At 29.3% G+C, this 144,179-nt stretch overlaps 4 protein-coding genes, 1 non-coding gene and 2 pseudogenes across 11 annotated transcripts; 5 read left to right on the forward strand and 2 right to left on the reverse strand.

Annotated features, from left to right (window-relative positions):
* Window positions 1-10,361: 10,361 nt before the first annotated feature.
* Window positions 10,362-12,973, forward strand: LOC111294842 (psbP-like protein 1, chloroplastic). Its single transcript, XM_089742902.1, has 5 exons — window positions 10,362-10,820; window positions 11,807-11,887; window positions 12,051-12,133; window positions 12,262-12,384; window positions 12,495-12,973. The coding sequence occupies exons 2-5, from the start codon at window positions 11,827-11,829 to the stop codon at window positions 12,597-12,599; spliced, it is 372 nt and encodes a 123-aa protein (XP_089599028.1). The 5' UTR covers window positions 10,362-10,820; window positions 11,807-11,826; the 3' UTR covers window positions 12,600-12,973.
* A 37,483-nt stretch (window positions 12,974-50,456) lies between these two features.
* LOC111295566 (ankyrin repeat-containing protein BDA1-like) lies at window positions 50,457-52,324 on the forward strand (annotated as a pseudogene). The gene is made up of 2 exons (XR_016327636.1): window positions 50,457-51,165; window positions 51,300-52,324. The product of XR_016327636.1 is annotated as an ankyrin repeat-containing protein BDA1-like (transcript).
* A 13,564-nt stretch (window positions 52,325-65,888) lies between these two features.
* Window positions 65,889-68,112, forward strand: LOC111295186 (large ribosomal subunit protein uL23). Its single transcript, XM_022888576.2, has 4 exons — window positions 65,889-66,000; window positions 66,107-66,146; window positions 67,023-67,383; window positions 67,820-68,112. The coding sequence occupies exons 2-4, from the start codon at window positions 66,131-66,133 to the stop codon at window positions 67,902-67,904; spliced, it is 462 nt and encodes a 153-aa protein (XP_022744311.2). The 5' UTR covers window positions 65,889-66,000; window positions 66,107-66,130; the 3' UTR covers window positions 67,905-68,112.
* Window positions 68,113-69,362: 1,250 nt separating this feature from the next.
* On the reverse strand, window positions 69,363-70,974 carry LOC111295184 (protein-tyrosine-phosphatase MKP1 pseudogene; annotated as a pseudogene).
* Window positions 70,975-80,557: 9,583 nt separating this feature from the next.
* On the reverse strand, window positions 80,558-93,975 carry LOC111293799 (beta-hexosaminidase 1-like). Of its 3 annotated transcripts, none has more exons than XM_022886753.2 (15): window positions 93,334-93,975; window positions 93,167-93,250; window positions 90,764-90,799; window positions 90,335-90,446; window positions 90,159-90,229; window positions 89,858-89,988; window positions 89,186-89,202; window positions 88,951-88,999; window positions 88,646-88,746; window positions 87,619-87,678; window positions 86,957-86,990; window positions 86,660-86,758; window positions 86,163-86,222; window positions 85,815-86,065; window positions 80,558-80,942 (listed from the first exon to the last, which is right to left on the reverse strand). In XM_022886753.2, exons 1-15 carry the CDS (start codon window positions 93,691-93,693, stop codon window positions 80,767-80,769), a joined length of 1,641 nt encoding a protein of 546 aa, XP_022742488.2. In that variant the 5' UTR covers window positions 93,694-93,975; the 3' UTR covers window positions 80,558-80,766. The 3 variants fall into 3 exon arrangements, with proteins under 3 accessions (XP_022742488.2, XP_089599757.1, XP_089599756.1); XM_089743631.1 differs by lacking the exon at window positions 80,558-80,942 and adding an exon at window positions 81,426-81,686; XM_089743630.1 differs by lacking the exon at window positions 80,558-80,942 and adding an exon at window positions 81,555-81,686 and having other exon boundaries at window positions 86,939-86,990.
* A 518-nt stretch (window positions 93,976-94,493) lies between these two features.
* TRNAH-GUG (transfer RNA histidin (anticodon GUG)) lies at window positions 94,494-94,565 on the forward strand. Its single transcript has one exon. It is a non-coding gene; the product is annotated as a tRNA-His (tRNA).
* Window positions 94,566-131,990: 37,425 nt separating this feature from the next.
* LOC111294197 (metal tolerance protein 11-like) lies at window positions 131,991-136,288 on the forward strand. 4 transcript variants are annotated; one of them, XM_089743633.1, is made up of 7 exons: window positions 131,991-132,479; window positions 133,185-133,294; window positions 133,389-133,634; window positions 134,660-134,740; window positions 134,861-135,094; window positions 135,570-135,934; window positions 136,160-136,288. In XM_089743633.1, exons 1-6 carry the CDS (start codon window positions 132,314-132,316, stop codon window positions 135,918-135,920), a joined length of 1,188 nt encoding a protein of 395 aa, XP_089599759.1. In that variant the 5' UTR covers window positions 131,991-132,313; the 3' UTR covers window positions 135,921-135,934; window positions 136,160-136,288. The 4 variants fall into 4 exon arrangements, with proteins under 4 accessions (XP_089599759.1, XP_089599758.1, XP_089599760.1 ...); XM_089743632.1 differs by lacking the exon at window positions 136,160-136,288 and having other exon boundaries at window positions 131,993-132,479; window positions 135,570-136,074; XM_089743635.1 differs by lacking the exon at window positions 136,160-136,288 and having other exon boundaries at window positions 132,340-132,479; window positions 132,980-133,294; window positions 135,570-136,074.
* The last annotated feature ends 7,891 nt before the right edge of the window (window positions 136,289-144,179 follow it).

Genomic DNA, 144,179 nt, shown 5'->3' on the forward strand with positions numbered 1-144,179 from the left:
AATTTATATTTTCCTGTTTTATTTAAAAATGCAAGTAAAAAAAATTATGTCTTTTCAATGTCACCATCAAATTTAAATTTTATAAACAAAGTATTCAAATATTATCCATTTAATCATTTTTCATTGACTTTGTTCATAATTCTTTTAAAATCTTAAATTTGCATATTTCATTAAGCAAACATATCAAATTCGAACAATCAATAGTTAAAAGTTTACAAATTTTAACAGTTAAAATATTTTCTTTGCCAACGTGGAATCCACGATGAAATGGTGATACATGCTTTAAGGGACTGTCAGAGAGCAAAAGACACATGGCTTTCGATTGACGTGGACAGAATGTGAACATGCAGAAGATAAGGGGTGGCTCACCGGTTTAGCAAACTCCATGATAGTGAAAGCTTCGAAAAGGGGCTTGTTATCTGCTCGGCTACATTGCATAGCAGAAACCTGATAGTGAAGAAAGATGAATACAGATCTACTGAAGGAACTACTAGTTTTGCTCTTAACTATCTGCATGAATTCAAGGGATGCCAGAATCAAACAGAAAGACAACCGGAGGTTATTACTGGTTTGTAACTGCCACCAGCCAATATTGTTGAAGTCAATTTTGACAAGGCTTTAAACCTCGCAGATGCATCGGGAGACATTGGGATAGTGGCGCGTAACGATAAAGGGGAGGTTTTGGGGTGAGCTTCTAAGCGAATAGAAGGTGTCAGGAATGCTGTAGTGATCGAAGCATATGCTGCTGTGGCTGGAGTAATTACTAATTAATGAAGGTTCTTTCATTCTCAATAAAAAAAAAAAAATCATCGTCTTTAAAAATCTTACGAGAGTTTGCAGCATTTAATATCATGGGAATGTATCTTTTACATTGATATTTATATATTTGTCATTTAATAGAAAATTAATATACAACTTCAATATTCTTTAATTCAAAACATATGTTTATTTTAAAAAATTCCAAAGATATAAAATAAATATGAAAAATTATAAAATACAATAATAAAAATTTTTAACTCAACAATTGAGATTAATAAAATAACATATATTTTTAGAATATATTTAAAATAAAAAACTAATTAAAAAATAGCACATATGTCATTATTGTGTTAACTTCACTTGGAATTAGATTTATTCAATGGTCAAGTTATTTAATTAAACTCAAAAGTTTATTCAAGTTTTGAAAGAATTTGGATAAAAAAATAAAACTCTTTAAACGGGTTTGAATTCAACTTTTAGATTTATTTAAATTTTGGATCAAATCTTGAACAAAAGATTTAAAGTTTGATTTCAACTAAACCCAACCCCACATATATAAGTTTTTATTTTTATATATATGTGAATTATATAAATTAATATATATAAATTAAAAATAAAAAATATATATTTATATAATTTTTAATTTTAACTTTTATATATGTGAATTAAATATAATTTTATTAAATTTAATTTAATTATTTTTTTAATTTTTATTATATAAATTAAATTTAATTGATGAGTTTAAATTTTATTTTTTAATTTAAATCGAACCTAAAAAAATTTTAAGACTCAAAATTCTAATTCAAATTAATTTATAAAAATATAAAAATTATTAATATAAAAACCCCTTCCCATAATCACTTCGATTTGGGGTTAAAAAAATTGCTGATTAATCAAATTATTTCTTATATATAATGGTGTTAATTTACCAATTTCTTCAATACGTGGGGGTAATTTTGGAAATTGGGTATGGGAAGATCTGTGTTGGTGTGTGTGAACAGCTGGATCTTTGCTTGACATTGATTATGTCATTGGTGACACGTGTGTGTCTGTGTAGTGTACGGGTGATTGTAAAAAAATTTTAAATATTAAAAATATTGTATTATTGAGACCATGGGAAGACAGGAGAGACGCAGACATCATGGTGAGGGGGTGAGTGAGCTTTTTTCCTCTGCCAGAGCATTTGCTCTGTTCCCTTCGCTTTTCTTTCTTCTCTTTTATTTGCCTCTTTTGTTTCTCGCTTTTGCCATTTTGGTCTATTTCTTCTAATTTCTCTCACATTATTTACCTTTAAAGCAATTTGTTTTAGTAATCGGTTATATGCCAAGCTGGATTTTTGTGATCGATTCTTTTAATTAATTTTCTCTTCTATTATATAAAGGTCTTGTTTTTTATATAAAAATATTAAGATACATGAGAATTAATCGGTTGGTAGGAAAAAAAAGTTTTTATCACTTAAAATATAATCTTTGTGCAAAACATTTTCCTGGATAAAAGATTAAATTCAAACAAACTATGAAAAGCATCTTTGCACTAAATAAAAATGATATTTAGCAATAAAAATTTTATATTATGTTGCAAATAATTGTATATAAAAATATTTACAATAACTTTTATGTATATTTTTATTGCAAAAAATAGTTTATTATACTCATTGCTAACATAAGATTTCTATGTTGCAAAAAAGTATTGTGCAAATTATTGCAGGGTGTTGCAAATAGTATTATTATACAAAACATTGGCAACAATTTTGTATATATTTTTGTAATAAAATGTAACGAGTACTACCTTTTTCCAACATAACACTATTTATGTTGCAAAAAATTATTTGTTTTCTAACATAACACTATTGATGTTTAAAATGAATTTTTTTTTGCAGTGACTACGTTATAAAAAATATTAATGTTATGAATAGTTAAATTATAATAAAATATTCAATGTGTATTAGAATTTTAAAAATTTTTATTGTGATATTTGAATTAAAAATTTATTAAATAATAAAGTATTTAAAAGGTTATTTATTTGTCTTATGCCATCATATGAAGTTAGTTATGTCAAAAGTAAGTATATAGACTTATAGTTCAAGGATCATATTAAAAATTTTTAAAATTCATATATCAAATTAAGTATTTTACTATAATTTAATGATTATTCATAATATTTAATTTAAAAAAACAAAACTCCAAAGGTTGTTTGGAACAACAATTTGTGCAACTTTCAATGCACCGATCATCAATTAGTTGTAGTGATAGCCCTTCCAAATAAGCTATCTTATATGTTTTGAAGTTCAAATTTGAATTGTAAATCTTTTAAATAAAATTTTAAATTTTAATCGTTAGTTTCTGCTTAAAAACTCAAATTAACAATTTCGACTAGGATTGATCAAAATTATTTAAACATAAAGTTTTATCAATAAAGCATATCTTTCTAAAATTGATAGATGTGTTAATAAAATCTATGATTTGGAGAAAACATTGAGAGTTAGATAATAGGTCCCATGGTTGCGAAATGCATGACAGAGAAATACAGATTAAGGTTTTTTTTTTTATGTCTCTATTAATTATGAAGATTTTGGCTTTTAGATTTTCGTAGACTTTATTGTTAAAAAGAATGGGGTTCAGCTTCATGTAATTAGTTTTGACCAATTAAAAAAGCCTAAAGCCTTTTTTGTCTTTGACCTAAGAGAGCCCTACTTAATAAAAAAGAAGAGGGGGCCGTGTTTAAAAGTGAGAAATAGAGGTGGTGCCAAAACCTAGGGAAAAAGAAAGCTAGAAAAATAAAGAGAGAAGGGAGAATTAGTAGAATGGAAGTCGATCTATGATTCAATTGAGCTAAACTTTTTTCAGTAAGTTTATGATTCAGAGTTTTACATTTTGAAGAGTTGAGATTGGATTTGAAGCTCTTTAAAAACAAATTTAAGATATATTTGTTGAGTCACTTATTTGGTAAAATTTCTTCAATTGTCCACTAATTATTTATTAGCTCTAGTTTTAGTTAGAAGTGAACTTTGTATATCTATTATTTGATAGTAAAATTTTTTTAGTGGTTCGTAGTTTTTTCTCTATACACTAGAGGGTTTTTCACGTAAATATGAGTGTGTTTTATTTTGCTTGCATTTTTTATTGTTGATTATTGTCTATTGTTGTAGGTTTATTATATATATTACTTTTGTGTTGTTGTATTTATTGCTTTAGGCCTAATAAGTGATATCAGAGTAAGAGTTATTTTTAGACAATGACACATAAGCAACCTAAGACAAAAATAAATTTTGTTTAAGATCATAAAAAGTGATATAAGTTCGATGATAAAATTGATAACATCAAATTATTCAATTTGAAAACCTGTGATGAAAGATCATTTATACTATAAAATTTTGTATGAGTTGGTGTTAGGTAATTCGGTTAAATCAGTAGATATAAAAGATGAAAGTTAAAAAAAATTAGATAAAAAATACTGGCTACAATTAAAAAATGAGTTGATATCAGCATGTTTCATCATGTAGTGCAAGAGACAGATGTCCACACTATTTGAAAAAAATTAAAGGCATTATATGAGAAGAAAATAATCATGTAGTGCAAGAGACAGATGCTCACACTGTTTGAAAAAAATTAAAGGCATTATATGAGAGAAAAACATATATGAATAAAGTTATGCTTGTTAAAAAGCTTGTAGCTTTACAGTATAGGGATGGATGATGAATTACAGAGCATTTGAGTAATTTTTAAGATATATTTAATCAAATGACTACTATAGAGCTTAATATGAATGATGAAATAAAGATATTTTTCTTTTGGGTTCATTGTCAGACAGCTGAAATGCTTTAGTTGTGATTGTTCTTAATTTAGCTCCTGATTACAAGGTGACATTGAAGATGGTAAAGAATAATATGTTTAATGAAAAAACAAGGTAAAAAGATTTATACATTGGGAATCAGGCTCTGGTCATAGAGAACATGGGTAAAAATATCAACAAAAGTCAAAATTCAAAAGGCCGTAATAAGTTTAAACATAGATCTAAGTCCATATATAAAATGAAATGTTTCTATTATGGTAAAGCAAGTCATATAAAAGTGATATTGCAAAATCTTAAAGTAAGAGTGAAAAAATGAAAAAAGTAAGAGTTAAGATGATGGTAATATTACAGCAATGAATTTAGATAACGATTCAGTTACTTTGATTTGTACACATGGTAATTGTAATCATGTTGGTGATCTCAACATTGAAGGGATAGTTGACACAGGAACGGTATATCATTGTGTTCCTAAGACGAAGTTGTTTATAACTTACAAAGTATGAGACTTTAGTTACACCAAAATGAGAAACAAGAATGTGTTGCAGATTATTGAGATTGATGATATTGTTGTATAAACTAATACAAGTTGCATATTGACTTTGAAAGATGTCAGACACATTTTGGATATGAGAATAAACTTACTTGCTATTAATATCCTTGATAAAGAAGGATATGAAAGTTGACAAAAAAAGGATAGTGAAAGTTTCTTAAAATGATCTATGATAGTTGCAAGAGAAAAATTATATTGCACAATATACAAGACAATGATGCAATTAAATGACAATAAGATAAATGCCATTGAAGATAATGCTTCAGCAAATATGTAGCATAAAAAGCTAGCACACATGAGCGAGAAGGGGTTATAGATTTTGGTAAAACAATTTTTCATTACCTTGACTAGAGATATATCTCTTGATTCATGTGATCATTGTTTAGTTGACAAGCATCAGAGAGTTTTTTTTCATAAGAGTTATCAGAAAAAAGAAAATAGACTGAAATTGATTCATTCCGATGTCTTTAGTCTTATTAAAGTTGAGTCATTGCATGGTAACAAGTATTTTATTACTTTTATTGATAATGCTTCACGTAAAACTTGGGTATATATGTTGAAAAATAAAAGCTAGGTATTGTAACATTTTCAAAAATTTTATGCCATGGTGGAAAGGATGACAAAGCTACCCTTGAAGTATATTCAGACTGATAATTGTGAGAAATTTACATCCAAAGACTTTGAAAAGTACTGTTCAAAGCACGAGATTAGGTATGAGATGACAAAACTTGAAACACTGTAATATAATAGTACAGCTGAAAGGATGAACTACACAATTGTAGATAAAGTCAGATGTATGTTGAGGATGATAAAATTATCAAAGTCATTCTAAGGTGAAGCAATTGACACAACTTATTATTTGCTTAACAAATCACCATCAATTGTTTCGGGTTTTGACATTCTAAAAAGGATGTGAACATGAAAAGATGTTTCATACTCTCACTTAAAAATTTTTGGGTGTAAAACATTCAAGTATGTGCCAAAATAGTAGATGTCAAAGCTTGACAGTAAAGCCACAATGTGTGTTTGTAATATATAGTGATGAAAAATTTAGCTATGAAGTATGAGATCTAATGGAGAGAAAAGCGGTCAAAGTAGAGATGTGATCTTCTATAAAAAAAATTATAATAGACATTGAAAAAAATGAAAAAACTATATGGGTTATTATTGAGTGTGATGTTTCAACACTTACAGGGGTTCAATAGAAAATAGCCATAGATGGTGAAAATGACCAAGAAATATAACTTGAGGATATGAATAAGCTAGCCACAATTTAGTGATAAGTTAGATTTAATTGGTTTTGAATAGGAAGAGCAATTCTTTCTACCTGAGAGTGTTAAGCAAGGTGAGTAATCCTCTACACTAGAGAGTGATGAGCAAAGAAAGCTATCTTCGACATTAGATAGTATAGAGTCTCAGCCTAGGAGATCTACTGAGAACACAGGTCATCTATTAGGTATCCAAGTTTAAAATTTATTTTAGTTACCAGTAAGGGAGAGCTAGAGAGCTTTTAAGATGTGTAAACTATTTTGTATAAAAAACACTGGTTAAAAGTAATGAAAAAAAATATGAAGTCATTTCAAAAAAATAATATATATGCTCTTATTAAACTTTCAAAAAGAAGGAGGCCATTGAAAAATAAATGGGTGTTTAAGCTAAAAAATGAAAGTGATAAACTAGTGAGATACAAAGCTCGATTAGTGGTAAAGGATTTTTTCATAAGCCTGACATCGATTTTGATGAAATCTTCTCTCTAGATATGAAGATGAGTTTCATTCAAATGGTACTGAGATTAGCAATTAGTTTAAATTTTGAGCTTAAGTAACTTGATGTTAAGACCGTATTCTTGTATGGTGACTTATAGGAAGACATTTGTATGGATCAACTTAAGGGTTTTAAAGTAAAAGAGAAAGAGCACTTAGTTTGTAAATTGAAAAAAATCTTGTATAGCTTGAAATAAGCTTTGCGATAGTGGTACAAAAAATTAGATTCTTTTATGGTGAGTCATAGCTATAAAAGAATGGAAACAGATTCTTGTGTATATGTAAACAAATTTTCTGATGGTAATTTAATTATTCTCTTATTGTATGTTGATTGTGAGACAAGATGTTGGTATGATTTGCGGGTTAAAAGAATAATTGCCTAAATCCTTTGACATGAAGAATTTAAGTTCAACAAAGTAGATTTTCGATATGAATATTATTCGGGATAAAAGACTTAAAAAGTTATAGTTATCACAGAAAAAATATGTTAAATGGGTGTTTAGTAGATTCAACATGCAACATGCTAAATTAGTTAGCAATTCACTTACCAACCATTTTCATCTGAGTAAGAAATCTTATCCGACGATTAAAAAAAAGCAACTAGCTATGTCTAATCTTTTTTATTTTTCTGCAGTCAGTTCTTTAATGTATATTATGATTTGTATATGGCCTGACATTGCTCATGTAGTTGATGTAATGAACAGATTTCTTTCTAATCCGAAAAAAATTCACTTGGAAGCAGTGAAATAAGTTTTCAAATATTTGAGGGACACTTCAAAAATGTGCTTGAGTTATAAAGTTTCATAACCAATTCTAGAAATGTTTATTGATGTTGACATGACAGGTGATCTTGATAGTAAAAAATCTACTTCAGAATATTTATTCACTTTTACATAAAAAGTTGTATCTTGATGGTCTAAGTTATAAAACTGTATTACCTTGTCAACTACAGAAACTGAGTATCTTGTAACAACTGAAGCTAACAAAAAAAATGTTTAGGATAAAACATTTTTTTTCTTGGATTGGGGTTGAATAAAAAAGAGTATGTAGTATCTTGTGATAGTCAAAGTATTTTAGATTTGAGTAAGAATACCATGAATTATGCTAGAATGAAGCACATTGATGTTATATATAATTGGTTACATTCAGTGATTAAAAAATAGCAGATGCTGTTAAAAAAAGTTCATACTAATAAGAATATAACAGATATATTGACTAAGACACTTTTTAGGAAAAAGCTTGAGCTCTATAATAGCTTGATCGAAATGGGTTTTTTGACCAAAATAAGTTTCAAATGAAACTACTATGGTAATGAATCTCTTTCTAATGGGGTTGGAGGGAGAGATTGTTAGGAAGAGTGAGATCCAACCCTATGTAATTAGTTTTGGCCAATTAAAAAAGCCTAAAGCCTTTTTTGTCTTTAACCTAAGAGAGCCCTACTTAATAAAAAAGAAGAAGGGAGTTGTGTTTAAGGTGAAAAATAGAGGGTGGTGTTAAAACAAGGGAAAAAAAAGCCAAAAAAGTAGAAAAAAAAAAAGAGAATGGAGAGTTGGTTGAACAAAAATCAATTTATGATCCAATTGAGTTAAAATTTTATCTGCAAGTTTATAATTTAGAGTTTTACATTTTGAACGGTGGAGATTGGTTTTGAAGTTCTTTAGAAACAAATCCATAGTGTATTTGTTGAATCACCTATTTGGTGAGATTTATCCAATTGTCTCTCTAATTATTGATTAACTCTAGTTTTAGCTAGATGTAAACTTTGTATATTCATTATTTGATAGTAGAATTTTTTTAGTGATTCATGATTTTTTCCTTCTACATTAGAAGTTTTTTCATGTAAATTTTGGTATGTTTTATTTTTTTTATATATTTTTTATTATTGATTATTATCTATTTTATGGGTTTATTACAATATATTACTTTTATGTTATTGTGTTTATTGCTTCAGGCCCAACATTTATTATTACTCGAAATGGTGAAGTGGTTTAGCATACATGATAGGGCTTGAAGTCGAAGTTCATTCAAAAGAAGAGACAAATAAATATATGAGTTGAAGTTTGGTGGCTTTTGGCATTAATTGTAGGCTCACAAATGAAAATTTGAATCCTATAATTTGCAATAGGAAATTTACCAATGAGCATATGTTATTTCATGAACCCTATCATTTCAAATGGAACACAACATAATTTTTTATTTGCCCTTAGAGTTTGACTTAATTGTTTCATTACTTTTGTTATGTTTAAATCTTAATTCAAACCACAGTTTCACTATAAAAAATTGATTAAATTAACTCATTAAAAATCCACATTTCTAATTATATTTTCAGGATTTTTATGTGTTTTTCATTTTCTATGATTAAGAATCTATTATATTAATTTTAGGCAAATCTTAAGACTAGTATCGGATTTAAAAATAAGACATTGAATGAACTTAATATTTAAGGCATATATAAAACCCAACACCATTTGTATAATGCATTTGATATTTTGATTATAACTAGTATAAATTGGGCAAAATTTAAGATCATTTATAATTGTTATCTTTAGATTTAAGTTGATCAAAATATTGATTATACTATAATTTTAATTTTTTTTTAATGCGAAAGGCATATATTTAGAGAGAGGAGAATAAAAGATTGTTTGATTTCTTCAACCATAGACAGCACAAAGCTGATTTTTTAAAACTTAGAAAAAAAGGCAGGTTGAAGGATATGTGAGAAAACAAAGAAAAATTAGAATGCAATAACTTTCATTGAATTATTATTATTATTGGTTTGCTAAAATGGATGAACTAATCTTAGAAATTTTCTTGGTTGACTTCAAACCCATTTCCAAAGTTAAACAAACTCCAATGAACTCATTACTCATCATCTCGATGAAACAAAAATATTATTTAAATAGAAAAATAAAAAAGCTAAATTGTGATTCCAAAACCTGTATTGATACCCGATTTGATCATTTTTAATTTAAGATGTCTAGTATTTGACAGCATTAGTAGATAGATTGGAGCACATGGCCTATAGCCATAAAAATAATTAAAAAGAAGGATAAAAACTTTGGATGCAATTAAAATCTAGCATATTTATTGTTTTTTTACACCTAAATCATTCATTGTTTTTTAATTTTTTTTAAAGCACTCGATTCATTATTTGTAACTTGTATTTTGGATAAATAATTAAGTACTTTTCTTGATAAATAATATGACAGAGACTAGCATCATGGAATTCAAGTCAAGATAAATTGAGCATTGGAATCCAAACCCCAAAATGAACAAAAACAAAAAAAGTAAACCAAATTAATTTTTCTTTCTTTTCCTCACCCCCCTCAACAACCCCCCCCCCCCCCCCCCCCGCCCAAAAAAAAAAGGAAAAACAGCATAAAAAAAAAGGTGGGTCCAAATCCAACAAACAAACCTAGCACACAAAAGCCTTTATATGTGTGACATTGTCCAAATGCTAGCAAAGCCACTTACACAGTGTCTGGATGGATAACAAAGCAAGACCCGGACCAAAGACAAACTGAATTTCATAAATAAGCTCTGAAACACAAAAGCACCAAACAATAATTTCTACTCTCCTTTTGCTTCTTTCTTTTTTGAGCTTTTTTTTTTTTCTCCTTTTTTGCCTTTTCATTAGTTCATGAACTGAAACATAAAATTATACAATGACAGCTTTGCAGAATTCCGTGCCTTCTCTTTATCATACAGTGTCGTTAATTCCTTTCCTCAGGCTTCTTTTCATTAACGTGTTAATATGTTTGTTTTCTGCACTGGGTCATTTTTTCTCTACTTTTGATTGGATATGAAAATGGTTGTGGCTATTTTTTTTTTATAGAAAGGATTGCAGAAGCATCATCACGCTGCATTTCTTTGCTGTAAAAGAACTGTTTCTGTTCATGTAAGGGCTGAGCAGTCATCATCAGCTGCTGCTTCTTGCAGCTCTTCTCACTTTCAAGGTAAATTTTGTTTGTTTTGAATTTTATTTTCTCATTTCAGTATCTAAATTGTGGTTTAATGATTGATTGTTAATGCGACAAGACTAAAACTGTTTAGGGGTCTTTCCAAACGTTTTTTTAAGCAACATTTTTGGTCACATGAAACTAAAAGTGATGAACAACTGAAATATAGCTTGGTAGTTGCAAAGAATTCAAAGATTGTAGAAGGATTGAACTTTTCTAGGAAAATTTTGGTGACTAGAAATGGAAGAATTTATTAATATCAGCTGGGAAGTGGCATTGTTAGAATGGTCAATGAGCTAAGGACTGATGGCATTCTGTTCAATTCTTGAAAGTATTTCATTCAATAGTTGTGGAAGATTCTGTTCTTGCGAAATCTATTATTATGCTGAAGGTCAGAGTGATGAGTGATAACTAAGTCATTCTGTATTATGTTGTGCATTGGTTCCAATAGTGCAACCATTTCAATGCCTTAAATGTTGGAAGGCAGCCTAATTTTCTTATCATTTATGACTGCACTAGTTTAGTTCAGTTTTCTGTTCATAAGAGGTTGACAAGACTCTATCTTCCTGATAACTTGCAACTTGATATAAAAAAATCTATGAAATTTACAAGGTGTTTGTATACAGTGAAAAAGCATACTGGAGATAATAAGAAGCTTGGAACTGGCCTATACTGTAAAGTCAACTTAGATTGTTCCAATTACAAGTACCATAGCTCTTCCTTGCTATAAAGTAGAAACTCAGGGCAATAGCTCCTGTTTTGGACAACATGGCAATAGCACAGACTAAAAGCAACAAGCTCCACTGCCTGCCTATTCCTGAACAATAATAATGTTTTTAAGAAAATTTACATGGAAGAACAAAAAGAGAAGTGTTATTTAATTGCCTCGATTTTTCTTCTGTCGAACCAGGCAAACAAAATTTTGTGAGCAGGCTATATCCGTTTTCTTTTCCTTTGAAGTTCTCTTATTCTTTAATTTGCAGATAGTTGTGGGAGACGCCAAATGATTGCTGCTGGCATCACTGCTCCTTTGGTTTCAGTTGTTGACAGAACTCCTACTGCATGTAAGTATATTCATTTTTTATATGTATAGCTCATTGTCTATATGTTGTTGTTTCCTTCTTCTCTGGAAGCATTGAAATCAATTCCACGAGCTGTCATGCTATGTGTTACTTCTTTGAATAATATTTCCCGATATCCTAAGAGGAAACCTTTGATATGGTTCAGTTGTTGCAGAAACTAAAAACGGATTTCTCTCAGTCACAGACAAGAAAGATGGATACTCATTTCTCTATCCATTTGGGTGGCAGGTATCGTTTTGTGCTGCTTGAGCGTTTTATTCTCTACTCCTTGTCTAAATCTTGTGAATGTAAATTTCTCATATTTGATTTGTCAGAACCAGAATTGACAATGATTAGTCTCCCTTGCAAGTTGGCAGGAAGTAGTTATTGAAGGTCAAGACAAGGTATTCAAAGATGTTATTGAGCCATTAGAAAGTGTCAGTGTGAATATGATACCAACCAGCAAACAGGACATTCGAGACTTTGGGCCCCCACAAGAGGTTTGCCATGAATTCTATATTACCATCATATTTATAAGATAAGAAAAGTGGTGTTAATTTTCTTTCTAGGTTTACTCTTACAGATAAATTCTCATTCTAAATTCACACAGGTAGCTGAAACTCTAATCAGCAAAGTTTTGGCTCCTCCAAATCAGAAAACAAAGCTAATTGGGGCAGCGGAGATTTGTTTCCTACATTGTCTTTGTTTGCTGTAAAGCTGGATTTGTTCTTGCAAATATTTGGTAATCATGCTTTTTATATATAATTCCTTTCCTATGCAACCTGGTGTGAGTTCATTGCCTTTACTTTTTTTGGTTGCATTTCCTCTATTACTGTCATATATTGGGACAGAGTTAGTTCAATTTGGAAGGACTAAGTTAAAATTGTAAAGTGCTTAACATACAATCTGTTTCCCTAGTATTTTACTAGGAGAGGGTATGATTCTATTGGTTGAGTAGAGTGAATGACTGATTACAGGGATGTATACAGTAAAGATTAATATTTTCATGGGGGTAACGATTTTTTTTTAATAGTCTTCTGTATTCATTAATGTGCCTGGCTGAGTCAACATTTTTTTGGCTTTCCATTGAAGCTGTCACTCAGAATTGTACAAAATCTATATGACAATCTAACGGATCTACTCTTCCTTTGGACTTCCTTGCATGATATTCTCATGGACAGAAAGTATTGTAACGTCCATCCTAACCCAAATAGTTTCAGGATTCCATACAAATAAATAAGATCCATGCAAATATATAAATAAAAATTTTAAAAATTCATGTCAAAGTTTTTTCTTTACTTTTTCTCATTATTTTCAATTCAATCACAATTAATAAAATAAATTAAATTAAATAAAAAAAAAAAAAAAAAGAAGAACCTATATCAGGTTAGATCGGACAGTAGATTGACACATGAGTTGTCATGTGTCAAACTGCAGATCTAAGGTCCTTAAAACAATGACGTATGTTGCTTGTATAAAAGCAAAAAAAATAAAATTTTCTTAGTTTTCCCCTCATCCTCCCTTTAATCTCATTTTTCCTCTACATTGTCTTTAAAAGCCATTGAGAAATTCAACCAAATTTCCAGAATTCGACCGAAATCCCACGATTTGACAACTTAAAATTCAAAGGATGTCAAAAAAATTTTGGGATAGTTTCCCTAGAATTTTCTCTGAAACCAAAAAATCGGCTGCCGTGAAATCTTCCAACCACCATAAAACCTACTGAAAAATTCAAAAGCTCTTTGAAAAATTCAAGGAAAACCTAGAAATTAAAACATACCTAAAAAAAAAACTCAGAATCTTCCAAACAACCCATGAATCAAGGCAAAAACTTAAAAAAAAAAAAACTTCAAACAGATTCTAAAATTCCTAAAGATTAATTTCAGAAACCCCAAAAACTTGAATCAAACTTCTAGAACCCCAAAACCAAAAACCCAAAAAATATTTATTTGCTTGAACTATTGCTTATTGTGTGGTTGCTTCTTTGATTGCTTGTTGGTTGCTTGTGCTTTCTGATAGTAGGGTTAGGGTCTTTATATAGGGATTGAAATTCCAAACTTATTAGGAGAATCCCTAGAATTAAATCTGTTAAAAATTTTTTCAAGTTTTTTTCACTAAGATCTTTCCTTTATCGCTACCTTGATATTCAAGTATTTCCAAAATTAATTGGTCTTTAAATTTTCAATATCAACAAGATCTAAGAAATCATAACCCAAGCTTTCTTTTTGCAAAATTTAATCTTGGTTTTTTCTTTTATATGTTTTTTGATTGAATAATAAAACAAGTAATAATAAAAACTAACAATAGAAACTAAAAAATAAAAAAATATTTTTAAGCTTTTAATCTTGGGCCTAAAATTCAACTTCACAATTAAAACTCAATTACAATATTACATCCTATTATCAAAATAAAAACTCAAAACCCCTTTAAGTGCCAAAAAAAAATTTTCAGACAAAATGTGGTGTCTATAGTTACCACTCTTCGCTCATTTTCTGTGAAATAAAAATTATACAAAGACAAAAGATATTCATTTTGTTCAAGTCAAAAAAACATTTGTCATAATATAGAGATCCACAGACCTATAGCTAGACTTGACTTTAAGGAGTCCTCACTAATTTTTTTTGCAAATGTGCAATTGGTTACCTAATTAAATCTATCATATTTTAAAGAAAAGTATTGAGCTTGACTTAGGTAACTTTAAATAGTAGATTAATATCTATGAAATCAAGATTAGGTCCGTAGTATGGTTACGTGTAGAAAAGATTATAGTACCCTTACAACGCCCATCCAAAGGATGGTACCGATTTGATTTCGTATTATCCAAAAAGCCTTAAAACTTTACCAAATAATTAATTATTGGAAATTACTCTTAAAATTACTCAAATATGTTGAAAGCAATTTAAGAATATTTTCTCACCTCATGAGTATTCAAGAAGATTATTTATCATGCTTTGAAGAGGTTCTATCATCGGATTTATTTAATTTTTAAATAAAACTTTTATTCATCATTGAAAAGAATTTAAAATCTTGATATCGAAAATTCCTATCTAAATTCTCTAATATGTTGGCAAAATTTAGAAAGGATTTTTTCACCTAAGAATTTACATAAAAATTACTATTTGCAATGCCCTAAGTAATTCTATTATCAGATACTCAAAAATCCAATTTTATAAAAAAACACTTTATTTTCAGAATATCATTTAATATGTTGGTAAGATTTTATGTTAAAATTTATCCTCTAATATATTGGTAGAATTTTATGAAAATTATTTCTTTTTTTAAAAAAAAAACTTAACATTTTTTATAAAAAATTATAAGGTTTTCCAATATATTGGTAAAACCTTATTCTTTCGAAAAAAAAAAAAAAAAAAAACCACAAGCTCTTAACATGTTGGTATAGCTTTAATTTTTTTAAAAAATTTATAAGGTTTTTCAATATGTTGGTAAAATCTTATTTTGAAATGAGATTGCAAGCCTTCTAATATGTTGGTAAGGCTTTCTTTTTTTTTTTTTTACACATTTTTATCTAACACAATAAATAAATAAAATAATAAATAAAATACAAAGTAAAAAAAACCAAAAAAATACCATATAGAGTTTGGCTCAGCTTTAGAATGTGGCTCGACTCAATTCCAAATATGATTCCATAGATGGCTCGACTCAAAATAGCTTGGAGTCGGCTTGAAATTGGCTTAACTTAGTTCACTGTTCATAAGGCCAAATGACATTGTTTTGCTTAAGTATAAATAGCCCAAAAAAATAAAAAATTTTCATTTCTTCTTTATTTCTTTCTCTCTTTTCAGATTTTTTCCAAACTTACTCTCTCTTCCATAATTCTCAACCACCACTACCGGTCATGGTTTCAACGTTGGCCACCATACTCCACCATCATTTGGTGTTTGATGGAACTTAAATTTTCACTGTCACATTCTTTTAGTCTCCTTGTCTCATATTTAAACTTAAATTTTTGAAAATTATCCACCGATGGCCTAGATTTGAAGCCAAAATTGCAGTATTCCATCATGATTTCCACTTCTTGTCACCATTCAATCAAGTTGATTTTTAGGTATGTCAATCACCTTTCATAGCTCCACACTTCCACTGTTTTAGATCTCCCAAAACTCAATTGTCACCGTGAACCGATTATACTGTCATTGTTAGAGGAGTGCCTTTTTTTCCTATTTTCTTTCTTTTTGTTTGATTCCTTGTTTTTTATTTTGCTTCATTTCTTTCTTGGATTGGCACTGGTAGTGTATAGGTTTTTAGTGGAGAAAGGATTTGGGTGTGGTTGGGTATTGGCAATGGTGTAAATGGTGGTTCAAAAATGATGGGATTGTTGTTTGTTTGTGGTTTTGATAATTATTGGTTATGAGAGATTTTTGGTTGTTGATTGTTATTAGTGTTTGACTACCTCTGATGATTTTCGATCTCCAAAAGCTCACCATCCATCGTGGGTTGTCACCGACACTGACACGGCCTAAATAAAATTTTTATAAACTTTTGTAACTTTGCATTTATTGATATTTGATTGCTACATTTTTTAGGTTTGATGATATTTTGCTTGCTGTCTTGTGATGTATTTGCTGATATGAGTTGTATTGCTTGGCTTTGGGATTTTCTTAGTTTGAATTTTGTTGATGAATTTGCCTTAGTATTTGTTGCTTTCTGTTCAATGTTTTTCATGTACTTGTTGATAGCCCCTCACTTTTAAATTTTATCTATGACTGAAATCTTTAAAAACCTAAACTACATGTTCTTCTTTTCATTCTTGATGAATCATCTCCAAAACTAAAAAAAAAAAAAAAATTGCTAAAAATTAACCCAAGCTGAAAACTAATCACTTGAGTTTTTTTTCCTTTTTATTATTCCCTCTTGAGTTTTTCTTATTGATTTCTGTCTGTTTTTTTATGTTTTTAGGTATTTTTCACTCTGATTTCCTTTGTTGTATGTTGCTTGTAAGCTATAATTCCATTTAAAAGGAAAATTTAGTAGTCCCATTTTGGTTAAGATTGAATTTGTTTCAACCAAAGCTAAAGATTATTCCGAAACTAATCTATATCTCTTATGTGAAGTTTATCACCGATATCACCAAAGGATAGCCTTACTCAGATTTCAAACTTCAAATTATTTGGTTTTTTTTTTTTTTTTTTAAAATAATCAGATAATATGAAAATATAACTAAAGATAAAAAAAATAGAAAGGAAAAGGATAAACAAGATGAGAAAATTAAAAATGAATATAATAAAATAAAAGATGATGAACAAGATAAAAATATTTTCAGATAAATACAATACCAATTAAAGTAAAAAACAAAAGTAACTGGTTTGGGCCTCGGACTAAATTAGGTGTCTATAGCTGCCTCTTTTTGTGTATTTTTTATGAAATAGGAATTGTGCAAAGATATACATCCATTACATCCAGATATGGCTTAACAAAACCTCGAAACTTCAAAAATTCACAATTTGAAGTATTCAAAAGCTTTGCAATCTGACAATTTGCAATGCAAGTTAAAACTCAAAGATTCATAATTTGAGTTCAAAGAATCAAAATTTTGAAATTTAAAGGTTTGCAATTCAAAAATCTGTAAAGTTCAATGATTTGTAAGGCTTTTAGATTCACAAAAATTTTCAATGTCACAAAAATTTTTAAATTTGCAAGAATTTTTAGATTCATAATAATTTGATTCTCAAGGATTTTAGGTTTGCAAGAATTTCAAATTCACAAGATTTTCAGATTCGCAAGAATTTTCATATTCACAAGAATGTTCAGATTTGTAAGAATCTGATTCATAAGAACTAAATATTGTAAGAATTAGATTTGCAATACTCAAAGATTTGTTAGATTTTGATTTCGCAAGAGTTTGATTCGCAAGAACTTTTAGATTCACAAGAACTTAGATTTGCAAGAAAGTTTCAAATTTGTAAGACTCAAAGATTCGTAAAATTTTGAAATTCATATGGTTTTAGGTGTGCAACGTTTTTAGATTTATATTTAAAACTCAAAGATTCTCATTTGAAAATTCTTAGAAATTATATCCAAATCATTCTCAACATTGAAAATACTCCTTAAAAAGGCTTTACAACTTTAAAATTCTAAACATTTTCCTTATAAAATAGCATCTTCATAAGCTTTTTTCAAAAAGTTCAAAATTTTTTCTCAAGAAAATTTTCAAATTTTCATCAAAGAAAAAAATTTGTATATAATAAATGTCATGATAATGATGCAAATGCTTTCTAAATGATGCATATACAACAATCCAGATTTTCACAATAATGCAGATGCCATATTCTAAACCATGATTCAAATGTCCACCACATGATGCAAATGCATGACTAAACAAAGATTTAAATATTCACCAAATTATGTACATGTATTGTTCAAACAATAATACAAACATAATGCATGTAACGCAGATGTCATTAAAATCAATGTCATAAAATTCCAATTAATTATGGTAATAAAGTTCTCAAGACTCCACTGTTTCACATTTTTTTTTTTAGCTTCTCAGTAGTAACAATCTCAAAACAAATTCCATTCATTGATCCACATTATTTCTATTATTTGATCATAACTCATAGATTATGTTGACCAATCCATCACCATATTCATCACTTGGTCACCCTATTTTTCTTTTCAAATCATTTTTTCAAGTTTCTTCCATCTTTTTCATTTCTTTTTTCTCTTGCCCGTATTATCCTGGATTTCTTTTCAAAGGAATGTAGAGATCTTTTATGGATATTGTCATTCATTCATTATCATTTCAATTTATGACAAATATAATGTAATCATATATTTTTTCGATTTATTCTAGGGTTGCAAAAATGAGAGAGGATAAGGTGAATCTATACAAGAGCAAGTCAGGTATAAAAACATATAAGCAAAGGAACAAATTCAAAGCATTTCACTAGAATAAGTACTTGAATGGTATAACAATGTCCAAACAATGTCTAAACAATGAATATTCAGACAATTTTTAATATTAATCCAAAATTTTTTCAAAAACTTATTCCATTGACTTTTGAAATCATTTTAAGCTCATTAAACTTTGCCCCAATTTTGAAAGATATTCAAATGATATTAATCTTCTATATATTTAACTGCCTATCTAATTTTCAACTCATATGTTTTTTTACCCAAATCGTCTTTTCAAGTTTTCAATTTGAGTTTTCCTTTTCTCTTTTTTTTTTTCCTTTTTTCACATTTTTCTCATTTTTCTTATCTTTTCATTTTTCATTTTTTGACTTTTTTCATTTTTTTCATTTTTTATTTTTCACTTTTTCACTTCATCCATTATTGATATCTTCCACACATCAATCTTAAAAATATAAGAACATATCATAATTCCATCGTTCCATTACAGGCATACCCAGCTTAATATATGATAATTTAATTTGAACATTCACATTTGATCAAAATAGACTTTTAAGGTTTGTAATATAGGCTATTGTAAAAAGGTTATAAAAAATGAATAAAATTGACTTAAAACATATGTTTAAAAGGTTCAAATGAAGGGATCATTTTTCATTATGTGATGCAACTTGGCACTTTGCCTCATTCCACATCATTTTACTATTTTTTTTTATTTCATTCATCTTATTTCTCACAAAAGAATTCTTATTATTTTGTATCAAGTCATTTGTAGCATTTATTTTTTATTTTTTGTAAAAAAGGTTCTTCTTTTTTTTTTTTTTTTTTTTTTTTACTTTCTAACTTTGAGATCTTTTGTAATCTTTTACTTTTTTTTTCATGTAAGTTTTTTTTTCAAAATTTTTCTCCTAATGTGAAAGGTGATCCTTGGTTGGGGTTCTTTAGAAAAAAAAATCATAATAAGCCTAAAAGAGGTAGTAATGGATAATTTTATTTTTATGACTGATAAAAGAAAGATGACCACTCTTTATCTCAAATGTGAATACTTTCTTTGACAACCATTTATTGAACAAAGATAAACTCATGGATCATTTTAAGACATGTCCATTTCATTTTTTCATGAATGATATTTGTTCACAAATTGCTACTTTTGCTTAAATAGTCTCCACAGATCAATATAAATGAGTTTTCAAAGTTAAATCCTAGAATTATTATTTATCATTGTCCAAACATTCATTATTTGAAATTTAAAAATTGGAATAAAAGGATATGAAAAATAAAAAAAACATAGAATACTAGCTTGGATGAAAAAGAAAATGTAATGAAATGCATCAACTTGCCTTTTATTAAAATAATAAAAAATAAAATCTTATTAAATAAAAAAAATTCTAACATTACTCTAAAAGAAATCCTAAAATGACAAGCAACTTTCAACCGGCCTTAACATCTTTATCCTTCCTAAAATTATACCCATGTGTGATCAAGTGAAGTGTTTTTATTGACATTTGACCCCTCTGATTTATCAAAGCTTATCAAGCTTTTTCAGATCAAACTTTGCACCTTGTGCTTGAAGGTAGGACAAGTTTTTATAAAATGACCTACGTTCCCATTATGATAATTACATGTGGCATTAGCATTATAACATTTGGGATATGATGGCTTTAATGGTCTAAAATAACTAGAGATACCAAGTCATTTTTTACCAGTATTGGGAATAACTCAATGTAAGTCATCGGTATAGGATCAATGTGGTCTCTTTCTTGGTTATTTCTAGATTTTTTTAAAATCATTTGCTTGGTTGTTAGGCCTTGAAACTGATGTAGTGATAGGACTAGGCCCTATATGTAGGTGTTTGACAAGTTGGCGGTAAGTTAGTTATGGAACAGAAGGGTAAGAGATTGGTGCAACATGATTAATGGCTAGATAACAAGTAGGATATCCTAACTGAGGGTATGGGGCATAACTTCTGAACTATTGTCCTTCAAAACTTACAGCTAGAGCTTCACTTTTTTTTTCTTTTAGACATCCTACCCTTATTTGTACTGTAGTTTCTCCTTATTCAATCTTGCCACTTTTGATGGCATTTTTAATAATCTCTCCTAAAATCACAATGTCAATGAAATTCTTTGTTACATTTCCTACCATCTGTTTATAGTAATGTGCCTTTAGGGTACTAACAAATAATACCATAGTTTTTTTCTCAATCAGAGGTGATTGAACCTGGTAGCTATGTTTTTTCATCTTCAGACATATTTCTTGAATGACTCAGTTGCCTTCTTCTCTAAACTTTGCAAAGAGAGGCAGTCTAAAGCCATGTCCATGATGTGTCGATATTGGGTAATGAATGCCTTTGCCAATTCTTACCATGAGCGGATAAGGTTCTATCTAATTAAACATATCATGTCACAGTTGAGCCACTAAAGCTGTCTTGGAACACAAGCATCAATAGCTTTTCATTGTTTGTATAAGCATCCATTTTTTGGTAGTACATAGTGATGTAAGTTATCAAACACTTTATACCATCATACTTTTCAAACTTCGAGACCTTGAATTTTGATGAGATTACAACATTTAGGACCAAGCAAAGGTTGATTGCATGCATGGAGCCATAAAAGTCTATCCTTTAACTGCTCATAATTTCTCCTCCTACAAGTTCATCTTTTGTTCAGCTTTTGAGCCCTTTAAAGCCATAACTACCTTTAGCTTCAATTTTTTTTTCTTTTTTAGATCATCCAGGTTAAGAACTTGTATTAATTTTACTCCATTTTTTGTAAAGGCATAATTAACATAACTTTGAGTTGATGCAAAAGGCATTCTAGGGTAGGTATATCTTGTCGGGAATGAAAATTAATGTGGAGAAATTTCTTGAGTGGACTGGACTTGAAAAGGACCATACCCAAAGGGTATAAAGGCTTAACAATAACCTGTGACGGAGGGTCTTTAGGGTTGGCTTCTTCTTTCACAACTTTCCTTTTATTCAACTTGTTTAGGGCTTTTAAAATCTTGCTTGACTCCCTTTTGAGTTTTTTCTTAATCTTTCTCTATTTTTTCAAGATGATTTGCATTTTTTTGCTTTATTCGTTTGGCTTAGGCTAGAGTGTTATATTGATATTGAATAGGTTGAATTGGATTCTTGGATGGTGGAGCTATCTTTGAACCTTGAATATCACAATTAACATATTCATATTATAAATTTTTTTTTCAAAACCTAACTTTTTTAAGGATCCTATATGCATGAATGAATGAATGCATTGAATGCTTGACACAACAAATATGATGCATAAACACATGAATGTATGTACAACAATGTATGAATAGATAAGTGAATGCATGTGCTAATGTTTATCATATTATAATGCATGGATGAAAGCATTGTTAATGATGGTATAGTAAAATATGACATGCAACAACTTAACAATAAATAAAAGATCAAATAAAATTTCGCATAAAATTGATACAAATGAAGTTTAAAAAGTTCACTCATATGTCTTAGATAAGGTTACATTCTAATAATGGGTAGACATGGCTCTAACCTAAGGTTGGTTTCTTATGTTTTACTACATGTGGTTTGGGTTAACTCTAAAGGTTCCCAAATTATTTCTCACATAATTGTCCATTATAGACTAGTAAGGTGCTCTAATCCTTGCCCATTATAGGTAGACCTAAAAATTTCAGACACGACATGGTGATACGACATGAAAATGACAAGAAAAAAACTATGTATGTGTTTTAAAAAAATATGTATCATGTTTATTCATGTTGACATGATACAATTCATGTCATATATGTGTTAACTCGTCCAAACACATGACACAACACGAATAACATATTTAATTTAATCTTGTCATACAAATACACGTTTAATATGTTTAACACATTTAACACATTTTTTATATTTATTTTAATTTAATATAAACATATAAGATTATTTTAATTTTTAATCTTTTAATTATGAGACTTAATTAGCTATTTAATATCATATGAAAATTATTTTAAATATTTAATTATGATACTCATTTAATAATTATTATAAAATTATTTTTATGTTAATAATATAAATACAATATGAATATTAATTTAGTCCTATATATTATTATTTTATTCTTTAATCTTTAATAGTTTATCATTTTTAATTTGATATTAAAAATTAATATAGTTATGTAATATAAATTAAAATTAAAATATATATATTAAATACATATTAATCGAGTATTAAATTTTTTGTTTTTTAATATGTAAGTATTTTTTTATATTATTAATATGCCAAATTTATTAAGTTCTAAATGATAGATAGTTTATAATTATTTATTATTTTAGTCATGTCTATTCGTATATATTTTTGTTTGTCATATCTATTCGTGTATATCCATACTATTTTTATTTATTCGTGTCGTGTTTAAATTATTCGTATTAATTGTGTCATGTCACATGTAACACGTATATTAAACGTGTCATGTTTGTGTTTAGGATTTATACATGTTTTATAATTCATGTCATGTTGATATTTTAATAATTCGTGTCATTACACATATCAAACATGACACAAGACATGACATAAAAACACGAATTGCCAGGTTTAATTATAGGTTACAAGAGAAAATGGTTCAATTTGAGTGAGAGTGTTTGTTAGCACGGGCAGAGATAAGAAATCTCAGGAGAGCATAGGTATTTTACTCTTTCCTAAGGGACGAAACTTAAGTATAGAGCTCATGTCATACAGATGTAAGTAAATGACAGAATATGGTATAATTAGAAACAGATAAACAGTCAAAGAAAAATTTTTAATTTTAACTTAGGCTTTGGATAACATGAGTTTACTGGCCTAACTCTTGGTATCCCCAGTGGAGTCACCAAATTGTCATAACATATAGATTCATAAACCTATAGATAGACCTAACTTTAAGGAGTCACTACTAATTTTTTTTTGTATAGGTGTGATTGGTCACCTAACTTAATTTGTCTCATTTTAAAGAAAAGTTTCAAACTTAACTAAGATATCTTTAAATGGTAGATTCATGGCTACGAAACCAAGACTAGGTTTAGGAGTGTGGTTACGTATAGGGAATCTTATAGCACCCATACAATGTCCATCCAAAAGATGGTACCAATTTGATTTTGTGTTATCTAAAAAGCTATAAAATCTTACCAAGTAATTAATTTTGAAATTATTCTTAAAATTAATCTAGTATGTTGAAGAGTATCTTCTCATTTCAGGAGTATTCAAGGAGATTATTTATCATACTTTAAAAAGGCTCCATTTCAGATTTATTTAATTTTTGAAAAAAACTTTTATTCATCATCAAAAGGAATTTAGAATTTGGTTATTGACATTTCCTATCTAAATTCTCCAATATGTTGGTAAAATTTAGAAAAGATGTAGTCACCTGGGAATTTACATAGAAATTACTATTTACAACGCTCTGAGTAATTCCATTATCAGATATTCAAATAAACAATTTTATAAAAAAAAAACTTTATTTTCAGAAATATCTTCCAATGTGTTGGTAGAATTTTATGAAAATTATTTCTTTTTTTTAAATTTAATTCTTTTTATAAAAAATTATAAGGTTCTTCATTATGTTGATAAAACCTTATTCTTCTAAAAAAATAAAACCACAAGCCATTTGATATGTTGGTATGGCTTTAATTTTTTGTTTCTTTTGAAATTTAATTATTGTTAAAAATTTATAGGGTTTTTCAATATGTTGATAAAACTTTATTTTGAAAATGAGATTGTAAGCTCTCCAATATGTTGGTAAAGCTTTACTTTTTTTCTTTTAATTTTCACACATTTTTATCTAACACAATAAATAAATAAAATAATAAATAAAATACAAAGTAAAAAAAACCCCAAAAAATTTAGCGTCGTTTTAGAATGTAGCTAAGCTTAGCTCCAAAGATGATTTCACAAGTGGCTCAACTCAGAAATGGCTTCGAGTCAACTTGAAATCGACTTAACGTAGTTCATTGTTCATAAGGCAAAATGACATCGTTTTGCTTAAGTATAAATAGCCCTAAAAAATCAAAATTATTCATTTCTTCTTCTTTTTCTCTTTCTTCAAATTTTCTCCAAACTCTTTCTCTCTCCCATGATTCCTATCTACTATTGTCAATCATGATTTTGTCATTAGCCACCATACTCCATTTCGTCTGGTGTCTGATAAAGCCTAAATTTTCACAATTGCTTCCTTTTAGTCTCCTTGCATCATATCTGAACTCGAATTTTTGAAAATTATCCATCGATGGCCTAGATCCGAAGCCAAAGTTGTAGTATTCCACTCACTTCTTTTCACTGTTTGATCAAGTTAATTTTTAGGCGTGTCAATCACCTTCCTTAACTCTACACTTCCATCATTCCAAATTTCCCAAAACTTAATTGCTTTCGTGAATTGCTTACACTACCACTACTGGAGGTGCTCCATTTTTTCCTTTTTTCCTTTTCTTTCTTTGATTCCATGTTTCTGATTTTGCTTTGTTCTTCCTTTGGATTTGCGTTAGTAGTGTATAGGTTTTTTATGGAGAAAGGATTTGGGTGTGGCTGTGTCTTGGCAATGGTTTAGAGATGATGAGATTGTTGTTTGTTTATGGTTTTGATAACTATCGGTTAGGAGAGATTTTGGCTATTTATTGTTGTTGGTGTCTGATTGCCTCTAATGATTTTTGATCTCTAAAAGCATATTGTCCGTTGTGGGTTGTCATCGACGCTAATACTGCCTAGATAAAATTTCTATAGACTTTTGTAACTTTGCATTTTTTGATATTTGACTACTGTTTCATTTGGGTTTGATGATATTTTTCTTGTTGTCTTGTGGTGTATTTTCCAGATATGGGTTGTATTGCTTGGCTTTGGGATTTTCTCAGTTGCAATTTTATTGATGAATTTGCCTTAGTATTTGTTGCATTTTTGTTCAATATTTTTCATGCGCTTGCAAATTGCCCATCGCTTTTAATTTTTATCTCTGATTGAAATCTTCAAAACCCCATACTGCATGTTTCTTTTTTCATTCCTAATGAATCAACTCCAAAACCAAAAAAAAAAAAATCTAAAAACTAACTCAAACTAAAAACCAATCACTCAAAATTTCGTCTATTTTTTATTGTTCCCATATTACTTGTTCCTGTTTTCATTCCTAATGAATCAACTCCAAAACCAAAAAAAAAAAAAATCCAAACACTAACTCAAACTGAAAACCAATCACTCAAAATTTTCTCTCTTTTTTATTGTTCCCTCTTGAGTTCTTTTTATTGATTTCTGTTCGCTCTTTTGTGTTTTTGGGTTTTTTTCACTTTGATTTCCTTCATTGTCCGTTGCTTGTAAACTATAAGTCTATTTAAAAGGAAAATTTAGCAGTCACATTTTGGTTAGGATTGAATTTTGTTTCAATCAAATCTAAAAATTATCCCAAAATTAATATATATCACTTTTGTGAGATTTATCACCGATATCATCAAAGGATAGCCTTACTCAGATTTCAAACTTCAAGTTATTTTTTTTTAAATAATCAGATAATATGAAAATATAACTGAAGATAAAAAATAGAAAGGAAAAGGATAAACAAGATGAGAAAATTAAAAATGAATATAATAAAATAAAATAGGGTAAACAAGATAAAAATATTTATAGATAAATACAATACCAATAAAAGTAAAATCCAAAATTTGTCATTTGGGCTCAAATTGAGTTCGAGCCCAACTTGTTTGGGCTCTAGAATAAATCAGGTGTCTACAATATTCTCAAAGAAAAATTGAAAAAGCTCATATTCTATAGAGGTTTTGAAACTTTAGAAATTTAAAATACTCCCTTTCAATAAAAGTTTTAAAACTTTGGAAAATTTAAAAGGCTCCCATTTAATAGAAGCATTGAAACTTTAAAAATTCATAACTAATAAGCTCCTTCTCAACAGAGGTGTTGAAACTTTAAAAATTTACAACCAAAAAACTTATTCTCAACGGAGGCGTTGAAACCTTAAAAACTTGCAACCAAAAAGCTCTTCCTTAACAGAGGCATTTAAACTTTAAAAATGGACAACCAAAAAACTTCTCTTGAGCAAGGCATTAAAACTTTAAAAATCAAATCTAACAAAGAGGTACTCAGAGGTTTTTAGGATCATGGCTTAAGGTTTTATAGATCATTCTCATTTTCTAAAATGCTCCTCCTTAATAGAAGCATTGAAACTTTTAAAAATTAAAATCAAATATTCTTAATTAAAATGATTTCTTTCATCTAAACAAATTGTAACCTTATCATTAAAAATCACCTTCAAATTTCTCTTTCTTTGTACTTCTCAAAATTATTTCAATCTCAAAATCTAATTTCTCATTCTTACTTTCCAAGTATATACATTGAATAAATGCAATGCAATGAAAAGATTTTAAAAAAATCTTAACTTCGAATTCAATCTCAAAATTCAAAGTTTAATTATTTTCCCCTTTTTTCAAGCATGCACAATAAATGCAATGTGCTCAATATGATGCATATAAAATGTATGAATGCAATGTATGCAATGCAATTCATTTATCTCTTTAATTGTGGCAAATCAAAAAGTTTTCAAAGCTCTTTCCTTATCTTTTCACCTTCTTTAACTTTTCAACATGGGCTACCAAACACTATCAAATAGTCTTGCGAATTTTGTCATTCAAATCCAAAAATTTCTTTTTACAACTAAATCCCAAGGATTTCATTTTGAATTGCTTGGAATTGACCTTTTATAGACCTTTTCATCATTTTTTATGACCTTTACTATTCTCAATCTTCTTTTTTAAGCAATGTGGAGATCTTTTATGAATTTTTTTCATTTATTCATCATTATTACAATATCACAATAAACATAATGCAATCATGCATTTATTCTATAAAAATGGAAAGAAATAGGCAAAGGGAAATATCAAAAGGTATTTATTGAAAGAAATAAATTTGGTAAACAAAAGGACAATGATCAATCTCAATGTTTGAATGGGTGTCAATTATCTAAGTAATGAATATTCCAACAATCTTGAACAATCTAATCTAAATTTTTTTTTTCAAAACCTATTCTAACGATGATCTTGACCATGTTGAGTTTTATTAGACTAACATTGCCCCCATATAATGAGATCTTTAAATACTATTGTTCCATCTTTACATCCAAGCTACCTTTTTAAAATTTTAATTTAGATGCCTTTTTTGACTCAAACAATCCTTTCAGATTTTCGCCTTAAGTCCTCTTTTTTTTATTTTTTTTCATTTTATTATTTTTCAAGCAAAATATTTCTTCATACCATTTGAGTTGATTCTGTTTGGTAATTCACCACCACCCATTTTTGCTAAAATCAGTGCACCACCAGAAAAAAGCTTTTTTTGACCACATATGGACCTTTTCAATTTGACATCCATTTCTCTCGATTGGTATATTGGTTTGGAAGAATCTTTTTCAAAACTAATTTTTTTCTTGAGATCATCAAGGGTGAACTTTCTTATCATGTGCTTATCTCATTCCCTTATGGTATAACTGACCATGGCATAATGTTATCATTCTTTTTTCTTCGATAAGGTTCAGTTGTTCATAATGATTTTTAACCCATTCTACTTCTTCTAAATTAGCTTCCATTAGAACTCTCAATGAATAAATTTTTACTTCAATTAGCAACACAGCTTTCATACCATAAACTAGTGAGAATGGAGTGGCTCTAAGGGATGTCCGTACTAACATCATGTAAGCATGTAAGGTAAGAGGTAACTATCATGCTAATCCTTGTAAGTATTAGTCATTTTTTCCAAAATCTTTTTTATGTTCTTGTTATCAACCTCTACTGCTCTATTTATCTTTAATTGATAGGATGCAAAATTATGATGCCTAACATTAAACTATGCACAAACTTTATTTATCATATTGCTATTCAAGTTCTTAACATTATTAAAGATGATCATTTTTAAGAGTCTATATCAACATATTATCTTTTTCTTCAAGAATTTACACACCATTGCCCTTATGACACTAATATATGAGGTTACTTCCACCTATTCATAAAATAATCTATCATCACAAAGATAAATTAATGCCTATTTAAAGCCTTTAGGGTAATAGGTCCAATCACATCCATGTCTCATGTTGAGAATGGCTATACAGGGGCCAAAACATGCAAATTAGTTATAGAGGCATTAATCTTACCTGCATAAATATGATATTTGTGGCATTTCCTCATATAGTTGGTAAAATCATTTTCCATTGATAGTTAGTAATATCATGCCCTCATTATTTGTTTAGCAGTCATATTACCATTTGCATAGGCTCTACAAATTCCATTAAGCACTTTTTCAAGTATCCTTTTTTATTTCAATAGCTTTTATACATCTTAGAAGCATTTTATCTCGATTTTTCTTGTATAGTATTTCTCCATCAAGAAAAAATCTTATAGCCATCTTTCAAATGATTCTTTTGACATATTTTATTGCATGTTCAAAATACTACTGACACTTGAGGTACTGCACAATATCATGGTACCAAGGTTGCCCATTAATTTTTTCTTCAATGTTTGAATAGTGTGCTAGTATATATTTTGCTTTCAACTTGATAGGTTGGATTTTACAATTCTCATTCACTTTTATCATGGCAACCATAGTGGCCAATGCATTAGCAATCTAATTTTCTTTTCTAGATAAATGTTAATTTAAATTGCTTAATCAATTCAAAAAAGTATTCTAGTATCAAATTAGCTTGGCATCTCTTCTCTCCCATTCCCTACGCAAATGATAAATTCTCAAAGCTGAATATCATACACGTCTAATGTCTCAATTTTTATTTCAATTTCATCTTACAAACCCATAACACATATTTCATGTTCAGTTACATTATTAGTGTAACTAAAATTCAATCTAGCTATGATTGGGTAATAATTGTCATCTGCAGATACCAAGATTACCCTAATTCCACATTTAAAAGCATTTAAATTCCTATCAAAAAATATTTCCATGATTTCTTATAGACAACCTCTTTTTCAATAGTCATTAAGTCTTCATCAAGAAATTCAAACTTCATTGGCTCATAATCATCAGCGGCTTGATTTATCAAAAATTTTACTATTGCACTTTCTTTAATCACTTTTTGAGTCACATAGACAATATCATACTCTAAAAGCATGACTTGCCATATAACGATATTCCTAAATAATGAAGGTTTCTGAAAAATATAATTGAGAGGATCCAATTTTACAACAAGCCAAGTTATAAGGTACAACATTTACTGCCTAAGTCTTTTAAGTTATCTAAGTTAGTACTCAACACATTTTCGCTATAGATGTATATCTTGCCTCATAGTTAGTAAATTTCTTACTCAAATGGTAGATGGCTTATTATTTTTTTTCTTGCTTCATCATGCTGCCCCAGTATAGTTCCCAAGAAATTTTCATTCATCGTTAGATACAATATCATGTGTTTCCCATAGACTGGTAGTACCAGCATTGGTGGACTTGATAAATAGATTGGCAATACCAACACCAGTGTATTTGCTAAGTATTCTTTTATTCTTTTAAAAGCCATTTAACATTCATTATTCCATTCACTTGGGTTATTTTTGCAAAGTAATTTGAAAATAAGATCATATTTCAAGGTAAGTAGAGAAATGAAATGAGTAATGTAATTTAATCTTCTTAAAAATCTCACTTCTTTTTATGTTAGTAAAGAAGATAGATTCTGATTAATACGCACCTTATTTGGATCCACCTCTATTCTTTTTTCACTTACTATGAACCCAAACAATTTTTTAGACGTTGCACCAAAAGTGCATTTATCTGGATAGAGCTTATGCTGAAATTTTCTTAGTTTTTTGAACAATTTTATAAGCTTAGTGACATGATCCTTTCCTTTACGAGATTTAGCTATTATATCATCAACATATACCTTAATTTCTTTATGCATCATTTATAGGAGAAAGTTACCATCACCCTTTGATATGTAGCTCCAACATTCTTTAGTCCAAAGGGCATGACTTTGTAGCAGGAAGTTTCTTACATTATTACAAATGTCATTTTTTCCATGTCTTAATAATCTATGTTATTTTGGTTGTAGCTTGAAAACCATCCATGAATGAAAACATAGAATGCTTGGTAGTGTTATCCATAATTATGTCAATATGAGACAATGAAAAGTTATCTTTGGGGCTGGCTTTATTCAAATCTTGATAATTTACACATATTCTGACCTTGCCATCCTTTTTAGGGATTGGACTATGTTAGCCACCCATTCAGGATACTTGGTTACTTCTAGAAAACCAATATATAGGTTTTTGACCTCTTCTTTGATTTTTAACAAGATTTTGAGCTTCATGCATCTTAGCTTTTATTGCAATGGCTTGCATTCAGGCTTTAACAATAGCTTATGCTCTATAATATCAATATTAAAGCCTTAGCATATTTTTATAGGATCATGCAAATATATCCATATACTCATGAAGCAGTTCTATTAACCCTTTATTATCATTTGGTGACATTGTTATGCCAATTTTAACATGTTTTTATTTTCTCCTTCCCGTAAATTAACCATTTTTAAAGCTTCTTAGTGTGGTTCAATTGGTTTCTTCTATAGTTCAATTAATCTCATTAACTCAAGAGGCAAAGTATAGTTATTTGAAGCTTTTTCATTATCAAATTCATTAATATGAATAGAATTTTCAAAATTGCATCTTGGATTATTATCATGATTACCTCACATTCATTATTTAAAAACCTAAAAATGGATGCAATAGAAAGGGTGTAAACAAATGTATATGTAAAAGAATAAAAAAACAAAGATTGAAAGAGGAAATATAATGATAAAGCATTATGCAAATCGTTTTATTAGAATACTAATGGATAAATTAGCCCATACATAAAAGATACGCCTAATGCTTGGGCTAAAGTAGTTAGGGTTTGACTCACTATATTACTTTTTAATAGGTTCAAGGATAGCAGGTAACTTTATCATTTTTCAAAATTTTAACTCAATGTCTAGCAAAGTCAAATACACAAATGGCTTCTCTTTTTATCTTTTAGTTGCTTTATCATTCACCATCATAATATGGAGCGTAAGAAATCTTTCTTAGATTTCATGTCATATCCCCATTAGTAGCTTAAGATACGATAGGGAATAACCAAAATTTCATTTTTAGGTTCATATCCCTTATGATTAACCATTTTTCTTTTTTTTTTCTTGGTATTCAATATCTTCACCTTATTTACCCTTGTCAGCTTATACCCCAAGCCACTTCTATTCTTATTATCTAATATCCTTGAAGGTCTTTTTGTTTCTTGCAAACTCCCTTTAGTCCTATCCCAAGGTGCCAACCTTTTTTAATAACTTGCTTAATGTCATGCCAATATTTGCAAACAAATGAGGAGCATAAATTTAGATATTTCCCTCACATTTATTTCATTGATCAATTCAAAAGATTTGTAAGAGCATTTCAATACTTCATTTATTACTTCAAAATTTGGAGTGGATAATGGATATTTCACCAATAAATCTTCTTCTTTAAAAAACAAATAAGATAGCAATCAACAATAAATTTAACTTTTTGATGCAAAGAAAAAAGGACAATACTTGTCATGTGAATCCACGATTTTTCTAATATATAGCTATATGTCAGAGAGATATCCATAACTTGAAATTCAACATTGAAGGTGCATGGACCAATGGACAATGGTATTTCAATATCTCTCAACACTTTCTTTCGAGAACCATTGAAAGCCATTACTATCATATGGCTACTTCTCATATAGGTTGAATCAATAGGTAGCTTAACGAAAGTACCATTTGGTATAACATTGATTGAAGAACCATTACTAATAAAGATATTGGCAATGTTATGACTTTTGCACCTAATAGTAATGTGAATGGCTTTTATGCTTTCTCATCTTTTAAGAGGTATCTCATCATTGTTGAAGGCTATGTAATTTATGCCAGTAAATTTTTAGCAATATTACTAACCTTTTTGATAAATATGTTGTGAGACACATATGCTTAATTCAAAACTTTTAACAAAGCATTCATGTGCAACTTTGAAGAAAGAAATAGTGAAAGCAATGAAATCCTTATAAGCCTCTTGTTCAACTGTATTCACTATCTTTGATTAACTTTAAGAATTCACATGCTTTTTTTTAGTGATTGATTTTTGGTACCCTACATCAAGATATTCCATAAGATTATTTTTATCATCTTTTTCTCCTTCTTTACCTTTTCTTTTCATGCCTTTACCATTATCTTAGGTAAGTAGCATCGCCCATTCCTAATCATGCCCTTTATTGTAGTTACATTTATAGTGTCTATATTGGTAGGGGTTTGACCATTCTTCAATCATTGAGTTACCATATCACAATTGAATTTTCATGGTATTGCCTTATTATTTTGATATGGAAAAGGACTTGAGATTTTAATTGTCACAACTCGCTTTAAAGTGAGCATTTCTTGGCTTTGAGTTGGCTTATAGAAAATTGTGAAAAGTTTGACTAAGACTTCATGAGATTTATCCATCAATACAGTTACCACAGTTTTTTTGAGCCCCCTCATAAAATTTGATTTTGAAAGCATCCATCATCTTTTGTAATTTCTGGCAAAAAGCATCATAGTTCTATATAGAGTGTTCTATGGCCTCCATGTAATATTGCAAGATTATCATCAATCAAGCTTTTCACAACAAACTTTGTGACTTAAAGGTATTAGACGAATCATGTTAGCCTTCATTAAAGTGTCAAAAACTTCATACAATGGAGTCATGACATCATTAACACTTATTTTAATGTAACAGTCTTTATCATCATGTATAGCATTAGTTATTCCCTTAGTAAGATTTGGCATTGGATTTCCATTGATCTTTAGATATCCCGAAGTATTAAAATTCAATAAACCAACCTTTCTCAGATTTCACACTTGTATTTCAAAGCAAGGTAGTTTTCAATTAAGTGGCCTATATTCCCATAATGGTAGTCACATTTAACATTAGCATCATACCATTTTGGGTGAGATGGCTTCAAAGGTTTTAAATGGACATGTGCTATGAGGTGAACCTTTACCAATTGAGGGAACAACTTAATGTAGTTATTAAGTATTTACTGACCCTTTAAAATATTTAGTTTACTAATTTGGTTAGGTTATGAGAATGGTTGCAGGACCATGCATAAGGGTCATCATTTTACGTTTAAATTAGGTTGATAAGCAAGTGGTGTGGGTTGATAAGACATTGCGTGTGGAATGGTAATGGTCGTGGTACATTAGGTATTGAAGATATCTTTTGAATTTTTACCTTTCATAAAATATAGCCTGAGCATCAACTTTTTTATTTTTGGATATAGTTCATTTTTTTGCATAAAATGTATTGCTACCATCAAGTTTCACATTCTTAATTGCATTCTTAATGATTTTCCTAGAAATTACCATATCAATAAAGTTTTTGGTAGCATTACCTATCATTCCCTCATAGTAGAGAGCCTTGAGAGTATTGACAAATAGGACTGTGGTCTATTTTTCAATGTGTGAGGGTTAAGCCTGAGTAGTTACATCTTTCCATCTTTAGACATACTCTTTGAAGCTTTATTAGCCTTTTTTCCCATGTTTTGTGAAAAATATCTAGTGCCAAATCTATGATATACTTGTATTGCACAATAAAGGCCCTGGCTAATTCCATCCAACCACAAATGTGAAACCTATCCAGTTGTACATACCATCTAGTAGTAAAACCAATGAGATTATCTTGAAAGACATGAATGAATAACTTGTCATCATGTATACATGTAGCCATTTTATGGCAATACATTATGACATGTGTTATAGGGCACTTAGTTTCATCATATTTATTTAACTTAAACACCTTAAATTTTGGTTGAATTGCCAAATCAAGAACTAAGCATAGTCTCGCAACATCCATTGATCATAGAAATTTATCCTTTCAATAACTTTGAACCTTTCTTTTATAAAGTCTATCTTTTTTAGAGTCTAAAGTCTTTTTTGGTATCTGTTGTGTCTATTTTCAACTCTCCCATTCTTTTGGATCATCCAATTGGAAACTTGAGTTGGATTAGATGTTTTAACATTAGGAGTAAGAGTAATATGTCCTTAAAACTACTTAGTATGACAGTGGTGGCATGTCAGTATGCATATAGGGGTAGCCTTTAGTAAATGGCATTTAATGTTGGGCCTTTTGATGCCTATGCTGGGTATGGGCAAAAACTAGAGGGATACAATAAATCACTTTCATTTTAGACAACCAACTCTTTAACCATTTTCTTCCTCTTGTTTAGATTTTTTATCAATTTGACTATATTTTCTAGTTGTTCCTTCAACTCTTCTCGTGCTTTTTTTAATTTTTAGAAGTGGAGAGCATTCTTTTCTTACATGATCCTAGCTTAAAATCGAGTGTTGTAATGCCTTAGATTGTTCGAAGATTGAGCTACCTTGAATCTTAATTTACCATAATTTTAAAATTAAAATGACATATTATCATGCATATTTAAAAGATATTTACGAAATCATCCTATTTTTAGATTGGTTATGTATAAGAATGAATCAATGAATGCAATAAAAAGTATTTACCACATAACAACTGTTAACAAAAAAAATCTTTATTGAATTAAAAGTTATTTTTAGCCAATTACATCCATGAAATGTCTAAAGTTTATTATGGAAAGAAATCCCTAATTTATCGATATTGGATATACTTCATTAAGAAAATCTAGTAGTCTTTGACCATATGCTCTAACTGGTGGCCCCCTTGTCTTTCACGTTTCTAATTTTTCTACTATATCCTTAACTTTGTAAGTAGCCACAGTGATTTAGTCAAGTAGGCACTTTTTGCTTGCTCACATTCCTTATTCAAAGTCCTCATTTGTGTTTTAATTTCAACAACAATCCCATTAACATTTGGATGTGCTTTTATGCCTCAAAAAGTTCTTTTTCAATTTCTTGCTCTTTTGCTTGTACGTATCCATTTTCTTTTAGGAGTTGTGCCAGCTCATAAGTGGTGGATGATTGTGTTATGTTAAGGTCAGCAAACAAACTCTTCCATTCATCTCTTTCTTATTTAAGTGCTTGAACTTTTTTTATCCATCATACCCTTTAATTCCCTTTTAAGCTTTTTGTTTTCAAGATCCAATTCATCAATTTTAGCTTAGAGCTATCTTTTAGCAGTTTTAACTACCACTAGTGGGTTATCAAGTGCTAATTTGATTAGGCCATTTAAGATTGTTTCTTTATGAAATACAATGTCTTTGCCTTGCCTAATAAGCCATACAAGGTTTTCAAGGATAACCTTATTGACTGTCTCATTTTGCCTTCTTTTTTAGGCACCTTTCATGCTTACATGGCCTTAACTCTTCATGAAGGCATCAATTTTAGCATATGAGAACTCCATCTTATTAAGTCCAAAAGTGGCTAGGATAAACTATTGATACCCATACCTTTTTTATACCATGATAGAAGAATAACTTGTTGTTCCCCAAAGGCCAAAAAGATGAATTTAAAGCTTATCTTCACAACCATATAGCACTAGTCCATAGGGCACCCAAAGTACTCTCCATAACACATCTTGGCTAGTGAGCTTGTGCAAAAATGAGATCCATGCTTCCTTGGATTTTTGTGCAAACCATTCATTCTTATAAAATTCATTGATGAAAGTGCTTGAAGTAAAAATATGGCTCATGAAATTTACTTTCATTACTCTTAATATGACTTTTCATCCAAAAGGTCCCTTCTCTATTTCATCGTAAATGATTCAAATATCTGATAGTTTCAACCAAGATTGTAGGGATATGATTGATTTGATAACTAAGCTTCTTAAAGAAATCCACCATTATGACGTCAATATACCCTAGGGCCTTTAGAAATATCATCATCCCATAAAGAACCAATGCCATCAAATCCATTCCTATTTCAGTGCCTAAATGCTTATATATGAGGTCATGAACAATGGACCAAGAAATGCCAGTACTTTCACCCTTTCCTTTTACTTAGGTATCAGTAGCTTGAAGATCTATGGCCATCAACTAAGTAAGCTTTTTTTGATAACTTGTCTTCTTGTTCTTTAAATATACTTTGTTAGGATTAAAAATGTCTAAACAAAACAAGGTTGACTATTCTTTGGCACCATATCAACTTCAGTGAACATAAAGTGTGGATATGAAAAATCTTAAAACTGAACCATAACTCGAATAAGGCTATCATTAACAGTGACTAAGAAAAGTAGTGCAAGATCTTCAAACTTCTTTTGGAAGGCTTCCTTAATAATGACATCCTATTAGTTTCATATGTTAACTAAATCACTAAGATCATTTCTTTTAAGATAAAGATAAATTCTAGCTAGAAGAGCAGACATGTAATCGGTTGGCAAACAATCACTTCCCTTAAGTTAAGCTTCTTTAGACTTCATTTTCATGCCAATAGAGGACTTTGTTAGGTTTTCTATTAATGTAATCAAGATTCTTTTTGTTAAAATTATTTTATGGAAGCACTCCTTATTATAAATCTAATGATGTAAATGCATGCATATACAATAAAAGAAAACATTAGTAAATACAATATATACAAGGAGCAAAATATAATTTTACAAGTAAAATAGTAAAAAAAAAAAGTCATTTCACGGATCCTATTTTAAGATTTTTTATACAAAGCGGAGGGCAACGCTTTAATTTAAGTTTGGATCCTTAGGGTTTGTTTACATGCTAGATTTAAAAGTTTGACAATCTAAACAAAAAGGTCCTTTCATGGATCTTATTTTAAGATTTTTTATACAAAGCGGAAGGCAGGGCTTTAATTTAGGTTTGGATTCTTAAGGTTTATTTACATGCTAGATTTAAAGGTTTGACAATCTAAAAGCTCTCAAATTGTTCCTTACATCATCATCCATTATAGACTAGTAAGGCACCCCAATCCTCACCCCCCATTACAAGCTCAAATGAAAAGGGTTTAATTTGAGTAAGAGTTTTCACTAGCTGACATAAAGGTTATTACCTCATGAGAATTTAGGTAGTTGCTCCTTTCTAAGAAATGATAAAACTTGGGTTTAAAACTTATACATGAATGCTTGTATAATGTGTGTGAAGGAACATACCAACCCACATAATCAAATAAATTGATACACATGAAAAATCAAAATCTACAAAATATACAAATAAATTAGTATGCATAAAAAATCATAAGCTACAAAACAAACAAATAGGTTATTGCACATGAAAAATCATAAATAATTACATAGTAAAACCATCAAAGCAAGGCTTAAGGTAACACACAACTAACCAATGGCTTGACTCTCTACATTCCCAAGTGGAGTTGCTAAACTATCATAACATTTAGGTTCAAGAACCTGCCCATCAGACACAAAAATATAGTCACCATCAATCTTTTTTACCTAGGTATTGGTCACCTAAATGAATCTATCCTTTTTAAAGTTATCCTAAGCTCAAACTAAGAGTTTGTAAAAAGAATAGGTTCTGGTCTACATCAATAGAACTAAATTCAGGAGTCGATTATGTATAGGAAAAGTTTCGAAACCCTTACAAAGTCTAGAATTGGTACTAAATTAATCACACATTATCTTGTTCAAGCCTTAATCAAATATGGTTTTAATTAGTTTCGATATTTAAATATTGAAAAAGGTCTTTAAGCTTTCACTAAAAAGAATTTTACCTCACCTTAAGAGTATTTAAAATAAACTCGTTATTCACTTGAAGAGACTTTGTCTTCGGATTCATTAAGTATCTTATGAAAAATCAAATCTCAATTTCTTTTACTTATTTACGAAATAATGTCATACAAAATACTAAAATATCATGGAAAAATAATAAATATCATACAATAATATCATAATTAAAACAAGCAAAAATAAAATAAAATGATGCAAATAATTCATGCAAAAACATCACAATAAAATCATGCCAAAAATCATCCAAAGATATCATGCAAAAACATCATAATCATGCAAGAATAAATAAAATTCATATCATACAAATATATCATAATAAATCATACAATTAAATAAGATCCATGCAAAAAATTTCATGCAAATATATAAATAACAATTACAAAAATTCATGTTAGTTTTTTCTTTTTCTTTTGTCTCATTATTTTCAATTCAATCACAATTAATAAAATAAAAATAGAAAATAAAATAAAAAGATAAAACACAAAAAATTAAAAATCAAATCAAATCAATCAAATTAAAATAAAAAAATGAAAAAAAAAAACATGTAATCAAGTCGACTCAAGTTAAAGATAAATTTATTATTTTTTAAAATTTATTAAAATATTTATATGGATCACTTTTAAAATATTCTAAACTCATTGATACTATCAATCGTCATAGAAATTTAAAGAAATTTGTCATATTAGAACCATTTGTATGTCTATATTTGTCTAGTAGCAAAAAAAAATGATTTCATTGACTTTTTCAAAAAAATTTAATGACATGAAATTTCATATGTTACAGTCTCATATTTTTATTAAAATTTTAACAATGATTAATGAAATGGATAGATTTGAAATATTTTAAAAAGATAATAAATTTAAATTTTGAATTAGATCATGGGTGAAAATAATATATTACAAAGAAATCATGAATGATTGGGAATGATTGGGACATTTAACACAAAATTAATGAGTTAAAAATACTGCCTATTAAAAACCTATATTTAGTGATCTTTCTTTTATTAAAAAATGGTCAAATTATGTCATTAACATATGTACTCATAAAATTTGAGATTTAATCTCTTTAATATAATTTATAAAAATTCAGTTCTTGTGTAATATTAATTTGATAATGTTAATCTAGCAATTAATTCTATTAATTTTTTTTGTTAAGTATGTTGATGTGATCGTTGATTAACTGACATGATTGTTGACTTTTACTTGCATGACATTTTTGTTGTTTTTAAAAATGATGTGGATTTAACAACATGCTATATGGTATAGAATAAATCATGTAAATATATCATAATAAACTTACAAATAAATAAGATTCATGCAAAAATATCGCAAATATATAAATAACAATAATAAAAATTCATGTCAAAGTTTTTCTTTTTCTTTTTTTTTTTTTTTCATTATTTTCAATTCAATCACAATTAATAAAATAAAAGTAGAAAATAAAATAAAAAGATAAAAAAATTAAAAATTAAATCAAATCAAATTAAAATTAAAAAAAAAAACTTGTGATCGGGTCAACTCAAGTTAAAGGTAAATTTATTATTTTTAAAATTTGTAAAAATATTTATGTTGATCACTTTTAAAATTATGATAGTGTAAATGTATCTTAAGAATCCATTTTTCAATTATTGCTTAGTGCATGCTGAAAAAGATAATCTTAAGAATCCACTTTTCAATTATTGCTTGGTACATACTGAAAAAGATAATGTAAGACAATGTAATATATTTATTCATATTTTATTTTCAATTATAATCTTTAAAAATAATTTTTACGTCCACAACTTTTTAAAAATATTCTAAACTCATTGATATTGTTGATCTTCATGGAAATTTAAAGAAAATTGTCATATTAGAACCATTTGTATGTCTATATTTGACTTGTAGCAAAAAGAATAATTTCATTGACTTTTTGAGTTAAATTTAATGACATGAAATTTCATGTGATATAAACGTCTCATATTTTTATGAAAATTTTAACAATGATTAATAAAATGGATAGATTTGAAATATTTTTATAAGATAATAAATTTAAATTTTGAATTAGATCATGGGTGAAAATAATATATTACAAAGAAATCACGAATGATTGAGATGCTCAACGTAAAATTAACGAGTTAAAAATATTGCCTATTAAAAACCTATGTTTAGTGGTCTTTTTTTATAAACAAAAAAAAAATTAAATTATGTCATTAATATACGTACTCATAAAAATTGAGATTTAATCTCTTTAATATAATTTATAAAAATTTGGTTCTCATATAATATTAATTTGATAATGTTAATCTAGTAATTAACCCTATTAATTTTTTTTGTTAAGTATGTTGATATGATTGTTGATTAACTGACATGATTGTTGACTTTTACTTACATGACATTTTTGTTGTTTCTAAAAATGATATGGATTTAACAACATGCCATGTGGTATACAAATAAATCATGTAAATATATCATAATAAACATACAAATAAATTAGATTCATGGAAAAATATCACAAATATATAAATAAGAATAATAAAAATTCATGTCAAAGTTTTTTCTTTTTCCTTTTTTTTTCATTATTTTCAATTCAATCACAATTAATAAAATAAAATATAGAAAATAAAATAAAAAGATAAAAAAATTAAAATTAAATCAAATCAAATCAAATCAAATTAAAATAAAATAAACATGTGATCGGGTCGACTCAAGTTAAAAGTAAATTTATTATTTTTTAAAATTTGTAAAAATATTTATGTTGATCACTTTTAAAATTATGATAGTGTAAATGTATCTTAAGAATCCATTTTTCAATTATTGCTTGGTGCATGCTAAAAACAGATAATCTTGAGAATCCACTTTTCAATTATTGCTTGGTGCATGTTGAAAAAAAAAATTAAAATCAAATCAAATCAAATTAAAATAAAAAAAATTGTGATCGAGTCGACTCAAGTTAAAGATAAAATTATTCTTTTTTAAAATTTGTGAAAACATTTATGTTGATCACTTTTTAAATTATGATAATGTAAATGTATCTTAAGAATTTGTTTTTCAATTATTGCTTGGTGCATACTGAAAAAGATAATCATAAGAATCCACTTTTCAATTATTGCTTGGTGCATGCTGAAAAAGATAATGAAAGACAATGTAATCTATCTATTCATATTTTTATTTTTAATTATAATCTTTAAAATTAAATTTTTACATCCACAACTTTTTAAAAATATTCTAAACTCATTGATATTGTCATCATAAAAAAAAGGTAAGGAATTTTATGATCCTCCCTTAAGAGAGAGATAACAAAAGGCTAGAAGCCTTAATAGAGAAAGAAGCTATACTGCACTGAATATCTCTCGTAAGAGGATTTTGATGCAAATCAAAAGAAATCCTAACTTTAGATGGCCTAAGGCACTAAGATAGAACACAAGGCGAGACCCGATAAAAAAAATATGCCTTTCACAGGGACATCGACCGTAATACCGAAGATTGTATCAACCTAAAAAATGAAATTGAAGCTTTGATAAGGTGAGGTTAGTTGAAGAGATTCATGGGATAAAGAAGACAAGACTAGCTTAAAAGGGACTATAGATATGAGCACAGAGCACCCATTCAGGACAAAGAAGAAAGAACAAATCAGAGAAGAATGGATGCCCGAGAAGAATAGTTGAATTAAGAAAAAGGCTGAGCTGACAATAACAGGCCAATTGTTAGGGTGATTAACTTGATCATAGGGGGTAGCTCTACCTTGACAAAGAGAAAGTTTAAATCGGGCATGGTAATGGTAGTAAGTACCTCAGTTAAGAAAGAAAAACACTAAAGAGATGAGCCGATCTTATTTAGCCCAAAAATATCTGAAGAGAACCAATACCCATACGATGATGCCATAGTGATCATAGCCTTGGTGTACAACTACGTGGTCAAAATAATCATATTTAATAATGAGAGTTCGACCGACATTATATACTACGACTGTTTTAAGAAAATAGGGATTAATAATGATCAGTTGAAATTGATCACTACCATATTAGTAGGGTTTGGAAATGAACAGGTACTTGTAAAAAAAACTATTAAACTCTCGATCTCTTTAGGGACCAAACCAAAGACAATCACCTCGATCGTGGAGTTCATGGTAATGGAGATCTCATTTGCCTATAACATAATATTAGGCCAACCTAGCCAATCTATTATACGGCTTGTAGGCTTAGCTCTACATTTGAAGGTGAAATTCCTAACATTTCAGAGGTTGGAGAAGTTTGGAGAAACCAATCCATGACATGGCAATGTTATGTCACAATAATGAAGGATAAGACTGGAAAGTAAGTAGGCAGCTCGGTCAATACCAAGATGGAAAGTAAAAAAGAATCAATACAGAGAACTAACAAAAAATAGGAATTTTTTGACAAGAGTACAAAATGTAAGACTGATATGAAATAAATGCACTCTTAAGTCGTTTTGAGCTACTGAGCCCTACAAAAGTTTAATTTTGTTCTATTTCTTGAATTTTTTGAGGCAATACTAGAAGTGATTAAGCTCTTAAGCCGATGTAAAAAATTGATGTTACTTGGATCGTGCTAACACACACCGGCCAAAACACAACATTAAATGAAGAATATACTTCACCTCTATTAATGCATTCAACAAGTTGTTTAATATATTAATCATCACGTCGAGATCGATTTTCACAGGAAATGATCTTTACCTAATATAACAAAAAGAGATAATCGATCAAATACTAGACTCAAACGCAAATCAACTCGAGCCAATCAAGGACCTAATGATACCTATTTTAGCTACAATCAGATCGAAATATTGAAAGAGGACAAGGATAAAATAGCCTTTATTACTGAGAAAGGCCTTTACTACTACAAGGTCATGCCTTTCGGATTAAAGAATGCAAGGGTGACCTACCAAAGATTGGTAAACAAGGTTTTTAAAGATCATATCAATCATAATATGAAGGTATATATAGATGACATGATAATTAAGAGCAAGAGTTTGATTGAACATCTAGAAGATTTTAGAGAAACTTTCAACACTTTGAAAAAGTATAATATGAGACTTAATCCAAGCAAATATATTTTTGGGGTTACATTGGGCAAGTTCCTCAATTATATGATCAACCAAAAGGGGATAAAAGTGAACTCCGAAAAGGTTTAGAGGATCCTAGAAATGAAGGCACCAACCTTAATAAAGGAGGTGCAGAGGTTAATAGGTAGAATAGCCGCACTCAATTGATTCATTTTAGATCAACAGAATGATATCTACCATTTTTCAAAATTTTCAAGAATGTCTTTAACTTTAGGTGGACTCACCAATGCTAAAAAGCTTTTGATGAACTCAAAGAGTTTTTATCCTCCTCACCTATACTGTCTAAATTGAGGACAGAAAAAATATTGTAGTTATACTTGGCCAACATAGATCAAGCTGTTAGCTCGATCTTAGTCTAAGAAAAAGAAAAAAAATAATGATCAATCTATTTTGTAAGCAAAGTATTGACAGGGCCTAAAGTTAACTATAGTAATATAGAAAAACTAGCTTATGCCATTGTTACCTCGACCAGAAAACTCAAGTCATACTTTCAAACCCACATAATCTATGTCCTGACCAATCAGCCATTGAGGTAGGTCTTACAAAAGCCTAAAATGTCAAAAAAGTTAATCAAATGGGCAATAGGGCTCAATGAATCTGATTTGCACTTTTTACCTAGATTGGTATTAAAATCACAAGTGCTGGTAAACTTCATAGTAAAACACACCTCAGTACAATTGAAAGGATAATAAAAAAAAAAACCTCAAATAAAGATTATTGAAAGCTCTATATTAATGGATCTGCTACAAGCTAAGATGAAAGAGTCGACCTTATTCTGATCAATCCAAAAGGGCTACGGTACCCATACATCTTGATATTCAAGTTTAATGCATTTAATAATGAAACGAAATATGAAACATTGATAGTCGACCTAAGGTTGATGACTGAGCTGAATATTCAACACATAACTGTTTATAGCGACTCCCAACTGGTAGTTAGTCAAATAAATAGAGAGTTTGGAGCTCAGAAAAATGGAATTCAAAAGTATCTCAATAAAGCATTAGCTTTGGTAGTTGGCTTCAAGAAAGTCAATGTGAAAAAGATACTGAGGTCAAAAAATTCAATAGTGGACTCCTTATCTAAGTTAGTTTCAAGAGCAGTAATAAAAAGCCTAGACCAAGTCTTAGTAGAGGAACTAGTGCATAAAAGCATTGAAGATAAACTCATGGGATAGGTCACAGAGAAAAAAACCTAGATGATGCTAATTAAAGCATACTTGACCATAGAAGTGTTACCTGATGAAAGAGTCTGGGCTCAAACACTGATGAGAAAGGTTTTTCGGTATACAATGATAAAAAAAAAATTATACAGGAGATTTTTTAGCCTACGCTACTTAAAATATGTTAATGAAAAAAAAGCAAAGTATTTACTAAAAAAAATCCACGAATGAATATGTGAAAGTCACTTTAGACCTCGATCTTTGGCTTATAAAGTGTTGAGGCAAGGTTATTACTGGCCCATTATCATGAAAGATATAATCAAACTAAAGAAGAAATGCAACAAATGTTAAAGATTTACCCATGTGCAACATCTCCCCTCAACCAAGCTCACTCTTATCATCAGACCATGACCATTCATGATATGGGGAATGGATGTCTTTGGAACATTCACCCCAACCACAGGTCAGAGAAGATTCATCTTAGTAATAATATATTACTTCACAAAATGATTGGAAGCCAAAGCCTTAGCCACCACCAAAAAAATGCAAATTGAGAAGTTTGTATGAAAAAACATAATTTGCAGGCTTGGATTATCTCGATCTATAATAACGGACAATGGCAAACAATTCGATAATCTAAGGTTTAAGGAATGGTGCTCAAATCTTCACATCGACCTCAAGTTCATGTCAGTTGTCTACCCTCAGTCTAACAGGCAAGTTGAAGCTACAGATAAAATAATATTAAAAGCTCTGAAAAAGAGGCTCAACACAGTAAAAAGGAAGTGGGTCGATGAACTACTGAGAGTTCTGTGGGCCTTGAGAACAATCGTAAAGGTACTTACTGGTGAAACCCCTTTTCACTTAGCATTTGAATAGAAGCTCTAATGCCAGTTGAAATCAGCCTGCCAAGCTTAAAAGTTGAATTGACATTGGAAGAAAAAAAGAAGAGATGCTTAGGACCAACCTAGACCTCACCAAAAAACAAAAAGACATAACCCTAACCCGAATTATAGCCTACCAGTAAAAGGTAGCTAATTATTATAATAAAAAAGTCTAACAGAAACACATCAGGAAGGGTGACCTAGTACTTAGAAAAGATAAAGCTTCAGGGTTAGATGACCGAGGTGACAAATTAGCTCTGACATGGAAAAGACCATATATTGTTAAAGAGGTTGTTCATGATGTAACCTATAAATTATAGGATTTGAATGGCAATGTCATCCCAAGGACGTAGAACATAAACAACCTAAAGGTTTATTATCAGTAGCTTGGTATAAACCATTCTCACACTTGTACTATTTTATGAATGGCACTACCACCCTAAGTATGTGAAATACAAATCAAACCCATTACCAGTAGATCAGTACAAACTGAGCTTACACTTGTATTATTTTGTATGCGTACACATGAATTAAACTATCTTCGATAAACTTGAGTTTAAGTGATTCAAAGAAATCTAACCTAAAAATTGTAATTATGTTCGTTTGATCTAGACAGTCCAAATTATTTGCCCTTAGATCGGTTACCCAATCTCAAACTTGTGCAAATAAGAAAAAAATGATGGTAAAGCCGAGTTAAAACTTAAGAAAATTTTTTTTCCATTTCATTATAACAAAATACATTGACTGAAGTATATGAGGGCTTTACAAAAAACTAACCTTAAAGTTAAAAATTTACAAAGTCAAAAACAAAAAAAATTATAAAAATCATTCATCAGTAGCAGTAGTGGTGGAAGGAGTACTCTTATTAACAAGAATAGAAGGATGATCTTAGCTTCAATGACTTTCATATCTTCTTCCTCTATCCCAATGGCAACCTCTAACTCTCTTTCTAAGACCTCATCTTCATTCTCTTATTTTTCTTCCTCATCCTCGTTGGGTTGATTCTGACAAGGCTTCAATTTGATATTATTGATGTCAATATCAGAGAGATCAAGATAAAGAAAAAAAAATTTTGAACTATACGTCATTCTTGGCCAACTGAAATGTTCTAAGCATGTTTTCTTTAAAGAATTTTACCTTTACCTAGAGACACTCATCAAAGGCTTTATACTTCTTTATAGCCTTAATTTGCAACTCCTCCTCTTTTTTATCTCGAGCCTCTAGTTCGAACCTTAACCTTGTAATTTTGACCTGAGCATCATTAATTTTTAGCTCAACCTATTGTTTCATTGATTCAGCTGAGGCCCTATCTACCGATATAGCTTCCAATTTTACTGTCAGCTCATCTACCTTTCTCTTCAGCTCAACCTCCTTCTTATAGGACACGTTGAGGCTTGATTTGACATTGCCCAATGCCTTTGAGCTCTTCTTATGTTGCTTGACAAAGACAGCCATATCTCTTTCAGCCCTCAGCATATGTCTTATGACAAGATAGGCATGATGGAGGGCTAATTATTGTTCTCCACAAGTTGAGGTGGAAACTTCTTTTGGACTGCACAAAAAGACCTTAGACTTAAAAAAATAAAAATAAAATAGTAATAAAAAACTAAACTAAGGTTAGGAGATACTTACTAAAAAGAAGAACTACGACCTTTCAGAACCTCCTGGCAACGTCAAGGTTGAAGATAGGGTCATCCTTTGAAGCAAGCTCTAACCCCACAAATATATTTTTTGAGCTAAGCCTAAACACCCTAGCTTCAGGGTTCTCAGGAACAGGGGACAAGATCTCTACCTGTGGCCTTTTGGTTGGAAGGGATGGTGTTAGTGCTGCGTGGAGGATAGGTCTTAACTTGGCCTAACTTTTGATTTTTGACCTAAAAGAATATGGAGTATAGCTATGCTGATCACTTTGTCTCCCTCATGGGATAAGACCCCGAGCTAGATCTTTTTTTTTCACCTTTGGGCTTTAGGGAATACTAGTGTAGTGTAACATCAAAGTCTTCCTCAACTTCAGCCATATCTACAAAATTAAGCTAATAGTTAGATGAAAAATTAATTTAAAATAAAACTCTACGAGGTTACCTTAAACCTACCATAATACTTTGTCCTATTTATTATTTCTGGGGAGGTCACCCCCTGAGCATCAATAACTAGCTCCCCATACATGTAAAATCTAAAATTTTTATCTCAATCGAACAGATTAGAGATAGAAAGGGCTACTAGTGTCTCTAAAAAAGAGTCAGGTGTACTCCTTATTTCTTAAGCCTCAACCTTGGGTTCACCATCTTTATTAGCCTTTTGCTAACCAAGGCATAGAAAAAGTAGCTTATAATTCTTTATTGAACTCTGGCAATCGATGAGAATCTTTTTATTTGACTGAGCTGTGATATAAAATCACCTACTATCACTAGAATATTTTTTAAAAAGAGAAGAACTCCCTCGATAGAGGAAAAAAATGACTAATATTTAGCTGTTGACAAAAAATAATAAAAATAACTATGTACCGAATAGAATTTAGGGTGAGCTAAGTGATATTCAAATTATAATAATTAAAAATTGAAATGAATAAAAGATGAAGAGGAAACCTCAGACCAACCATGAACAAATCTCAATATACGTAGAGTCGATGTGGCTCTAGTCTATCAGTGACCTGGTTTGAGGAATTTAGTGTTATTATACTATACCATACTATGGAAAAAAAGAAAGTGGTACCCAAAGCTTAAACGTGATGAGCTGAGCACATGTTAGGACTATTTTTTGGATTTGTTTTGCCTTTTAACTTATTCATCACGTTCTTATGGATCACATCAAGGTCACACAGAGTATATAAAAGGACCTCGACGAGTTCGTCCTACTTTATAAGACTCTTCCCCTCGTGTCACTTTCTTAGGCTAAGGTGTTATCTTCCTCTTATTTCTCATCAAAACTCCTCTAATTAGAAGAATCTAACTCTTGCGTGAGAGATAGACCCCAAGGAAGAATAGTATATGAAAACAACTCGATCTTGAAGAAAGAAAGACGAGATGAAAACCCATCAGGAGAGGGCGAGATGTCAAAAAAAACTAATTGAAAAGAGAGAGTAAAAGTGGCGGGAAGTGGAGGAGATTGAACCCCAAAAGGAAGAATGACTAAAAAAGAAGGAAGGAAGGTCAACTATAGAAGATGGACTGACCTGAGAAACAAGGAAAGCAGGTGGATTTTGAAGTTCAAAGTTTATCTAAGCACACAACTCTTCAATGCTCAAAACTTGCTCGCCTCTTACCTGAGCATTCTCTTCATTACGTCGCTACCCTTTTTCAGACATTGAATTGAACTAATATGCCATATTTGTATGTTGCAACCTTTAATAACAAAGGGGATTAGGTTATCATCCTATTGCTCTTGCTAACCTCCCCTTACTCTACCCTATAACTCTCAGCCCTTCTAGAAATTATACTAAAAGACATGGTAGAAATACATACCAAAGTGAGTGTAGAAAAAACTTTAAAGATTAGAAAGTTACTGAGATTGAAAATTTTAGGTTGGATTGAGAGCAAAGAAAGCAAAAGATGAAAAATTGAAGCCTTACCAACCTTTTATATAAACGCCTATAGACTAGATGGATGACACGATCCGTGCCACATGTAGGAGAACGGATAGGTAGATATCTTTTTATCTTCTTACCTCCCACTCAAACAACATTTCTCTTCATTTAATATTGTTAAACTAGCCTAACTGGATGAACCCCAGATAGGACTGACTGAACCGAAATACCGTCAGGGATAAACATAGAGCTCGGTTCACTTTCAAGGTCCAAAATAGAGGCTCAAATCTAAATTTTTGAAAAAAAAATATAAGTCTCACTACAACCAGACAAACTCCAGCAATAACCTTGAATCACCTAGACAATTATCACTTCAATAACTTTTAAATCTAGTATGCACTTAACCCAAAACACACATGCGAAATTGGATAATTGCCAAGTTGGATTATGGGTCAAAACTAGTCATCGTCTAAAACCAACCTTCCCTTACAACGTCAGCTTTTGACGAACCATGCAGCCAACCTACCCCACACTAAGGACGTCGATAATAAATTTGGTGATCTAATACTCAAATCGTTTGATAGGGAGACAAAGTGTTAGAGGCATATAATGGTCAAAGGGCATAATGATCCTTTTCACTCTCAAAGCCTTCAGCAGACAATTAAAGATATCTTGGTCATTTGTATCGACCTAATATGTTAGGTCGATCTGACATGGTCAGTGCCACCTCAACTTGGCCTTATCCTAATTGTCTCCTTTGGTCTCCCTCAGCTTACCTATAAATATAAAAACTCAGGCACCATGAAGCTAGGTTCATCCAATTCATCTTCCCTCTCTTTCTTACTTTCTCACTCCCTTTTCGATCTAATCCTTACTAACTTACATGTCGGAATACAAATGTAGGAAACATCCCATGCCTTCGTCTCTAATTGTCTTTCTTTTCTACATTTATAAGAATACTCTTAAGTCAGAGCTCGACACCAATAGCTTGCTTCGTCTAAAATTAATGTGGGTAGGCTATCGTTTCCTAATGGGATAAAATGAAATTTATCATTCTTACTTAAATATTTTAAATTGATGCAAATTTATTATTATTTTAATTTACATAAAAATTTAATAAAATATTAATTTTATTTACTTATTAAATTTTTTTACTACTAATTTTTAATTAGATTTGTCTATGTACGGGGTTGGGTTAAGTTCTTCTCAATTGATATTTCTAAAACTAAGTTTGAGTCGGGCTACTCGATTTAAGTTGGTTTTATTATTAAATTGTTAAAAATATTTTATATTTTAGAGTTGAAATATAATGAAAAAATTGCACTCCTTTTAAAAATGAATAGTAAATTGATCTACGGTCCTAAGCAGAGTAGTGTTTGACCCGTATCCCTTTGCTAATTAATAAAGTTATATTTGCCTTTCGGGTAAAAGAAATCTCTATATATAGGTTCTTTCCTCCCTCTCTACATTATCATCCGTTTATTCTTTACTCAGCTCTAATCTTTTCTTGCAAATTTCATCCGTTTTCAGTTGCCAGAAAATTTGCTGCATAATTCATTATCCTTATCATTACGGATTCGAGGATGATAGAGGCTGCTCACGTCTTGTATGAATTAATTCAAGAAGATCCCTATCTTTTTAAGCGTATTGATCAGGTGCCTTTTCTTGATACCCCATTGCATGTAGCAGCCAGCGCTGGGAATGTTGATTTTATGATGGAGATAATGAACTTATAGCCATCATTTGCAAAAAACCTAAACCAAGCTGGGTTTAGCCCCATGCACTTAGCTTTGCAAAATGACAGAATCCAAGCAGTGCTTCGTGTTCCTCAAGGTTGATAAAGGCCTTGTTCGTCTTAAAGGAAGGGAGGGCCTGACTCCTCTGCATCATTTAGTTCGAATTGGAAACCTTGATCTTTTGATCAACTTTCTTGAGGTTTGCCCTGATGCTATTGAAGATGAGTGTTCGAGATGAGATTTCCATCTTGCAGTAAACAACGACATGTTTGAAGCTTTTGAAGTCTTGGTGGGGTGGCTTAAAAGGAGCCGCCATGAAGCTGCCCAACGTTGGGAAAAGGAACTACTGAGTTGGGAGGACAATGAAGGTAATACTGTTCTGCACACTGCATCTATCAGAAATAGACCTCAGGTATGCTAATTGCTAGCTATTTCATTGAATCCAATTGGCTTATATATATATAGATATAGATATATGATAAAATAGATCTAGTTTTATGAATATTGTTGATGGGTAATTGGATTTGGTGCGTTTCCAATTACCAGGTGGTAAAAGTTTTGCTGGAAATTTTGTGGTAAAAATTTGGAAGGATTGACTGCTCTGGATATCCAATCACAACGCCAAAGCGATGAAAGACAACTCGTAGATAATAGAGGTTATGGATATGCTAAGCAAAGCTGGCGGTTTGCGTGGTTCCTTGCTTCCCAATAATCCCAACTCTTCAATCAATTACATCAAATTATTCAGATCAAAGATGTCTTATTTTCAAAAATTTGCCACAATCGCAGCTCGTGGAAAGAAGGCTATTTCAAATGAGATGCGTAACACATTTCTAGTAGTAACTGTGCTAATTATAACAGCCACTTACGACGGCTCTTTGAACCCTCCGAAGAAGGCTGAGGACAATAATCAGGGGGGAAATTTTACTGATTTAATAGATGTATCTTCCATGTTTTGGTTATACAACATATCTCCTTCCAAGTCGTACAATCTGTTTGTTTCTTCTCATAACACTTTCCCTATTTGGTAATTGCCACATGCTATTGGTAGCCGTTGTCTCATGGCAACTGCAATATCTATATCCTCCAAATTTACAATTATCCTATCGTGGTCTCTCCATTGTGAATTACTGCTTGTCAACGTTAATAGCTGCCCTGGTGGCATCCCGGATTGCCCGTTACTTTTTCCGCAGGTTTGTACCAAGAAGAAAGATTTTCTGCCTCATACAAATTGTTTCCTTTTTGTTTATTGCTTCTTGTATTCCTAGTCCAGCTCTGCTAAATGCCCAAACCACATTAAGGTTTTACAGTTCCCTTTAATGATCGTCATGGAATTGGTTCCCTTAATCTCCTCCTCGTATATTTAGCTTACCGATTTCTAGTTTTGGTAGCCCAATTTGAGAATGCTGTTGTTTTAAGTGAAAATTTTGTGTGAGTGGAAATTTGCTTCTTATGTGGCAAACTAGTGGTTCATTGAAGTCCCAAGTCCTAAACAAAGAGGCAGATTTCTACTAGTTGTAGTGGTTTTCTATTTTATTTTGCTTTGTGAATATAAATATGTATTCTTGTAAGATACTTGATCAAAAGCTAGAAAGCTCTTTACTTGTAATTTTACAATATTTTCCTGTTAACAACTTTGTTAAGGTTTATCTCAACCAATATGTGGGATATTAAACACCATATATGCTAGCTGACATAAATCTAATAGAATCTGTAGGAAGAGAACAGAGAAGGAAGAGCAGAAATGCTAAAGAAAAAGAGAGCAAAAAAGAGCGGAAGATTGATTAGAGAATTTTTCTTGTTCATTTCATTACATGAGCGTGCTAAATAGCATGTTGCCAGCTAGTACAAAAAACGGTTTCTAAGCAACCATCTGGCTATTGGTTTTAGTTATCCAAGGTCATCCTATTCGTAACTTCTCAAGCATTTTGACTTTCATCCTATTACAAAAATCTTTGTTCTAAGCAGGGCTCTTCTGCTATGTTTGGAGCCTTGGCCTTTAGACTGTTAAGCCCCATGCCCCTGACCCAGGTTCGTATCATTGCTTCCCTCTTTTAGGGCAACCTTGTCCTCAAGATTCAAAAGATATATCCTCCAATTCCATGTAGTCTCGTGCAAGCCGCATTCTTAAATTGCGCGTCATGGGCTTTTTGTAGATGATCATAAACTCCATCTTCATTCCCACCATCCTCATAATGCATGTCACTAGCTTTTTCATTACCATCATCCATCATCCCATTAAACTCAATGCTAGCTTCCTGCCATTGTTTTCAACTTGAGAATCAGATTCTTGCCGATCAATATATTCAACTAGATTCCTTTCTAAATTTTCTATGACATTCATTAATCCATAGGTCCCACTTCTCTTATCATCTAAGGGAGGATGGTCATAAAATGCTGCACCAGCTTCTTGTAGATTACCATGTTCTGCAGCTTCATTCTTAAGATATGTAACATTCTCTCTCAAATTAGACCACACGTGGTCAGCAGCCTAAACTTTCATTTTAAGACCACAATTAAGTTGATTACGGATACTTTCATTAGCCAAAAGCTCATGGCAAATGTCCCTTCTAACCCATGTACCAATATTTCTTTTTCTCAAAGTCAGATTTGAACAAAATAAATGATATAGAACTTGCAGCCACTTTACAAAGAAAATTTTCTTCATCGAATCCACCATGACATGAATAAAAATCATAGACGCCAAAGACATAACCTAATAAAACAGATCAAGCTTCGGATCTAAAGGTTTTATTTGGAACTTTGAAACTATTTATTGACACATAAGTTTATCCACTGAATCAAACACAATTTTCTAGGGTGATAGTACAGCATAAGCAGATGGATCACTTGTGTGATCAAGCATCAAGAACATTAGGCAACTTCATACGTATGGTTTGATATAAACCTTCAAGCTTCTATCCCAACATCGTCAGCCTTGGATGCACCCAAACATGGATTGGAACAATTTGCTTACGTGGGTTCCATAAGTCAACTGTTTTTGATAATTTTGGCATTGTTACGATATCAAATATGGTGTGAAGAATAGAAGATGGCAACAACCTTTTCCATGATTCCAAAAATCCAAGCATTGGTTCAGGGTTCCTAGGCTCGCATATGTTTGTACCCGATATTCTCACAATTGGCAAAAAAACTTCTGAAATCAACTGAGAATATGATGTTGTTACATCCTCCCAAATGTCGTAACTATCCTCTCTTTGCAATACATCCTTCCATGCTGATATCATCTCCATCCCGCATGATGGATTTTCAAGAGGATCCCTACCCTAAAACTTTCTTATACATAGAGGCAAAGTAAATGAACATGCAATGCAGGAGAAGTTACATAGTTTGTAATTATCAGCATTTTTCCTTTGCAGATCCTTAAATTTCTTTGTAAGAAACTCCAACATCAGTATTGTAGTTACTGCAGGCTATCCTTGTCTATTGGTCTTACAAAACATCAATTTCTAAGCCAAAATTATCTTCTCAATTGGGATCTCCATTCCTAAATTACCTCTTGCAACCATACATACATCTAGATTTGCTAGAATTTCATCAAATTTAGTAGCCTTTCCTTGATCTTCAACCTTAGATAGAAAAAGAATGTTAATTCCATGCTCTCCTAGCAGTTTTTTGACCTCTACAGGGTCTGAATCTTTACGAACAAAAAACAAAGTAATCATATTTATCTTATGTGGAAAATCCCATTGCAGGATATCCTCTTTTTCCTTCGTTGGTAAGGTTGAAAAATCAACCACAAAGGCACCAATATAGTCAATAACCACAAAGGTACCATCAGTAATATGAAGAGCAACTATGCCCTTGATTGAAAAGTCAACACGTTCAAGGAAATTAATAAGACTGATGAGGCACTCCACTTGTTGCTTTTCAATTCCTTGTCCTATAATAGCAGGTATAAACATTTCCAAAGAAGGCAGGTAAGGCCGTGGGCTAATTCCACTCAGCAACAGCAATTGTAGACTTGCAATAGCTCCAAGAAATGCTAAGAAATGATTTTGCCCACCCACAGCATATGAGGTCAACATGTTAACTGGCTAAATAATTAGATGACACTGATCAAACTTAAGATCAACAGAAAAGACAACTTTTGATCGGGCAACAATGAAAATCCTAGGATGCCAAGTGAAATCAATATTCAGTCGTGTACAAGTCTCGAAACCACTCGAATAATCCCATAAAACTCTTAACTCACTTCCTTTAATATAGCCTTTGGGTTTTTGACGATTAACATCAAACTTCAAATCAAACAAGAATAATGCACCATTCTCTAAGGAAACCATATTTTCTTTAAGTAAATGTGGCTTCCAACAAACCAAAACATTCTAAAAAAATACCCAACAATAGAATCACCTGAAATTTCTCTGAACTCATCCAAAAACTTAGAATCGTTGTTCGATTTGACAGTGGTGGCTTGTCGATAAAGCTCCTGAACCTCCTGTAGTTGCTCCAATGCATCGATTTTCTCTGACATCTGGTGTGTTTTCGATGACCCAAGCTCTACCTACTGTCTGTTGGTGAGTCATGCTCTACTGGATTGATGCTCTTCAAACTCTCCCATGACAGTCTAAATGGCGCTTGGATGACAATGTTCTTTCTAATCGAGCAACTTGAAGTTGTAGATCATGAATAGAAGATCTTTGATTGTTGATGATAAAGGTCAAATCAGAAAATTTATTGTCAAAGTTGGATTCAAGTGCATATCGTTGGCCAAGTATTTGGACAGTGAAAGAAGAAATAAGGTAGCGAAGGGCTTATTCGAAAACAGAGTTTGGTTTTGGAGACATGGAGGATGCAGAAGGTCAATAAAAACACTAATGATACCTGGATATTTGCCTTCAAGCTAATCATATTTTGACTAAAAAATTATTATATTTATAATATTTTGATATTTAATATTTTATAAAAATTTTATTTCTTTATCATTGAATTTATGTGCATATATTTCAATGTTGATATTTATATGATAAAGTTTTCGAAACATAAATAAATCTTTACAAATGAACTATAATGAAATTATAATTATGAGATCATCATTGTATAAAAATAATATATTCCAAAATTGTTTTTAGTCGATACTTTATTAAGAAGAGGACACTAATAAAAGTTATTGAGATTAGCACATGGTTATGCTCTTACTTATTAAGCAAGCAACCGATTTCATAGGTTAAAATTTAAATAAACTTGAGCTAATATATGGATACTTGTTAGAAAAATAAATTCACTTAACATGATCAATATGAGAATGCTATATAGTAATTCATATAGTATCTGTAGCTATATTCTCATGTGATGATTGTATAAATGATCTTTTGACTTAAAATTATTTATAATCTTATATGATAAATGTTATACTTTAATTTTACTTTACTTATGATTTTAACCAAAAATGCTCCAGTCAAAATATTGTTGGGTATAACATGAGGCATATAAAGATGTATGAAGTAATCAAGATAGGATTCATCACCTTGTGTGATCAAGAGAGTATCTCAACTAATCTTGATTGAATTAACTTAAGAAATACTTGGCCAAAGTGAAATACGATTTTAGAATTGTTCTAAAACTTATTTGTAAGTTAATGTCAATTACAAGACTTAACATGGTTAAACAATATTGAGTAAACACTAAACCATACTCAATATTCAAACTGAGATACTATATGATAAAATAATATTAATTATACACTAAGATCATTAACGGTTAAGTTATCAAGCCATATTGACTTTTCTTTACCAATTAAGGGTCATGACAATAAAACTAGCATTGATTATGATCTATAAATATAAAATTGGAGAATTGGTGATGAAGACAAAAAATGTGTTTCATCTATAACCGAATGCTAAGGCTTACAATACTTGTATTTATTACTGACATGCTAAATAATCTAACAAGTCACACAAAATAGGACAATTGTAAAACATTAAAATTGGGATAAATTAAGTTGGACTTAATTTAATTTGATATGATCAAAAATAGAGGAAATAAAAATAAGAAAAAGATTTTTACTTATTTGGTACATTCAACTAGCATAAGATTAATTGTCAAAATTTGTATTAAAAATTGTATTCTAAACATTAAACCTAATGTGGCCAAATGCTTCTCCTGTAAAAAGAACATCAAGCCGCCCTATCTTGAATCAAGTAACATGAAAAATAAGTTTCACTCAAGAAAATAGTAAAGGTCATGAAAACACTTACTAACTATAGTGTGGCTTTGAGTTCACAAACTTTAAAGAAAGCTATTTCATAAGAGTTCGTGTAGTTCACCATTAGAGGTTGAATTTTAGATAGCTTCTTGGCTTGGGAAACTACTTGAAAAGTTACTAAATTCAACAAAAGGAATTTTGGCATCTAAGGTAAGTACCTACGCTGAAATCTATGCATGCTTGTAAAATTGTATGTTTACATAATTTTATTAATTGATATTGGCTTTAAAGAATTAAAATTTTAAAAATTTCATTGCTTTAACTCTAATAATAATACATAATTCCCTACATAATAGAATTTGCAAGAAAATGAAAAAAAAAAAAGAGCAAAAATGGTAAAAAAAAAAGAGCAAAAAAGAGAGAAAGATCGATTAAAGAATTTTTCTTATTCATTTTTATTGCATAGGTGTGCTAAATAGCATACTGCCAGCTAGTACAAATAACTTTTTGTTAGCCTTGAAATAATTCTTATTTTGAAATAATAAAACATTAAACTAAATAAGTTTAATCAAGATTTTAAAAAAGATTTATTTAATACTTATTCTTAAGTTTTATATTTTGGTACTAAATAAATAATATGTTTTTTAAAGTGTAAACAAATATTTCTTCGTTTTCATATTTCTAAAACCAAATCTATCTTTAAAGATTATTTATTTGAGCTTAAATGAAAGTCCAATTGTTGTTTTTAAACTGAATTTATTCATTTTGGGCTTAATACAATTTTGATAATATTGGTTTTGAGAAATAGATTAACTTAAGAAAGTTGTTTTACAATAACAAAGTTTTCCAACATTGAAATTATTTTATTTTTTTGTATTAATTCACAAAGTTTTAATATTTGAATTTTATATGATTGGAAAGCTCTTTGAGTCTACTTTCTAATGGATTAAACAAAATCAAAATTCAAATTTTTTAAGAAAAGATTTTAAATTTTTACTAGATACTCTGTAGTTATCTAAAAATTACACGAAAGGTAAGTTTAAAAATTCACTATAATTTGTACACACTGAATTAGGTGATGAATTTTATATGGTTAGAAAGCTCCTTAAGTCTAGTTTCTAAATCTTTAAACAGTTTTGTAATTTGGATTTGTATAACTCAAGATATGATCAAATTAGTAAGTAGAGTATAAAATAGGAGACTACCACCCAGCATGGACAGAATCAATCCCCTCTAGAAGGGATCGATTGATTTTTTATACAGAAAGCTCTTTGGGTCAAAAACATGAAGAAAGGATCGATCACCCTATGTAAAGGATCGATCACTCCCTTAACCAATCGATCCCCTACATAAAAGGATCGATCGGGTAGGTTATTTCAAGTGTGAATTGGTTCAAACCAAGAACCAATCAATCTTTTCATAGAAGGGATCGATCGGATCATGCCCAGAATGTGTCCAACGACTATTTTCTTAAGCATTCAATAGCTATTTTCTCTTCCAATCATCTCCAATGGCTAGCTCTTCAATTTCTTGTATATTGACCACTCCAACACACCAATAAGGTTAATGAATCAAAAGAACAAGATTAAACAAATCATATTTTCATTTTCTTTTAGAATCAAGAGCTTTTAAAGCTTAAATTCAATATCTTTTGTATTTCTTATATCCAAAATATTGTTGTGTTTTCATTTATCATTTTTTTTGTACTTCATTAGGTAAACACTCAACCTTGAGAGGTATTTTAGTTTACAAAAATTATTTGGGTTATCTTGTAAACAAGAGGTAAGGTATCCTCTTGATATTGTGAGGGTAGAGATTAATATCTAAGCTTTAAGAAAAAAATAAAAATTTAATACAAGATAGGTTTGTATCTTGTAAAAAAAAATTTCAATTAGTGGATTGAAGCCTTAGTGTGAACAACCAAGAGAGAGGACGTAGGTGTCTTGTGGAGAATAATCGAACCTCTATAAATCATTGTGTTTGATTTCTCTATCCCTATCTCTTTACAATTTTTTGTTGTTTATATTTGATTTTAGGTTCATTAATTGTTATTGTTTGCATTATATTTTCATCGAAAATGCTTATTGTTTTAATTTTCATTCAATTATATTGAAATCATTTGTTTAGAAAAAATTTAGAAAAATCTAATTCACCCCCATCTTGGATCACTATCTTACCTAAAAAGCTAAAAATTGGTATAAGAGCTTTGGTCTTTTTTTTATAGGTTTAACCACCTTGAGTAAAGATCCTATAGCTCAATTTTGGTTCTAAGATGGTAAGAAAGTCCTTAAAGCACTTGTGGTTGATAAATTTGAATTTTATGAATGGAGAAAAAGAATGAAAATGTTCATAATGGCCTAAGATTTTAAAGCTTAAAATGTGGTTAAAAAAAGGCTTGAAATATTTTCAAATGATGCAAACTACATGTGGTAAGTGATGGATAATACCAAGGCCAAGTGCTTACTATATGGAGCTCTTGACTCTCATAAATTTAACTTGGTATTAAAGTATCCAACCTCAAATAAGATATGAGAGAAATTGGATGAAATACATAAAAGACAATAATCCAACTTAAATGCATCATGTCTCATGGCTCTTAAAGATTTGAAAGTAACCTCTAATTCTATTTATTCAAATTTAATGCTTTTGATGAATTACAAGATGCTTATAATGAGCTATATCTTGAATATGAATCCATGAAGAGGAAATATAAGAAAATGATTTCAAAGTTGAATGTAGAGAATAAGTTTTTAATATATATAAAAAATGTTTTAGAAAAAGAAATTGAAAAATTAAAAATAGATTTAAAAACCTCTTAAAATAGGTATGAAATTTTAGAAAAAAAATTTTGATTTGAAAAAGAAATTTGATGTTTTGATGAATGAAAAACAAAAGTTTTTAGATAAGAGTTTAAGTGCTAAAATGATTAAATGTAATTTTTGTAATTTTCATGGTCATATTATACATGTCCTATTAAAAGAAAAGCTTTATTTAGAATTAGGCAAGTATGGGTTCCTAAAGGAATAAAAGACTTGCTCACTAACTCTCAAGGACCCAAAGCAATTTGCGTATCAAAAATTAAATGAGATTATCTCTTATAGGTGTGCTAGAGCAAGGAACCACAATGGGAGATTAAAGATTAAATACACTAAACACATAATAGAGATGTGTAACCTCTAAACTTTTATTTGAAGAGAATTTGAATTTGGTTACCTATTCTTAATAAAATTTGAATACTTGATTGATTATGCAAAATTTGATTGACATTGATTACAAGACATATGTTGCATAATCTTGAGAAAATGTGAGCTTGAGTTAAGTATGTATTTATTTATTTATTTTTTAATATATGATTCTAATATATTCCTTATGCTTGTTAATATTGTATTTAATGCTTGAGATATATTTTGTATATGCCTATATGACCATGTTGATTAAAATTACTTAATTTGTTCTTAATGCTTGGTAGTGTGAAATATTTTTTTAAAACTTGATTGTTATATTCTAAATTATTTTAACTCTTGATTTGTAATTTTAAAATTTGATGATCATCTTATGCTTAAATCATAAAATTAATGTTTGACTATTCATCTTTTAATTTCTTATGAAATAGTCTTGAAATATGCTTTAATTCTTTATCCTTATTAATTCAATATTTTTTTTTTTTTTTATGATTGATGAACTTTATCTGTTTAAATGCAATATATTGATTCTTAGTTCATCTTTATATTTTTTGTTAAGATATATGCTCATATGATCATTAATTCAATTTGACCTTAATGCCTGTGGTTTAAAATGCTTTAATTATTTATCTCTTGATTGTGAAAGATATTTTGTGAAATATGCTTATTTTTATGCTTAAATGTTTTATTAATTTTATGAAATATTTTGGATCTTTGTGCTTAATTGATATATCACTTAATTTGTGATTTTGAATATGATGAACTACTTGTTTATAAATGAAATATATTGTTCATTTATTGTTTTTGTCAAGTGTATACTTATGTGATAAATGTTATTTATTTTTACTTGACATGCTTGCAACATGGCTTAAGTGAAAAAAATTTTTATGATGATTATGTTTGTCTTAAGTCATTGTTGATTATGGCTTATAATTTGTGTAGACATATTTATGTTTTTGTGCTAAAATTCTCCTGAATATGTTTTTTATGATAAATATATCTTTCTTGAGTATTTTTGAATTCTATAGGGCCTCAAATTGGTTTTGACATATTCTTTGGTGATTTCTTAAATATACATGAAGATTGAATATGTTTATTTTATGTTCATGAATGATCTAAAAGATTTGATTTTTGCACATTGCATAAGAATTTTTGCCTTAGTGTCATTCTTGTGCTATTTGATGCTTAAATTGATATATGACCTCTAGTTTAAGTATATATCTTCCTTGCAATTGGTAACTTATGCTTAGTGAATTAATTTTTTTTTGTCTATAATGACTTAGAATATGGAATTATTTTCTAACAATTTGTATAATTTTGATCAATTAATTTTCTTAATGTTTCTAATGAAAATCCTTTGTCAAGAAATTTTTTTAAGTCTATGTTATGAGAACTTTGAATGAGCATGGATGAGCCTTTATTTTAAGAATTTCAAGTATAGCAAGTAAAGCATGTCATCTTCATCAATCAAGCCCAAATACATCAAAGACTTAGCTTGAATGATGTAGAATAGAGGATTCAAAGCCTCGCTTAACTACAATGAGTACAATAACATAACTTGATAAGGATTGAGGTAATTGTATTGAATCTATACTATGTGTCTATGATTTATAATGTTTAATGCATAATTTCATAAATGCTTGCTTTGATATGTGCAAAAATGAGATATTATGTTTGAATTTGTGAACAATTTGCATAAATTAATCACCAAGCTACTTGATAAGATTTGTCTTAACTTTGTTAAATGCTTGGATTGATTAATATTCATGCTTAGTTCTTTGATTAATAATTTTTATTGCATGAATATTTGTTTGAATCTTTGGACATAAATATGAGTTGAATATATTGATTTTTTTTATCTTTTAATTGCCTTGACTCATGGATTATGAATTTATAATTTTAAAATTTTATATACATGTTCATTGATTGAGATCATTGAGATAGCATGTATCACATTATATCTAAATGTTTGTATCTTTATTGGTATATTGCTATATATGATTTGAAATGTTTTTGTATATGCTTGTATAGTTCTAATGAAAGATATGTTTGAATTGTATTTATGTACTTGCATATGTTTGGATTAAGAATATTACTTTGCATTGAAATAATTTGGATTATAACTGAATAATTATGCTTTCATTATTTCTTTGCTATAGCATATGTGCTCATCATGTTTGGACAATCATGCTTATATAATCTTTGTTATGACATTATGATAATTGAACCTCATTGCTCATTAGTACTCATGATTTATTATATACATATGAGCTTTTGGTTCTTGTTTGGATAGGATAGCTTAAGAAAGATTACTACTATCATTTATGCATGTATTGAATGAATCTTTCATATGCTTGGAGTATGTGTGCTCTATGAAAGTTGTTGATTAAAATTGCTAACAATTGGTAATAATTGGTATCAAAATTGCTAAAGAATTTTTTTTTAACTTTCATAAACACTTGTTTATGTGTCTATCCTTGATATAGCTTCTACATTTCATGCAAAATTGTGTGTGCCTTAAATTGATTAATCCTTGTTTTGAAAATGAAGAGAAATCTTAGAATACAATTTTGCTTGATTTATTTTGTGATAACAATTGGTTTGCTTTGTGATAACATATCTTTAACAATTGTTATTCTTAACAATTGGTATGAACTTGTATACATGTACTTGAATTTATGCTTAATTGCTATTAATTTTTAAGTTCTAAGCACATCTTATCCTAATATGATTTATGAGTAGATTGCATATCATTCATTATCCTTTGCTAATAAATTTTAAATAGTAAATTTGATGACTCATGCTAAAATACTAAAATTTGATACACTTATGCTTTTGTGCTTGAATACATGTACGTGAATTTCACTGTGCATATTATACTTGATTACATGTATTCAAAATACTCTTGATATTATTCTTATCAAGCATTATGTCTTATGCCTTGAATTAATCTCTCTTTCTTTTGAAATGACAAAAAAGGAGAAAAAGTTTAGAGAAATTTTTTTTGTATACTTATAGCAATTGATATAGGAGCTTAAACATTTGGTATAAAGAGCATAAATAAAATGGAGGAGAAATGTTTTATGAATATATTTGTTAATGATGCCTCTTTGTGTTTATTTACTCATTAATATGTTTATGCTTTTTTGCTATGATAAAAAGGGAGAGAAATATCATATGGACAAATTTACTTATGCTTGACATGCATATGTTTGATTGTGCTTATTTGATATATATGCTCTAAAATATGTTTGGTGAGTTGTGTTGGATTATGATGCATAAATTACAGGAGAGTTTTACCATGCATTGTTTAAGGGGGAGTTTTTCAAAATGTTTTTTCAAAATGTTTTTTCAAAATCTTAAATGTTTCAAAGAAAGTTTTTCATCAAGCAAATTTATCTTTAGTTTTTGTCATATTAAAAAGGGAGAGATTGTTAGTCTTGAAATTATTCTTATTTTGAAATAACAAAACATTAAGCTAATATGTTTGATCAAGATTTTGAAAAAGATTTATTTAGTACATGTTCTTAAGTTTTATATTTTTGTACTAAATAAATAATATATTTTTCAAAATGTAAACAAACCTTTCTTTGTTTTCATATTTCTCAAATCAAATCTATCTTTAAAGATTATTTATTTAAGCTTAAATGAAAGTCTAATTATTGTTTTTAAAGTGAACTTATTCATTTTGGACTTAATACAATTTTGACAATATTGGTTTTGAGAAATATATTAACTTAAGAAAGTTATTTTACAATAACAAAGTTTTCTAACATTGAATTTATTTTTTTTTGTATTAATTCACACAGTTTTAATATTTGAATTTTATATGGTTAGAAAGCTTTTTTAGTATACTTTCTAATGGATCAAACAAAATTCAAATTCAATTTTTTTAAAAAAAAATTTAAAATTTTTACTAGATACTCTGCAGTTATCTAAAAACTACACAAAGGGTAAATTTAAAAATTCATTATAATTTGTACACAATGAATTAGGTTATGAATTTTATATGGATAGAAAACCCCTTAAGTCTAAGACATATGTGTTTTGTGGAGAAGAACCGAACATCTATAAATCATTGTGTTTGATTTCTCTATCCCTATGTCCTTACAATTTATTGTTGTTTATATTTAATTTTAGGTTTATTAATTGTTATTGTCTGTATTATATTTTCATCAAAAGTGTTTATCATTTTAATTTTCATTTAATTATATTAAAATTATTTATTTGAGAAGAATTTGAAGGAATCAAATTTACCTTTCCTCTTGAATCACCGTACCACCTAAAAAACTAACACTGTTTCTCAGTAATTATCTAGCTATTGGTTTTAGTTATCCAAGGTTATTCTTATTTGTAACTTTTTAAGCATTTTGACTTTCATCCCATTACAAAAATCTTTGATCCAAACAAAGTTCTTCTGCTACGTTTGGAGCCTTAGCCTCTAGATCGTTAAGCCCCATGCCCCTGCTCAGGTTCGTATCAGAATCCTAGGTGGAATTTTGGACACATGGCGAGTATCATACATATGAATGCATGACAATTGCTTGATAGAAAAATTAAACTATAGAGAAAAGAGTTGAAAATTAAAGAAAAAAGTGGATACAGATTTATAATTTATTAATGTACCAAAAACAGATTATACCAGTCGTATATACCAAATTATTCCTATTATTTTGCTAAATATGAACCATTAATTTCTAAAAATGAAGTATAAAGTGTAGTGTTAAATTTGTGAAATTTGGTCATCTTGATGCTTAACGCGTGTTCGAAAAAATTCTAGTCTTAACATTAAAGTGACAGAAACAAAGGTACGAGGTAGTGTATAAACAAAGAAACATCAGAAGCAAAAGTGGATAAATAGCTCTCTTCCTCCTGCTAAATATAGAAAACGAAGTTAAACCTGTTCAATTAGTCGTCCCTTTGTTTTATCATTTTTACAGTTCTCTTGCTATGGCTATGAGTGAGAAGTTGAGAGAGGCTGCTCAAGCATAAAATATTGATGGCTTGTATGTAATTATTATTCGGGAGGATCCATATGTTTTCGAGCGTATTGATCAAGTTCATTTTATGAATACTCCTTTACAAATGACTAAAATTAAATTTAATGATTCGTGTATTTGTATTATGTAAAATATTAAAATTTATATATTTATATTATATGAAAATTATATATTATAATTCATATCAATATAAAAATATAAAATATTTTTTTTTATTAAATTCATATATAATTATTATTACAATTTTAAATTATTATTTTTGTATTTTATTTTATATTATATTATATTATATTATCAAATTGTGTTTTAAAGTATCAACTCTAACTATAATCATATGGCCTGAGCAAATTGTTGATGTGAACACAATGTAGAGCAATTCTTTGTAGTGCACCTAATACTATACTATCGATCATGATACACTTTTTTTTTTTTTTTTGTATTTTTACATGTTTAAAGGTTTGAAATTTTTCATCATTTAGTGTTAAGAAAATAGTATGATGTCTTATATACTAATTTAAAGTTTGGCATGAATGATTTTATGTATATAGCATATAACTCAACGATTAGATTAATAAAATAAAATTTATATAAAATATTTTTACAGAGATATAATTTATTGATAAAGTGTAATGTGATCAAAGTTTAATATTTGTCAACCTCAAATATCAAAAGAATGTTGATAAAAAAACAAGAGAAGAAAAGAAAACATTTAGTATATGGGCCTCAATACCCAATTATTGGGTTATTATCTCTTATGGGCTTACTAAATTATGCAACCCTCCTTTACAGGCTCATAAAAAACGCAGGTTAATTCGGTAATTTTCTACTTAATATAGAACCGCCAAATCTCCAATCGGAAGGAAAACCCTAAACTCTCCGGCGGCTGCACCGAAACAGAGGTATTTGTTTCTTTAAATTAAGAAAATTAATTGTCTTTTAATTCATTAATTAGGGTATCTAAATTTATTTTGAAATCTTTTTCATTTTTATCTTTCTTCTTTTCAGGTATCTCAAGTAAGAATTTCAGCAATGTCTCCAGCTAAAGGTAATTTTTTTAAAAATATTTTTCTGGTTTTTTTTTTATTTTGAGATTTTGGGTTTTTTGTTTTTTGGTTAAAAGAAGGTGATTTTTGTTCATATCATGGAAAATTTTGTTTCTTTGGCTGAAAAATTATATATAGAAATGCGAAAAACAATTTCCTTTAGACATGTTACTATTAAATTTAGAATTTTACTGAAGTGTTGGATTTTGAGGAATTAATGTATGTTGGGTTCGAAATGTTATGTATAAATGGGTATGCAAATGGTAAATAAAGAAAAATGGTTGTTCGGAAATCTGTTGTAGGAGTAAAACTTTTTTTTTCTGTGTCTTATTTGGTTGGTGTTTTGCGGTCAGATGGTGTATGACATAGGATTGAGACAGTTAATTCAAGGTGATGGTTAGAATTGGAAGGTTGTTGTTTTGGTTGGATGAAAGTGAAATTCTTGACTTGAATTGAGTGTCCATGTTCTCTTTGCTGCTTAAAGTTATTTTTCAAATGATGAGTCCTCACTTATTAGTTTGTATTTTGGTCTCCTTTCTTACATCTTGTTCTGGTGGATTTAATTTGCTCAAATATATAAGCATGGTAGACCGAAGCCTGCTTTTGCTCAAAGATGTAAGCTGACATTGTTTACTTACCTTCAGTCGATCTAGGATAACTTCTAAAGGTTAAGATTATAATGAATTGAACTGTATACAATCTATGTCATGTGATAAGGTGAATTGTTAGGCCACTGATTCACGGGCTAAGTTCCTTTAAAATAACTTGTTTATAAATGTCCAATGTAGTCAGGGAGTTTCATTGTTCTGATTAATTGTCTTGGATTGACTGGCATTATTGTGGTGTTACATGGATTTAACATTTTTTGCCTTCTGCAGTTGACAGCAAGAAGAAAACTAATCCAAAAGCTCAAGCAGTGAAGGCTGCTAAGGCTGTGAAATCTGGTCCAGCATTTAAGAAGGCTAAGAAGATTAGGACAAAAGTTACATTTCATCGTCCAAAGACTCTGAAAAAAGACCGGAACCCTAAATATCCTCGAATTAGTGCACCACTCAGAAATAAGTTGGATCAATATCAAATCCTCAAGTATCCTTTAACTACCGAGTCTGCAATGAAGAAAATTGAGGACAACAACACCTTGGTTTTCATTGTTGACATCCGTGCTGACAAGAAGAAGATTAAAGATGCTGTGAAGAAGATGTATGACATTCAGACAAAGAAAGTGAATACACTGATCAGGTAAGTTCCATTATGTTAGTCATTTGAAGTACAAAGAGAAGCACATTCTTAGCTGTTGATAAGATTAGAGGATCACCTATAAAATTTTCAATTCTAAGTTCTAACTATATCATTTGATGAAGAGTGCATTCTAGTTGTGTTTCTAATTAGATTAGAGGTATAATAATCATATATTTATTAAAGAGAAGAATTGCAATTAGTGACTCATTTAGAACTTTTCAACTTAGAACCTGGATGAAATCTGATACAAGATCAACATACAGCTTTCATTCGGTCATTTACATAGTCCTTTGTAGTGGCTTAGCAACTTGTTTGTGCCTGTCATATCTACTTGGCGGTTCACATGCTCTGATGCTTGAGGCAATTGCTCTTCAAAAACTGAATATTTACATAATTGTTATGAATCTTGAATTAACTTGTGTATATTCTTATGCAGGCCTGATGGAACTAAGAAGGCATATGTTAGGTTGACTCCAGATTATGATGCCTTGGATGTGGCAAACAAGATCGGAATTATCTAAGATATCTAATCGGTCAATCGATGTCTTCCATACTTTCAACAGTTTTGTTAGGAGTGATTCACTATGTAAGAGACTTCATTGTCATTTTGGCATTATATGTATCAGGAATTATGTTTCCTAATTAAATTCTGCAATGGGACTTGATGTGCTGTTACGAATGGTTTTTACTTATTAAATATTTATTAAAATCTCCTGGATCTTCAAAATTTATGGATGATTTTCTTAATTTCTGTGCAAGACTGGACAACATTTCTAGTATAGATCTAGGATCTGCCGCGCGAGTAGAAATCCAAATTGCAGTTTAATAATGCTTCCCGACAGGGATTTACAGAGTTCCTGTATACTGAAATGCGAATTGCATAAAACCCCCCTTGTGTACCAACCAAACAATCTAAGAACAAAGCATAGCCAACCTAAAAGTCTTGAAATCTCCCGAAACCATTGTCACTTGTTACACCAATTGAGTACGTCCCAAACTCAAATTTCATTGTTTGTTTGTCCTATGTTGTTTGTTAAAGATTCTCCTTCGTAGACTTCTTCTGACTGGTACTATTATGATTATAAGGGACATGACCACAACAAGGACATATTCAAGGATAGAGACATTGAAACATGATATGAAGGGACTGAATTTGGCGATATGATCGGCACTGCTGATACTTGGAGGCAAAACGGTAACATCGACAGGGACATATGATGAGAGCAGAGGAGAGGAAACCAGTAAGGATGCTGATAAGGACAAGTCATGTTACGAGGAAAGAAATTCAGATGTTTGGAATGAACCAAAGAAAAGGTTCTGTATCCAGTGCTGATGATCCTGCAGTAGATGGACTCCTTTTGAGTAGTTTCCGCCTTGTAAGATACCCTAAGCGTTTAAATTGATCTGCATTGGAAAATAAAGTAAAGTCGGAATTCTCTTTTTACTTAAACGGTAAATAAAACAAATAAATAAATAAAGTGAATCAGATATTCATTCCTTTGGTTGGTTATTGCACACTGCAATGTGCAACACAGTGTCGCCATCCCTGTTATTAAAGTTGAGAATTCTTTTAATCTGCGACATGCTTCAATTAGATCTTCAAAGCCTTGACAGCAGAACTTCAAAAGCTTCTAAATTGTTGTTCATCGCTGCAAGATGCAGAGCAGTTTCGTTTCTATTTGTCACATCATGGATACATTCAGGCCAAACCTTGAGAAATTTAGCCAAAAGAAGACGGCTTCCTTTCATAACTACGTAATGCAAAGATGCGTAGCCGTTCTTCCCTTTGGCACGAACAAAGATTTTTGTCGAACGTGAGGAGAGAGAGCACCGTCCCCGATTGCCCATTCTGCAAGGCCAGGTGAATGGGGCTCAACCAATTATGGTTCAGCTTCGCAGCAAATGATGGCTTCAATTCCATCACAAACTCAGTAGGTCCTGCAGCTGCAGCAATATGTAATGGAGTATCAACAAACTCCATTTGATCGATCCTGCGTTGTTTGCATTTTGGCTTTTAAACTCCTATGTTGATCGGGCTGCAGATAAGCTCCATCTAAATTTTCCAGGCTTTGATACAGGTTTCAATGCTGCCAACCATGTTTATAGTTTTAAGGAGCCTGATTATATAGCACCAACAGGCAAGGAAAAGAGGTAGAACCGGAAATCCACATACTCCTTCCCATCTTCAATAATAGCTTCAAGCTTAGCTGCTGACTCTCCTACCTCAACTTTATTTCCAGATTTATCCATCAAAGGTAAAAAGGTTTGAAAAAGTATTCCAAAAATAAGCCAGTTCTTCTCCTTCCTTTATCATAGGCCCGTGCACTCTCTTATCCCGAACAATCTGACAAACAGCACCTCGTGCATCCCTTTCCATCTTAGATTCACAGTTTTTACCAATCCAAATATATACTGCAGAAGGTATATGAACAATAAATGCACCTCTAGAATCCAGCACAGAAGGAGACAGAGCATTCAGCATTTTAGGGACTAGGTGCAAAGGATCATAAGGTGAGAGAGGTACGATTCTATACATCCTCAATAGGGAACTGGGGCTCAATGGGAATGCATGGACCCTCTTTTGGCACTGTAACAACTGGCAAGCAAAACCCATTTTTGGATCTGCAATTCCTCTTGCAGCCTTTACATACTGAAAGGCATCGAAACTCTGTCCCTCTCTCCACATAAGATATGCTATCGCCAATGATGTGGACCTTGATACCCCCTGCCAGCAATGAACAAAAACCCTTCCATACCATTCCCTAACATCCTCAAAATAATCAAAAACATCATAAAGTATGTTAGTAATATCCTCTGATGGACTATATTGCAACCACCAAGTTCTGTACACAAAATCAGCCATGAAATACTCCGGACAAACAAAGCCCAAACATTTTAAAACATGAGTAATCCCATTCTGTTTTAGTATTTCCCTGTCCCTTGCAACAGCATCTCCACCAAGATAAATATGCTCTGCCACTTGTGAGTATTCTTTATCAAAGAAGGCATTCTTATCCCTCTTTAGAAGCCCACCATTCTTATCGTTATCCTGCTGAATTGATGATAAATCAAGCTTTGACCTCTCACCACTCTTGTTCCCACTTAGGGTTGGAGGCTGTGGCCACTCACCAAGATCATCACAACCAGCCTTTGGCCAGTCATCCAAACTCCTCCGCACAATCGACAACGGCTGCAGAGGCGGCAAAAACTACCTGGCATTACAATTCTGTTGCGAACGAAAGGTTAAAAGAGGAGGAGGAAACCGGCGAGTTTGTCCATTATTAGGACCATAACTACCATTGGGATCTGCTTCTAGATCTTTGTCCTCGGTTTCAGGAATTTGACCACTTGTTCGGGAAGAGGACCACGAAGCCGAACGGAAAAACATTTTCCAAGAGCCAGAAAGCTGGCACGATAGAGCCCTAGGAGTAACAGGAGCATCCTCCGTACCCACCATACCCACTTTACAGTAACAACTTTAAAAAAAATTGCAAAACAAACACAAAGCTCCAACAAAAGCCTACTACTTATTCACCACGCTGCCAACATTACATATTCTAATAAACTCATCAAACAAATGTAACCCAAACCCAAAAACGTTATAAAACACCTAAATTTTTACCGTTTCACTGGTTTCACCATGCCTACTTTCAATAACTGAAAACAAATCTTAAGATTAAAGCTAGAACCATTAAAAAAGATTCCAACTTGGGAATAAAAAACCTTACTTGAAATGACGAGTGGATATGCTACCCAAAATGTGAAGAAATCAAAATCCCATGTCAGATCAACCATGAGGAACTAGTAAAGTTACTGCATACACAAAAGTTAGAGAGTAAATAAAAATCCCATCTCATAAAAATAGAAGTACAGGGAATAAAAAAGAAGAAAAAGGGAAAAAAAAAAAAAAAACCAGAGTTAAAATACAAGGCAGAAAGACTCAAGAGAAAGAGAGAAAAGATAGATTTCGGCTTACAGGGAAGGGAAAGGTAGAGGAACAAGCCATGAAAGAGTGAAGGTGACGAGAGAGATAGCGAGGGAAAAATAATACAAAAGAAAGGGAAAAGGAAATGAGTTGTAAAGAAAGAGTAGCAGGCTGGTAGCAGTCGTTTTCAATATTTTTTCCTTCTTTGTTTATTTGACTTGAGAGAGAGTAAGGAAGAGAGTGAACCTGAGCATTTAGGTGTATGTGATTCAGACATGTGAATCTCTCAACATCTACAGTTCTACACATTTTATGAATTTTTCCTTCAAAAACTCAAGAGCTAATTAAAAAAAAAACTCTTCAAGAACATTTTCAATTTTAAATTTAATAAAATTCTAATTTAGAAATAAGAGAGTTGGGATAATTTTTTTTAAATTATTCAAACTTAGTTTTCATAAATCCAAATACATATTACTTACCATTAGAGCAAATATTTAAATACAAAAAATATAGTTTATAAAATGAAAAAAATTTTAATTATGTAATTAATAATCAATAAATTTTCATCTGAACCAAAAATTGTTTAGTAAAATAAAATCTACCCATATTTATACAAGTGCTTTTAAGTATTTTGTCACCATAATTTGAGATTTGATTCACGGATTGATTTAAAATACATGTATCTAATTTATAAAGTATTATCTATTGCAATATAAAAATTTAAAGATTTTATTATAAAAAAAATATCTTACAAATATAAATTTAAATTTGTATATATAATTATATATCACAAAGAATATCATGATGTAAAATTTGAGTATTATAATATTTTAATAAAAATAAGTAAATAATAAATAATTAAAATTAAATAGACAATGGTAATTTAAAAAAATATGTAAGGTTTATGAAAAAGCTTTTGAAGAACAAGCTTCCGCTGTTCTACCTTTTTGTCAAACAATGGTGTGTTCTATGGAAATGGAAGATAGTTTGCATTTAAGCCATTAAACTTTGGGTTAGTCCAATCAAACCATTAAACTTTTCTTTCTTTTTTACAAATATTATCTAAAATTAAAATGATTGGAGCAATTAAGGACATCGAAGCTTAAATTAAAAAATGAAGAAATTTTGAAGTTTACTAAATTTGCCCTTGAGTTATTGAGAATTTGTTTTAAAAAAAATTGATAAAAATAACATAATTCATATTAATTTTCTTGTTGATTTCGAGACTTTAAATGTTATATTCAGGGTCAATTTTTTTTCTCTATCTCCGAAAAAAAACATACAAGTTTTTATGACTCCATACCATAGGGTTTGAAGCTGCTTCCTTCAACTTCAACCAAAGGTTTTTTTTTCCTTTTGCCTTAACTTCTTAATTCATTCAGAATCTAAGAAGAACCGAATACAAGGTTTGCAGTCATAAAATGTAAACAAAGAAGTCAACTTATAGTAAAATAAAAATTAAATATTTAATTTAGAACCAAACATTTAATTTGATTCTCAATTAAAAATGTAATCTTTAATTTAATTTAATTCAAATTCAACTATTTTTGTATTAACTCAAATAAAAATTTTTTTAATAAAAATAATTTAGACGCACATTAAATTAAATATCTTGGTATATTGATTATTTAACTCACATGTCATATTTGTTGGAATGACATACTTAATGTAGTATTTTTTATGATTACATGGCACGATTATTGTCTAAATAAAATATCAAAAATATATATATATATATTTTTTATCTTTTATGAGCCACCTTAAAACTCTAATTTCGGCATCGGATCATCATCTGTGACACCAACCATCGTCGGCCTGCATCCTTCTGATCCCAAAACTTCTCAATTTCTTCATCTGCAATCCCTCATCACATCTATCGAAATAGATGTTCGTACAAATGCCAAGAAATTCCTAGATCTAAAGTTTAACTCAAGACATTTTTGTCATCGCTTCCACCATTTACGCCAACCAAAACTGAAATAACCCCCTTTTCCTTCTTTTTCCTCTTTTCGCTCTTCATTCCCACCCAAAAACCACTCAAAAACCAGTGATCTGTCAATTAAAGGAAGTGCCACCGACTTCTTGAATACTAAGACACAAACGAGTTTGAGTAGGTACTCAAAACAATCAGGTTGTTCCCACCAATTGTGTTCGTCGAGGAGGCAAGAAGGCTTGAGGATAAGCTAGAGAATGCTGTCATTGAGAATATTATCATTGGGAAAGCGTTTCTACTACAGGGAGATGATTCCGCAAAAAGTTTCAAAAAATTCAATGAAGCATTTTCAGAGTTCTTTTGCAGATGGGAAGTGTCATCACTTTTGTCACTCAAATGATTGTCAGTTTATTCAACCAAAATGGGAGGATGGCAGGGTAATTTGCAAAGCCAAAATCATACCCATTTGAGATAAAAGACAAAACCAAGACAAAAGATGATAAATTTGTTGTGTATGATTTCCAACTGAATAACTCAAAATGTTTTTCCCACTCAAATCTTCAAATCTATATGTAGTTTCGGTAATTGAAAGAGATAAAAGAAAATAACCATAAAAATTGAAATAAAAATAATTGAAAGAGAGAAGGAAAATATCTATAAAAAAAAAATTAAAAGAACCTCTCGAAACGAGAAATAGGGGGTTTTGCTTTGAAACAAATTATTTAAATAATTTTATTCTGACTTACATGTTGGAGTCTTACTTGGTAAGACTAAACGAACATCTCTCACTTAGAAATGATAATTTAAATATCTAATTTAAAATATGATATAATGATATATTATAAAAAAAAATATAAATAAAGAATACAAAAATAATATTATTTAAAATTTTTTTAAAAAAATTATAAATAAATTTAATAAAATTAAAAAATTATATTTTATATTTTTATATCAATATAAATTATGACACATAATTTTTATATAAAATATAATATAAATATAATATTTTATATGATACGATAATAAAAATTATCAAATTTACTTTTAATATTACTTAATTTAATGATATATGTGTATTACTAACGTTAATAAATCCTTGTATAAGCTAATACAAAAATATTTTATTTTAAATTAAATTATATTAAATTTTACGCTTTTAATTGAAAATCGAATCAAATGATTTTAAATCGAACATTTAGCTTAAAATAAACATCCGACAGAACATAGACTCAAAGTTAAAAAGTCTTGTTGTCCATCGTCATGATTAGTCATTTTGGTTTTTTTTTTTTTTGTTTTTTTGGATTATTTCACAGGTGAGGTTATTCAAGATAGAATTGAGTTGGAATTGGTAATTCAACTTAAAATCAATATTATATGGTATCCTATGTTTTCTTCTAGCTAATCATATTAACATAGCCAAAGTTGCTGATTCAATCAAGAAGAGAAGGTTGAGCCCTACCTCCTGCTGTAGCCTACAGTTAAAACATTACAACTTTTGGCCACTGGAATTGACTCCTAGCTGTGTGGTAAATTCATTTTCTTCATCTAAATTTAATTTAATTAATTTTTGTAATTATCTTTAAAAAGTATTAATAAAATTTTTATTTAAATCATAATACAAATAATATTTTTTTCTATTTTCATACTATAACTTCTTTTATAAAAAAAAACTTCTCACGCTATTTTAATCATAAATGAATATATATAGATATATATATACAGTAAGTGAATAATAAATATAGATATAACAAATTAAAATTAACTCGTGTTATAAATTGTCATAATCCAGCAATTACAAACTTCTCTAGTTTAGTTTAAAACTTTTTTTTAATTAATTTCAATTGATAAAAGTTCTTATGATCACATTTAGAAAAGAATTGATCATAACTAGGGAAGTTTCCTTACAGACGATTACCTTAAACTTTTTGTTATTATTATTTTTTTAAACTGATAAAAAAATTTTCTGATCACGTTTGAAATTGGTAGTGATGACTAGTTATTGCCTTTCTATTTTTTGTTTTTTTTGAGTAAAAAGGTTAAAGTTTCTTTGAGAAGATCCCCTTTCATGCATACTGACCCGAGAATTCCTACTAGAAAGTTAGTCAAGTAAAACTTGAAAAACATTTTCTTCTCTCATAACCCTAACTACATTAAAGGCAGAGCCATGTGAATCAATTCATGGATTATGTCAGAAAAAATAAATTAAAAAAAGAGAAATAATAGAAAAAAATTTTAACTTTAGAACGAGAAGAATACTTTTTTAAAGGTAATTATGCTTTTAGAATATAATAAACCCTCAAACTCTATTTAAAAGTAGTAAAAATAGTTATACTAAAAAATTTATTTATAATGAATGAACAAATATAAATTTATATTCAAATAGTTATGATTTTTTGTATAATCATGACTTTTATGAATAATAATTTATTTATATTCAAATAGTTATAATTATTTGTCTTATAATAATTATTTCTATTCAAACATAATTATTTAAAATACAAATAAAATTAATACAAAAATTAACTTTACTCATCAATAATTAAATCTTTCTATCTAATGTGAGATGCATCACATTCTAAACTGTCAACAATTCTCCACTAGTTTGGAATATTGATGCTTAATCTTTAACCTTTCACACAAATAAATATTATGAATACAAGAAAATATCTCTCAATTTAAACCTTCAATTAATATATATATATCTTAGAATTCTAACGAAGTTGATGTTGTCTACAGATTAAACCTCAATTTCTAGTATTAAAATTGAATATATAACACACATAATACTTATTTATTCTTCTATCAAAGGTTTATAAACGCTTTAGTACTATTATGACTATGTGTTTATCATATTCCTAAGCATTTACAAAAGAGTCTCAAATTCTTCTCGTTGAAACGTCATCACTTTTATATTTATATAGACAGAGTTTTCATTATGTCTTCATTACTTTAGACATTTAAAACTCTATTAAGAGTATAAAAACTCATTCTCTTTACACAACACACAACAGATCACACTAATTTCTAAAATTTGAATAAATTTTACTAGTGCTTAACAAACACATAACAATGATTTATTTTTACTCATTAAACTTTGTAATTAGAGGTTACTAATTCAAAGTTGGGTTCCATTATTGGTGTCTAATAGTAAGGGGTTTAAATCCATTCTACTTGTAGTACTACTAATCAAATATCTTGGAATTCAATTTTTTTATGATAATTAACCCCACTTGAGATTAAATGTCTAATATAATTACGTTAGATTAATATGTCCAAACTTTTTATTTTGCATATCATTTATATACTCCAGATATTGTTGTCTCATTTTCATTATTTTAAGAAATAGTTGATTTTGATTGTGGTCACAACTCTATATTCATAAATTTTAACCATTCTATTTTTGTACTTTTATACATCTTTAATATAATTATACTTCTAGTATAATTGGATAAACTTAATGAATAAACCAAATCATTTTAATCCTTTTAAGATTTTTAAGAACCTTTTTTTTTACTTTAATAAGTGTCTAAAATTATTAGTTTGTATAATTTGCTCATCAAATTATACTAAAATCTTACAACACTATGATGACATTTTTTTATTTCTTTTTATTCTTATCACCGTCATCATGTGCAAATATGCATTCTTTTATTAAAGTGTCTCATTCAATTATCAAGATATCATATATACTTAATCAAGTTGCCATTTCATTTATCTTTTCACTATTTGGTGATTTTTTTTTTTTTTAAGTAGAAGGCCTCCAAATCCACCATTAGTAAAAGATATCTAGCAAATATTCTGTATCTTTTTTTCATAAAAGTTTCAAAACTTTAATATTTTAACTCAATATAAGAGTTTACATCAATAAGTAAATTTCAAATATAATCATGATTTTATAGTCTCTTTTTAAGACTTTTTATATCAATTCATAAATACTTAAATGAATATATTTCATCGTGGACATTATTAATATATATATATATATATTTTACCATGTACAAAATCATTTTCATCACCCAAATGGATCAAATAGCCTTCCTTTTGCCAATATAAAAATGTTCACATTCATAAGATCTTTGAATCATTTATAACTTTCAAAGTAAATATGCTTTGAAATTTTCACTATATAAAGCCATAGAGGATAAATCATTTGTAAAATCTATGAATTAGACCTATACATAACAAAAATTATCATAATGTGATCAAGATTGTAGCATCAATTTTGGCTTATGGCTAGTTTAAGCCAGCCATAATAATCCACATCGTACCTATAAATCATGTAGTTCGGCTATTGAATCTTATTTATAATGATGCTTTTAGTGAAAACCAACTATTTCAAATATTATCATGAGTTTTCAATGCATATATTAGTTGCCCAATGGCCAATTCCAAGTTCATGACTATTGAAATCTTTAAACTTGATTTCAAAATTTTATGAAAACTTTATTTCTTCACCATTGCATACCCCATATATCTTTGTTGTCTACCACTTTTAATTGGTCATAACATTTTCGAATATATAATAAATTCAAACTTTACTCATAGGACAATATGCCTATGTATTATAAGAGTCCATAGTTTATTTAACTCCAATTTCAAATACTTTTCACAATTATTTTGTGATCAATATGTTTATATTTAAATCACCATATCAATGCAAGTAATGAAACATGAATCCACATAATCATTTTCATAAAATAGTATAAACATTAATTATAATATGAGTTCTACTCATATTTCATGCAAAAACTTGTGATGAATTTGTATTGGTTAAATCATTAATTGGCTAATTTCAAGGCTTACGGCTTTCACAAACCAATATTATTATCTAAGCCCATATGTATGATGTATAACTATCTATATCCTTGCCATTATCATGAAACTATTGAAAACCTAGAAAGCTTGTTCACTTTTTATTTAATAGCCTACAAAAGGACATTTTTTGGGTATAAAAAGTAAAAATAGCTTCGTTGTCGTTAACAAATAATGTATTAATTGGATGATAGCATTCTATTTTCATAGTTCATATCTTTCTTATATGTATGTTAAAAAAAAAAATTTCATCCCATTCAATTTATTTTCATAATATATGGCAAATTGTATCAATGTTCTCCATACCATCACAAAATGAAATTAAATACATGTATGTATTAGTGCCTTTGGAACATTGAATTTGCATGTTCTTTTCTAATTTATAAACATGGCTAATTAGGCATTGATGAACATCCATCAAAATGCTAGTAACCACCAAATGTTTCAATATTTTTAATGACATGCCTTTTCTTTTAATCAATATCCCATTTGCGAAAAGCAACAATACTTTTGTGTAACTATTGATTAACTTTTTGAAGGTTATTTATAATTTTCACTTTGTGATTGTTCACAATAAAATTTTATTTTGTAAAATCACTTCTAGTGTAATATACCCAGCAAATACATGTAACATTGTCCATATTTTTGATAATAACAATTATTTAATTTATTATCCACCAATTAATTCATGAAACACCATATTTTAATAATTATTCACATACGTCAATTTAATTTTAATTTGTTTTCATGAAAATTGAACATTAGTCAAAATTTAAACCAATAATAAATTAAAAAAAAAAAAAGAAAAATCAACCTTTGATATATAAACGATCAACAAAAATAGAATCATACAAATAGTTAGACTCAATTTATTATCTCAATTTTGGTGCAATAATTTAAAAATAAAACTAATATTGCAGTCAAATCTTATTGTCTACATATATTTTTCACTTACATATAATTTTTTATGGTAAATCCCTTTAACTATTTTTCATTGTTTTCATAGAAATCATGGGACAATTTGCCTATTCTATATATAACCAAGACATGATAATTAAACAATCAATCATTTCATTAGAACCCAATTTAATTTGTTACTTTATAACAGGTGATAATTCTTTTGATCGCAGATTAATTCATGTTTTTCTCTTTTATATTTTTAAGGTATTTCCCATCCTAGTCTTTATAAGTATCGATTTTTTAAATAAATATAATACAATTCATTTAATCCAATTGTGGAGCTAATTTCAGTATATGCATAAAACTTATGCAATGTAATCAATATTTTGCATATTATATTTTGACTTTACACATTAATGAAATTAATAACGTATTTATCTCATTCCATCAATTTTTTTACCAGTAATTATGACAAAAATAAAATACATACCTCTAATGAAGATCTTTTGAAAATTAACATTTTAGTCTATGAAAACATTAATTCTTTGATATCTTGAGCTTCTTCTAATATTGACCTTCAAATCATACCAATTTATTTTCTTTGTATTTTCTTCATGTAAAATATAAATTTCTCATAATTGCTTTTAAATTGTTAGAAAAAAATAACTAATAGAAAAGAATTTTGACTTTGAGTTGTGAAGAACAATTTTTTAAAGGCAATTATGCCTTTAGGATACAACAAGGTATCAAACTCTTTAATAAGTAGTGAAAATAGTTATACTAAAATATTTATTTACAATGAATGAACAAACATAAACATCTATTCAAACGGTTATCACATTTTTTATAATCATGACTTTTATGAATAATAATCTATTTATATTCAAATAGTTATGAGCATTTATCTTATAATAATTATTTTTATTCAAACATAATTATTTAAAGTATGAATAAAATTAATACAAAAATTAACTTTATTCATCAATAATTAAATCTTTCTATCAAATGTAAGATGTATCACATTTTAAACTATCAACTTCTTAATTGTGACTTTCTTTGTTGTTTCAAGGTTTTTTTTTCAGGCAAATGCCACTTTTGGTCTTAATTTCTTTAATCAGATCCTGCAGTCAACATCCAGTGTATGGAATCCAAAGAAACAACAAACTTACCTTACCAATGTGAAATGAAAGCCAAGTCCAAAGTCTGCATCAATTTTCATTTCCTCTATGTTGTCATTGATTCTAACAGAGCCCAAAGTTACTTTTGTTGGATATTTGACATCAAGCGTTCACTTCCCTAAGTAAAAAAACTGGTAACATTTATTCTACAAGCTGTTGTAAAGTTGTTCCATACAATTTTGAAGGGAATTTTGTATACTAGCTCTAAAGAAATCGGGGAAAAGCAGGTTTTCTAGAGGAGACTAAATGAAGGTGAAGAAAAAGTGAGCCGCCTACTTGACTGAAAATTGTTTAAAATTTTATACGATTTTGAAGCTGGAAAGATGTCAAATTATCTATGGAGTACGATCTGAGAGTATAGCCAGAACTAGCATCAACGTGCTGTACAGTGCAGATAACAAAGAGTCAAATATATTGGGAATGCACTGCCAGAAACAGGTATAAAATTTTATATTCAGAATGATAATCCCAATATAAAACTGAAGATTGCATAACACAAAATTAACACCAGTGGATTATTTTAAAAAGCTAAAGGTGACCATTTAAGCTTTGGAATGCACTTCAACATATACAAGAGCATAAACAAGCAACTTTCAGATAAACTATAGCAACCTGACGAGTAACAAGCAGGAGAATCATTGCTCATAGCATGATCCAGGACCAGTTGGAGGTTGTCGAGCATATTTATTTGTTACTGGTGCAGCTTGAACCCCACGCCTATTCAATAGGCATCTGAAGTAAAGGAACCGAGGCAATGCAGTTAAAGTAATATTTCGTGCAGACACAGCCTCCCTCTTGCTCCACAAGCGCTCCGTAGGAAATCAAAATGGCATTATTAAAAAACTTTAAAACTTTTTTCTTTAATACACAAAAGGTCATCGAATTGTGTCAATGTAAGTGACTTGAATGATTGAATCCAAGAAAAATGTGCTAATACGCAATTTAGTTGCCCTAAATGCTTAACCGCATCTAACACATTTTTATGTAATAAAAGAAAGAAAGTTTTTAACCAAATACCAGAAGCTAACAATGATGATTCACCTACCTAATATGCATATTTTGGTACACATTAATCATTACGAGGGATGAATCAGGCTACTAGACAGTAATTCAAGCAATTTGGTTACCCTCTCTCTACCTTTCACCTTTATATTTCCTTTTATCTCTTCCCCTGTCTAAGATAATTATTATGTGGGCTCCATAATCATTTTTCCCATCTAAAAGCATTTATATGCAAGACAAAAAGAGATCGGATAAAGAATCAAAAGACATAATACAAAATGATTTAGAGACATAAAAGAAAGGCATTATAGCATTTCAAATAGTTGAAATGATTTCTTTCAGTCCACTAAATGTATAATCAGAAATGTTTACAAAGGCAAGTGATTAGAAAAGGCACTGTCTTGAAAAGTCATCTCACTTCCATACTAGAACATGTATTTCAGATAGAGAAAAGTGAGACTCATTGCAACCCTGAGCGAACCTCTTCAATGAAATCATTTAACGTTCATAGTGGATCCCTAAAAGCCCCAAGTAATCACTTATTATTTGGATCCTATGGAATGGAAGAAGTGGGAAAACACTTAGTTACACCTAGTTGTAATTTTATAATCTATATATTTATATTTGTATTCCTAAAATTAAGGGCAGAAAATTAGCACAAACAATTCCTCAATTATAAGATCAATTTTAAGAAGATTTAATTTCCTAATTTAACCTCTAGTTAGTTATATATAAATCTAAGGTGCTTGTATAATTCTTAAGAGTAGTTTTTCAATATACATTTAGTTTTATTCTTAGTTTTTCACAGTTTTATTTTTTAGTTTTTCTACATGGTATCAAAGCTTTAGGTTCTTATTGGGAAGCAAAACTTTCACCATTTATTGCTGACTTCTTTTTAGGTCTTCATTATCGAACCTTTTTTTAGTTTTTCTACATGGTATCAAAGCTTTAGGCTTTTATTGGGAAGCAAAACTTTCACATTTTATTGTTGACTTCTTTTTAGGTCTTCATTATCGAACCTTTTTGTGAAATTCAGGACCAAAGTTTGGGAAGATGATTGAACTTGCTAAGGAAAAGGATGGACTATACTATCTTGAAACATCAAACAACACAAATATTATCAAGAATAATTTACCTTTTGTCATTTCTTTCTAAAAAATCTCCCAATAAAGACAAGATCTGGCTTTACCATTTTCGTCTTGGACATCCTTCTTTTGGAACTTTGTAAAACATGTTTCCTTCTTTGTTCAAAAGATTAAATGTTGAAAATTTTCATTGTGATATTTGTAAACTTGCAAAGCATAGACACAAGTCTTTTCCAATTAGTAACAAAAGAAGTTCTACTCTTTTTTGCTTGACTCAGTGACATATGGGGTCCCTCTACAATTCTTAATATTTCTGGTGCAAGGTGGTTTGTTTCTTTTATAGATGATCATATCAGGATCTCTTGGATATTTTTACTTAAATCTAAATCAGATGTGAATAGCATTTTTTAAACTTCCAAAACATGATCCAAAACCAATTTGGAGTGCAAATAAAGAGATTTATGTATGATAAAGCAATAGACTATTTTAGGACCATAATCTATCTACCTATTTCCAAAAAGAAAGGATAATTCATAAGTAATCCTGTGTTAATATTCTACAGCAAAATTGAGTGACAAAGAGAAAAAACAATCATTTACTAACCACAACCTAAGCCTTACTTTTTCAAGCAAACGTACTCAAATCCTATGGGAGAAGCTGTTCTCACTGCCACACACATTATAAACAAGTTACTTTCAAGGGTTTTGGGATTTAAAACTCCTATGAAACTACTCTCACAAGTCTATCCAACTTTAATACCACAAACAACCTCACATCTAAGATATTTGGTTGTACATCATTTGTTCATGATCACAATCATAATAAGGGGAAGTTGGATCCTAGAACAGTTAGGTGTACTTTTGTGGGGTATTAATCAATTCAAAAACGATATAAGTGCTATTCTCCTCCTACAAAAAAATTCTGTGTCTGCAGATGTCACGTTTGAAGAAAATAAACCATTTTTTACTCAACCCTATCTTTCAGGGGAGATTTCATTCATTGATGATAAGGGTAAAGACTTCTTTTTGCTTGAATTGTCCTCCTCTTCAACATTTTCACCCATTAATTCTTTTGAGTCTAAACCTATTTCCTCCTCAACATATTCACCCATTAATTTTTTTGAGTCTAAACTTGTTTCTTCTGAGTCCAAGTCAATCGCTGAATTTGAGTCTAAACCCATTCCAAACACAGAAGTTGTGATAAAGGATAATATTGTTCTTGATTCTATAAAGGAATTAAAGGTATACTCAAGAAAGAAAGTTATAGCCCCTAAATCAGTGCAAGTCTAAGAACTTGATCCTAACTCTGGAAATGAGGTAACTACAGTCTTTGACTCTATGTCTTAAAATGAGCATGAATCTCTTAAAACTAAACTAGTGATTATGATCTGTCGATTGCCATTAGGAAAAGAACTAGAGAATGTACTAAGCATCCACTATACTAAATCTCTAATTTTGTGTCATTTGAAAAATTCTCACCACCCCACAAAAATTTCCTTGTAAACCTAAACACTATTTCTATTCCAACTACATTATTCGATCATTATCCAATGAGAAATGGAGGCAAGTGATGAAAATAAAAAAGGGAGAATTTAGAGAAAAATAAAACATAGGAAATGGTAAAGTTGCCTAAAGGAAAAATTCCAATTGGGTATAAATAGGTTTTCATTGTAAAATACAAGACGGATGGTACTATTAAAAGGTATAAGGCTTGAATGCTGGCTAAGGGTTACACTCAAACTTATGAAGTGGATTATCAGGAAACTTTTGCTCCAGTTACCAAGATGAATACAGTTAGGATTTTGTTATCCTTGGTTGCAAATTTCAATTGGCAACTTCAACAATTTGATGTAAAGAATGCTTTTCTACATGGGGATTTGGAAGAAGAGATATATATGAAGGTTTTACCGAGATTTGGAGGTCATATAGAAGCAAACAAAGTATGCAAGTTGAAAAAAGCTTTATATGGCCTTAAACAGTCTCCTAGGGCTTGGTTTGAGAGATTTTTCAAAGTGATGCTAGCAATGGGATATAAGCAAAGTCAAGGAGATCACACACTGTTTATCGAACACTCGAATTTAGGGAGTCACAGTTATATTAATATATGTTGATTATATAATTATAATCGGAGATGATGAAAAAGAGAGAGAATTTGAGATAAAAGAGCTAGGGAGATTAAAGTACTTTTTAGGAATTGAAGTAGCTCACTCACAACATGATATTTTCATCTCACAACAGAAATATATGATGGATCTTTTGAAGAAAACTGAAAAGCTCATATGTAAACTTGCAATATCCCTACAGATCCTAATCATAAACTTGGAGAAGCTAATGAAAATGCTACTGTAGATAGAAAGATGTACCAGAGATTAGTTGGAAGACTCATTTATCTCTCACACACTAGAACTGACATAGTATATGTTGTGAGTGTGATTAGTCAATTTATGCATATTCCCAAAGAAGTATACCTATAGGCTATCTACTGTGTATTACATTATTTGAAGGCCAATCCTGGCAAAGGTACCTTGTTCTAAAGAAATTAGGAGTTGGTTCTAAAGGCATATACAAATGCGGATTATGCAGATTTGATAATTGATAAAAAAATCCAACTCGGACTATTGCACTTTCTTAGGTGGTAATCTTGTGACTTTGAGGAGTAAAAATAAAATGCGATGGCAAGATCAAGTGCTGAAGCAGAGTTTAGAACAATGGCTTAAGGAATTTGTGAACTATTGTGGTTAAAGATTATCCTAGAAGACTTAAAGATCAATTAGGATGGACCAATGAGACTCTATTATGATAACAAGTCTGTAATTAGCATTACAAACAATCTTGTGCAATATGATAGAACAAACCACATTGAAGTAGACCTGCACTTCACAAAGGAGAAACTAGATAGTGGGTTAATCTGTATACCGTATGTATTAATCAAGGGTCAACTTGTAGATGTGTTTACTAAAGGTCTTAGCAGTGCAACATTTCAAAAAATTATTTCCAAGCTGGGAATGGAAAACGTCTATTCACTTGCTTAAGGGGGAGTGTGGGAAAACATTTAGTTACAGTTAGTTGTAATCTTGTAATTTGTATATTTATATCTGTATACCTAAAATTAAGTATTTGTATCTCTAAAATTAATGACAGAAAATTAGGATAGACAATTCCTCAATTATAGGATCAATTTTATGAAGATTTAATTTCTTAATTTACCTTCTAGTTAGTTGTATATAAACCTAAGGTGTTTGTATAATTCTTAAGAGTAGTTTTTTAATATACATTCAGTTTTACTCTTAGTTTTCCACACAGTTTTATTTTTTATTTTTTTCACAGAAAACACCATTTTTTTTTGGGTTAAAAAGAAAAGGCAGCCATTTCAGCTATGTTCCTACTTCCTAAGTTATTTACATCCTTTGCTTCTTATTTTCTTGTTGGTGGTTTGGGTCAAGATGGGGTATTTGCCGGATAAAAAGAGGACTTTATCTTGAAAAAGAAAAAGCATGACTTGAACATCTAAGGTCAATAAGGCAACGTTGAAGTCAAATAAACACTTATATTTAGGTTTTAATGTAGCATAACTTTCACTAAACGCATATAACATACCTGCTGCTGCTGCAGCTCGAGGCCATATCGTTTGCTGAACATTTGATGTATCAGCTACCTCGTCCCACATACAAACTTCTCCTCCAAGAACAAGGTTTTGCTCAGACACATTATTTATTCCTTCTAGTGGTTCAGCATTGTAGACTTGATCCCAAGGAACATCTAGATGGTCAAGATACCAAACACCTTGATTGCTGAAAATGCATCTGAATCCTTTTGCAACAGCATTTGGACAAACCCCAGGACCCAACCTACCACAGTAGATAAAATCATTTATGCTTGGAATACTAAGTAACACCTCTTGCATGCGAATCTTTTTAGTTAAAACTTCTAAGTTTTAAAACTCACCAGTTATGCACCACAGTCTGTGGATTAAGATTTGCAGCAAAAGCATTGAAGGTTTCTTCCCTGAGATGAAGAATATTCAGATTCTTCGAATATTCATATATTTTAAAGAAAAAGATAAGTATATGTTACAGAAAATAGCAAAAGCAATGAAGGTTTCTTCCCTGAGAAGAACAATATTCAGATTCTTCAGATATTAATATATTTTAAAGAAAAAGATATGTAAATGTTACAGAAAATGAAACACTAAAGCAAAATAATGTTTTGATAGCTGATTTTTGTATTTACTTTGGCAGGCTTGTAGAAATAGAATCTTGGTTTCATCTCATGCACATTTTTATAAATTTTATGTAATTTACTTTATATTTACTTGCTACATCCCACAACTTTTAAGAAATCCTATTGAGAACTTAGTGAGAAGAATTGGGGCTAGACCCAATAACTTGCCATGCAGAAAAAATCCAAAAGCAAAGTCATGCTTAGAATCTTGTTTTGCATACCAGTTGACAGGCGTCCAGCCTTTTGAGATTGCCATTTCTTGAGCCTTGAGTACAAAATATTGATATGCATCCTTAGCAGTCATGTTGCGATCGTTGAGCCTGCAATTGTTTTCCTCAGATTAATGGTTTATAGGATGGCACAGCTTGTATCAAAAAGTTACAGCTTAATCCCTAGCATGACAACACTAAATGGCTAAATTACTATCATCCTCATCAAGCTTGATCTATGTAGCAGTTACTTAGAGATCAAAAATCATCGTATAAGAAGTAAATGTTGACCAAGAGTGAGGCATGCACCACTGCTTTACATGTGGAGTAGAGGTCCAGCAACCTGTCAAAACAATTAGTGCTGGTATTAATAGACTTAGAAAATGGCAGAACAGAAGGCATAACTGAGCATGAAAACAACATCAGAAAGTGTAGAATAGAAGCCCACGGATTTATCTAAGCAAATAAGTCTGCATCACAGAAAGGAACTATTCATTTGAGCTTTTTAAACAGAAAAAAAAAGTTGATTAGTGATGTAACAATCCTCACTTACTGGCTTACACTTTATTCAATAGAATATAGATATTGTTATCAATCCCTAAAATGCTTTGTCATGAATTAGAAGATAAATATACAAGATTTGTAGTGAAACAGTGAGGTTACAAGCACATATAAAGTTTCAATTTATGTGGTTTTCATAAGTCTTACAAAATGAGGTATATATGTTGTCCCCTAATCTAATAACTGTATCAGATTTGTGTCATTCTATCATAGTCTTGCATGCATGCGTCCATGCATATGCAAATATAACAATTAACAAACCTAAGCAGATAACTCAAAATGAAAAAGGGAAGTTTCAGTGAAAAAAAATTTGCTTTCAATCTCAAAACTGTGGGAAGCATGTAGTTGCTTCATTTTAATGAAGAGATGACATAAATGTCTGTTTGCAAGAAGAAAGCCACTCCACCAACCTGTATTAACCTCATCGCCACCCAAGTGGAAGAGCTCAAATGGAAAAATTTTTCTGATATCTGTAAAAGTCAAATTTTAATTATAAATCTACACAAGAGTGAGGCTATATGGCAAATGAGAAAATTAACTGTTACTTGTTAAAACGTCTGTGTACAATATGTGTCTATAGGCAGGGTAGTACATGCAGTGAATAGCAAAACCTTGGTTCAAACTCATATTCTTCTAATTCCAGCAAAATCAAATTAACAAGTTCCCTTCACTTTTCATAATATTAGGGGCTTAGTTTGGCAATTGTTTTAGAAAAGAAAGGAGCTTAACTCAAAATAACAATGTAAATAGTTATATTGGGGATAAAATGTTTTAGCTCATCAATGATCCCTTTCCATGCAACAATCAAGATTCCGCATGAAGCTATTCTCATACATAGAATGCAGAACCTACAATCGGAGCTAGACTAAATTTTAGATTGCCAAACCTCTTTAAAATAGTTTTGCAATAAAATTATTTCAATTGGTTCTATGCATCTTGTCTACAACTTTATTTCCCTACCAAATCTAATAATTTTTTGGTTTTCAGTCATCCTATGCCATTTAGTTATTATGCATAAAATGTAACCAAATCATCAGGCTGTCCCACATTTAACTTCTGAATTCTGGTGGTACTAATCATTGCAAAATCATCTCCAGTCATCACATATAACTTAAGCAGACAGATGTCAAAAGTAGCTTACATGCTTAAAAATTTTAACCATAGCAAAATCTTTCCCAAACCTGGTAAAGATCCTTAATTCAACCAAAGATCTATAAATTGGGAAACTGAAATCTGGCAGTCTATGTCTATAGGTGAACCAACCAATCTGATGATCAACTAACCTGCTCTGTTAAGATTTTTCAAGCACGATATCACGGGCAACAACTATGATTCTTATCATTAGCATGTTAAAAAGATTATTGTTGATCCACAAATCTAGCACAGTTGCAGAAAATGACTAATACTACCAAGAGAATGGTTTTCATGGAGCTTAACCTGACAGAATGCCAGAAATCAAATCAAAAGTAAAGTTTTTTGAAACATCAAGTGGCTCTCTGCAGGAAGAAGAAGGCCAAAGATCAGGATACCCAGCTCCCCTGCACAAAAGCAGGTCTATTTAAATCCAGGATTTACCAATTAAGGTGCCAATTAAGAAATAAGTGCTAATCCAGTAGATTTCAACTGCCACAAGATGAATTTTACAAATAGAAATACTAAAAAAAGTTGATGTACTCAGAGTTTCTCAATTGAATGATATCATATCAGCCTAAGACAATAATTGGCACTACAAAATACTTTACCATGACTCTGCATGACCAGGGACATCTACTTCTGCCATTACATGGATGCCTGCCATACACCATGCAAAATAATAAGAAAAGTATGCCAGTACAAACTGAATGAGACCAGCACTCATACATGCTTATTTAATTATTTTAAGAAATTGAACTATGCTTTTACCATCAAATCACATAATGTAACTATAAATTTAGATTAAAAGGAAAAGAGGAGCTGTGGAAAGAGGATCAATCTCACCTCTCATTTTGGCAAAGCTTCACATTGGTGCATGAAAATATGAAACAGCACAAAATTAGGGTATGTCTGTGCAAGAAGCTTGAAATACCAAAAATTTTTCAAAAAGGAAAACAAAGAAGCAACACACTGTGACGCGGGACGTTGAGCCATACAACTGGATAGCCAATAAACAAGAACACTAAATTGACAAATTTGGATAAGAGGAGTACAAAAGAGAATAATTTTATCCATGGAGAGCATTTGCTTAGTTGTAAAAGGATAAGCCCATCGCTATCATTCATCTTCTTTTACATTAGTGCTTTACCATTTGGTGCCTTTTAATTCAACATTTAACCACTTTAATCCTAGCTGACAAATAACACTTCCCAGCATTTTTCAAAAAATGTGATTCAAGATATTAATAATCTGTTTAAAGTTCATAGGCTTGGAGAAGTGACTTTTTAAAATTTTTCCTTTTGATTAATACATATAAAATTTCAGGGGAAGGAAGGAGGGAACCAAACCCAACCCTTTGAGTTAGGAGGCACAAGCACCTACCATTGACCTAACATGCGGATGCAAATTTTCTTACTTTAAGGATATAAACATAAACATCCATAAAAATCAAAGGAATGTTTAGAAGTTTTATAGCACAGAAGGTATCTCAGGATTTATAAGTTACATGTATCATACCTAACAATGTCACTCGCATCCTCAACTGTATAGCGTTCCCATTTTGTATAAGCACCATTCCACAAATATGGATATGTAGGTACTTCTAGAGGAAATGACTGTTCATCTATGATGTGCCAATGAAGGACATTCTACTGAATGCAAAGCTCAAGATCAAAATGATATATATGTATATATATATATATATATATGTATATATATAAAACTGGAGAAATAAACTATAATCTTCTGAGGGCTCAAATGAATTTCCAACTGTGAAATACAGGATTGACAAAAAATAACAGCTAGCAGCATTTCTTACAAGTTTAGCATAAGACATAGATTCAATTATCTGCTTAATGACATCAATCGGTAAATAGTGCCTTGATGTATCTGTAACAGATTGTATACACAATAGTATCAAGTACTGTTTCAGAAATTGCTATTTAAAAGGAAAATATAGTAACTCTTTGTGTTGCAAACAGAAGTGAGGCATACCAAGCAAAAGGCCACGATATGCAAACCTTGGTTTATCTTTGATGTACCATGGTGCTTTGTATACTTGCACCGATTTAGTCCCATAATTGAAAGCACACAACTGGCTGAATGTCTGGGACATTATGCAAGAGAAGAAAGAGGGAAGAGTCATATAAGACTCCAATCCAACGTATCACAAACATCTGCCTTAAAGAGAAAATAATTCCAAGAAATCTTCCCAACAAAAGAAATTTACGTGACCAATATACATGTATGGCCGTATGTAGATGTGCTAGGAAGGAAAGAGAGTATTTAACCCATTTACTGGTATGTTTTTGACCCATATTTATTAACCTTAACTTACAATTGAGAACAATACTCTCAAAGATTATATACACCAACAATGTACCATAACTATTTCAGTACACAAGTAAATGAATGACTGCATACCTCCAATCCTCTTAACGCACCATAAACAGTATTTGCCTGCCAAAAAGTAGGAAGAGAGACAGAGAGAGAAGAGAATTTCAGTTGTCATTGCACATTTATTTAGTGCAAGTTGACTCAACTTCAGAAATGCTCCTCATATGACATTTACTTCAATGAAGATGAAATTTACACTTGAAAATTTGAAAAGTAAAAAACTAAGCATACTTTTTTTTTTTTTTTTTTGTATTGTCAAGGATTGAATCAGATCACAGGCACTAAGAGTCCAGCACCCTACCAACAAACCACACAACTGTTGACAACTTAGCATACATCATCCCAACCTTCTATGACTGTCAATAAGCCAATGCATGTCCACAGTATACATACAGAAATTCTTATTTAATCATAGGTCAAATTGTACAAATCATCTTCGAATCATGTGAAATGGTGGATTTTCTTACACTTTTAAAAATTTGTTAAATTAAATCAAATTTAAAACAGAATAAGGATTGTGACGTTAACTATGCTTATATAGTCTTTGACTGTAATGACATGGCTTTGACACATTTAACATGGCATCAAAACTGATGAAGTGGATACCTTTTAGACATGTGGCCTATTGTGAATTGTGCGACAATTTAACTTTGCTTGCATTAACCAAAATTCTGAAAATACCTCATACACTTCTTCAATTTCCTCTTTCTCTCTAAAAAAAATTAACCCTCGCCACCTCTCTCTCCCAACCCATCATTCTTTGCCAATCCTTTCTCACCAGTGGAGGCAATTTCACCGTCGGTGACTCCCTTTCCCCTCCCCATCTGCTCTTCACTCTCTTGTTTACTTCTTTCATCACCTAAAGCATGCCCCCTCTCTGCATCTACCTCCTATAATCTCTTCTTTTCTGTTTGTCTTCAACGCCGTTGGAGCTACTGCCAGCAATGGTAGCCTCTTTGTTCTTCCTCTTCCTTTTCCTTTCTTTTTTTTATTTTCTCTTTTTTCTTTCCTTCCTTTCTCTTCCCTCTATTTTCTTTTCCTCTTCTCTGGCCAAATCTCCCTCAAGCCGAGACTCCCTCATTGCATTCTTCTCTTTCTAGATGTAACTAGATACCTTCAATAAACTTCCATTTTCAAATTTTAAACTTTTGGGTTAAATTTTTGGAAATTGTAATTTCATAGTTAGATTTAACAAAAAAAAAAAAAAAAAAGAAAGATTTCTGAAATCTGTAAGCACCCTCTCCTTCGGTTTATTCTTGACGTCCTTTTGTTGGTTTGAATTTCTAAAATTTGTGCCATCGAGTAAGTGTTCTGTGCTGATGAATGAATAGGGTAAAGTCTTGCTGAAAGGTGTTGTTCAAGTTAGATGATGAATTGGGTTCAAATGATATTGTAAGCAATGCTTTGAAAAACAAAAACATAAAAAAAAAAAAAAAATCCTGTCACTTGCCACTTACAATCTTAGGTTTCATTAAGTTTCATTAAAAGCACACAAGAAAAATATGTGGAATCCAAACTTCTCAGGCATGGCAAAGTGACAAACATTTTATCAGGTTTATTGCAAAAAATTATTAAAATGTTCTAAAATTTGATTATCTGACTACTCATTAAAGATTATTGTTTACACTTATGCCATCCCCATGAGTAAGATCTTGAAAGAAAGGGATGTTTCAAGGAAAAAGCTTGCTTTGTTCTGTTCTGGGATGCAATTTCTGGGTTTCTTTTGAATGTAGTTTTTTTTTTAAATTTCATATAAAAGAAAAAAAGAAGGAGAAAAACGGAAGAACAATTATGACACTTTACTTTTTGGCATGTAAAATGGCTAAAAAATTTCAAATGTCCAAAATAAAATTCAATGTCATCAATTTTAACTTAGAAGATTTTCACAAAGTGCCATGTCAGATTGGCCAAATACAATGTCAGCACCATCAACCGCCACATCAGCAATATTAACAGCAAGCATTTAACTTCCATTTTAATTAGACTTAATTTAACAATTTATTAAAGTGTAAGGACTCAATTTTGATTAGATTAATGGGTAAAGACTAAATCCACCATTTCATAAAAGTACAGGGATGATTTGTACAATTTCACCTTTCATCATATCATAAGGTTAATTCAAATCAATCAACAATAATCCAGCTAAGTATATTTTGATCACATACTCACACCTTGGAATGCCCATAAACTAATTACGGTGAATACGCTACCAAAGGCACTACCATGCATTAAGCACCAACAATGAAAGCCAGCAAAATCTGAAAACGAAATTGCAGATTTGCAGTCGAACAAATTTGCAATAGCCATGAAAACCAATCCAATTTTCTTTTTTTCTTTTTTTTTATAGAAAAATTCCCAGTTTAGCCTCCATCGGATAATCAATAGATTCAATACAATAAACCTCACAGAACTCAAAGTCTCAAACTTTACCTCAATTGTTGCCCCCCCAACAATAGACTTCCCATCATTCTTTGCCACAAACAAAGTATAACTCTCATCCACACCCAATTGAAGCTGCCGTAATTAAACCAAAACAACCATCAATAGAAAAAAATTTTAATTGAATTTAAATAATAATAAAAAAGCTTTCAACTTACCTCTTCACTATCTGAATTCACAATGATTCTCAATTCACTAATATCATAAACAGATGTTATCCCTCTCAACTTCTCAAAAATGGAAACCCCAGAAACATGTTTAAATATAATCTTCTTATATCTCTCAAATCCTTCCCTCAAAATCTTCAAGTCCCCTCCTTTCCCTGAGACAGACAGAGATAGAGTTGGGTCCACAGCCAAAGTTTCATTGCCAGACGTAAACTCAGATGGCAAAGGCCAAATATAAGTCAACGACTCATCTAATTCAAACCCAGAACTCAAAACTAAAAGCTGAGAAACCCAAAATAATAATTTAAAGAAACTGAATTTGGAATGGGGTTTTTGAGAAAAAGGTAACATTTTTTTCTCTAAGGGTGGAAAGATTGTTATTTGGGGGGAGGGGGTGTTGAGAGTGTGCTTTTGAAAGAAGGTTGAAGCCTTGGCGTGGGGGGTTTGACAAAGAAGAGTTGAATGATAGCTGTTGGTAGGTGACTAGGCTTGGGACAGAAAGAGGGGACAAGGGTTGCGTACCGTCGAGTGAAGTCAAAGATGTGGAGTTTTCAAGTGTTTCAGTGTTTTGTTTTGTTTTTTTGTTTTTCTGTTTTTACATTTTGATGGTTCAGAGAATCAGAGATCAGCACCTCTTTTTTCTTTTTTTTTTTTCCATTTGACAAAGCTAAAATTACTTACTAAAATTGCTTTTTGTTTATTGGTCTTTGCATTTTTCTTTGTGAAGTAAAACAAAATTACGAGTATTTGATCATAATTGTTTACTTTCTAACTTTTTATTTTTAATTTTTTTAAAAACTTAATGAAAAGAATATTCAACCAAGATGCATTTACTTAAATTCCTTTTGATCAAAAGTTTTTTTATTGATGAATGGTGAACGTTGTACTTTCATAAACAAAAAATTATAAGAAAAAAATAAATAACAACATCAACAACAATCAAACCAAATTAATAATTAAAAATCTAACTGATCTAAGTTAAAGAACCTAATCAGGATTAATTTTTTTGTGCTGAGCCAAAAAAAAATCTTATGGTTAGTTCGTCAAACACGAAAACAATTGTTCAATATAAAAACAAAAATAATTGGTTAAGAGATTTTTTAAGAATATAAAGGTTTATGATAGTTATTTCTGCCCAGCACCACAAACTTGTGGCTGTAGTTTAGTGGTAAGAATTCCACGTTGTGGCCGTGGAGACCTGGGCTCGAATCCCAGCAGCCACACTTAGCTAAAACGTTTAGGCAATTTTGAAAGTCTAAAACTCCAAATTCGTAACTAAAACGGCGCCGTAAATATTGGCCACATGGCCTACCCGTATCACTTGTTCTTAAAGCGTTGGTTTCTTTTCCTTCAATCTAAAAGAAAAATACTTGAAATATGGTAAAAGTTGATTACACATAGACAGCTGGGTTTTTCTTTTGATGTTGCCTTGCAAATCTTTTTATGCGAGATTGGTGTTTGATATTTTTACAAAGTAAATTTTTTTATTAAAGCCTTTTTTTAATATTTTTAACTTTATAAATTTAACTAGTTTTAAACCCTAGCAATGCACAAATGTGTAATTTTATATTTTATATAAATATATAAAAATTAAAACTTTTTACAAAAAAAAAAAGGAAAAATCCAATATGAATTATTGTGAATGGTTTTAAATAATTGTCACTTGTCTTGTATTTAATTATTTTAATTTTATTTGATTTAAATTTTAAAATATTTTCTATAATAAATTTTATTTATTTATTTATTTTTACATTTTTAATTTACTTACCTTTTATATAGATGTGAATAAATTAGAAATTTAATAAAAAATTTTTTGACTAAACTGATTTTTTTTTCTTTTACATGTTCATTGTTATTACCTTATTTATTTTAATTCAATTCAATTTACGTTATATAAATACTTAAAATTAAAATTTCAAAATTAAAATTAGAGAGTTAATTAATTTTGAATATCTTCTTTTTATTTTTGTCAAACAAATCAAAATGTTTACATCTGACTATTCAATAACTGTATCAATTTTGGTTTTAAAATTTCATATAAGAATTTTGGTTAAAAACTAACCTAACAAACAATAAATATAAGAAAGTGCATAATCACCGTAATATTTGCAAAACATATTCAATATCTATTGACTTTTAATAAGTTGTTGGTTTAATGGTGATAATAACTTTTAACAGTAACTTTTAGGTGGATTATTTGAATATAGTTTAGTAATTAGTAGAGTTCTTAACAAAAAAATGGTTGGTAAGAAATTAAAATTAATAATCAAACATGATTATTTGATAAAATTTTTAGATAGACTCAATATATAATTATATTGCAATATATTAAAAGACATGAGAAAATTGAAAATATAAAAAGGTTAATAATAGTATGAATGTTTACCTTGATTTAAAATTAATGTATTTGGATAATAGCCTCCTAAGTAGATATTTCAATTTTACCTATTCTTAATTAAGAATCCGATTTTTTACTTTAATAAAAATGGAATGGATATTACATTATGGGATGGTTATGATTTTAAATTTTTTACAAGATACGGGATAAAGATGGATAATATAACACACGTTTTGTATTTGTACACATATTATATATATATATATATCTAGTAAGTAGATTTTTAATTAAATAATACAAATTATTATTTTAGATTGATTAGAAATAATATATTTTTATTTAAATATATATAAATATATTTATAAAAATTACTTAATTATGCAAGATAAAAATAAAAATAAAAATTTTTTATTTTTATTTTTTTAAAACTATAGGTACGATAATTACCCATTCCCATTAAATATTCACAGGATATGGATAAGGATAGATTTAAAATACTTGTTGTGTATAGATATAAAGATAGGTATAATATAAGAATATGAGGATGGGAATTGGAAATACTCTACTTGTTTTGTACCTTACTTATTGACATCCTTACTTCTAAGTAATTCTAAACTGCATCAAGATACCTTATTTATAATAGATTTTTTTTTACAATAAAAGATAGGGAGGTTTTACATTAATTGAGATTTAAATTAGGCATAATTTACGAAAAACAATTGTAATATATTCATTTAAAAAAAATAAATTTCAACATGTTTATATTTTCTTAAATACTATATTTATAATTTAGGATATTTTTATTGAAAATAAAAGGTAACTCAATTGAAAATTTAAAGGGAAATAAATATAATTAATGTATTGAAATATTTTAAATTTATATGAAATCAAATCAATTTATGTCAATTTAAAAGGAAATAAAAATGAATACATACAATTAATGCAACAAACATGGCAATTATTAAAGGTCATGTACATATCAAAATAATAAACTTGCTATATTAAACAATTTCTTTTTTTGTCAAAAGTTTTAGTTTTTATACATTTATATAAGATTTAAAGGTCATGTTTGATATATAAAATTATTGATAAGATAGAATGATAATCATTTTATATCATGTTTGATTTGTATATAAAAAGAAGAATTGGGATTGCTAAGACGATTAATATCATCTTAGCATAAGATTATTCAATCCTCCTCAAATTAAGAAGATTATTTTTAATCTATGAGATTAAACTTACATATCTAATTATACACTTAAAAATTCTATTAATAATTTAAATTATATAAACTTTAAGGAAGGATAATTTTGACAAATAAATAAATTATCCTATCTTAATCCCTACATATATCAAATAAAAAATAAAATACTATTATTTAATCTAATCTTATTCGTAATATTATTTGGTCATATCTTATCATAATCTTATATACCAAACATAACCAAAATACAATTACTCTTGATTTAGTTTTTAATTTATTTTAGTCAATTAGTCATTCAAAAATAAATAAGATTTTTTCTTCACATATTAATAAAAAACATTGAATATCTATTATAATAATGAAAATAAGATATTTGAAATTAAATTTATTTTACCGTTAAATTTTATATTTTAAATTTGAAATGCATAATTAATTTTGAATACATGTCAATCTTTTAGATTGTCTATATGTCAAAATATAGATTATACACATCATATTATTTTCTTTTTGTTAGAGGCTTTGACTTTTATATATTTATATAAGATTATTCTTGATTTGGTTTTTAATTTATTTTAATCAATTAGTCATTCAAAAATACATAAGATTATTTCCTTAGTATTAATAAGAAACATTAAATATGTGTTATAATAATGAAAATAAGATATTTGAAACTAAATTTATTTTATCATTAAATTTTAAATTTTAAATTTTAAATGCATAATTAATTCTAAATATTTGTCAATTTTTTCGATTGCCCACATGTTAAAAATATAGACTATCTACATCGGATTATTTTCTTTTTGTTAGAGATGTTGTGTTTTATATATTTATATAAGATTTGTTCTACACATAAAAAAGGTGCATATTGATTGTCTCACTTTATAAAATTTATTAATTAAATTAATTTTACTTTTAGAACATTGCTCACAAAGATTCAACCCTAATTGACAAGTAATTGAACCCATTTAGCTTTTCCCTGAATTATAAGATATTTTCTCTAATTGTTCTCAAAGCTCGCTTGTGGCCAATTTATGCTTCTTTATCAAGGCAAACTTAAAATAAAATCATTGAGGGGATAAATCTTTAAAAATTATTTTGGCCAAAAAATTTTTATAAATTATATTTAATCACTCTCTTTGTTAGAAAGAAACATCCCAAGGATTATTAAGTAATGGGCCAAATTCATTGTCATAACATTTTGTTGATTTAGATCAAGCTATTCTCATAGCTTTTATTAAATCAAAAGTATCACTTGAAGCAAATGAATCTCTTTTTAATAATTGTTGGTGAATGAATAATGGAATCTTTGCTTAACTTACCAAAAAAATGGATTATGTTGAATTTTTTGAAGAGATGCACTTATTACACTAAAGAATTTGATACCATTCTTTACCTCAATATACAAGTTTCCAAATAACTAAATTTTTTATTGTAAAAATTACTGAGCTTTAATTGGAAATGATCTTTTTAACATAACATTTCAACTCCAATTATAATTGTGGGAATCGATATGTTCTCTTATAAATTCTTGATTTGATATAGCCATATAGGGAAATAATAGGAAAGTTTTCTCTACCCTTTTTGTGTTAATAATCACAAAAAAAAAAAAACTATAAGGTTCAATCCTTCCATATCCTCATCTCATTTGAGTGACTGCTTGATCTACAATATTAGGATCTAACTATTTGAAGGATTTTGCTAATCAATACTTTAAAATACCTTTTTAAAGTTAGTATGTACTTTAACTATATATTTTTATCTAATGTATCAAAATCATCATATTTTTATAAATAATATTTTTTTGGTACATAAAATGAGTATAACTCATGAGCAAGGAGAAGAAAATCTTAATTTAAAATCAAAACCTCTATGTCCTCCTAAAAAACTCCGTAATCACTAAGTCAAGGAGTTAAGGACTTATAAATAACATATTCGCTAATAACATCTTTGCTAATGCCTTTCATACAATCGTTAACTAAACCCTAATGTCATATTATTAGGCTTCTTTTCACGTTTGAACAAAAACATTAATTAATACATTACGCCCTTAATTACAAATTAAGTTTATGATACAAAGCTTACCTATGAAGTTAAGTTACAAGGGCTTTTGCAAGGATGAATTATAAATGCCATATCTTATGATCCTGGAAAGTTTTTGAAAGCAATATGAATCAAATTCCATAGATCACCCCAACAAAGAATTTCTTGAAACATCTTTTCTTATATGCACTATTTGGCTTATTAGGATAGCAAGCTACTCGTTGAACTTTATCTGAGTTAAAGCAAAAGAGTTTTCCAAAGCCCATAGGCATAGGCACGTTTAACAAGAATAATTGCATCTCACTATCTTTTGGCTCGAAGTCGATAGGAAATAATGCTTCAAGTCACTGAGGTAAGTTCTGATAGAGCTCCGTTAACAAAGTTTACTTGTGAAGTGAACTTATCATCAAGGCTTTTCCAAAATGATTCATAAATGCCATATGCCATGACCAACTAAAGTTTTGAAAGTGCTATTAAATAATCAAAGGAACTAACAAAAAAATTAAGAAATATATATAAATCAAGTACTTGTCTTGAAAAGAAAAACATGGAATCATATCATAATAAGAATTTTATTATGTCATCTGAGTCAATTTTGTGTTTTATTGTTTTTTTTTATTTGCTTTAATTCCATGGATTATTGGAGGTAAAGTGTTTAACAAATTTAATTAGACATCTATAATTATATGTATCCAATAAAAAAAGAAAAAAAAAACGTCTATATATGTTGGTGTAAATATGATGTTAATGAATTCTATTTTCATCTTGATTCTTGACAAAAAAAATGTAAATTGAGAATGTATGAGTTTAAACTCTAAATCCTAATATGACACAATATTAATTAGTAACAAATAAGTCACATTCGAGTATATGATAAATTTTTTATCATTTGAAAGAAGAATTAGAAAATATTTTTTAAGTAGAAAATTTCTTTATCAATCACTTAAGTAAAATATTTAAATGTGTTAATACTGTTATAACGTATAGATCCATGAACCTACCGCTAGACATAGATAAGAGGAGTCGCCACTAATCTTTTTTTGTTTAGGTGTGATTGGCCACCTGAAAGAGATTCTAATTTGCAAAATCAGACGTTAAGTTTGAGAGTACAGTTACGTATAAGGAATGTTATAGCACTCCCGTAGTACCCATCCGGAGGATGGTACCAGTTTGATTTTCAAACTATTTAAGCCTTAATCATTTTACGATTTACCAAATAATTTAATATTGAAAATTAGTCTTAAAATTGTCCGAATAGTTTGGTAGTAATTTAAGGTAATTTTCTCACCTCAAAAATATTTATAGAGACTAATGTCCCATTCTGAAGAAGCTCCATTGCTAGATTTATTAATGTATTTTTATTTAGAAAAGTTAGTAAAGTCTTTCAATAATTTGATAGGACTCATTTTGAAACAATCCTCTAATAGTTTAAAGGAGAAAAATTATTTATTTATTTATTTATTATTCTTTTTCTTGAAGACTAATTTATAGAATTGCTCAATAGTTTGGTGGATTCCATTTAAAAAATTAAACCCATAAAATTTCCTAATAGTTTGGTAGAATTCATGAATTTATTTTGTAGGGATTTTTATTTAAGAAAAATTTTTCTTTTTTTCTTTACTTTATTAGAAAGGACTTTTTCTTTGCTTCTTTTATTTTTCAAAAAGAATATATATATATATATTTAAAATGAATTACTAAATAAATAAAAAATAGTAAAATGGAAAACTGAAAATAAAACTTAAAAATATGAAAATAAATGAAAATGGAAAAAGAAACCTTGCCAAATGGGTTGGGTCTGCACGCAGACCTTCATGCGGGTTACCGGGTAGACGTGTGGATCTGAGGTGTTCAAAACTATGTCATTTGGGCAATGTATAAAAGTCACTTTTAGCTTTTTTTTGCTTTAAAAATCCTAGAACCTATTCTTTCTAACCAAAAAATCCTTTGCCTTCTCTCTACAACCCCCAAAACGGTATTAAAAAGTTCAACCGAAAATTGAGAAGTCCATTGATTTTTGAGAAACTTACCAGAAAGTTCAATCGAAAACTGAAAATCCCATCAATTTCTAAAAAAGTCGCTAGAATCCCACCGAAAAATTCAACTCTCGTCGAAAAATTCAAAAATTCTCCCAAAAACCTAGAAAAACCCCGAATTTTTCTAGAAGACTTTAAAAATTTCCCAGAAACTCGTCCTAAACTCCAGAAACCAAAATACCAATCCAAAAACTTTAAATCAAACCCCAAAAATTTAGAATCAAATTTCTTGAATACTTTCACTGCCCTAAAATTTTTCAGACCTTCTTCCCTAAAAATCTCTATGTGTTATATTCTATGATTTCTCATCCAATTTATAGGCAGTCTTAAGAGGATTTTTAAGAAACGGGCAGAATCAATCCAGGCTTAAATCCTGGGATTAGTTCTGTTTGAGCATGATTTGGGTCTCTGACTTTATCCTTATTAATTCAAGCATTTACACCAATTGACTTTGCATTAAAGATCTTTGATTATAAGATTCTAGTCAAATTGAGATTTCCTTTCCCATGGGCAAATTTGAACAAAAGGGAAAGAGAAGAAAAACAAAAATAATAGTGATAATAATAATAATAATAATAATAATAATAATAATGATAATAATAATAGTAATATGATATGGTATACTAATATAATAGTACTAATATGTTGTAATATATTATACTATATAATATGATATAATAATACTAATATACTATTATACTACAATAATATATACAAAGGAAATTAGTCTTAATTAGGCCCATACACAAATGGGTGTCTATAAATACGATCAATTTTAATCACATACCTTACATGGTTAAAATGACTTAGTTATTAATTGAAATCAAGTATTACCAAAAATTTTGGTTTTACCAGGAATTTTTTATCGGTGAAAGTTGAAAATTTGTTGATAATAGCATTAGTGATAGAAAAATTCTGTTGATGCTAACTACATTGGTAATGCTATTTTGTCAGTAATTACCAATAGATTTATTACTAATGGTTTTACCTACAAAATTTTTCGTTGATAATTGCCTATGGAATTTGTTATTGGTAAATCCATCAATAATGATAAAACTTCTGTCGATAATAGTGAAATTTCGTTGGTAAATCTGTCAGTAAGCATAAAAATGGTCACAAAAGGATTTTTTCTGTCAGTAAATCCATTGATAATGATAAAAATTTCATCAGTAATACTGAAATTTCATCAATAAAGGTACAGTTTCATCAATAATTTAAATAACAACATTTATAATTATTCAAAAAATCTTTAATTATTTCTGAACCTTGTAAATTACAATTTAAATATGTGTAATTATTTAAATATGCTAATATTATTAATTAAAATATCAAATCCATATAACATTCATCAAATACATCATAAAACATCCATCAAATATCTATAACATCCATAAAACATCATAAAATATCCATCCATAAAACATTCATATCATTCATCTATTAAATACCTCATACAAATCCAACAAAAAATGTTATTATGCTGCTACTGCATCTCCTGATCTAGAATTTTTGATGCCATCGTCAGGTCTAAAATATTATAATGGTGGAGTCTGTTAAGACCCCATCAATTGCATAATCTGATCCATGAATAACCTAAGCTCGACTTTCAACTTAGTCCTCAACTCATCAATTCATTCTTTTATCTAAAGCTAATGAGCCTAAGGATACACAGATGATGGATGACAAACAAAGTTAGACAATCTTGCTATAACAGTGGACTAAGTTTAGTGAATGATGTTCCTAGATCTAGACACATGAGTGAATGTAGCTTTAGCCCCTCTAATAGTTTTAGTCTATGCTTATGGATCAAAATCTAGATGATTGAAACAGTCTTTACCGTATTTCTGAGATAATGCAACAGCATAGTTTTCCTACAAAAAATTTAAAAGAATAGTCATTACTATAGGACCTATATAGTTCACTAAAATATCACAACTTCAAACAATTCACAACTTCAAGCATAATTTTCACATTTTATAAATTCATTGCATTTCAATATACACCAAACTATCTAATTCAATGCAAGATTTCCTACAATGTCTTTGCTTTCAATTACTTCACTATATATTTCATCAACAATCATAATATACAAACAAAATCACAAACAAAAATACGTAATAATTTTTACCTTTCACAAATGTGATTTCATCTAAATAATATGTCGAAACCTTTCACAAATAAGTAGTTATCACAATATACTATTACCATATATAGTTCATCAATAATCACAATATACAACCATCATCGCAATACAAAGTACGTAAATATATGATAAAGATAGTTGATCAACAATCACAATACACAACCATCATCACAATTCAAAAAACACAATAGTTCTCACATTTCACAAATATCATCTCATCACAATATACTATAAAGATAGTTAAGCAATAATCATAATATACAACTAGAAGCACAAAGCAAATTACGCAACAATTTTTAGTTTTCACAAAGTCTTTGCATCAAAATACACACAAGCTATTATCTATTTCAATAAAACAAGGCAACAATTTTAAATTATTCATAGTCATTTGAAAGTTACATACACTAATAACTCTAAATTTGTTGGCAATGAAGTCACCACGTCCTCTTGAACGTCTATGAGTGCAAATTGAAAAGTTTTGTAAAGGCCAATTCTCATTGCAACTCAAGTGACTGCATTTGTTTAGACACATTCAATGAAACATGTAACAATACAATTTATATAATTTATTGACATTTAATAATAAAAATAACTCATGAAAAATATAGGACCATTCTTTTTTTATGAATAAAAAAAAATGATCAAGCCACCGGTATACTTTGTAATACTTTTTTCTTTTTGTATCCAATGATTTTATTTCTCTTTGGCGAATATGTTTTGCCATTTGGGGGTGTTCCATACCTTGTTAATAGGAGCATCCCAAATCGAAACTATGATCCACTTTTACTCCATATCTCTGCACTTTATGATGTTATTAATTCTCTACTTTTTCATTGTCAATTCTTTTTCCTTGGACAATAAGTCTTTCAATCAATTCTTCGAAATATTGTTCCAGACTCATTAACAAGATCATTATTTGACTCAGATCATTGACATTTTTTTAACATAATAAATAAAAATACAGTAATTCATTAACAATAATTTGACTTTTAATTTAAATCAAATAAAAATATATATAAAAAATAAATATCTATTTACTACCTTAAATTTATCAAATATCATAGACTTAACTAACACAGGTATTTTGCCTCATGTCTGCCAAAGATCGGTATAATTCGCTTAAATTGTTCTTGAAATTGTTAAGCTAATTAAAGATTGGTCAAAACAACTACTAACATCTATTTGTTAGTAAGATTAGTTTAACAAAATGAATTTATTAAAAAAATAACAATAAGAAAACAATTAATACCTTTCTCATAGTAAAGTAATCCACATCCGCTTCTCAGACCTGAAGGAGTCAGTAACCTTTTGTTTGCCCTTTAGTCATTTACCTAGTCATCCTCCTTTTTTTCTTTTTCAGTTGGTGGATTATTGGCTAATCCTAGATTGACGTACTACTCCATTAATGGATCATCCATTATTTGTGCTAGAGGTGACAAGTATAGTTGATTAAGTAGTATATAAGGTGAAGCTGACCCATATGATGGATTATGCTGTATCGGTTTTAATAATGACCCGATATGTAAATTACCTCTCATGGATCCTGGCCTAGAACCACCTCGATGGACAATACTTTTTGCACTACTCTGACACCTAATTTTCTCAGTGATATTTTATTTTTTTTAAATCAGTTTGATTTTACAATTAGCTTTAACCATAATTTTTTGGACCCATTACACGATTCATTTTTAATTGCTCTAGTATGATGCCCATTGTATAGGCCCAAATTGGTAAAAAAATATGACAAAAAAAGGGCAAGTATAGAAAAAAAAACTAGAAGAGTAGTAAGGGAAAACAAAAAAAAAACAAACTCGGTAGTGGCAGAAACAACTAGGCAAAATGCCAAAACTAAAAAAAAAAAAAAAAGAAAAGCTCATGAGGTAGTAGCAAAAAGGGAGAAAGGTAGCATTCTATCACTATTTTTCTTTTATGAAAGTTTAAACTTTGCTTCTTTGCATTCCATTTTTTTAGTGCATGCTTTTTTACAATAGTTGAAGCTAATAAAAACTTCATAGCTCTTTCATCGTGTTTAGTGTAAAACAAAATGTTTTTTTGGCTTTGTTTTAAACAGTGGATACTTAGAAAGGCTTTAAAGTCTCATCATTTGTTATTGTTTGCTGGTTTATTTTTATACATAGTTTATGGGTAGAAGCTTCAAACTTTACCCCATCATTGTTGATACTTCCATACCTTTGTGTATGGGCTGATAGAAATGTGGCATTTGTTTTTTCTTAATTTTCACTATTTAGAATAGCTAGTTCTTGGTTGCTTTTGTTCTTCACTAGGTTATATCACTTCAAGGCTTATCAATCTCATTTTTTATTTGGCTTAGGGTGTATTGCTTAGAAACTTATCAAGAACTTTAGCTTTAGAGATTAGTGAACTATTATATCTCATATTTTTGCATATTTTCTAGCTAAAATAAGAAAAGAAAATGTAGCAAAAATGAAAAGTGAGAAGAGTTTTCTAAGAGGAAAAGAATAAAGAATTAGTATGTTACATTTTTTTAAAGTGGTACATGTTTTGGTTATCCTTTTTTGTGTTAATAATAATAATAATAATAATAATAATAATAAATTTTTTTTTTAAAATCGAAAACCCTGCCTAGATGTTGGGGGGATTCAAAATCAAATTTTAAAAGGTTTAATTCTGCCTAGATGTTGGAGAATTAAATTTTAAGAGAATTTGACTTTAAAAGAAAATTATAATTATATAATATTAAAATATAATAATAAATAATAATAAAATAAAAATAATAGGTAAAAAGATTTAAGGCTCATAAATGTTTATATGGCATTTTTACATCATTATTGTTATTACTTTTATTATTACTATTGTTATTATGCTTGCCATCATATAATTATTTTGGCTTGTGTTTGATTTAAATTGATTAATGATATTATATATGTATTAGAATTTTTTTAATTGGCATGCTTATGTTATCTTTGATCAAATTTATACATTTTAATAGTTATTTGCATTTAAAAAAATCTTAAAAAATAATAATAAAGATTAATAAGAAAGATTTTGAAATATCTGCCTAAATGTTGGAAGGAGTGCAAAATCAAGTTTTAAAAAATAAATTTGTCTAGATGTTAGGTAATTATTAAATAATAAAAATAAAATAATAAAAGATTAATGAATAATAGTAATAAAATTTTAATGAAAAGGGAAATAAATAAAAATATAAAAATTTATTTTTTATAAAATGAGCTTGCTCCAAAAATTTGCCTAGAAATTAGAGATTTTTGGAGAGGTTTGAAATTTTTTAAAACTCTAAAATGAAACCTAAATGAAACCTTAATGTGAAACTTTAAAATGAAATCCTAAAGTTAAACCTTAAGGAGTTGTTTGGTTCACGGAATAGTAAATTCTAAAAGAAAGTGTGATCTCCAAAAAAGTGTGATGCTCAAGGTTTTCTTTTATTTTTAGGGTATCCCATATTCAGCTTCACTTATTTGGTTGGGAAAAATCCACATATATTAAATCATGAATAATTACTATAATATCCTTGATATATATGATGGTTATTAACCGTTTAAAAAATGTAATGAAATTATTTAAGGTGTTTTTGGTCCAAAAATGTCTTAAATAATCACCTTTAAAATATATCAATAGATTTTTTAAAGCATTTTTAGACTAAAAATGCTTTAAATAATACCCTTTAACTTTTTTGTTTGGCTTATTTAAGGTGTTTTTGTTTTTAAAGCTTTTTTGGACAAAAACGTCTTAATTAATCCCCTTTAAAATGTATTAGTGGATTTTTTAAGGTGTTTTAAGTCTAAAAACACCTTATATAATACCATTTAAAAAATTTAAAGGGATTCTTTAAAGTATTTTTGGTTGTTTAAAGCATTTTTTTATCCAAAAATACCTTAAGTAACACTTTTTAATTTTGAAGGGGCTTATTTAAGGCGTTTTTGGACAAAAAAGGTTTTAAATAATCTCTTTTATTACTTATAAGATTTAAGAGATAAAATATAAAAAAATTAGAATAGCTCAGTCAATTAGAGTATATGACTGTTAACCATAAGGTCGTAGTTTTGATCACTTTCTTTAGCATTTTAAGCATTTTTTAAGGGATTATTTAAGGCTTTTTTTTATCTAAAAACATTTTAAATGAATGCTTAAAATGCTAAATGAAAGAATCAAACTTACAACCTTATAGTTAATAGTGATATGCTTTAACTGATTGAGCTACTCTAGTATTTTTATATTTTATCTTTAAATCTTACAAGTAATTAAAAAGATTATTTAAGGCATTTTTTATATAAAAAAAAGCCTTAAATAACCCCTTTAAAATTAAAAGGGTATTATTTAAGGCATTTTTAGACTAAAAATGCCTTAAAAAATCTATTGATACATTTTAAAAAGGATTATTTAAGGGTTTTTTTTTCAAAAAATGCTTTAAATAAGCTAAATAAAAACAATTGAATGGTATTATTTAACTAAACACACTTTAAAAAATCCGTTGATACATTTTAAAATGGATTATTTAAGATATTTTTATCCGAAAATGCTTTAAATAAGCCCTTTCAAAGTAAAAAAGATATTATTTAATGTATTTTTGATCCAAAAATGCCTTAAAAATGGGATTAAATAATCTCTTTCAAAAAATCAAAAGGTATTATTTAAGGCATTTTTGGTCCAAAAATGACTTAAATAATCTCTTTTAAAAAATAAAAAAAGTAACGGCTATTTCACAATTTTTTTATTAAAGTCAAATTTGAAAATAACACTATTTTTCCCTTGAAATCTTAGAATATCATAAGGAGATGTGGGTTTTTTTATTTCGAGACTTTGTGTACTATTGAGAATCTGTCAATTTTTTTTTTGGAATTAGATTACTTTAAACCAAACGTTGGAATCAAATACCCAACAGTAAGATTCTGGAAGAAAATGTGTAGATTTCCCCAAACCAAATGCCCTCTAAGTGAAACCTTAAACCCTAAGGGAACCTCAAAACCCTAAATGAAACCTTAAACCCTAAAATCTTAGTTCGAACCCTAAATGAAAACTTAAGCCTTAAAGTCCTAAAACTCCAAAAAATCTTAAACTCTTAAGGATTTATATGAAGATCTTTTGTGAAGTAATTTGTTCCTGAATGATGCCTAGATGATGGAGTATTTAGGAAATTTTATTTCACTAAAAATTTTCATGTAATTCCATAATGAAAATAATAATAAGATTATATAAAGAATAAAAAATAAAAATATGATTTTAAATATAAATAGTTGCACCCAAACTCTACCTTAAGGCTAGAGAGTTCAAGTGGTCTTTTTATATTTAAAGATCCAATCCCAAGTCGCATTTCTTCATCACTTCTAACACATATTTGCCATCTTTGCATTTATTTTGTAATTATATATTTGTTTTTATTATTGAAGTTTTATGGTTAATAATAAAGTTTTTCATTTTTATTACATAAAAAGCTTCTTTTAAAAATTTATTTAAAGATAAAATTAAAAAACCTTTTGAATGAAATAATTTTTGATACTCTACTTAGATGTTGGAAAGTCACCAACAATTATCATTTATTAAAAAGGTTATTTTTATTTTTAAAGGAATTTTATGATGAATCTCAAACGAGAAAAATTATCTTTGGATTTTGCCTAGATGTTAGAGAATTATAAGATATTTCTTTAATATAAAGATTTCACAATATTTCTAAATAACGATTTTTAATTGATTTTCTTTAAAAAAAAAAGGGAAATTATTATTAAATCTTAAATAAAAATAATTTTTATTCAAAACTAAAGATAGCATATGATTAATTTGTACCAATTTAAATGGGCGTTATGGAGGTGCTAATCCTTCTCCACACGTAACCAACTCCTAACCCAATCCTATTTTCGTAGACCAAAAGTATCTTTTTAACTTTAAACCCATTTTATTGCTTTATTAAAAAGATAAAATTTTTTGGGTGGCCAATCACACCCTAAAAAAGATTGGTGGCAACTCCTACTTTTTCTCGATTTTAAATTTTTACATCTAGCAATTGAGTCTCCAAACCGATATGTTATAACAACTTGGTGACTCCACTAGAGATATTTTGAAAGTTAGGCTAAAAACTTTAATCTTACGCTATCAAAAGTTTTGAATTTAATTGGTTTTATTTGATATTTAATTTAATTCCCTTTATTTTAAAATTTTCAAAATAAATAAATAAATTGCTTGTTAGTTATTATCCTGTTTTACTTTTTGTCATTTGTAATTTATTTATTTTGTTTTGATTAATATATTGTTTTGCACAGTCATATACATGCATAAGTTCTAGACTCGGGTTCTGTCATTATTAAAATGAAGTAGTTATACTCTCATGAGGTGATATCCTCCGCATTTGCAAGTAAAATATTTTCACTCAGATCGAACCCTTTATGTTTATAGCCTATAATAGGTGAGGATTTGTGTGCCTTATTAGTCTGTAATGGATAATGATTTAAGGTTTGATTTGGAAATCTTTAGATAAATAAATCTCGACCCAACATAGAGTGAGCCATAAAAAACCCACATAGGGTACCTTTTTTAGAAAAATATCAAAAGTTAGGACACTATATATATTCTATTGTATTATGTGGTTGCTATGTTATTTCTGTTGTTTTTTATTAATGATTCATTCTATTTTGTTTTTTTTAATTTTGTTGCGTACATCATATAAGTATCACATTTGCATTATATTACATTCATTTCATGCATCCAAGTTAATAAAAAGCAGAATAATAATAATAATAATAATAATAATAATAATAATAATAATAATAATTATTATTATTATTATTATTATTATTATTATTATTACGACTATTTTTTTTATTTTCTTTCTTTTTTTTCTTAACTGCCAATGATTAAAGAAACAGATTTGGATTGAATTCAATTCATTTGGTCAATGAATTTTAAATTAGAACCCAAATCAAAGGCTTTCAGTTTCACCAAAATCTAGCTAGAAATTATGCTCAGACAGAGCTAATCCAGGCTTAAACCTTTGGATTGGATTCTATCTGATCCCTAAAGAGGCCTATAAATTGAACCAACATAATGGATTTTGAAAATGAGGGGATTTTTTCTTAGAAAATGGATTTTAGGGAAAACAAAAGAAGAAAAGGAAGAAAATCTTGAGGGAGGAATTCTTGATGTCTATTGGGATTTTTTAGGTTTCAAGAATTTTGGGTATTTAGATTTCTAGGGTTGATTTGGAATTTATGGGTTTAAATTTAGGCTTAGGGGTTTTGATTAAGTTGCTGGAGGATTTTTGAAAGAATCTGAGGAAATCTGGGTTTTTTTTTAGGTTTTTTTAGATTTTTTTTTAGGTTTTTTTAGTTTTAGGGAAGAATAGATGAATTTTTTGATCAATTTTCTGGTAGGGATTTGAATTTTTTGGCAGGTTTTTAGAGATTTTTCTTGAAATCGATAAGAATTTCCAGTTCTTGATGGATGTTCTTGGTTAACTTTAGAGAAAAGGGAACGAAATCAGGGTTAAAAAGATAGAGAACCTAGGCGTCTAAAGTAAAAAATGCTGGGTTGGCTTTTATACAATGCCAGGATGACGTTGTTTTAGAAAGCTTCGGATCCGTCCTCTGACCCGTCAACCTACGTGTTGACCTGCGTTTTGATCCGACTCGAATAGCAAGTTTTTCTTTTTCCTTTTTCTATTTTCATTTTATTTTTCAATTTCATTTTATTTTTAGCTTTTAGTTTTTTTATTTAATTTTACTAGTTTTATTATTTAATTACATGTAATAATTAAAAAAAAAGAAATCTTTTCTTTATAGGGAACAGAAAAAGAAAAAAATTAAAAATAAAAATAAAAACAAAAAATGTTTTCAATAAATTTTAAAAAATAGACAAATAAAAAAAAATAATAAAATAAAAAAATCTTTTTAAATAAATTCATGAGTTCCTTAAATTATTGGAGAATTTTCATGGATTTAAAATTTATGAAATCCATCAAATTATTAAAAAATTTTATAAATCAATTTTTTTTAAAAAAAATATAATTTTTATCCTTTAAACTATTGAAGGATCATTTTTCAAATTAAGTCTTACCAAACTATTGGGAGACTTAATGAAATTCACACAAAATTTTTATAAATATTTTCACAATAAAATCTCACTAAACTATAGGAGATATGTTTTAAAACAAATCTTACCAAACTATTGGGAAACTTTACTGATTCTCTTGGATAAAAATGAATTAATCAATCTGATGACAAAACCTCTTTAGAGTGGGATACTAGTCTCCATAAATACTTCTGAGGTGAGAAAATTATCTTCAATTGCTACCAAACTATTGGGACAATTTTAGGATTAATTTTCAATATTAAATATTTTGGTAAAGTATAAACAAATTTTAAGACTTGGATACTTTGGAATCAAACTGGTACCATCTTTGAGATGGGCGCTGTAAGGGTGCTATAACATTTCTCACGCATAACCATACTTTCGAACCTAGAATCTAATTTCATGGATCAGATTTGATCAGGTGGCCAATCATACTTAAACATAAAAATTGGTGGCAACTCCTTCTAATCCATGTCTAGCAGTAGGTCCATAAATTTATATGTTATGACAATTTGGCGACTTTGCTGGGGACATCAAAAGTCAAGCCAATAAATGATTCCTTATTGTCCAAGCCTTGCTTAATAAATTTGAGATTATTTTCTCTTTTTCCTATTTACTTTCTTTTTATACTTGCTTATTTATTTATTTATTTATTGTGTATATCTATCATTCATTCGTATGTACATAACATAAAGCTTTTCACTCGAGCTCTACCTTTAGGAGAGAGTAAAGTACATATTCTCTCGTGAGAGTTTATGTCTCCACATGAACCTACGAAACACTCAAACTCAATTTGAACCTTGTTCGCTTGTAGCCTATGATAGGTGAGAATCAGGGTGCCTTACTAGTCTATGATAGACTATGATATAAAAAACAATTTGAGAATCTTTTAAAGGTAATCCAAACTGCATATAGTTAACTTTAAGAGCCTAACTATAGATAGAGTCATGTCCATCCACCATTTATAGTTAACTCAAATTTAGGGTCATGTTATTGTTTTACGTGCTTAATAATGTTTATTCTTTATTTTTTTATTAAGGTGACTAATTGATTTTCTTGTCTTCTTTTTATTTCTTTTTTTTTTGTATATATTCATAAACATACATGCATATTACATATTATGCTTACTAACCCTTTTTTTTGTATGCATGCATTCATCGCTGCATTCATTCTCATGCATAATCTGAAGGTTCCATAAACATCATTTTAAATTTGCACATTATGGTAAATCAAGGTTTAGGAATAGCTTAACACTAGCACTACACTCGGGCTAGAGCCAGAAAAATAGAGCAAAATAATGCAAGTCATCTCAAAAGGATAAAAAAGGCCTAAGAAATACTTGAAAAAAAATTAGGCAAGATTTTAGAAGCTCTGAAAAAAATAAATAGAGGGAAAGCAGTAGAAGAATATAGCTCACATAAAGATACTGAGCCACTATATCCTTCAAGTTTCACTCCACATTAGGCCTAAATCATTCCTAGCTTCCAGTAATAACATACTACATTCCTAAATTACAATAAAGGGAATGTTTAGAGTTATGACAATCCTGTCTTTGCTGAAAAGGCAGATGAGCTCACCTAAATGCCTAAAATAGATGAGACTAAAAAAGAGATAAAATTACATATGTCTGTATCCCTAGAGGATTCTAAGATTGATTAAGCTATGAGCATGATAGAGGAAAGATTACGGACTATAAAAGGCATTGATTTTTATAGATCTATGGATGCTGCCAACTTTTATTTGGTTTCAGATGTTGTGATTCCTCTTAAATTCAAGGTACCAAATTTTGAGAAGTATAATCATACCAAATGCCTCATTACACATACCATAATATATTATCGTAAGATGGTGGCACATCCCAACAATAAGAAGTTGCTCATGTATGTTTTTCAGGACAACTTAACCAGATTTGTTGCGAGGTGGTATGTTTAGTTGGATAAAGCTCATATAAAATCATGAAAAGATCTAGCTCGATCCTTCATCAACCAATATTGCCACATTATAGATATGGCTCTTGATTGCCTTTCATTACTAGGGATAGAGAAGAAAGCATCTGAATCTTTCAAGAAATATGCCCAAAGATGGTGAGATATCGTTACCTAGGTATAACTTTTCCTAGCAGAGAAAGAAACAATAGTGATATTTGTAAGCACTTTAAAGTTGTCCTACTATAAGAAGATGATAGGGAACGCTACTAAAAATTTTATCGATATGATAATTTCAGGAGAGATTATCGAAAATGCAATCAAGAGCAACAAACTAAAAGAAAAAGAATCATCTGCTGCTCAAAAGATACCTAAAAAAAAGGAAAATAAGACTCAAATTATAAGTTTTGACAGGCAGCAATCCAAAAACTACTCTCAGTAAATCTATCCCACATATCATTCTCTTGCAAGTATTTTTCTGCTACACTCTACCAGTTAATTCTACGACCTTCTTATACATCCCCTTGTAGGCTCTCAATTCATCTCACTACCCTAACAAGTGGTGTGCAATAATCATGAAATAAGGAAAAGCCTACATTCGACCCTATTTTCATGAGTTATACTAAACTATATCAAAAGCTTTACAGGAACCATATGATTGCTCCCATTATTGTAAAACCACTTGAACATCTCTATCCCAACTTCACTACTCACTGTGACTATCATTTTGGGGTGGTAAGCCATTTCATCGAAAATTACATCCCTTTGAAACATATGGTACAAAGTCTAATAAAAAAAGGCTGATAAAATTTGATACCGATGAAAACACTATATCTAATGATGGCAGTAACCTGTCACCAAATCATCCAAAGGCATAATTTTAGAAGAGGTTGATTGAAATTGCTTATCATCTTAGACTACTTGAGAATATGTATCTTCTTTTATGTACTTAGATTTCATTTTATTTTTTATCATTTTAATAAAGTGACATGCTTGATGCATTTTCATGATTTTTTTTGTGTGAATACCCATTACTTACTTTCACCTTCTCATACCTTTTCCCATACCCATTTTTTTATTCTAAATAATGAATGTTTAGACAGTTATAACAATACTTTAGGATTCAACTTTGAAAACACCTTTTAATTGATAAATTTGAAATAATTGATTCATTAGGACTGCTGATAAAAATTTGGCTTATTGAAAGGTGAAAGTGATGCAACACATGATCTTCACAATTATTCACTCACAAATTTGCTCTTAGTCAATAAATGTTTTTCATTGAAAGTATTCATGTTCGAAATAAAAAATGGTTATCTTTCTTCTATCCTTTAAACAAATAAAATTTATCCCTTACCACCCTATTTGAGCCTGCTAAAAGTTTTTTTGAAAGACTCTAACCAAGGATCATTTTCACACTAAGGGGCAAAGTAAAAAAGTCTATTTACCCTTAGTAATTTCAGGGGCAAAGCTTTTTTATTTTTTTTGAAAAAAAATAGAGAAAAATTTGATAGGACAAAATGCTAATATGCTCCACCAAAAAAAAATAAAAAAAATAAAAGAAAAATTGATGGGGCAAAACGCTAATGTAATCCACATGAAAAAAATGATCATTAGTTTGATTACCTCACAAATACAATTTGGGCCTATTTTATCCATTTCTTTGGCAACCTTTATCCTAGCCTACGTTACATCCCTTAAAAGTTTATTTTAATCGAACGTGAATATTTAATTTGGCGAATCATGAATTGAATTGGGTCAAGTTTGCTATTGGATTGTTTGAAGCTTTAATCAAAGCATCATTGACGAATAAAAAGGAAAGAAAAATGAAAAAAATAAGATAAAGGTGTGCCAAAAAAAATAAAAAAAAAATAAAAAAAATATACAAGAAGTATACAAGAAACAAAAAGAGAAAAATAAGAAAAAAGAAAGAGTTAGACCGAAAATTCAAAATGACGATTTAAGTGAAAAGAAAAACTTGAAAACACAGCTCTATATAAAGGTCTCAGGAATGAAGATGATATTGATGGAATCACATTCTTAGAGAAGAATTCTAAGTTTGAGTTCAAAATTATCTGAACAATTGTTATTTTGGATGTTAATGTCTTATTTGAATAAATCATATCATTTTACCTTTGTTCACCCTTTGAGTTGTTTTGGACCATACCTTTCTTCTTTCAATAATAAAAACTCATTTTTTTATCCTTTACCAAATATTCCTTAAATGAACCAAGAAAATGAATCATGTCTGTTATCAATTTGAATGATGGTAAATAAATGAATGACAATATTCGTAAAGAATTTTTCATTCTTTTGAAAGAAATCCAAGATAAGATAAATGAAAGAAAGATGAAAAAATGATTTACAAAATAGGGTAAACGAAGTAACCCAATGATGAATCCAGTGATAGATTGGTTGACATGACCTGTGAATTATGATCAAATCAAGAGAATGAAATAGATCGGCTAACAAAATTTATTCTGAGATAGTGGAGTCTTGAAAACCTTGTTACCATAATTAAAATTTTATGGTATTGATATATTGACATATGCACTACATACATTGTGTTTACATTTGCATCTTAAATAAGATATAGATTTGCATTGTTACATCATCATTTATCACTTATTTTCGATCTTAGCACAATTTAGATAATTTTTTTTATCAACGATTGAATCTCGATCACTCCTTTCAATCTTGGCTTGATCCAAATCATTTTTCTAACCTTTGCGAAATTTGAAATCATGCGAACTTGAAATTTTTATGAATCTAGAACCTTTACGAAACTTGAAATCTTGTGAATCTTTATTTCTTATGAATCTAATAGTCCTAGCGAACTTGAAATCTTTTTTAATCTAGTACCTTTACAAAACTTGAAATCTTATGAATATTTCTTTCTTACGAATCTAAAAGTCATTGCGAAGCTGAGATCTTTACGAATTTAGAACCTTTGTAAAACTTGAAATTTTACGAATCTTTCATTCTTGTGAATTTGAAAACCTTTGCAAATTTCAAATTTTTACGATTTTGTTAAACTTAAAATATTGGGATCTTTCAACTTCTATTATGGAACCTCATAAATTTTTTATTGTCCAAATTGTGAATCTTTAGATTTAGAGTTAAAATTTTGAATTTTATTGACTCGCGACACCATCTCGATCATTTATTTGATCTCAGCTTAGTTTATATCATTTTCTGACTCTCTGTTCTATCTTGATCAACTATCTTAAACCTCGACTCTGTTATGGTCGCTTTATCTTATTGACCCATGACACTGTTTTGGTCATTCATTTGATCTTAGCTCAATTTGGATCATTTTTTGACCCACGTTCAATATCGATCAACCATCTTTAACCTCAACTTGATCCAGATCACTTTATCTTGTTGACTCGTGATTTCATCTCGGTCATTCTTTTGATATCGACTTAGTCTATATCATTTTTTGACCCGTGGTTCCATCTTGGTCAGTCATCTTTAACTTTGACTTGGTCCTAGTTACTTTATCTTGTCGACTTGTGGTTTCATCCCAATCATTTGATCTCGACTCCATCCAGATCATTTTTTAACTTGTAGTTCTATTCTGGTCAGTCATCTTTGATCTCGACTTAGCCTTGGTCATTTTATCTTATCGACTTGTGATTTCATCTCCATCATTCGATCTTGACTCAGTCTAGATAATTTCTTAACCCATGATTTTATCTCGATTAATCATTTTCAATCTTGACTCGATCCTAGTTGTTTTATCTTGTTGACTTGTAGTTTTATCTCGATCATTCGATCTCGACTCAATCTAGATCAGTTTTTAACTCGCTATTTCATCTCGACTAGCCATTTTTAACCTTGGCTCTGTTCTGGTCATTTTATCTTGTTAACTCATGATTTTATCTAGGTCACTTGATCTCAGTTTAGTCTAGATTATTTTTTGACTCGTGATTCTGTCTTGATCAACCATCTTTAACCTTAAACTCAGTCCTAGTTGTTTTATCTAGTCAGCTTATGATTTCATCCCAATCATCCGATCTCAGCTCGATCCAAATTATTTTTAGACTCGTGACATCGTCCTAATCATTCATCTCTGACCTTGATTCGATCTTGGTTATTTCTTGACTTGTGACATTGTTCAAGTCATCTGATCTAGGCTCGATCTGGATCATCTTCCTAACTTTTCGATCTTAGCTAAGTTCAGGTCATCTTCTTGACCTTTTGACCTTAATCATTTTTTCTTACTTGTGGCTCAGTCCCGATCATTTCTGCTTATTGAAGTTGACTTTTAAAATAGAGTGAGTGTCTAAGCCTTTGTATCAACCTTGTCTAACAGGAATATGCAAAGAAGGGCAGCTATAAACATCTATCTATGTCAAAAAATATAACCAATTTTATCATTATTATTAGTACTATAGTATAACATTATATTTTATACTATTACTATTATTATTATTATTATTATTATTATTATTATTATTATTATTATTATTACTACTATTTTTGTTTTTATTTTTTTTTCTTAATTGTCGGTGATCAAGGAAATTGATTTGGATTGAATTCAATTTTTTTGGTTAATGGGTTTTAAATTAAAACCTAAATCAAAGGCTTTTAGTTTCACTAAAATCTAGCCGGGAATCATGCTCGAACAGAACCAATCCAGGCTTAAACCTTACGATTCGATTCTGTTCGATCCCTAAAGAAGCCTATAAATTGAACCAACACATGGATTTTGAAAAAGAAGGGATTTTTTAGAAAATGGATTTTAGGGGAAATGAAAAAAGAAAGGGAAAAAAATCTTGAGAGAGGAATTCTGGGTTTTTGTTGGGATTTTTCAGGTTTCTAGAATTTTAGAGATTTAGATTTCTAGGGTTGATTTGGAATTTTTGGGTTTAGATTTAGGCTTAAAGGGTTTGTATTAAGTTGCTAGAGGATTTTTTAAAGAATCTTGGGAAATTTGGGTTTTTTTTTTTGGGTTTTTCTAGGTTTTCTGGGTTTTGGGGAAGAACAAATGAATTTTTCGGTTAATTTTTTGATGAAGATTTGGATTCTTTGGTAAGTTTCTGATGATTTCTCCATAAACCAACAAGAATTTTCAATTCTTGGTGCATGTTATTGGTTGATTTTAGAGAGAAGGGAAAGGAAATCGAGATTAGAGAGAAAAAGGACCTAGGCATCTGAAGCAAAAAAATGTTGGGGGTTGGCTTATATATAGGGCCAAAATGACGTCGTTTTAGAAAGCCTAAGATCTGCGCTCTAATCCATCTACCCATGTGCTAACCCGCGCTCTGACCCGACCCGAATCGTAGGTTTTCCTTTTTTCATTTTTATTTTTATTTTTTAATTTCATTTTATTTTTAGCTTTTTAGCTTTTAGTTTTTTTTTTTATTTAATTTTACTGGTTTTATTTATTTAATTGCATGTAGTAATTCAAAAAAAAAATCTTTTCTTTATAGAGAACAGAAAAAGCAAAAAATTGAAAATAAAAACAAAACCAAAAAATGTTTTCAGTAAAATTTAAAAAATAGACAAATAAATAAATAATGATAAAATAAAAAAATATTTTTAAATAAATTCATTAGTTCCCCAAATTCTTGGAGAATTTTCATGAATTTAACATTTATGAAATTTACCAAACTATTGAGAAATTTCATAAATCAATTTTCAAAAAAAAAAAGAAAAAAATAAAAAAATAAAAAGATAATTTTTATCTTTTAAAGTATTGGATGATCATTTTTTAAATTAAGTCTTACCAAACTATAAAAGACTTTACTAATTCTTTTGGAAAAAATGAATTAATCAATCTAAGGATGGAGCCTCTTTAGAGTGTGACACTAGTCTTCATGAATACTCGTGAGATGAAAAAATTATCTTCAATTACTACCAAACTATTGGGACAATTTTAGGATTAATTTTCAATATTAAATATTTTGGTAAAGCATAAACAATTTTTAAAGCTTGGATACTTTGGAATCAAACTGGTACCATCTTTGAAATTAGCACTGTGAAGGTGCTATAACATTTCTCATACGTAATCATACTCCTAAACCTAGAATTTGATTTCGTGAATCAGATTCGATCAGGTGGCCAATCATACCTAAACAAAAAAGATTGGTGACGACTCTTTCTAATCCATGTCTAGCGGTAGGTCCATGAATCTATACGTTATAACAACAACAACAATAACAATAACAACAACAATAATGATTATACCATTCATTCTAATTCATGATTAATAAATAGAAGTTTAATGATAGTGAAGCTTAAAAAGTCAAGTCAAGTAATTCTGTGCAAGAATAATACCCAATCCAATTCTTAAATCATGGAAAAAATAAATACAGTTAGGTTTGAGAGGGTTGAGAAGGCATAAGAGGAGATAAAAAAAAGGGTCATAGACATATGATAGAATTTAGAAAGATAATTAATGGAGTTAAAGCAGATAGCATCAAGGCTCTCAAAAAGAAAAGGAAGTGTTGAAACATCTAGGATGAGGGAAGAAGTTTTTGTTAAGGAACCATTGTACCCATCTGGGTTTCTACATCTCCGTGCTTAGAATTTTTATACTACACAAGCAACACTGGCAAATCACCAACCTTACACTTATACTAGAACTTTTGCTAGATCATCCTCGGTTTAAATATATGTTAATCTCGAGTCTTCTCATTATGATCCCATAGTAATAGCCAACTCGGATGACTCCAAAGAATAAGAGAAGCTAAAAAAGGGTACCAAAGCTAGTAGAGGATATAAAGATAAAAAATAAGTATGACCTGTTGTAAGAGAGGTTAAAAGCTATCGAAGGGCATGATGTGTATGGATATATTGATGTTAATAAGTTGGGTTTGGTGCCTAATCTAGTCATACTAACCAAGTTTAAGGTTTCAAACTTTGAAAAGTATGATGGGACCCAAAACCTCTCGGCTATATCACTATATACTGTCCAAAGATGTTGGTTTAAACTCATAATGATAAATTATTGATGCATTATTTTCAAGATAGTATTATTGGATTTACAGTAAGATGGTACACCTAATTAGATTAAAGTAAGATTCATTTCTAAAAAGATTTGGCTAGAGGTTTCCTAGCATAATACAAGAATGTTGAAGATATGATGCCAAATAAGCTGTTTCTACAGAACATAAAGAAAAGGTTAATTGAAACTTTCAAGGGGTATGTACATAGATAGAGAGATATGATGCCCTAAGTACAACCACTCCTGATAGAAAAAAATTACTACTTTATTTATCAATTTTTTGAACACTTACTATTATGAAAAAATGATTATGAAGGTCTAAAAAAACTTTGCTGATATGATAATTTTCAGAGAAATGATAGAAAATGCAATCAAGAATGACAAGATTAAGTTAAAAGATACAACTGAAGTTAAAAAAGGAAGTACATCAAAAAAGAATGAATGGGAGGTGCAAGTAGTCACATTTGAAGGTCATCTATCCAAGAACTCTATCTCGTGCAATCTTTATTCTTTTCATCAACCCTATTTCCCTGTTATAGGTAATATCTCTTAAAGCCCATATCTTTGTCAACCAAGCTAGCATTTGGGCTTACCCTATTTCCTTGTTATAGGTAATATCTCTTAAAGCCCATATCTTTGTCAACCAAGCCAGCATTTAGGCTTTCAAGCAAATCCTTATCTTCAAATAACTACTCATTATCTTGTCTCTATGCTTGAGCCTACCACTTGACTAATAAAGAACCAAAAAAATTAAGAAATGATCAAGAGAAACTTTCAATCTCTATTTCTCAACTTTTGCCTTTGCTAATAGAATACCGATACCTCACTCTTGTGCCTAAAAAAATACACTAAATCCATCAATAAAAATTTATGATCATAATGGCAAGTGTGATTATCATAAAAGGGGTAATCAATGATTCGATTGAAAAATGTAAATAGTTGAAGAAAAAGGTTAAGGATCTCATTAAAAGCGATACTTTAACTTTAGAACTTATAAAATAATGGAAGTTGACTCTATCAATAGTAAAATGTAAAAAGTTAAAATATGGAAAGAGGTCTTAAGTTTTGAAAAATCTTGATAGGATGGTTTTCTTTTGAACCTTTGACATTTTATTTTATGTGTGACATGTGTATGGTATCCCTAGGAGTTATTTGAATTAATCTTATTAGAATTTATTTTGCAAGAAATGGATGCTTTGGAGTTTTTCTATGAAATTTTGTTTTTATGAATAAAAGCCTTACATAATTAATTTCTGAAATCATAAAATGAAAAGTGCCTTTAAAAAAAAAAGAGTGAAGAAAAAAGAAAGGAAAAATGAAGGTTTTTTTTTACAATAAAAGAAAAGTTTTGAGTATAAAAAAAGTTGGCAATTACTATTAAGAATTTGTCAAATACTTTAACAGATTTTCTTAAATCATTTAGTTGATTCCAACAATTAGCTAGAACCCTTCAAAAGTCATGAATTTGAATTTGTGAACCTTGTTTTCACTTGATAATGTTATGATATCAAAAGACGTTATTCTTTTCCAAGGCAAGAAATAATGAAATATCTAATTTAAAGAAAATGTGATTCCTAAAAGATCAAACGAATATGACATTCTTTAAGAATTCAAATATGATAATTTGATGTGTCAATGTTACGTTGTAGATCTAAATATTTGTAAAATCAAAGCCAACCCAAATCCGATGAATGACCTCAGACATACCAGCATTTCAGTTATTTATCCTAAAATTAGCCTAGCCCAATATCTTAAGGGCACGTTGATTAGAAAAGAAAAACCTCATTGCCCTTAAGATAATTTGAGTTATGATCAACCCATGTCCTCTTTTCGTGGAGTGACATGAATCATTGGACACCTTAAACAGGTTCATTCTATATTACCCTTTTTCTTGTTCATTCTACATGATCATTTTTTCTCATAATAACTTTTATTAAAGGTGATTTGTTAAAATAAGGTATCTTTCATGAATTGCACTACTGAAAAAGTGGATTAAGGTATAAGTTATGAAGAGCATGTAAAAAAAAAGGCAAAAGAGAGAAAAAAAAAGAAGGGAAAGAAAAAAAGAAAAAGAAAAATGATTATGGCATCATACATTTAAGAAATTTAAATAAATCCAAGTAAAAACTTGACAAATCTAAACATTTTGTGAAAAAAAAGAAAAGCTTAGAAGCCAAAATGAAAAAGCCAAAAAAAAAAGTCAAGAAAGCTAAAATTGAAAAGCAAAAAAAAGAAAAAAAGAGAGAATAAACCTTTTGAAATGAAAATCTTTTATTCAAGTTTATTTTCCCAAAAGGAACTACTCTTTAATTTAAGTGAACCTATTTGAAATGACAAATGACTATTTTTCATCATTCCTTTATGAATGTAAAAATTTATCCTTTACTAACTCTAAGTCTTATAAATTTTTTAAAAAAATAAACCTTAACTAAGGACCACCCTTCACACTAGAGGGCAAAAAGAACGCATTTAGGGGTTAATAATGGTTATATCCAAAAGAGAAATACCATATGTTGAAGGTAAAAGCCTATATAAAAATGTTTCCAAAAAGTTTAGAATTCACTTAGATAAAAGGAAAAAGAAGAAAAAGAATGAAAAAGAAAATGTAAAGAAAAAGCAAAAAAAATGAAAAGAAAAAACAAAAGAAAGAAAAAAGAAAAAAGAAGAAAGAAAATAAAATAAATGAATAGGTGAAAAGTATAAGAAAATGATAGCGAATATATCATAGAGTAAATTTTTCAAATGAAAGACTAATCCTTGGTTTTAATTATCCTTAAACATTTGTTTTAGGCATGTCTATCCTTTTTTTGAAAACCTGAACCTTGGCTTACATTACGTCCCCATTAAAGTTCATATTGGATCAAGCACAAATATTTAAAATTGAAGAGCTTCTCTTTAAGGAATGACCATTAAACCCATAAACTTTTTTACCTCTCTTTATCACCTAATTACCCATGTAGATCATTAGTTCATTTTGGATAAGTTTGAATTTTTTAGTGCATGGTGTGATAATCAACCAAAAAAAAGAAAAAAAAATGAAAGAAAGAGGGAAAAAAAAATGAATGTGACTCTAGGGTGAAAACCTTGCAAAAGAGCAGTTTAGAGCAAATCTTGAATCTTCAAAGCCGCTTTTAATACTGATCAAAGGTAACTTTGGCCATTTGAAAGATTCAAATATATGAGGGTCCTAAAAATTTAAGAAGCATAAAAAGAATTGAATTTGAAATTTTAAACTTTCTTTCATCATCTTTCAAAATTTTAAACCCACTACAACTAACCTTAACATCTATCAAAATGCCAATTCTGATATTAAAGAAAATGTCAAACTTGTTTGATTTTCAAAGGACTTATATTTTTAGGAAAAAATTATTATGTTTCATTTATGAGCTTGGATGGAAAAAAATATATACCTCTTTTATGCCCTTTTAGTCATGAAGCTTTCTTAAAAAAAAAAATGATTGAAGCATTCAGATGCTAAATCATCCAACCAATTTGAAGAAAAAATCATCACATTTTACATTTTTAATAGGAAATACCTACTTTCAAGAGATTCCCAAAGCCACATTTGTTCATATATGTTATTCCCTTTAACTAAGGAATTTAATTATGTAGGGCAGATTTTGTTAACCAATTTTGAAAAATTTTTGAATAATCAGTTACACTTTTTTTTGTGAAAAACAAGGAAATCATGTTTGAGAAAATTATTAAAATGTGAGAATCTTTAGACTAATTTGTATTCAAAAAGAAAAAAAGTTTTTCCTGAAATAATTAATGATGTTGAAAAAAAGGAAAAAGAAAAAGAAAGAAAAAAATGTTTTAAGAATGATAATGTGTCTTCTTGTTAAGTCCAAACACATGTTGTATATTAAGTGGTACATGTTGCATGTTTGTGTGAAAGCTTGTTGAAAATCAAAGAAAAATCAAGAAAAACATGTTAAAAAAATAAAGAAGTAGAAATTGGTAAATAGACCACAAGGAAGATAAATAGAGGAATAAAGAAAAGAATAAGAGGAAATGAAAGCCCTTTAGAGGGAAAATTGAAAAGCTAATTGGATAAGTAAAAAAAAAATCAGTAGAAATAAGATCTAAAAAAATTAGAAAAAAGATCTTGTTATTTGCATCATCATATTTGCATTTGCATTATGAAAAAATTATATTTACACTTGCATCATTGCAATACATTTACATAACTAGGATAGAAATTTGCATTTGTATAAAACATTTGCATCAAGAAAAAGACATTTGCATTTGCATTTGAAAAGAGATATTTGTATATTTACATAGAGCATCCATTTGCATGAAGTAAGTGTGCATCTACATGATCATTTCAATAATATTTTCCACCATGGTTATGTTTACCAAAATTTGGGTAATAAAGCAAGAAAAAGAAAGTTTGTTCTTTCGAAATTGAAAACACTCAAGAAATGGTGTGGAACACTTTTGAAAGAAAAAATTGAAATATTGGACATTTTCAAATCTAAAAGATAAGATGTTTTGAAATGAAAAATGAAAATTTTGAAGAAAAAAGATTTCAAACTCTAAAAGTGATTAGGATTAGTAGAATGAGTACATGATTTCCAAAGATTTCCAGGCAAAATTTTGGATTTTAAACATTTTCCAAGACCTCCAGGTAAAATTTTAAATCTAAATGATTTCCAATACTTCCAAACAAAATTTTAAATTTTTGAAAGATTTTCAAAGAACTTTGAGCAAAATTTTAGATTTTTAAATGGTTTCTAAAGACCTCTGGAAAAATCTTAAATTTGTAAATGATTTACAAGACCTTCAAGCCAAATTTTATATTTTTAAATGATTTTCAAAGACCTTTGGGCAAAATCTTAAATTTCTAAAAGATTTCGAAGACCTCCAAGCAAATATTCAAGTTTTTAGATGATTTCTCAAGATCTTCGGGCAAATGTTTGAACGATTCGTATGTCATCCAAGCAAAATGCTTTAAATTTTTAAAATTAAAAGTATTTTTTTTAGAGGAGTATTCATAGATGTCGAGATTTATAAAACCTCTAGGTGTAACTCTTAGTCTTCTGAATAAGATTTATAAGTTTTTCAAGCTAAATCTATTTTATTATCGAAATTTATAAGACCTCAAGGTATCATCTCTTATTTTATTTTCTAAAGTCATTGAACCTTTATCTAAAGGAACTTTTAAATTTATTTTCGAAAGTTGTGAAACTTTTGCTAAAAGGAGTTTTTAAATTTATTTCCAAATGGTAAAGTCTTCTAAAAAAACAAAACAAAAAAATAAAAACAAAACAAAACAAAATGAACAAATCATCTTAGGAAGTAGCATCTAGATAAAATTGTTGTCTATGCTTTACATTATTCTTGATCCTCAAAATATGTAAAGAGGAGCAGCTGTAAATAACTAATTTTATCTTAGATATTTTATCTTTTTAAATTAGCTTAATTTTGTAATTAGACTTTGACCATAATTTTTTAAATCTATTGCACTATTCATTTTAAATACTTTTGTATGAGGCCTATTGTATAAGCCTGAATGAATGCCCAAATGGCCTAATAAAGAGGCTTGTCCTTAAAGCACATTGATGGCTCATGGTTGGCCATTAAACAAAAAAAATCAAATAATAAAATATAAAAAATAATTTATAATTTATAATTTATAATATAAATGAATAAAAAAATAAAACAACAAAAAGTTTGGCCTAAAAAAATTTTTAAGGCCCAAAACTAAAAAAAAATAAAATGAAATAAGCCAAAATAAAAGGCTAAGGCTTTAAAGCATTGGCTTCTCTTTAAAGCCCAAAACATGGCCAAGAAATGAGCCATTTAGTTAGTCTTATTTGGAGGTAAAGCCATGTAAAAAAAGGGGAATCATACTTGAAATTGGCATGCACAGGCTAGTATACAAGCAAAAAAAAAAAACACATGTATGAAATTGGCCTAGAAAGAGACACGTGAAAACATGAAAAACCTATTGCATGGGACGTGAAAAAAGGCGGTTGAAAAAAAAACTAAAAAGGAACTTATGGCTAGAGAACGTGGGAAGCATAAGCAAAAACTGTAAGTAGAATGGGCAAAAAAAAATAAAAAATAGAGCAACAGAATGGAAGAGGTAGTAATAGAAGAAAAGACATAAGGACCAAAAAAAATTAGGCAGCAATGTACTAGAAAAAAAGAAACATTTAGCAAAAAAAATAAAAAAAAGAGATGAATGTGAGGTAGTAAGGAGAAAAGTGAACCAGTAAAGGTAGTAGGTATTCAATGACTAAAACAAAAACTGAGAGCAAAAAAAAATAAACGTAAATTGGTAGTAGCAACAGAAAAAGCAAAAAAAAATAGGAAGAGAAGGTAGTAGACACCAATAGTAGTAAAAGAAGAAACTACCAACAAAAGAAACGTGAACAAAAAAATAGAAAGAATGAAAAAAAGATGAAGAAGCAGCAGAAAAAACTAAAAAATTAGTAAAAAAATGCGAGAAAGAAAAGGCAAGCAGAAAAAAAAAAGAATAAGAAAAGTTGCAAGGGAAAAACAAGAAAAGAAAAACTAGACAGTGGCAAAAACAACTAGGCAAAAAGTTAGAATAGAAAAAAAAGAAGAGAGAAGCTTATGAAGCAATGGCAATAAGGGAGAAAAATAGCATTCCATCATTATTTTTCTTTCATAAAAGTTTAGACTTTGCTTCTTTGCATTGTATTTTTTTTAGTGCATGTTTTTTTACAATAGTTAAGGCTAATAAGAACTTTATAGCTTTTTACACATGTTTGGTGTAAAACAAAATGTTTTTTTGGCTTTGTTTTAAACACTGGATACTTAGGGGACTTTAAAGCCTCATTCTTTGTTGTTGTTTGCTAGTTCTTTTTTACACACAATTTATGGGTGAAAGCTTAAAACTTCACTCTTTCATTGTTACTACTTTTATACCTCTATGTGTGGACTATTAGAGAAGGGGCGTTTGTTTTTCCTTAATTTTCATTGGTTGGAAGAGCTAGTTCTTGGTTGTTTTTGTTCTTTACTAGGTTATAGCACTTCAAGGCTTATCAGTCTCATTTTCGATTTGGCTTAGAGTGTATTACTTAGGAACTTATCAAAAGCTTTAGCTTCAGAGATTGATAAGCTTTAGCTTCAGAGATTAGTGAACTATTATATCTCTTGTTTCTCCATATTTTCTAACTAAAATAAGAAAAAATGGTAGCAAAAATGAAAAGTGATAAGTGTTTTTTAAGAGGAAGAGTGTGGGGAACAAGTAGCTTGCATTCTTTTAAAGTGGTACATGTTTTGGTTGTCTTTTTTGGTGTTCAATTACAACATGTGTTGATTAGAGTGGCTATAACAACAACAACAACAATAACAATAACAATAACAACAACAATAATAATAATAATAATAATAATAATAATAATAATAATAATAATATTTAAAAAAAAAGAAAAGAAAAATCGAAACAAAATTGACTTTTAAAAGGTTTAATTCAGTTTAAATGTTGGAGAATTAAATTTTAAGAGAATTTGAATTTAAAAGAAATCATAATTATAAAATATTAAAAAATAAATAAATAAATAAATAATAAAAAAAATAAAAATAGTCGGTAAAAAGAATTAAGGCTCATGAATGTTTATATGGCTTTTTACATCATTATTATTATTACTTTTATTATTACTATTGTTATTATACTTGCCATCATATAATTATTTTGGCTTATGCTTGGTTTAAATTGATTAATGATATTATATATGTATTAGTTTTTTTAATTGGCATGCTTCTATTATCTTTGATCGTATTTATGCATTTTAATAGTTATTTGCATTTAAAAAAATTCTCCTAAAAAATAATAATAGTGATTGACAAGAAAATTTTTGAAATCCCTACCTAGATGTTGAAGAGAGTGCAAAATCAAGTTTTGAAAAATAATTTGCCTAGATGATGGGGAATTATTAAATAATAAAAATAAAATAATAAAATTTGTAATGAAAAAGGAAATAAATAAAAGTATAAAAATTCATTTTTTAGAAAAATTATAAAAACAAGCTTACTTCAAAAATTTGCTTATAAGTTGGAGATTTTTAGAAAAGTTCATAAAATATTGAAAAAAAAAACCTTAAATGAAACCTTAATGTGAAACCCTAAAACAAAACCTTAAAGTTAAACCCTAAGTGAAACCCTAAATCTTAAGTGAAACTTGAAACCCTAAATGAAATCTTAAACTCTTAAAGATTTGTATGAAGACCTTTTGTAAAGTAATTTATTCATGAATGTCGCCTAAACGATTGAGTATTTAGGAAATCTTATTTCACTAAAAATTTTCATGTAATTCCATAATCAAAATAATAATAAGATTAGATAAAGATAAAAAAAAAAAAGAGATTTTAAATATAAATAGTCGCACTCAAACTTTGTCACAAGGTTAGAAAGTTTAGGCGATCTTTTTATATTTAAAGATCCGATCCCAAGTCACATCTCTTCATCACTTATGACACATTTTTGCATATATATTTTCATTTTTTGTGTAATTTTATTTTTTTATAATTGATGTTTATGGTTAATAATAACATTTTTCATTTTAATTACATAAAAAGCTTCTTTTGAAAATTGATTTAAAGATAAAATTAAAATAACATTTGGAATGAAATAATTTTTTATAATCTGCCTAGGTATTGGAGAGTCATTAACAATTATTATTTGCAAAGATTTTTTTTTTTTACTTTTAAAAGAATTTTGTGATGAATCTTAAACGAAAATGATTATCTTTGGATTATGCTTAGATGTTGGAGAATTATAACATATTTTTTTAATATAGGATTTTCACAATATTCCTAAATAAAGATTTTAATTGATTTTCTTTCTTAAAAAAAAGGAAAATTATTATTAAATCTTAAATAAAAATCATTTTTATTCAAAACCAAAGATAGCGCATGATTAATTGCTATCGATTTAAACAAATGTCGTGAAAACGCTAGTCCTTTTTCATACATAATCGATTCCTAACTTAATCTTATTTTCGTAGACCAAAAGTATTTTTTTTTAACTTTAAATCCGTTTTATTGTTTTATTAAAAAAATAAAATTTTTTAGGTGACTATTTACACCCTAAAAAAATTGATGGCAACTCTCCTTTTTTTCTCAATTTTAAATTTTTACATCTAACGACCGATATGTTGTGAGAATGATGTCCCATCATCTGATCTATATAGAACAAAACTATTACGTAAGTATTCTAATAACATCAAGAAAAAACAAACATATATAATATTACTTTAATAATACAAAATTAAATGAAATTAGCAAAATATATTTAATTTCAAATAAAACAAACAATAAAGTATTATATTTACTCGAGATATATAATCTTCCCATTACTAATAAAGTTTGGTTGAGAATAAACATATTTAATAAATTTTTTCATACCATCATAGAAGTTTTGAGTAATATATCTATTAACATCTAAACAAGAGTACATCCAAGACGATCTTTATCCATTATTGAACCCAAATTGAATTAAAATATGAGTAAGTAATGTCATATAAAGTGTTAAACTTTTTTATTGATTGACCATATAAGCAATTATTGCTTTATTAAACAAAATTATCTAAATGATAATATGAAGTAATTATTAGTCTACTTTAACAAATAGACCATGAATGGCACAAAAAGTTTTACAAAAATTCATCATACATACTATAAGACAACACATTTACAATAAAATATTATTGATTTTAATAACAGAATTTTACCTTTGATCTTGGCTATCTTAGTGCAATTTCATTGGTTTTGCAAAAAATCTCTTTGATTAAGATACTTTTACGTACGAAGCTTATTGTACTTTCAAAGTCGGTAGAATGGAAAATAAAGCAAGTTAATATGATGAAAATAAATAAAAAATCATTTTCATTATAAAATAAACATCCACTTAAACCCATTTTCATAACACATATTCATAGATAGATTATGAAAAAAATAAAATAGAATAATTTAATTTATTTATATTAAGTTTGATCAACATAATAAAAGCACAATATTTCAATAATTAGTAATGTATAGATTTTACTAAACTATCAAATATACCAATTATTTCAAAATAAATATAAATCTTAATAATATATAAATTAATTCAAAATGAGATAACTGTTAGTAATATTTAAATTATAACCTCAAATCAACATAAATAATTTTAATTTCTATAATTATTATTAAAATTTAAAAAATATTAAATATAAAACATCCATCAAAATATATAAAAATCTTAATATACATCAAACCCAAATTAACCAATATAAATCTTATGCATTTAAAAGTTAATAATCTATAACAATACCCAACAAATATCAACAAAACTTTCACAAATAAAAAATAAATTACTCAACAAATAAAAAAAATTCCCCAACAATAATAAAAATAAATCCAAAAAAATTAACAATATTTAAGAAAAAATCTAACAAAAATATATAACCAACAAATTTCAACAAATATATAACCAAAACCCAAATAAATTTCAATAAATATAAAACCAACAAAAACTCAACAAATTGGTAACCAAAACCCAAACAAATTTTAACAAATAAATAACTAACAAAAACTCAACACATTGATATCCAAAATTCAAACAAATTTCAATAAATTTATAACAAAAAATTAAATTCTAAACTTAATAAATATACTACATAAAATATAACATAAAACAAAATATTTTTAAAAAACTTACCAGATGAGAGGAGCTATAATATCGATCGACACACTTAGACAGTTGAGAGGAGCAACGGCAAGGTGGAGAGAGGGGTAGAATGCGAAAAGGGAGGGGAAAATGAATTAGAGATTTAGGAATAGAAATTAGGGGAAAAATAGATTTGGCTGATGGGAGGGTTTGAAATTTTTAGTTTTAGCGATTGAATTTTGGTTGGTAATATCATTTTTTATGCAAATTTTTTATCTACTGATTTTTTTATTGCTAAATCCATCGATAACTTTTAGGGAAGGATTTATCAATTAAAAAATTTATCGATAAAATTGGTGATAATTCGCATCACACTTTTAATGATGGATTTAATTTTCTCGATAAATTTTGTCAATAATCTGTTGATAAAAGTGTTTTTTATTTTAAATTTTGATGGTTATTTTATTAATAATCTGTAAGTAATTAGTAATAAAAAATTTCATCAATAAAATTTCATTGTAATAAATAAAATTTTTGGTAGTGAAGATTAGTTTTAAACACGAAGGGAGTTTATGTAATTACAGTTAGTCAAAATTTCTTTTGTTGATACATTAATTAATCAACATTTATTACATAGATATGACATAAACGCTTTATTTTTGGCCAATTAATATATTATAAGAGGATTACTTACCGTATATGCATGTGAAATTCAAAATCAATACTATAAATATGGTCTATTTAAGTAAAATAATAAATGATCATCATCACCAACTACAATAGTCAAAGTAGGCATTCCATATCAATAAAGCTTGAAAACCATTTGAAAAGTCATTTTCTTTGCTTTGCTAACACTTTTTTCATCTTCAAAATAAAAAAATAATAATAAAAAATGATAAGAATAAAATTATAGCGGTGGCCAAATTTAAAATCTTAGATCCATTTATTTGAATTTCTTTATTTAAAATTATCAAACACAAAAATTTAACATTTTACTAATTAAGATAAAAATTAAAATCAACACAAATTCATTAATTAACCAAAGGGTAGGATCCACTAAGAATCCCAGTAAAGAAAAAATATATATTTTGATTGTTTAAAGTATGGTGTGGTATCTTCCAATGTTAGCTTTAAGTGTCACTCTTTTATTGGCTTTATAATAATCTTCCAACCAATCATCATTTGACAACTCATTCTATCAATTGAAATTCAGGCTCCTTAAGCGTAATTTATCATTTCAGTACAGAAGGCCCTGGGTCAACCAACGAGTTTCATCAGAAAGAAGATAAAAGAATCGTGGGGCTCAGATCATTCTTCTCCACAGATACACTATCCTGAAAATTTCTGATGTCCGTGGATACCTACCTTTGATTCCATCTCCACCGCCCACGTGTCCTTTCCATTTCCAACACGTAAACCCAACCCTTTATAAATCTTCCCTTCACTTCGCCCGCCCAAGTTTGGTGGTCTCATTCATAAGTTCAGTTATGTAACTGCAGCCGTCAAAAGTTTTCACTTCCCAAAATACCCTCGTCGTTGCTTCATATTTCCAGCCTCTACCTTTCTGCTAAATTGAATTAGAAAAGAAAAACCAAATCACACATAGCGAATCTCAAGCATTTTTTTCCTTTGGGGTGTGAGCGGAAAAAATGGTAGAGCCTGTGGCGCGTGAAAGCGACGAAGAGATGTCACTGCTGCCACATCAGAGCAATGGTGACGGGTCATGGCGTTTGAACTTCGATGGTTTCAAGTTATCTCCTGAACACAAGGACAAAAAGCCTCCTCGTAGCCTCCATGATTGCCTTGGGGTTTTAGGTTATTTCCGCTACTTGTTTTTCTTATTGAAGTTAAAAAGGATATTAATTTTAATTTATTAATAATGTTCTTCATTTTTTTGGGGTGTGTGAGATTTTGTTTATTTAGTTTTAGTTAGCAATATTCTATTCTTTTTTTTGCTTGGTTGTGAATTTACGTAAATGGGTTTTTTTTTGTTTATTTCTTATGAAAGTTTTTTTTATTTATTGTCTCTTGGATTCTTACTCCCCTTCTTTATAAACAAAATAAACTGCATGTATGTTTGTTGGTTTACTTTAAAGTGTATATATTGAAGTTATGAAATATCTAGCAGTTTATTTTTGTTAGCTCTACTTTGGAAAGAATAGAGATTTTAGCTCCTTAGGATTAACCATGCACATGGGGTTTATTATATCTTGTTTCTTTTGCTTTTGAGATTACTAAGCATTCTCTGTCATTTTCGTACACTATGCATATGTTATGTTGGACTAACATGTTCTTTACATTTTTGTACATAATAGTTTTTCTGTGAGTGGAAAACCAAGCGAGTGGACAAAATCCTTTAGTTGGAATCCAAGATTTTATGCATAGCTTAGTTTGTTGTCTAAGCGTCTACCAAACAATGCTTTTTGGTGAACGGGCCACAGATGCTGAATGATGCTTCAAGTGAAACACCCCCGGCAAATGAAAGAACTTAGTTACAAGAATGCATCTTGATGGTTTCAGGTCCAGAAGATAACGTGGCTGAATACTATCAGCAGCAGGTAGAAATGCTTGAGGGTTTTAATGAAATGGATGCCTTAGCTGAGCGTGGTTTTATTCCTGGAATGTCAAAGGTTTGAGTCACCGTGATGCCTTATGTTCTCTCTAGATAATACGATTAGTGTACTTGAAGAAGTATTTAACTGAATTTGTTGCTCTGATTGGCAGGAAGAGCGGGAAAAGTTGGCTAGAAGCGAGACATTAGCCATTAGAATTTCCAATATTGCAAACATGGTTCTTTTTGCTGCTAAAGTTTATGCTTCAGTCAGAAGTGGTTCCTTAGCTATAATTGCATCCACATTAGACTCTCTTCTTGATCTTCTGTCTGGTTTCATCCTCTGGTTTACTGCATTCTCCATGTCAACACCAAACCCATATCAGTACCCAATTGGGAAGAAAAGAATGCAGCCACTGGTTGGTATTCTTGATGTACCTTCTTGTAGTAATCAAATTCCTAGATAAGTTTTAGTGCATGATCAATGAAGTAGCATTTCCTAGCTAAGGGCATCTGACTGCTCTACTGTTATTGTTCATTTTTGTCATTTTGCTAACTGACCTTTTCTTTAATAGCAATTATTTGACAAGGAATGCATTCTGCATTTATAACACAATATTGGCAAACATTGTAAGTTAAATTTCCAATCTACATGTTCTAAGGATGGTTCTAAATCTTTGAGTTTTTTTTTTTTCTTTTTCTATTAATAACAGACATTAATTAATCCATTTGATTACTTGTCTCGAGTCACCATGTATATGAGTTATTATGAGCAAGTGTTTAGTAACTTCGTCACACTCCTACAAGAGGAGGATAATACCACATCTACTGGTTCTGAAGTAGCATTTGATATGGTTTGACATTCTGAAAGCAAACTCTTGATAGTCCATTAGTTAACAATATATTGAAAAATTGTTATCTCCTGTATTATACTGGTAAGATGCTGGAGTATAAGCATAGTGGTTGGCTTGTAACATATTTAAGCAGGTTTTATACCTTAGGCTTAGGATGTGGTTTATTTTCTGAAGCCATCCAAGAGTCTTAACTTATAATCAATTCTAAATCTTAGTTGTTCTTGTTACTTTTTTGCTAAGTCATAAAACATGTTGATATGGTGGATGTTTTGATTATGTCTCTGTAACATTGATATGGAGACATGAAACCTTGCCTCAAAAGCACGCTTTGACATAGCATAGAGTGAAAGGCTAGTGATTAGATAGGGATCCAGAAATACGTATGCATTTTAGACAAAGGTATACAGATACAAATGCATCATTGTATTTTATGTGTGCATATCTATATGCATTCTACTGGTGCATAGCCATGGAAGTAGGCATATTTGTTGGTGTGTCTCTGTTTGAAATGAAGTTTATGAGTGTTTAGTGTTATGAACTTTTGAAATGTAATAACACTCAAAACTTAAAACTGCTAAAAATTTTTGCAGGGTATCCTTGTTTTTGCTTCTGTCATGGCAACTCTTGGACTGCAGATAATCTTGGAGTCATTGCGAACAATGGTATCAGATGTGAGTCAACTTTGATTGTGCATTGAAGTTCTCTTCTCCATTCAATAAATCTTTTACTATATTAGGGGATGACTACTTATGTAGTTGGAATGATAATGACATCTTTCTTTGTTTGTCCAGGAGGACGAATTCAACCTGACAAAAGAGCAAGAGAGATGGGTTGTTGGCATTATGCTTGGAGTGACCCTGGTAAAGCTTCTCCTGGTGTTTTATTGCCACTCATTTTCCAATGAAATTGTCAAAGCTTATGCGCAGGATCACTTCTTTGATGTTATCACAAACATCATTGGCCTTGTTGCTGTGCTACTTGCTAATTACATTGACGATTGGATGGACCCTGTTGGAGCTATCGTTGTGTAAGTAAATCCCCTCTTCACTTACCTGGTCTCATTGTTTTCTTATAGGTTTTAGTCTGTACTGTGCTTGCTGGTGTGAATAATAAAGGAAATAATGTTCTTTTGATTGTCACTAGAACTGCTAACATTCGCTATAATATTATGGCTTGGATTTTATAAACGAGTCACAAATACTTTACAGATCAAGCCAAAGGCAATCATGTATAAGATTACTAGTTGAGGGCAAAGGTTTAGCGTTTTTGAACTGTCCTCTTGTGATTAATGTGGACTGTAAATGCTGGGCTAACTCTTTGAATGTTTGAAACCTGTTTAAATGTAGTATGGCAGGTAAGATTGTCATAACCTTCTTAAATAGACAATAAAAAATTTGATGCTTCATAGATTTTTAGGAATCATCAAATCAGTAAATTGCAATAAACTTTAAAAAAGTTAGCATGTACTTGTGGCTTACGAGATAAACTTGAATATTGCAGCTGGCTTTATACACCATCCGCACATGGTCAATGACGGTATTAGAGAATGTGAACTCACTGGTTGGAAGATCAGCTGCCCCAGAATATCTTCAGAAACTAACCTTTCTCTGTTGGAACCACCACAAGGCCATAAGACATATCGATACAGTTAGAGCTTACACCTTCGGGTCTCACTACTTTGTGGAGGTCGACATTGTACTCCCAGTAAACATGCCATTGCAAGAAGCTCATGATATCGGAGAATCTTTACAAGAAAAGCTCGAGCTACTGCCTGAGATTGAGCGTGCCTTTGTTCATCTGGATTATGAATACAGTCACAAACCTGAACATGCACAACTACATGCTTTGTAGGCAAAACCTAGGAAGTACGACGATCTATCTATGATATTTTATTTTGTAGCTTTTTTTTTTTTTCTTTTTGTTTCTACCAACAAAGTCTACTACTTTCGTGTTCTTGGAAAATTGAGCCTTTTGGTAAATATTAGTAATTGCTTGAATTTTAATATCTTCTATTTTTTTTTTAAAAAAAGAATATCCCAAAGAATTATGCATGCTGCAAATATAACTTTTTCTTTTCCATTTTCTTTTAGTTGAAACATGGGAAATATCTTTGCACCAACCGACCAACGTTAATATTGTACTACCGGTGGAGCTGGGTCATATATGGAAAGCGATGGGCGAAGCTTATTTGATTCTCAAACCATATATATATATATATATATATATATGTATATATATACACTTTATTATTTGTCAAAATAATTTATTTTGATAGTTAGAGTTTAGACTCTATTTCTATTCAACTATTTCAATTTTTTTTTGTCAAATTAATAATTCATTCATTTTAATCACTACCGAGAACATATGCAATCTTAATATTGTTTTTCACAACTTTCCAACGAGCATGGTTGCATGTAACCTTCAGGATTTATATAATTTTACTATTGCTATATATATATGTATGTATGTATGAGAGAAATTATCAAATATATTAGAACTTTACAAATAAGATTAATGAAATGACTTATATCTTTTAAAAAATATTTTTAAAAAATATTAAAAAATTTTATTAACAATGTATCAAATAATTATATATATCATTTTATAATCATTTAATCACAACCATAAATTGCATAAAAAGCATGTTAAATTTTGTATAGAAACGATATCACCCACAAACTAAGTCATAGATGATCGAAAATTTGTAATATATATTTAAATATAGATAAAATGAAATTTCACATAATGTACTATAAATTTGAGGTTTTCATTATAGTCATGGGTTTTTTGGGGTTAATAAGTAATTTACACCGATACTATATCACTTCTAAAGATTTGATATCCAAATAATAAAAATTTATAATTAAGTATATAAAATTGTATTATGTCCAAAATTTTATTTCAGTTATTAATTTAATTAATCAAATTAACGAAGTGGCTTAAATAGCCAGTAATAAGCTGTCCAATGCCAGTGGAATGCTGACTCATATAATAAATTAATTGGTATCGATTTCTAAATAAGCACTGCGGGATTTTAAATTTTTTTTCGGATATAATTGTGCTTTCGAATTTAATTTTTTTTTGGATAAAAAAATTATTTTTTAATAAATTTTAAAATTTTATTAAAATGATAAAATTTTTTAAAAGTAAGCATTCACGCCTAATAATAAAAATTATGATAACTTTATTTTGATTTGATTTTAAAATTTATCTAAGCGGTTAGATATCTAGACCCACATGTTGAGACAAACATTATTTCATACAAATTTGGAGATAAATCTGTAAGAAAAACTGAAACAAACCTTAAAGAAAGCTAGAAAGAAAAGTCATGTAACAATATTTTCAACATATTTAGAACAAATAAACCTAGTTGAAAAAAAAATAGGAAGTAATAAATAAGAAAGAATATCGATAGAAAGTAACAAATTAACATAACACATTAATTAATAACTATAATATCCAGCACTAACAGTCTTAGCAATTATATAAACAATTCACAAAAAGATTTACACAAAAAGAAATCAAAATTTGCGGAGAAAAATAATGAATCAACACTAACAAACTTTTAAATAGCCAAGACTTAATAATTGGACTTAGCAGCCACTGGAACAGAATCACTTGATTCTTGCTGTTTCATATACTTTTTGCAGAGTTCAAAGAATAATAAAAAATCATCTACTTCAGAGTCTTATAAACAATATTGAATTTGGGGGATTACTTTCAATTATTGTTATAGATTTCTAAACTAGTGATAAAAGGTCGTAATCACATTTGAGCTGAAGATAACCAAAAGAGAAAAAAGAACTGACCTATTGAGATATGTTTTCCAAAAAACTAAAAAAAAAAAATTATTTATAATATTTACTGTTTTTTATGTTATTAAGTATAGCACATACTATGTTCATTAATCTCCTCAGAGGTTGAAACTTTGTGGAAGGAGTGAGTTCTAGTGGGATACTAAGTCAACCTCAAGATCTCTTCAGGGAAAAGATCTTGCGGGCTAGATAGTCAATTGGTGGTAGTTTAGCAGCAATAAAAGGAAGGAGCAAAATAGTAGTAGGGTAAAGGTCATGGCTGATGATTTGGAAGTAGTTTGGAAAAATCTAAAATTGATCGAGGATGAGAATGAATGTATAGAGATTGGAACAAAGAAAGAGAATGGAAGCAAATCCCAAGCAGATTGCTGGTTAGTAGGAAAGCTGTTAACTGCAAGACCCTTCAACCGTGATGCAATGACAGGTACGTTTAGGGTTATTTGGAAATTGGTACAAGAGGTACAGATTTGCATCCTGGACGACAACCTTTTCTCGTTCAAGTTCATATCGAAGAAGGATAAAACGAGGGTGTTGGAGGAGGCGCCGTGGTCCTTTGAGAAAAAAACTTCTACTGTTTCAATATTACAACGGAGAGTCCGATTACCGGTTTGAAAGATCCATTTTCTTGATCAGAGTATATGACATCCCTCTCAAATGGATCAACCAGGAGGTGGCTGTTAGGGTTGGCAAAAAATTTTGAGTGGTTAAAGAAGTCGATGATAACATGGATTTTGTGGGATGGGGTAGGTTTTTTCGAATGAGAGTAAAGATAGACGTTACTAAGCCACTGAGAAGGTTTGTAGCGTTGGCAAAGCAAGGGGGAGACAACAACATCTGGGGTAAGCTTGAATACGAGAGGCTACCGGAATTTTGTTACGTCGATTGGTAACTGGACCACACCGAAGCTAACTGCCCACATGTTGACGAAGATGAGATGGAACCGGAACATGAAAAACAATACGACGATTGGTTGAGAGCATCTCCTATAAAAAAAAGGGCATAGACTACTCCAGAATGACGGGGTTAAGGGGATCAAACAAAACAAGAGAGGCATAGTTGTGAATAATACGAGGACAATACACAAGGATGGAGGCGGTGGAAGCGGAGGACGACCAACGATGGAGGAGGGGAGAGACAGAAACGGCCAATAGGGAGCCAAGCAAGTTAAAGAAGTCACGGCCAAAATCTCGGGTATAATTAGTATGGGATCACGGATCCACATTAATTTTGCCGAGATTACAGGAGACAATCGTGCAAAAGATAACAGGGGAGTTGAAACCACGTGGACGAAAAACCCAGACCAAGGTAACCTTGAGCAGGTAATGAGTTATGGGAAAAAAAAAAGGGATTTGACATGGAAATTGAAGTTAAGAGGGACCACATGCAGGGGACCACTTTGGATTGTCATGAAATAAAAAACCCTTCAACAGAACAGTCAATCACCATATGAGACATACAGAGAACATAGCTAAAGGAAGAGCTAGCTAGAAAAGGAAAGGAAGGACCCATGTAATGGGAATGAGCATGCTGGATACAAACCTAGGGAAAAGAACAGCAATTGAAATGGAAGGGGAGACTAATCGTGAAAAGGAGGAAGGGGTCACCGTGGGAAAAAGAACCAAGATGGATAATAACTTACAAGAAACAGTGGAAGCTGGGTGCACTACAAGAAAATGGCGTATTAATGGTAGTTTTATAACGGTTTTCATTTACAAATGTCGTTAACTTTCGTATTTTTATAAAATTTAAAGTGTTTATTATCAAAACGTCACTAAATATTTAAATAGCAACGTTGTTACTTATAAACATCACTAAAAACAAAAATTAACGGCATTTATCGACTAAAACGCCTTGAATAATCATTTCTAAAAAATTAAAGTTATTATTAAAGGCGTTTTTTTACAAAAAATGCCTTGAATAGTCATCTCATAAAAATGAATAGGAGATTATTGAAGGTGTTTTTTTATAGACAACGCTTTAAATAATCCTCGAATAAAAAATAGAAGTAATTGTTGAAGGCATTTTCTGCATAAAATGCCTTCAATAATTTCCCTAAAAAATTGTAGAGGATTATTAAAAGCGTTTTTGATCAAAAAATACATTTAATAATCCCTTTCATTTTTTATGAAGGGATTATTGAAGGTGTTTTGTGCAAAAAACGGTTTTAATAATCCTTTCTAATTTTTTATGAAGGATTATTGAAGGTATTTTAGGCAAAAAATACCTTGAATAATCTGCTCATAAAAAATAAAAAGCTATTATTGAAAGCGTTTTTTGTAAATAAAACACCTTCAATAATTTTCTTAAAAAATTGTAGAAGATTATTGAAAGCATTTTTAGTAAAAAGCGCCTTCAATAAATTTCATTGTCAATAAATTTATAAAAAAAATGGAGTAGCATTGTTGGTTAGAGTATATAGTCGTTAACCATAAGGTTATATGTTTGATCCTTACCTTTAGCATTTTATGGAGAAACACCTTCAATAATCCTTCAAAAAACTTAAAAAATGCTGAAGAGAGAAATTGAATCTACAACTTTATGATTAACAACTGTATGTTTTAACCGACAATGCTACTCCATTTTTAGCAAATTTATTGACAAAAAAATTTATTGAAGGTATTATTGACACTATAGAGGTTTTGGTTTTTAGTGACGTTTTTTTTACCGTTTAGCGACGTTTATTAACGCCACTATAAGGTTTGCGAAAAATGCCATGTAGAGTGCCGCCTATACACCCATCGCGATAAATAGCAATGTTTTCAAAAAAATACCTCAATATTAACGACGTTTATATTTGAAACGTCGTCATTTTAGCTGCATTTATATTTTTGAGACGCCGCTACTTTAAAGGCATTTGAATTTGAAAACAACTTAATATTAGCGACGCTTTTATCTTTTAATTGTTGCTAATTTAGTGGTATTTTTATGAGAAAAATACCATTGCATTGATGGCGTTTGTAACAGAAAATGTCACTACTTTAGATGCCTTTAAATATGAAAATGCCTCAATATTAACGATATTTGTATCTTGTAGGTACCGCTAGTTTAGTGAAATTGTTATGAGAAAAACGCTATCACTTTAATGGCGTTTCTATAAAAAAAGCCACCTAACTAGCGGTGTTTGCTGGAAAGAGCGTCGTTACTTATAATGGCATTTTATGCTACAAATATCATTAAATTATTCATTTAGCGGTATTACCCAATGCAAACGTTGTCATTATGTAAAATATATATATATATATATTTAAATTTCTTATAATAAATTTTATTTTCAGTAAAAAGCTTAAATTCAAAAACTAAAATTAATATTAACTTTATTCACGTTTAAATATACATCTAATTAATACAAAGTTTAATAATTAGTATAATAGCATTCAAATATTTTTAACATATTAACAAAATAAAAAATTAAAATGTATGAAATGGATGATTGCATACATTTTGTTGGCTACCAATTGATGAAAAAAAATTTTCACCTTGGTCACTAGCGTGCTCAAGAACCTACTGAATAATACCATATAATTTTTAACACTTCATTATATGTTTTTTTTATTTAAAAATTTAAATATTTACTAAATATAATACCTGAGTTGGTGGAGCACCAAAACCATTTCCTAAAAATTGTTGTTGCACAAAATTCATAAGATGATTGAATCAATCATGCAACAGTTGAAATTTTACACATGCTAGCTTCATTCTAGAACGTTCTTCTTCAATTTTGGCATGCTTTTGTTATCTTTTTGCTTCCATTTGCTGAAAACGTTGTTGCATAATTTGCAACTCCCCTTTCAATATTGAAATGTCTCGCGAAGACTGACTTGCTGAGAGTGTAAATTACGAAGAGTTATGTCTATAGTAGGCAGATGGTGTTGGACTTAATCCAAGGCCTTGGACCCGTTCATGCCTTTCTTTTTCAGCAATTTTTATGAATATCTGATTTTTCATTTCTTGTATGTTGAGAGAACCTTCAGATGCTACTTCAATCTCAGTAGCCATTTTCTTTTTCTCTTTCTCGTATGAATTTATCATATACAACTATCAAGTTTAATGATTAATTGATTATATGTTAAAAAGAGTAAATATTTACTTTATGTTAAAATAGATGATACAAATTATCACAATTTTTGTGTTTCGATATTCATGTAAAATCCATGTTTTTTTTGTGTGTGTTACATGAAAAAATTTCATACGTCCAATTATACCGCCCAGCTCATTCTCTTATACAAAAACATATGTTATTTGATAAGATACATATCAATCGCAACTTATTTATGCATATCAATCATGACAATCAAGTATTAAAATTTTGAAAAATTTTAATCTCGTTTATTTATATTTTGGTCCTGTAACAATACAATAGTCTTAAACATACGTAAAGAATAAAAGTATTTTGGGCTTTCACACATATCGATCATGGAAACTAAATTCAATTATTTTCTCTCGATTTAATATGAAGGATTGAAACCTTTCAATATGTTGAAAGGCATAAAAAATTTATTTGTATATTTGCCTTTTATATGCAAAAATATTCTTAAATAGATATAACTAACAACTTTTTCTCCCATATCAACCATAGAAATCAAGTTCAATCAATCGAACAAGCTTAATATCAAGTGTTGAAGCTATCGAAACTGTTAAAATACAACAATAACAACAATAAGATATTAAAGGCGTAAATATACGTAAATAGTAACTTTTTATACATATCATCTATGTAACTAAGTTTAAAACTTTCGATAAGTTTAATATCATGTATTGAAACAATCAAATCTATTAAAATAGAACAATAAATGTTAATATTCATATTTACCTTTTAACGGCAAAAAAAGTTCATTCATTGTAATAAGTTAATTATCATAAACTTACGATTTCTTTTTGCTTTCTTACAAAACTTTTTGATCCACTTGTGTGGCTATATTTCCGTTACTTTTTGCTACCAATCCCAATCGTTCTCTTTCCTATCATAAAAAATAATTACGTATATGATAGAAATATAAATATTACCAACTGAAACCATCAAACACTGTCATCATTTCATTATATTATACAAAGCTATAAACTAGTACCTCTCCTTTTTTTAAGAACCAAAATCTAATTAGTTGTTCATATTGTCACCTAATCACATTACGGGATAGATTTTGCATCATCGCCTCTATAGTAGCATTTCAATCAAAATACTTATTTTTCAAATTATGCTCATAATCTTTCTATCTTTTCCAATGACTTAAGCACAAATAGAGTTAGTATTTCAAATACAAATCTTGACGTAATAATACAATAAAAAAAGTTTGAATAAATAAACAAAATGTAAAATAAAAAATTTGAATATATCTAATTAATTATACTAATACCTCAATAAAGTTTAACATATCGGTCTTAACTTCTTCTGAAACATTATGCCATGTTTCATAATGAATAGGCAATTTCATTCTATTACGGGCTAGCATGTCTAGAAATCCAGCCAATAGTTAAGCCTCTTTATCAATTGGTTGCCTATCAAAGTTTACAGATACTATAATACGCTTGTTAAGAGGTAGTGCAAACAATTTCTTCAAAGTGGTTCGGCCTCTGGTCTTCTGTTGACCATTGTTATCAACTATAAAAAATATAAAATATATTTGTAAAATCGTAATACTTTTATCATTATACTCGAATTCTAAAATTGGAGTATATCATATCTGCATTCAAATTTAAAGCATAATCAATTGATGGGGTACTATCTAAATCTGAACATCTCGTATTGTCAGATCCAATATTAATTGAAGGGTTAGAAGTGACAGAGTTAGGTCAACAACACGTTCATTTACCTTCAAAAGATTCAATCTGTAGCTAATATCTACAGGTGCCGCAAATGGTTCTGAACTAATATCTTTGATATGTTTTTCTTTCAACCTACTTCTCTGCATTGTAGCTTACCTATATCATAAAAGCGAATATAGAAAAAATATTAGTTCAGAAGATAAATAAAGACATTGACAATTTAAGAAATCAAAACCTACGATATATAAAGAATATATCGATTTAATTAAATCAAAATATAATGTATGATTTAGAAGACAATAATTATACAATAGCGAATGTGACATTATTTACATATTATTATTTACTACATTATGTCTTAAACACTTGAATTACAAATTATAGATGCACAAAATCATGGTTCGTAAATGTCTTCAGTAACATATTCATGGACCCATTGAACGTAGGTACTGGAGATATTCTCATCTAAGTTTTGTTCAGCAAAAAGATAACATTCAATTCCATGTTCAATAGCATCTTTGGTATCTAACCCCAT

Source organism: Durio zibethinus, chromosome 14, assembly GCF_047325235.1.
Source record: "Durio zibethinus cultivar Kanyao isolate XHJ-2024 chromosome 14, ASM4732523v1, whole genome shotgun sequence".
Classification (NCBI taxonomy): domain Eukaryota; kingdom Viridiplantae; phylum Streptophyta; class Magnoliopsida; order Malvales; family Malvaceae; genus Durio; species Durio zibethinus.

Bases quoted from the DNA above. Each gene is read 5' to 3' on its own strand.
- LOC111294842 (XM_089742902.1), top strand. From the start codon at position 11,827: ATGATTGCTGCTGGCATCACTGCTCCTTTGGTTTCAGTTGTTGACAGA. The intron at 11,888-12,050 runs GTAAGTATATTC...GATATGGTTCAG, and splicing joins TGACAGAACTCCTACTGCAT to TTGTTGCAGAAACTAAAAAC. The intron at 12,134-12,261 runs GTATCGTTTTGT...GCAAGTTGGCAG, and splicing joins TCTATCCATTTGGGTGGCAG to GAAGTAGTTATTGAAGGTCA.
- LOC111295186 (XM_022888576.2), top strand. The intron at 67,384-67,819 runs GTAAGTTCCATT...ATTCTTATGCAG, and splicing joins AAAGTGAATACACTGATCAG to GCCTGATGGAACTAAGAAGG.
- LOC111293799 (XM_022886753.2), bottom strand. From the start codon at position 93,693: ATGTTACCTTTTTCTCAAAAACCCCATTCCAAATTCAGTTTCTTTAAA. The intron at 90,447-90,763 runs GTATGCAGTCAT...ATAATGTCCCAG, and splicing joins GTGCGTTAAGAGGATTGGAG to ACATTCAGCCAGTTGTGTGC. The intron at 86,066-86,162 runs GTGAGTTTTAAA...CTACTGTGGTAG, and splicing joins CAGACTGTGGTGCATAACTG to GTTGGGTCCTGGGGTTTGTC.
- LOC111294197 (XM_089743633.1), top strand. From the start codon at position 132,314: ATGGTAGAGCCTGTGGCGCGTGAAAGCGACGAAGAGATGTCACTGCTG. The intron at 133,295-133,388 runs GTTTGAGTCACC...TCTGATTGGCAG, and splicing joins TTATTCCTGGAATGTCAAAG to GAAGAGCGGGAAAAGTTGGC. The intron at 133,635-134,659 runs GTTGGTATTCTT...AAATTTTTGCAG, and splicing joins AGAAAAGAATGCAGCCACTG to GGTATCCTTGTTTTTGCTTC.